General features: G+C 45.4%; 1 protein-coding gene across 1 annotated transcript; it reads right to left on the reverse strand.

Annotated features, from left to right (window-relative positions):
* Positions 1-2436: 2436 nt before the first annotated feature.
* Positions 2437-103445, reverse strand: ESAM (endothelial cell adhesion molecule). The gene is made up of 7 exons (XM_083588870.1): positions 103324-103445; positions 25411-25565; positions 10525-10732; positions 9402-9557; positions 7313-7435; positions 5837-5975; positions 2437-4882 (listed from the first exon to the last, which is right to left on the reverse strand). The coding sequence occupies exons 1-7, from the start codon at positions 103364-103366 to the stop codon at positions 4414-4416; spliced, it is 1293 nt and encodes a 430-aa protein (XP_083444996.1). The 5' UTR covers positions 103367-103445; the 3' UTR covers positions 2437-4413.
* Positions 103446-103965: the final 520 nt, after the last annotated feature.

A 103965-nucleotide genomic window follows, 5' to 3' on the forward strand; every position in this document is an offset into this window, starting at 1 on the left:
AAATGGTTCTCCTAGCGCCGTGATTCCTAAAATGGGGCCCACCCCCACGGGGGGGGGCAATTTAATTTTTAAGGGGGGCGATTTGATAATGTTTAGTCCAAGTTAATGGCCTTTTAGGCTTCCTCCATGTGAATAGGAGTTCACTTTTTGAATAATAAGGATTATATGTCACTGGGGGGGGTCAGGATTTTTGAGGTGCTTAGGTGGGGCATGGCCAAAAAAAAAAAGGTTGGGAACCACTCTCCTAGCGCATCTTACCAAATTTCTCCACAGAGCACAAAATAGGGTACCCGGACATTTAGCTGTTGCAGGATTGGCTGTTTTGGTGAAATAAAAAATTAAGGTCTTATATGTATAATAAATGTTCATGGATTTGCCAGGCAAACATGTACATAAATGTATGGGCCACATGTCTGTGGCAGCACAGGAGGGCAGTCCTGGAGCCATTTTGGTTCCCAAACTGACCAAATGTTTTCTCTGCAAGGTCAAAGGAAAATGGAAAACCTGCCTTAAGGGTATATCTGTGTGTGAATAGTGTGTGTGAATAGTGTGAGCCTGTGACCTGGCCCAGGAACTAAGTATTTGTCACTACAAAAGACTGGCCAGGCTCTCCAGGGTATCCAATCAAGTAAGCATTAACAGGTAACCTGTCAGACAGGAGATAAACAATGCACTCAGATTTCTGTTGTAGACCGCCCTTTCTGTGATGTAGATATGATGTTTCTGGGGGTGGTCTTGAACTCCAGGGCGGGAAATTTAAAATGTCTATATAAGGGTGGGCACACCTTTGTTCGAGTTCCTCCTCCTCCTGCATGTGAAGGGGGCACCCTGTTGCAATAGTTCAATAAAGATCAGGCTTACTGGCTGCTTTGCTTCTCAATATTCTGGCCTCTGTTATTTTCTCCGACTGATGGAGAACCTGCAAAGGACTCTGTACGGGCTCTTGTGTCCCCCATAAGGGAATAAGGGCAGATTTTCGCTTATTACAGTGGACATGGGTGCAACATGAAATTTGACTTGACACATTTTGGCGTCATACCCAAGGTTATGAGTTCGAACAGGGGATCTTTCTGTGACATCTGGATCAGGTGGCATTGTGAAAGTCCTGAACCTGTGACTGGACTCAAGTAATGGGCTGGATGACAGCCAATAACCTGAATCCCAGCGAGATGGATGCTCTGCATTCGAGTGTGCCTAGGTCGGGGAAATTGTCCGTTTGCTTGTTCTATATCGGGTTGCGCTCACTCTGAAAGAACAGGGGCGCAGCTTTGGGGTTGCTCCTTGATTCAGCATTGCCTCTGGAGGCTGACGGTCTTATGTGTGTGCAGAAGTACCTGCTGTCAGCTTTGGCTGGTATGCCAGCCACAATGGTGGTCTAAGCCCCAGTAGCTTATGGACCCAATAACTGCAATGTGCTGGGGCTTCCTTTGGTTAGGAAGCTGCAGCTGGCATAAAACTTTCCTGTGTGGCTGTTCTCTGGGGAAACCTATGAACAATTTATGACACCCCTGTTAAAAGTGTTGTAAAAGGTAAAAAAAAGGAATGAGCCCTGGACGGTTAAGTCCAGTCAAAGGCGATTATGGTGTTGCAATGCTCATCTCACTTTCAGGCCAAGGGAGCCGGCGTTTGTCTGCAGACACCTTTCTGGGTCATGTGGCCAGCATGACTAAACCGCTTCTGGTGCAATGGGACACCGTGATGGAAACCAGAGCACACAGGAACGCTGTTTACCTTCCCGCCACAATGGTATCTATTTATCTACTTGCACTGGTATGCTTTCGAACTACTAGGTTGGCAGAAGCTGGGACACAGCAACAGGAGCTCACCCCATTGTGGGGATTCGAACTGCCAACCTTCTGATTGGCAAGCCCAAGAGGCTCAGGGGTTTAGACCACAGCCCCACCTGTGTCACAGCTGCCACTTTGCTACTGTGCTAGAGTCAAAGTTTTGCTACAGGTATATAAAACCCTGTGCAGTTCCAGACCAGGGCATTTGAGAAGCTCTCTCTCCAGCTAAATCCCAATCTGGTCACATACACTTTTAGCAACATTGTGCCAACAATTGTCGATATTTGTTGAAAATTTTTCTTTTCACCTAAGCCTTCCCAAATCAATCTATTTTATTTCTGCTGTTTTTAATTCCTGCCAGTTTTTCTGTTTTAGTACCTGTCTAGGATCTTTAAGTGATTCCTTAATAGTTTAGTTAGTTTTGCAGTTTGCTCAGCTGGGTTCAGAATTATTTTCAATTGCCCTCTTAAAGCATGGTTTCTTATGGAAATCATATGGTTGCAGTTTTATGTCAGACACCTTTCAAGGTCATTTACCCTGAATATTTAAAATAAATACATACAGTAAGAATAATGAATAAAGCAATCTGCTTCAAGGTGGAACTGCTTTCATACACAACAGGCCACAGAAACAAACACTTTCCCCAAAGTTTTTTTTAATATAAAAAACAAATACTTTTATTTATGAAAAATAATATGTTTTTCGAACTGTACATAAAAATATTTCAGTGCCATCCTAGCTTCTCATGTAACAGAAGGGTCTCATTGCCATTAAAAAAAATTAGCCAGCATGAAAATGGTTAGAGGACTTTAGCCAGGATTCACAGACCTGTTGATATCTATAAGTATAAATTATGTGCTAGATCTACTTTTATAAAAAAGGAAGAAACAGAAGATCAAAAGTCCATTGAATAAACATAATTGCACAATATGTATTAAAATACTGAAGGCGCCCTTAGAGAATCCATTGTTAGGATATTCTGATATAAGGTTACATACAGGTTAGTTGCAGAAGCTTTTGGGAAGGGCAGGAAGAAGAAACATCTTATTATTGAAGATCCCCAAGGCGGAATTGTTGACCAGGTACAGTTCCTCTGTGCATCACAAGGGGGCAGAAGAAACCAACCAAATATTCTCCGTTCCTAAAGCCGAAACTGGGCTTCAAGTTATTGTGGGAGTTTTTTGAGGAGATGGGAGAGGCTCAGTGACACAAGGAAGCTGTTTAGAAGGGAAAGTCTATTCAGGGGTTACTCAGAGAAAACAAAGAGAAATTGCAGGGTAGGTCTGATGTCTGCACTACAGACATTCCCCACTCTTCCCAGCATTTGCAAATCAATTTTGAAATAGCTTTAAAAAATAAAATAAAAACTATTTGCAGTTGTAAAACTTGCATTTCTTTCCTCATTTAAAAATAGCGGTAAAAGTTGGTCACCTAAATGGCAACGAACAAAAAAGCCAAGGGAACCCTCCCTCCCTTTGCTGGCCACTTTCGTGCAGGGGGACTCCTGCTCAGTGACAAAGCAAATCACAGACTCTCAGCCTAACCTGCCTGGCCTCCCCTCCCAGGGACTCTTGATAGCAAACAGAAAACGATCCAATTTACACATCAACATTCATATCTGAATAACTGGGAACTGCAGGTGGCCGGAGGGCTCTTGCTATTTTGAGTGGCACCTACACTAGCCAACAAGGTTGGAATACTATGAAGGACACCCCATTTCATTCCCCCATTCCAGATAATAATAATAAAAGCAATTTCAGAACAGAGACTGGACTACCGAAGCTCTTAGTCCAGGGCTGGGTGTGCTCTGTGCCAAGATAATACAAATTCTGCAGCAAGAGACAAGCTGCAAACATTCTGCAAACCAAACTAATGCGCATTCATTTCCTTTGCTTGCATAACTCATTCTGCTTCAGCCAAGTTATGGAAAGTGGCCAATGATCTAAAGGTGCACCAGACATTGGATATCCTACAGAGCCCTTCACTTACTCTGAAGAATATCCCATGGTCTAGAAACTTGAAAAAGGAGAGGTGTTGTTCTGCAGCTTTCCCGCGCTAACTCAAGTTCAGAGAACACACACCCCTCTTCCCTTTAACCTAAACTGCAATATTTCTTTGCCATCTCCTCCAGAGCACCCAATGCCCTCCAATCCTTTTGGGCTACTCCCAGGAAAGGCGGGTCAAGGAAGCACCTCACTCTGGCTGCAGGTTTCAGATCTGCCTTGGCACGTTTTCCCCCAAGTCAAGATAGCCAATCCCAGCACAGCTGCATCCTCCAATAAGAGAGAGAGAAAAAGGAATGAATCACATCCTGCAAAGCAAAGATCCACTGGTATTTGTTCGAGTAGATACAGCCTCTGCTGTTAAGAGGTCTCTTGGACACGACTCGGGCACCAAGAGGAAGAGTTCTGAAAGGTGTTACAAAAAGCCCGTCTCACAAGTCTTTGCAAAGTCTCATTGATGGCGGTTCCTTGAAAACTGCTCCTTCGAAGGACGCACCCACAAAACCTCGCCCAGGAGCTCTGAAGGCAGGCAGGCAGGCAGGCAGACATCCCAGAGCCAGTGCTTCCAGCCTCTCTGCATTGCATGGGATTGCTAGAACCACTTGGAGGGTGCTGCCAAGCCCTTACACCAAGGATCCCGCTTGGCTCTGAGCAGGCACCATGACGGGTACGGCCCCCATGCGGCTCAGGGTGGAGGAGGTGAGCCCTTGGGTGGGGGCGGCAGGCTCGTGTAGTCGGGGGGCCTGTGGCTGAGCCCCGTTTGTCCTGTGGAGGGTGTTCCTATGGATTGGCACATTGGCGTGGTGGCAATGGACCCCATTTGCCATGGGCGGGAAGTAGAGGGGCAAGGACTGGCTGGAGAGGCTGGGCGTCGGCGTGTGGGTCCCGCCGCGGTGGTTGCTGAAAGGGGGCTTGTAGCCCACCGTGCTCCCAGTGGCTGTGGTGATGGAGGCCGTGTCTGAGGGCGGCTTGGACGGGTAGAGTTTGTGATCCCGGGTCGTGTTCATGGAGGACAAGGTGCCGTTTTTGGAGACGATATCAGAGCCAGGACTTTTCGCCCAGGAAAGAGTCTTTGGGGCAACAGCATCTTCCCTGCGAAGGTGGGGAAGGGGAGAGAAAAAGACAAGCTAGTGAGGGGAAAGGAATAAGAGGAAGAAACTGTCCGTTTTGGATTCCTGTTTCTGTTATGAAACAGGTGGTGTAACCTGATCCTAGGGCTAGCTTTTATTAAATCTGTTTATAGGTAAAGGTAAAGGGACCCCTGACCATTAGGTCCAGTCGTGGCCGACTCTGGGGTTGTGGCGCTCATCTTGCTTTATTGGCCAAGGGAGCCAGCGTACAGCTTCCGGGTCATGTGGCCAGAATGACTAAGCCACTTCTGGTGAACCAGAGCAGCATGCAGAAATGCCGTTTACCTTCCCGTCAGAGCGGTACCTATTTATCTACTTGCACTTTGATGGGCTTTCGAACTGCTAGGTTGGCAGGAGCAGGGACTGAACAATGGGAGCTCACCCCGTCGAGGGGATTCGAACCGCCAACCTTCTGATCAGCAAGCCCTAGGCTCTGTGGTTTAACCCACAGTGCCACCTGCATCCCAAATCTGTTTATAGATGACCACAATAATTTACTGTTTAGGAGCTACCAATCTTTTCCATGTATGCAGATGGAAATATGTTAGCACAATACTGGAAAACAACTACTAACTTAATTCTAGAGGTATGGTGGCCTAGACTATGGAACAGCTATTGTGGATATGAATGTAAGAATATCAAATGGAAATCAACAATGCATTGTACCCGAATGAATTCCAGGGAAGGGAGAAATAAGGGACAATTTCTCCCTTCCCTGAGGTTCATTCAGGTATAATGCGTTGTTGATTTCTGTTTGATATTATTGCACTTGTTTCTTTCATAGACAGCAGTCTGTTCACTGGCCTTCTGCTGTTGCGTTTAAAAGTATTTCCAAACAGATTTTAGCCTCTTTAGTCGTGTCTAGTCACAACTTGCCTGCCTTGTGTTGCAATTTAAGAACCTCGTTTTCACTCACTTGATCTCATTGGCCATCTCCTCCTGTGATTCTTTCATCTTCCTTCTGTAGAAGAGCATCTGGAGTGGAAACAAAATGATCAGGCCAAGTCCAACGAGGGCTCCTATGACGGCACCAGCCACCATGGCTCCATTGATCGCTGCAAAGGGAGTCACAGCAGAGAGAAAACAGAAAATGGTAATAAGAGTGGGAAGAGAAGAGATTCCAGGATCATAGACGTGGGAAATCTGATAGGAACATAAAGAAGGGCCCTGCTGGACCAGACCAGTGGCCCATCTAGTCCAGCATCCTGTCCTCACAGTTGCCAATGAGATGCCTATGAAAAGCCTGCAAGCAGGAACTGAGCACAAGAGCGCTCTCCCCTCCTGTGGTTTCCAGCAACTCGTCTTGAGAAGCATTACTTCCTCTGACAGTGGAGATACAACACAGCCATTGAGGATAGTTGTCGGGCGGCAGAGGAACCAACCGCCATAGCAGGTTGCCAGGAATGGACAAGACAAGGAAAAGTCCTTACCATCTGCTTTTTATTCAACATTTACAGAGAGAAACTTGGGAATGCAGCCTCTCAGAATAATGGGATTGTCCCAAGTGAATCTCCACCCCCTCCACCTCTCCCACTTCCTCTTGAGTCATCGCTATGGGTGCTGAAATGTGCCCTCTGCCTTTGAGCTCTTTGCTCTCCTACTTTCAAGGCTCGCCGGAGTCTGGGAGGTGTGTGTGTCTGGAATTCTTTCTGAGTCCATCAGGTGTTGCCCCCACCAGTGCTTCTCCTCCTCCTCCTCCTCCTCCTCTCCCATTATTTCCCAGCTTTTCCCTTCATCTGCCTCTGTGATCTCCCTCAAACCCCTGTTGTAATTCTGAACTGTCTTCTTCTCTGGAAGGGTCAGATTGGGGAGGCGGTCTCCACCATTCCTCCTCTGCCCAGTCCCTGACATTGGTAGAGACTCAGCTACACCTGTCAATTATAACGTTTAAAATGTGTTATAAAAATGTGACACCAGATGGCGCTATAGAGCAGCAATCTATTGTCAACAGTAAATTGCATTGGGAGCTATACAGTGGACCCTCTGGATACGAACTTAATTCATTCCAGGGGTCCATATGTACCCTGGAAAGTCTGCAACATGGGGCACCACTTCTGCGCATGCACGCGGCGTGATAGAACACTTCTGTGCATGCGTGAAGTGCGCAGAGTGCTTGTGTGCATGCACGCATAGTGAAACCCACAAGTATACACTTCCGGGTTTGCCACATTCACTGTACAGTGTTTTTATAGTGTTTTTCATATCTGTGTAGATCCAGCCTTGATCTGGCCCCAGAATGCAGCACAGGCCCTCTTCTCCTTCCCTAGTCATGTAAAAAATGCGCAGCAGGAAAAGAATCTGGGTATGGAAGGGTTAAGAACCCTTGACGCTTCCATTTCCGTGCAAAGCGTTCACTGGCAGCTCCGTAGGGTGAAACCAAGATTGCACTCACGTGGATACACCTCCAGGGCGATGGTGCAGCTGGAAAAGCCAGCATCGCTGGAAGCATTGCAGAAATAGGTTCCGGACATACCAGCCGTGAGGTTGTTTAGCCTCAGAATCCCCCTCTTGCGGTCTGCAAAAATTACAACAGAAACAAGGCTTCAGAGCAGCAGCTTATTTCGGTTGGGATCTGGTCTTTTCATCGAGCGATATTGTCCTAAAAGCATGGAATGAGCTCTGCTAGGCCAGGCCAAATGTTTATCCAGACCAGCTTGCTGTTTTTGTACAGTGTGAGATGCCTCTGTAAAGAACACAAGCAGGGCAGGAGCACAACACCCACTTGCTCCTGCCTGCGAATCCCGGAAACTGTTATTCAAAGGCATACTGCCTCAGCTGTCACAACCAGTAGCCATGGATAGCCTTATTCTCCAGGGTCAGATCTACACCCTTTGTTTATAACGTTAAAATGCATTATTAAAATGAGACACCAGAGGGCGCTGCAGAGTGGGGAACCACCAACAAAGGGAAACTGCCACTGAACCTTATAGAACGTTCAATTTAGTAACATTTAGAAGATCAATGTAGATCCAGCCCAGCTGTACACAGGCTGTGTTTGCGCATAAAGCTAAATAATCATTTGTCAATTCAGAGACAAAGCTGAACCTCTCCTGTACTTCAAATGTCTTTACGTCTAAGTTAGGCTTGGGGAACCTGACTCCATCAGCCTCAGCTAGCATGGCCAATGATCAGGCATGATGGGAGTTGTAGTCCAACAATATCTGGAGGGCCACAGGTTCCCTCTCAAGCCTTGTCCTTGGATGTAGCCTTTGTCTTCATCTATGCAAGAGGTATTAACTCTCTATAAACTGCTTTACGGTTTGTTTACAATTAAGCAGTGCACAAATTTTATGAAATAAACAAAATTTATTAATTAATGACCACTTGAGCCCTTATAATCCATCTACAAGCACTGAGATCCTCTGATGGGGCACTTCTAGTGGTTCCCCCCACTCCTCATGTTTGGTTGGCCTTCACTAAGGACCGAAGTGGTAGACCCTGCCCTGTGGAACTCCCTTCCAGTAGAGATTCATCAAAAACCGTCCCTCCCTCCTTGCAACGCCTTTTAAATACTGTCGTGCTTTAGACAGGCCTTCACAATATGAGTTTTTCTTTAAACCAAGCAGTATGTACTGATGTTTTATTATAGAACCATGCAATTGTAGAGTTGGAAGTGACAACGAGCATCACCCTTGCAATGCACGAATCTTTTGCCCAACCCATGACGCTGAGATTAAGCATCTCATGCTGATTTCTCAAATTCCATCTTCTAGATATTTAAGGGCCAGCTGTATTTGTTTTATATGTTGTAGGCTAGGTTGTTATATTTTATGAAAGAGTGGATTTAAAATACTTTTAAAACTCATTAAGAAATTTGCAGAATGCTAGCGCACGACTAGCATTTTAAGACAGCATCTTAAAAAGTAGAGACATCACCTTGCCAACAAATGTCCGTATAGTAAAAGCTATGGTTTTCCCAGTAGTGATGTATGGAAGTGAGAGCTGGACCATAAAGAAGGCTGATCACCGAAGAATGGATGCTTTTGAATTATGGTGCTGGAGGAGACTCTTGAGAGTCCCATGGACTAGAAGAACAAACCTATCCATTCTTAAGGAAATCAGCCCTGAGTGCTCACTGGAAGGAGAAGAGAAGACTCCCTGGAAAATACCCTGATGTTGGGAAAGATTGAGGGCACAAAGAGAAGGGGACGACAGAGGATGAGATGGTTGGACAGTGTTCTCGAAGCTACCAGCATGAGTTTGACCAAACTGCGGGAGGCAGTGGAAGACAGGAGTGCCTGGCGTGCTCTGGTCCATGGGGTCATGAAGAGTCGGACACGAATAAACGACTAAACAACAACAACAACAGTGCACGACTAAAAAACTAAACAACAACAAATTGCATTGGCTCCCTAAACCCTCTGCACCTCAGCCTACCCAGTTCCCCCAAACTTTGCTTACAGGACCTGCTTTGCACATCCTCAACTATCTTCGTGACCCTTCTCTGAATCTGTTCCCACGTGGACATATTTATTTCCTACCTTGCACAGGTTCAAAGAAAACTTGATCGGTGGGTCCAGTGCGTCTCCAGTTGTACTTAGGGATAGGCTTGCCAAAAGTAGAATTGCAGGTCATGGTAATGTTTCCCCCGACACGAGGGCTTCCATGAATCTGACACTTTGGCAGGGATGGAGGAACTGCAAAAGCAAATAATGAGGCTTACAAATCTGTATCAAGTGGCCCATAGTTAAGGAAGGTGAATAAGATGGAAAATTATAACATTGCCATCTTCTGGCCACAAACAACACTGCAGCTGGTTCTGAATAAGGAGAGGGAGAAATCCATTCAGTTTGTATTTTAATGCAAACCTATCTAATTTGGTGCCTCCCATGCACTGAAATGCAACTATCATTTGAAATTCACACTTGCCCCATTTTTGCAGTGCAGATCTCCAACAACTAAAATGTGTACTGAAAAAGCAGGTACCTTGGAAGTTGAACGGAATCTGTTCTGGAAGTCCGTTCGATTTCCAAAACTTTCGGAAACCAAAGTGCGGCTTCTGATTGGCTGCAGGAAGCTCCTGCAGCCAATCAGAAACCCCGTTGGACGTTCGGCTTCCAAAAATAGTTTGCAAACCGGAAAAGTCACTTTCGGGTTTGTGGCATTCAGAAATCTGAATGCGCATGCGCATTTTCATAAGAGCATTAGAAAAAAGGGCGGGGGAGTTCACAGGATTAGGGTGTGAGCAACTGAAATTGACAGATTTGTCAATCCCAAGTTCTGATAGCATTGGCAATCATTGTAGGGCTGTGTCCACATCAGCTACCTCTCTTGAAATCCTGACTGCTTTTATTCTTAATGCCTTGGTTCATATTGCCCTAGTGACACTACAGGGGATAAACCTTGTTGCTACGTTTTTGTTTTAAAAATATTTTCAAAATTTGTCTTTGTAAAATGTTACCACCCAGCGAAGAAGAAAACCTACGCCCAACCATTAAGCACATTTGTGATATGAAATTGTGATGCAGAATTTTCTTAGGAACTCAGTCTGGTGTGCTAAAATGAGGGCTGTAAGTAGCTGCTTGCCTAGTGCCCTCGGGACAGTAGGAAATACCTCTAACCTCAGGATCCCCCAAACCCACAGCAAGCCAAGGCTCAATTCACCTAGGACTGTAAGGTTGATGAGTCCAATGTTTTGCTCGCTCCCACTGTTGAGGAGGTTCACTGTGCACATGTACTGCCCTGAGTCAGCTTCTTTGGTATTATTAATTGCAATGGAGACATTATTGAAAGGCATGGGGTAGAGGAAGCTGAGCCGACGGTTGAAATCCGAATCTACCACTTTTGTCCCGCCGGTCATGTACACCATGATCTGAAAGGCAGAAAAGACAGGAAAGGGATTTAATACAACAGCATTGCCAAAATAGGAAAACAGAATTCAAAGTGTCTAACTCTAACAACAACAACAACAACATTTGTATACTGCCCTTCATCCAAAGATCACAAGGGCGCTTCACAACAAAATGATAAGACAAAATACATAATCAAAACAAGAACAAACCAAAAATTCCCAATCCCATAAACTTAATGTTAGCAAAAGTAGCTTGACGTTAAATGGATGTTTTTTTTATTAACAATATGTATATGTTGCCCAGTAACAAAGCTGACAGCGTTGAAGTGTTGGAAAAATGACGAGTACCATGTCACAAGAAGGAGAATTGTATGTTGAAACAAATGCTGTGGCACCACAGAAGGTGATTTGTTTTATAAAAGAACCACAAGGAGGCCAATTGGGTATCTATCTTCTTAGGCCAGTGGTTTTCAACCAGGGTGCCGTGGCACCCTGGGGTGCCTTGAATGATGGTCAGGGGTGCTGCGGTCAACACTGGCCTCAATCATTTTTCCTTTCCCTCCCTTCTCTGATGCCTTCTTGCATCTCTGGCTCCCAAAGGCTTGCACACAAGGGGTTGTAGCCAATGCTAGTTCTACTCAGAGTAGACTCATTGAAATCAATGGCTTAAGTTACTTAGGTTCTGTTATGAGTTTGGGGTGGGGGTGGGGTGTCAGACCTGTCTAATCCCTGGATCCAGCAAGTGTTAAAATCTACCATATTTTTTCACTCTATAAGATGCACTTTTTTCCCTCCTTAAAAGTAAGGGGAAATGTGTGTGCGTCTTATGGAGAAAATGCAGGCTGCGCAGCTATTCCAGAAGCCAGAACAGCAAGAGGGATTGCTGCGCTCCCTCTTGCTGTTCTAGCTTCTGGCTTAGTCGCACTCTGTCCCTTCCCCCACCTCCCGCAAAAGCTCTCAAGAGCCGCGCTCCCTTTAAAGAGCAGCACTCCCTTTAAAGAGCCACGCGGAGCGTGTGTGCGGCTCTTGGGGGCTTTTCCCTGAGGAGGGAGAAGGGCAACCCATCAGTGACGGGCTGCCCTTCTCCCTCCTGGGGAAAAGCCTGCAAGCACCGCACACATGCTCCGCGTGGCTCGTGAAAGGGAACGCTGAACAGAGCCTGGGATGCATACAGGCTCTGCTCAGCGCTCCCTTTAAAGAATATTTAGTTAGTTTATTGAATTTATATACCGCCCTATACCCAGAGGTCTCAGGGCGGTTCACAGAAAATATCACAATATACAAAATCAAAATAAGAATAATAACCCAATAACACTCCCCACAAAAGAGTCACATTTTAAAAGGGTATAGGATGTCAATCAGGTCAACCAAAGGCCTGGTTTAAAAGGAACGTTTTTGCCTGGTGCCTAAAGGTGTATAATGAAGGCGTCAGGTGAACTTCCCTGGGGAGAGCATTCCACAGATGGGGAGCCATTGCAGAGAAGACCTGTTCTCATGTTGCCACCCTTCGAACCGCTCGAGGAGGCGGCACGTGAAGGAGGGCCTCAGAAGGTGATCTCAGGGTCCTCTTTATATGGAAAGAGGCGGTCCTTGAGGTGTTGCGGTCCTGGGCCATTTAAGGCTTTATGGGTCAAAACCAGCACTTTGAATTGGGCCCAGAAACTAATCGGTAGCCGGTGCAGTCGGACTAGGGTCGGTGAAATAGTTGAGAGCTTTGTAGTGGAGCAGGCAATTGTTGGTTTCTGTTTTGAATCCAAGGCTACGGCTATGGGAGAAGCAAGTCTTTCTTGGGGTGTTAATGTTGTGAACCCCTAAAGCGGAGGCTCAGGTAGTATATATGTGCAAATAAACCATATATCATAAAGACACCACAGTTTCCACTGTGCCTCATTCCAAAGAAATTCAGACTCTAGGTGTTGCCTGGGACCCCTGGGATCTTGCATCGCTCAGAGATTGGGGTGGAGTGCAACAGTTCATTAATTTCAACGAGTCAGCTCATTGAACTTGGTATGTGAAAATGTACATCAATAAATGCATACCTTTGAAAAAAAGATGCATATGTCACATAAAATCAAAACATTGCGATTGATTTTTCATCCTTGAACATTTTTGCTGCTGGCTACAATGAAAGCTACCATGGTGCTGTCATATGTGCAGAAAGCTCCCCCCAAACCTCTACAATGTTTATTATTATTATTATTATTATTATTATTATTATTATTATTATTGCCACTGATCCCTGATTTGTTGATACTTTGGCATCAATTCCTGAATGTCAACAAGACAGGGGGGTTTTTCACTCCTGGGAAATTCCAACAGGAATAGGAAATAGGAGCAGAAGTTGACACTGGTCTGACTGGCAGAATCCGAGACCAGGGAGAAGAGTTGGTGGAAGAAGATTGGAGGAAATTTAAAATTTATTTACAGAAGTACTGTAAAATGTATGAATGTGGATGATATTGAAATAAAAAGAAGAAGTTCTAGTAACAAGAGATAAAAATCGGAAATTATAAATTTGGGAGGTAAAATATTTAAGGACAAAGTAGTACGATATGAATTTGCTGAGCTAACTGTTAAAGAGGGATACAAAAAAGGGAGGTGCGAGGAAGTCAGGAAAACAAGTTAATCAAAGATGAATAACTAGAAAAGAGTCATTTGTGTTTGCCTTATGTTATTTATGTTATTTGTGGTGTTACTGATTGTTCTTTTCTTTTTTGTGAAAGATTGTACTGTTGTGTTTTTTATTTTTCTGTGTGTTTTATTGTATAATGTCTGGATGTATTTGTTTATTGTTAAACTTAATAAAACATTATTATAAAAAAAGAAGAAGTTGACACTGGTCACTTATTCCCGAACTGAAATCTGGAAAAGAACTCACGGTTGGAATGGAAATCAATCCAATCTGTTGTTGTATTCAGTCCTCAAGCAGTATGAAAATGGCAAGAGTCCCCCCCCCACACACTTCATATAAATTGTGTCTCCGTTGCATTTAAACAAATGGTGTGGAAATAATTATCTTAAATCCAAAATTTACACAACCAATTCTGTAATATAGTGTGGGCAGTGAGATGAACTGCAAAGCATTTGATGGAACCTGAACTGCGGTGGAATGAAAACAGCGCTGCTTGTGGCAAAGCAAGGCCAGGAAGGAAAACATGGCCCTCTTGCATCCACACCTGTACTGCATGGTCCTATATTATCCTCCACCAGCCTGGTGCTCTCTAGAAGTTTTGGTCCCCAAATCTGTTTAGGGAAGTTTTTGATGTTTGAAGTTTTATTCTGTTTTTAGTGTTCTGTTGGGAGCCGCCCAGAGTGGCTGAGGAAACCCAGCCAGATGGGTGGGGTATAATAATAATAATAATAATAATAATAATAATAATAATAATATAATAATAATAATAATAATAATAATAATAATCAGTGCCAGTCAACATGGCCAAATATCACCTGTGATGGGAGATGCAGGACAACCCAGCTCCCTGCTGAACTTACACTGAAGACCTTTCTATTTCAGCTGGCATTTTAAATACTTCTTTTTTAATGGTTTATTATATCCGTCACAACCTTGCTGTACACTGCTTACAGCAGAGCTTTCCAAACTTTTCATGTTGGTGACGCACGTTTTAGACATGCATCATTTTGCGACACAGTAATTCAGCTTTACTAGCAAACCGGAGGTTAAACAAAAGCCTTTACAGCTCCTGGAGGAGTGTAGGGAACGTTTGTGTGACACACCTATGCACTGCAGCCGACACACGTGTCGCGACACACAGTTTAGAAAGCTCTGGCTTAGAGGGCTATGGTGCTTTAAGCAGCATATAAATTGTGAAATAAACAAAATGAACAATAACCCAAAGCATCTTGAGCAGTCAGGGAAGGCTATCTTATATATACAATTGAGGACCACACAGCGAATGTCGTAGAAGGATGCGCCAAGGACGTAGTGGGGGGGTTGCCAGGGCAATGGCCTCGGGCAAATTTTTCTGGGTGGCACACTTGGCTCCTAACTGGGCAAACCACCCAGATCAGATCCCGGCATCGCAAAGCGACTCTGGTCTGGCAGGGCAGCATGAGAAGAACGCAACTGCCATGTGCCGAGGCTGGGATGGAAGGGTGTATGGCTGTTGCGTCTTTCTCATGCCGCAACTGCCCTGCCAGCCCTGAACTGCTTTGCAAGGCTGGACTCAGCCTTGAAAAGTGACTCGGAGATGGCATTGCTCCAGCAGCACTGGCTGGACTGGCACAGCAGGCTCTGTTTACCTTCTGCGCCCTGCCCCATCCCTTGGTTTGTTTGCATGCCCTGGGTGGCAGCAAACCATGCTATGCCACTGCGATGTCCTCATACATCTGAATAGCTCTGTGACACCACCACAGTCACTATGTGATCCCTCTTTGTGCAGGTCTGCCGTTCGCAGACTACTTCCCTGAGCCAACTGCAGCCTCTCCAGAATGTGTAAATGGATGTACTTTAGAATGTGATTTCTAATGCACGTTCTGGTGCAAATAGAGCAGCATCAGGGGTTTCACTACTGCAGCATGGCTGCAGTCTGGTTGCTAAGGTAACAGTGTATGTTCCCTCTCCCTTCCAACAAATATTTCACAGCACATTCCATAATCACCCTATATATGGAGGACACTTTGAGGGACCCAGAAATGTTTCCAGAAGGTATCCCCAATCTGATCTCTAGTTAGGGTCATATTTACTAAGAAATCCCTGTTGCCTTGCAAAACAGCTAGCAGTGTCTTTGCAAGAGAAGATGCACTGCAGGAAGAAAGTGTCATTGCAACACTGATAAATGCACATGCACACACTTAGCGGCTGAGTTTGGACATCACGGTCTATAGTTTATCGTGATAGGAACAAGGCCTATCCCTCTCTTCAGGTTTGCATCAATCTCCCTCGCTGCTTTTCCTCCACAGCAGTGACAAGAAAAAAACTGGAAGCTTTTACTTCCAATTTCAGTTAGCCACAGTTTAGTGTTACGTCTGAACTCTAAACTGTAGTTCATCTTAACCAGGGTTTGTTGAAAAAAACACCACACACCTGGCTTGAAGCTGTGTCATTTCAAACAAGCCATAGTTAAGATCAGTGCTTTTTTTCTATATATATAAAAAGTTTAGGACTACTCTCATTTTGACTCAAGAAAATCACCATTTTATAGAAGAAGCAGAAATGAGTCAGTGATGCTCCAGAGCTCCTCTGCTTTGACAACCCATTCCCCATTTGACACAGCGACAAGTCTAGCACATCAAGCGGATGTTGCTTGGTTGCCGTGGCAACAGCATCCAGCAGCTTGGGTTCAGGCACACAGGGAGACCGGCATTGCTCTTTGGAGGCAGAAAGGTGTGGCTGGAGAAATCAGGGCAGACCTCGGCTGAAGCCACCTGCTAATGCCAGACTAAAAGCACCCTGAGAGTGCTCAAAGCTTCAATCCCCAGTTTCCTGAGAAGAATTGTAGAGTTGGAATAGTCCACGAGGGTCATCTAGTCCAATCCGCTGTGATGTAGGAATCTTTTGCCCAGTTTGTGGTTTGAATAATTGATTGTTAGACCACGCTGGGAACTGTAATTCTGCAAGGAGAATAGGGGTCTCCTGATAACTCTCAGCACCCTTGACAAACCACACTTCCCAGGGGTATCTTGGGGGGAGGGAAATGATGGCTCAGAGCTTGTTGAGATTTTGGTTTTCCAGGGCAAGGTGTGGGATGGATTAAGGCAGGCTTCCTCAACCTCGGCCCTCCAGATGTTTTGAGACTACAATTCCCAGCATCCCTGACCACTGGTCCTGCTAGCTAGGGATCATGGGAGTTGTAGGCCAAAAACATCTGGAGGGCCGAGGCTGAGGAAGCCTGGGTTAAGGTAAGTCTGGGATCTCTGTCTTTCTGCCTTGCTCTAGTTATTTCTGTGCATCAAATCAAAACACCAGAAATGAACGCAGGTGAGGGTACGGAGCTAAGAAATGATCTGAGGGTGCCTGATGCTAAGCAGGTTTTAAGCAAACTTCAGCAAGCAGTAGTCCCCCCCCCAAAAAAAAACTAGTGCAAATAGCAGGCATGTGGCCTCAGATCTGGATTAATTTCATTGTGTAAAGGTTAGCTGAATGCAATCCCTACTCTCTTCACTAGGGTCCAAATCCAGGTCAGCTACCCCCAATACATCTGCAATTTAAAAAACACACACCACATATTTGCATGATTGTTGATTGCATGAATGGCATCTGTTGGAAAAGTGGATTGCAAATATTAAACCTAATAAAAATCTGACTCTCGGAAAGGAGGACTCTGGGAGTGCCACTTGAAATCAGAATATAAATCATCATCATCATAAGAACTTATTTTTATTTCCTTAAAAAAAGCAGGTGGATTTGCTAAATTGGAGGGAATCATAGAATCATAGAATCATAGAGTTGGAAGAGACCACAAGGGCCATCGAGTCCAACCCCCTGCCAAGCAGGAAACACCATCAGAGCACTCCTGACATATGGTTGTCAAGCCTCTGCTTAAAGACCTCCAAAGAAGGAGACTCCACCACACTCCTTGGCAGCAAATTCCACTGTCGAACAGCTCTTACTGTCAGGAAGTTCTTCCTAATGTTTAGGTGGAATCTTCTTTCTTGTAGTTTGGATCCATTGCTCCGTGTCCGCTTCTCTGGAGCAGCAGAAAACAACCTTTCTCCCTCCTCTATGTGACATCCTTTTATATATTTGAACATGGCTATCATATCACCCCTTAACCTCCTCTTCTCCAGGCTAAACATGCCCAGCTCCCTTAGCCGTTCCTCATAAGGCATCGTTTCCAGGCCTTTGACCATTTTGGTTGCCCTCCTCTGGACACGTTCCAGTTTGTCAGTGTCCTTCTTGAACTGTGGTGCCCAGAACTGGACACAGTACTCCAGGTGAGGTCTGACCAGAGCAGAATACAGTGGCACTATTACTTCCCTTGATCTAGATGCTATACTCCTATTGATGCAGCCCAGAATTGCATTGGCTTTTTTAGCTGCCGCGTCACACTGTTGGCTCATGTCAAGTTTGTGGTCAACCAAGACTCCTAGATCCTTTTCACATGTACTGCTCTCAAGCCAGGTGTCACCCATCTTGTATTTGTGCCTCTCATTTTTTTTGCCCAAGTGCAATACTTTACATTTCTCCCTGTTAAAATTCATCTTGTTTGTTTTGGCCCAGTTCTCTAATCTGTCAAGGTCGTTTTGAAGTGTGATCCTGTCCTCTGGGGTGTTAGCCACCCCTCCCAGTTTGGTGTCATCTGCAAATTTGATCAGGATGCCCTTGAGTCCATCATCCAAGTCGTTGATAAAGATGTTGAATAAGACCGGGCCCAAGACAGAACCCTGTGGCACCCCACTAGTCACTCTTCTCCAGGATGAAGAGGAACCATTGATGAGCACCCTTTGGGTTCGGTCAGTCAGCCAGTTACAAATCCACTGAGTGGTAGCATAGTCAAGACCGCATTTTACCAGCTTCTTTACAAGAATATCATGGGGCACCTTGTCAAATGCCTTGCTGAAATCAAGGTAGGCTACATCCACTGCGTTCCCTTCATCTACCAGGCTTGTAATTCTGTCAAAAAACGAGATCAGGTTAGTCTGACATGACTTATTTTTCAGAAATCCATGCTGACTATTGGTGATCACAGCATTCCTTTCTAGGTGCTCACAGACTGTTTGCTTAATGATCTGCTCCAGAATCTTCCCTGGTATTGATGTCAGACTGACTGGGCGGTAATTATTTGGGTCCTCTCTTTTCCCCTTTTTGAAAATAGGGACAACATTTGCCCTCCTCCAGTCTGCCGGGACTTCGCCTGTTCTCCAGGAATTCTCAAAGATGACTGCCAGTGGTTCTGGAACGTATCTACATGCTGGGAAAAGTTCAGCCTGCTTAAATTTATGATGGACACTCCCACCTGGGAACTAATAGTGGCTTGTGAACAAGGTAGCAATTTTAATCTGGAACTCAGTACAGGATAATAGAGGCAAATTCTCCATCCTCCACTGCATACTGTGTTCCCAATAAACCCCAACATTAGTTATTTACAATTTATTAAAAGGTTGTGCAACTACAGGTGAAGCACTGAGTGGGATAGGTAAGTGTGTGGATAGCAAAACTGCCCCTACCATCGAGGCAGCTGCCTCAGGAACAGAGTTCAGTTTGGCTTTTGATGTGAAACCACCTAATTCACACTTATGCAAACAATTCATGCCTCTCTGAATATTGCGATGCAACCAAATAATGAGTACAAAAATGTGTCTATGAGGGAGAATTGTCCATAAAAATGCACAGACAATATTACTGGGTGGGGGAAAACATATCAGAATTATTTATATTACGGAAACTTGCAAACAAAATTGCAAGATTGCAAACAATGCTGGCACTAAAATACCGATTAATTTTCACGATGACTTTTTTAAAAAAAATCTGATGTGGAAATATGGAGAACAGAACTTTAATATTGGGGAAACGACAGAAATTGAACTTCAGCCATGCCGACTCAGGAGGGCGGCAGTCCCCCAAGTGATTCCTGCTGAATCTTCTCTGGATATTTGCCCCAAACCATGAAGACTGACAGTTCTTGCCATTGATGCCTTTCCAATGGGCTCCTAAGCTAGCCTCTTGTCCACAGGTGCAATCAAGGATGCTGTACCATCATCAGTGTTGAAGTATGATTAAACTGCCTATCTAGTGGGCAGTATATGGAATTTAGGGAGGGGAGGAAGTCTTCCGTAGCCTCAGGCAAGAAAATGTACAGTGGTACCTCGGGTTAAGAACTTAATTCATTCTGGAGGCCCGTTCTTAACCTGAAACTGTTCTTAACCTGAGGTACCACTTTAGCTAATGGGGCCTCCCGCTGCCGCCAGGCCACTGGTGCACAATTTCTGTTCTCATCCTGAAGCAAAGTTCTTAACCCGAGGTACTATTTCTAGGTTAACAGAGTCTGTAACCTGAAGCGTCTGTAACCTGAAGCGCCTGTAACCCGAGGTACCACTGAAATTGTGTGGCAGCGGCGCAGCAGCAGCGGGAGGCCCCATTAGCTAAAGTGGTGCTTCAGGTTAAGAACAGTTTCAGGTTAAGAATGGACCTCCGGAACAAATTAAGTACGTAACCAGAGGTACCACTGTATTGGGCTAGCCTGGGCGAACAGAGAGGGCAGATTTTACTTTTGAATCAGTCTGCGGCTTCATGATCCGCAACCTTTCTAGCCTGCATCAACTCACCCAGCTGTAAAATGGGAAGAATGCTGCTTCTCAGCTTCGAAGGGTCTTTGGGGTCTGAATCCATTACCAACTGCAAAGTGCTCTGAGATGTACTTAAGGTGTGCATGTACACGTGCGTGCAAAAATTGAGAAGAGACTCGGGGACGCCGAAGGGAAGGGAAAAACCCCAAACTGGAAAAAGTCCATTTGGATTTTCGGAATGGTGTGAGAAATGCACTTGGCCATCAACAGCAAAGAAACCTTTCCTCTACCGTGTTCCCTCACCCCTCTTCAGCAAGGAATATTCATTTCTGAAGTGCCTGTGGCTACTTCCTTTATGACGTTTGCAAGTGATTGCAGATGATGGGCAGATGGTGGCACTTGATTGACGTGGGGGAGGGGCTGGTTTAGCAAAAAAATAAAAGGGCTGGAGGGCAAAACTAGACCTCCTGGCTTGCCAAGAATGGCCCCTAGGCTGGACATAACCCTATCCCTGGTCATACTTGCAAAAAAAGACACTATTCTCATGACACTATTCTCTTAGCTGACTTTGTTTTCTTTAATTCAGTTAATAAACCCTTAAAAAACAATTCTCATTTTCCAGATTTAATTCCTTTTGGATTTGTTACTTTGCAGTATTCCTGCATTTGTGCTGTGCTTATTTATCAATGACAATCTTTTAATCTGATACTGTTCAGTGGTGTATTTCTTATTTCATTTATGAATTTCTTCCCATATAGATCCGATCATATAAGCCGTCACCTGCAGCCTGAAGAGATACAACCTTCACCCCACTCCCCGTGAGAACTGCGGCTGCAAAAGTTAATAAATGAATTTGTTTTATAATTATTTCACAAAATGCATACAGTGGTACCTCAGGTTACATACGCTTCAGGTTACATACTCCGCTAACCCAGAAATAGTGCTTCAGGTTAAGAACTTTGCTTCAGGTTGAGAACAGAAATTGTGCTCTGGCGGCGCGGCAGCAGCAGGAGGCCCCATTAGCTAAAGTGGTGCTTCAGGTTAAGAACAGTTTCAGGTTAAGAACGGACCTCTGGAACGAATTAAGTACTTAACCTGAGGTACCAATGTACACTGCTTGATTGCAAAAGACCTCGAAGCAGTTGACAAATGAATAAAACAATATTAGTGGTAGAAACAGTTTAAAGCAACTACCTCATTTTAAAAAAATAAATCAGTGCTAAACTAAAAACAGATTAAAACACACACAAACTTTCTACATTTCTGGGTAGGTTTCTCTAAGCAAAAATGTTTCTTAACAGGCATCCGAAAGTGTGATGAAGGAGCTTGTCTAATAATAATAATAATAATTTATACCCCGCCGATCTGGCTGGGTTTCAAGAGGCAGGGAGTTCCAGAGTCTAAGTACTGGGACATTAAACAGTTGGTTCCTTACAAATGTAAAATGGGTATTATGTAATAGTGCCAGGTCCGCTGCCTCCCACTCCTAGCTGAAAATATCCTTTTTTCCAAACCCCTCTCTTCCTCAGAGACTCTCTTCTCCCACCCTGATTCCTGCCTCTCCTCGTAACAGCCGGTGCTGCCATCAGTTTCCTCGTCACCTTTTCTGCTGACTTGAACTCTTAGCAAAAACTCCCTTTGTATGTGTGGCAGAGCCTTCCCTATAACAACCACAGAGGCAGAGGGCAAAAATTAGCAGATTGAGTCACAGAATACGTTTTTATCTTGGCACCATAGCAGCCGCAGTTTACAGTACTCCAATTTCTTACAAGCTCCTATTCATTTTTCTTACCAATGAACAACCCCTATAAAGAAAAAGCCCCTACCAGTTTGTATGATAATTTGTTTAAAAGTCTCAAATTTAGACAGACGGTGGCAACCTGTCCTTTTTGTCCCATGTAATGGATACATATATATGTATATGAGTCTATTCCCTTATGAGAATTGGTTGGCAGGGATTTCTGTATACAGTCGTACCTTGGAAGTTGAACGGAATCCGTTCTGGAAGTCCGTTTGACTTCCAAAATGTTTGAAAACCAAAGTGTTGCTTCTGATTGGCTGCAGGAAGCTCCTGCAGCCAATCAGAAGCTTCAGAAGCCGTGCTGGACGTTTGGCTTCCAAAAATAGTTCGCAAACCGGAAAACTCACTTCCGGGTTTGCGGCGTTCGGGAACCAAAACGTTCAAGAACTAAGCTGTTTGAAAACCAAGGTACGACTGTAATCGAAATGAATTGTACCCGTTTGACTGTATTTTATTACGGTTGGTGTCACTGAAATTTATTGTATTGATAGCTAGTTTATTTTGTTACCCATCTTATGAAAGGTTTTTGTTTTTTGTTTTGCTTTGAAAAGCAGGATCTGAGTTTCTAAATAAAATAAAATAAGTGGGAGAGTATAAATCAGTGTTAGCCAATGTGAGGCCCTCCATATGCCATTGGACTACAAATCCCATCATCCCTGTCCATTCACCATGTTGGCAGAGGCTGATGGGAGTTTCATAGATTTCATAGAATTATTAAGTTGGAAGGGAGTACAAGGGTGGCGCTGTGGTCTAAACCACAGAGCCTAGGACTTGCCGATCAGAAGGTCAGCGGTTTGAATCCCCGCGTGGGGTATGCTCCCATAGCTCGGTCCCTGCTCCTTCCCACCTAGCAGTTCGAAAGCACGTCAAAGTGCAAGTAGATAAATAGGTACCACTCTGGTGGGAAGGTAAGCGGCGCTTCCATGTGCTGCTCTGGTTCGCCAGAAGCGGCTTAGTCATGCTGGCCACATGACCCGGAAGCTGTACGCCGGCTCCCTCATCCAATAAAGCGAGATGAGCGCCACAACCCCAGAGTCGTCTGCGACTGGACCTAATGGTCAGGAGTCCCTTTACCTTTACCTTACGAGGGTCATCTAGTACAACCTCCTCCAATGCAGGAATCTTTTGCCCAATGTGGGGTTTGAACCCATAACCTTGAGATTAAGAGTCTTGTGCTCTACCAATTGGGCTATCGGGAGTGGAAATTCAACAACATCTGGAGGGTCATAGGTTCCCCTGCAGGGCTGAGAGCTCCCAGCAGATGCCCAACCACCCAGACTGTTGACACCAGTTCCAGTTCTACACATATACAGCCACATGTGTGGGTGCTGGTATTATAAGAATTTTAAGGTCTCAAATATAGAATAAATATTCATAAAGGCACACATATCTAAATATATGAGCCATGTGTCTGAAATAGTATGGGAGAGCAATCCTGAAGCCATTTTGACTCTCCCAAGGACCTCAAATATTCCTCTGCAATAAGGGAGGCAAATGGGGAAAGTCTTTTTATTGTCTTTTTGCTTGCAAATTCTGCCTTAAGGGTGTATTTGTGCATGAATAGGGTGAGCCTGTGACCTGGATTCAGGAACTAAAGTATTAACCATCACAAAAGAATGGCCAGGCTGCCCAGGTAATGCAATCAGTGACCCTGGCAAACAGGTACCCTGGCAAACAGGATCTCTGCTGTAGACCGCCTCCTTCTGTGATGTATGCATGATGTTTTGGGGGGTGGTCTTGGTCTACAAGGTGGGCAATTTCAAAAGTCTATATAAGCCATTGTTCAGAGTTCTCCCTCCTGTGTGTTGTGAGTGGGGAACCTGTTGCAACAGTTCCTTGAATAAAGATCAGGCTTACTAGCTGCTTTGATCAATGTCCCTGCTGTGGAAGGACGTGTAGATCCAGAATTGGCTCCACAGTCACTTATGGACTCATTGTTAAAACTTTGTTTATGGAAGACAATCTTACTCGGCTACGAGTGATTGCCAAAGAATACTCTCTGGCTGGCCTCTGTTATTTTCTCCAACCGATAGGGAACCCACTTAAGGACTCTATACGGGCTCTGGAATACCCCATAAGGGAAAAGGAGCAGATTTTTCTTATAATACTGGGATGTAACTATCAGGAGATGCCGCTGTCCACCCAGCCTGAGAACCTCCCTAACATGCTTATTTGATGCCTAATTGGGACAGTTAAACCCTCATCTTTTTAATAGCAATTCTTGGGAGGCTGTGAAGCTCTTCAAATGTCCTGAAGCTTCATCTTAATGCTACGGGTTGTTACGTGGAGACAAGAGGCCCATTTTCTCCTACAGATTAGTTTAGGGGAAATGTATGAATCCCTGCTTGCAGAAAACAGACCCTTCAAATCATCACAATTATCTCTGCACGACGCTATTTCTCGCTGACCGGATGACAGGCTGCTAAAATCCACTCAGCGTTGAAGCAAAGGAGCCCGTCAGCTAAAAATTCTCTCAACTCAAGTGGGCTTTGGACAATTTTTAGCACCCTGTCAGCTGGTCAAAGAACCGAGCAAAGATGGAAATAGGAAATGAAAACAACCGTCTCTCCCCAGTCACAGGACCAATTATAAAATAAATAAATAAATAAAAACATTCAAGCTGTGCATAAATGAAACTGTCATTCTGGGCTGGTAAGGGCCACTTCTACCCCAGGAAGGAATTCTGCAAATTGGCTGTGCACATGCAACTTTGCTTACTGACACACTAATGATACCTTTGAGGTTGAAGCTAAGCCTAGGATGGGAAACCTATAGACCAGGGTTTCCCAAACCTGGGTCTCCAGGCACTTTTTGAACTACAGTTCCCATCATTCCAGACCACTGGTCCTGCTAGCTAGGGATGATGGGAGTTGTAGTCCAAAAACACCTGGAGACCCAAGTGTGGGAAACACTGCTATAGACCTTCAGGTGTTAGATGCCCTGGTAAATCAAAGCTCACAGTCATCAAATATCTCCTTCTCACACGGTGTATATTTCATGCTTTGCCATTGCAAGGAACCCAAATTGCAACATAAACGCTACAGAGCTTTAAATCAGCAACAATTACAACAAGGAAATCCAGATTTCAAGTTTCATTTCTGGGAGGGGAAGTCAATTGTGAAAAATGGAAGTGGGGGGGGGGGCAGGGGGGCAGGGAACAGCCCACACTGCTAACATCAACCAAGAAAATCTTTTTAAACAGCAAAGTGACGTAGATTAATAGGGATGGAGGGGGGAGTGACCTTAATGGGAGCACCGCCATTCTGGTTAGATGCTTTCTTTTGTCCTTCGCTGTATTCGTTAAAGAAACTAACTGGCAAGAATTCCCTTTCATTTGATCTGCTCATTTATGGCCACGGGGGAGGAGGAGGAGGAGGAGGAGGAAGAAGAAGAAGAAGAAGAGTAGTTTGGATTTGATATCCCGCTTTAGCACTACCCTAAGGAGTCTCAAAGCTGCTCACAATCTCCTTTCCCTTCCTCCCCCACAACAAACACTCTGTGAGGCGAGTGAGGCTGAGAGACTTCAGAGAAGTGTGACTAGCCCAAGGTCACCCAGCAGCTGCATGTGGAGGAGCGGGGAAGTGAACCTGGTTCACCAGATGACGAGTCTACCGCTCTTAACCATTACACCATACTGGCTCTCAGTGAAGCCTGACACTGGGTAAGCTAGGCCAACCAGTGAGATTCCTGCTCAAGCAGAATTGGACTTTACCTGTGAATGTTTATGAGGCCTTTCAAGGTGCCAGGTGACAAAGGGCTGCTCCGTACTCTCAGGTGTATACCAAACGGGCAGGATGGCCCTCTGTCCTTGAATCACCACCACCGACTTTGCTCCAACCTGCACCTGCAGTGCACCGTAAGAAAGGCCTGCCAAGAGAAAGAGAGAGAGGTGTCAGTTGCTTCTCAGATCCTAGGATCCATCACACTTCCCGTGAATATTTAGCAGGCAAGGCCCCAGAGCAGGGGTTGGCAAGGCTTACTGCGCATGGGCCAGATCACTCCCGCAGAGATCCTTGGTGGGCCGGGCCAGTGCAGTGTGATGCCAGAAATCACGTATGTGCATGTCTGCAGCACTGGAAATCACTTCTGCGCATTTCCGAAAATCAAAGTGATTTCGGGCATCTGGGCATGCACAGAAGTGATTTCCGGAGCTGCGGAAGAGAGTCCCCGCGCCGCGCTGCATTGGTTTGGTGGCTCAGTTTGGGGGCGGCTCATGGGCTCGTTAAGTGACCCTCATGGATCGCTTCCAGCCCATGGGCCTTAGGTTGCCGACCTCTGCCCCACAGCATCACTGCATACCTTCCAAGTGTCCCGATTTTCGAGGGACAGCCCCCAAATTACAAAAGCCATCCCGGTTTCTGATCTGAACCTGAACTGTCCTAGTTTTCCCCTTTCCTCCCTGGCACATCTCACAGAACAATTAAAAGTGGTGGAGTGATCAGACCCCCTCCCCTTCCAGTCCTTTTTCAAAACAGGAGCCTTTGCTGTGGTGTGTGCATGTGCAAAAACAGAGTCCTGTTTATACGGAAAATAAAATACCTGCACCAAATGAAAGAAATGGCGAAGCTGACATACAAAGCCCTCCCTTTAATTTTGAAGGAAAATGTAACCAATCCACTTTAAATTCTTTAATTGCAATGCTTCAGCAGCCAGCAATATTTTAGAAAACACGTGGAGTGTTTATTCCTTTCTTATAAATGGAGCCTTATCCTGTAAGCCTTTGCATGTCTACTCAAAAGTTAGTCCCAATATATTCAATAGAGCTTAGTCCAAAGCAACTGGGTGAAGACTGCAGCCTGACCGGAAGAATCAGAAATCAGGAAAACCAAAACTTCAATAAAGAATGGGGGGATTATAATTTATCTTAAAAACCATTGTAAACAGTTAAAATTGTTAATAGGATTGGAATAACACTTGTAGTCTAATGGTGAGTTCTGGATATAATGGAGATGTAAAAGATTTGGATTATTACAAAAGATGCAGGAGGAAATGATTAACAATAGGACCCACAAAGGGAGTCCAGGAGATTCTATGGAATCTTGTCTTTATGTTGTATGCTGGACATATGATTGTAAAACTGTAACTTGAAAAACCAAATAAATAAATTTATTTTAAAAAAGACTGAAGCCTTGCACTGCAATCCTAACAATTTTTACTCAAAAATAAGTCCCACTGAGTTCAATATTCCTGAGTTCTATTCCTGATGCATAATAGAATGCCCTTGTTTTCACCTGAGAAATGTTGGAGGGTATTTCACTGTGTAGGTCAGAGATATACACAACCCTCCCATGAAGCCATAAAGGCTGGATTAACTACGGGTTACAAACTTAATTCATTCTGGAGGTCCATTCTTAACCTGAAACCTGAGGTGCGCTTTCACTAGTGGGGCTTCCCACCGACGCACAATTTCTGTTCTCATCCTGAGGCAAAGTACGCAACCTGAGGTACTACTTCCGGGTTAGCGGAGTTTGTAACCCGAAGTGTTTGTAACCCAAAGCGCTTGTAACCTGAGGTACCACTGTACCTAGTTCAGTATTCTATAGATCAGAAGAGGAGCAATCAACATGATACCCCCCCCCCCCAGATGTGGCTGGACTCAGCCCCACTCAGCATGGTTATCTGAAGCTGAAGTCTATGCTGGCTACTCCTGGATTAGAACATGCTTAGAAAAAATAATAATTGGGTAGCACAGACACAGATGTTGCTTATTTACTATAGGTGATGCTGATGCCATCCCTCAAATAAAGCACCACCAGGAAAATGAAAGCTTTCCTCAGCCACTGGAAGTGAGAGTGCCAACTACCAATCCGGTTGTGAAGTTTTTATGGGCTCCTATTGAAGAGAATCCATCGCATGACTCAGTGTTGGAAATTGGTTCTTTTTCAGATAGTTCGGTGATGTTTTAATGAATTAAATGTACACCATCTGGAAATTCTGCTTCCCTGCTGGCAGTGTATAAATATTCTTGTAATAAATACATTTTAAAAACCATGGGCGATGACCAGAACTCATCAGACTCTGCCAGTTTCCCATGCCTGTGCCATTTTTGTAACTGTTTCTGACATTATATTTGGTGGTTGGAGATGCGCAAGTGGGCGTAAATCTCTTCTGTACTCCATTTGTGTTCATTATTAAATTGCACAGCTACTTAGCTATTCGTTCACTAAAATGACACTTGGTTTTTACTCATTCATCACTACTATTTCATTCGTTTTGCTTAACCGTTGCTTTCAGTGGAAGGCAGGGCAGCAAGAGGCAAGATTGGTAGGTGTGCTTTAGCATTTAGGATGGTGTGTAATTTAGCCCTGAGCTTACCCAGACCTCATGTTTGTGCTCCTCTATTGTGGTTATGAGCTAAAATTAAAAGTGGAAGTAGGTGCTTCTAACAAAACACAGCTTCCCTCCTATAACTGGGAAATGTGGTTGTTTTTTTTATTTACTCTAGTTAATGAAACAAGCCAAGATCAGAGGAGGGTTTCAGGTTCTAAATTGCTCTCACTAAGCAGCGCTTAAACATACCACAGTTCCCTGAGTTCTGATACCACAAGGAACAGAGGTTTGTTTAAAACTGGAAGCAGGGTTGTAGGATTCCCAAATCATCCCTGCAGCTGCAAATGGGGAGGAGAGAGATGGTGAGGGAGGAGCACAGGACCTTAAGCTTATGCAAGCTCACTCATGTTGCAGAAAACCATGGTTTCCTATTATGTCTGAACCAGGTTTAAAGATAATACGGTGATGGGGTCTGAAGAGGAAAACAGCTAAATGGGAGGTGGATGAATCGGATAAGTTCTCAGTGTGCCTAGTGACCCAAATGATCCTTCCATCACAAGTGAGGCGTGTCAATGACATATTTTGCCTAAAAATCTTGTTGCTATGGGTTCCATCATCAACTGCTCCATTAAAAGAGATTTTAATGGAATTTTTTTGCTTTATGCTAGCTCTTCCAACGCAACAGCCTGCCCAGTGCAATAATCCGATTTGTAGCAGTTCTTCCAAGAGAAAAATGTTCACCATTTCTGGAATGTTCCGCACATTCTTTCAGTGGAACTCCACTGGTTTAGGGAGGGAAAATGTTTGGATTGGAATATCTTGCACAACTCTGTTCTACCGTGCAGAATTTGCATGCAGCGATCCTCAGAATGGCAGGTAAAGACAGTTCAATCTGTGCAAATTAATTGGAGCACAGTTGTCGCCTCCAGACACTCCAACCCCTTTCTGAGGGCTGTGCTTTCCAAAACAACCCATCAAACTCACAGAGGCCATAGCAGTACTACCCTCTCTCATTAGTATTTCTATTTTGGGACTGTGGAAGCTGATTAATTAAAGAAACACACATGCTTGAAGAGGGCAACTGTTCTCTGAACTCTGAGCACAGAACATTCTTGATGCCAAAGCATTTTACATCAGCTATTGACAAAACAACTGCATTCCAATATCCAGTCCACTCAAGAGCGGGAAGTCCTGCAAAGGGGGGACATGGGAAACTGGCCAACCACAATCGTCTTAGGCCCCGTCTGCACTATGCATTTAAAGCAGTGTCATATCACTTTAGACCACCATGAAATCTCCCCAAAGAATTCTGGGAACGGTAGTTTCCTGAGACTGCTGAGAATGGTTAGAAGATTCCTATTCCCCTCACAGATTTACAATTCCCAGGGTTACCTGGAAGAAGAATTGATTGTTAAACCACTTTGGGAATTGTAGTTCTGTGGGGAGAATGGCTGGTGCTTATGGGAGCCAGTTTGGGGCCAGGATACCCAGAAAATCACCTCCCCACCAATCACTGCATTCGCCAGCAGATACCATCTCATTCGGATGCTTCTTCTGTTTTATGTCAGAAGTAGACCTTTACCATGGCGGCACCTGCCCTCTGAAACTTCCTATCCACACACATCCATGTGCACAGACTTTATTTTATATACATGAATAAAATTTGTTTTTTGCAAACCTAGCAGGTCCTCTAACTATGCTGACACATCTCTCTTGGGCATGGATAGTGTCCTTTTAGAGATTTACAGATCACTGCTGAATATGGCAAAGAGGAGCAGCAGTATCCCCCTTCCCCCATCTTCAATTTTCTTCCACTGAGCATTTTGTCTGTAGCCCTGATGACCAATGACCACTGGGCAAGGAGCAAACACGAAGGGGAGACTGAAGGTGTTGTGATGCATTCGTGTGAAGCCCTTTCCAGGTATGAAAAAATCCTCCTCATCATCAGAGGTCCACTTGGGGACCTCTTAATGATTTAATTGTAGCAGCCCCAACCAGCATGTTTGAGAGAGAAGCTAATGGCTCCTGAAAGCGACGGGCTCGATTCTGACTGTTCCGACGGGAGCGTGGAAGCTCCGGGGCAAAACATCAGCTGAAATCGCATGCTCTTGGAACGCTCTGCATCTTCCTGACACTGAGATACCACAGAAGATGTCAGCCAGAAGAGAGAATTGCCCACGAGGTTGGGAGAATTATCATGCATCCTTCAGACGTTGCCCATCGCCTGCTCCTCGCCTAAGTCCCAGAAATAATATGACGGCAATGTTGGTTAGCATCAGAAATGCAGTCTGTTACAAGGGGAGCTTGGTGTGCAAGAACTAGTGACCAGAAACCAGTTGTCGGATGAATTTCGATGCACCAGCACCCTTGCAATTCCCTTTACAAAATATCAGTCATGTGTGCTTTCTCTATGCATGGTCACTAATGAAGTGGGATGGGCAGGAATTTATTTATTTTTTGCAGCTTTGAGTGGAGGGCTTTCTAATCTGACATGGAAAATAACTTGAGAGCAGAGTAGGATCTACTATGAAACTAATAAAGCTTAAGCTTCAGGGCCCCTAATCCTGGAGGGCCCCCAGTAATGACTTTAGTCTTGCACGTATATAAGATTTCCTTAATTTTCACACACATAATTTTCACACACATACTAAGGCATAGTAAAGTAAAGGGACCCCTGACCATTAGGTCCAGTCGTGGCCGAGGGAGCCGGCGTTTGTCCGCAGACATGTGGCCAGCATGACTAAGCTGCTTCTGGCAATCCAGAGCACCGCACGGAAACGCCGTTTACCTTCCCGCCAGAGCAGTACCTATTTATCTACTTGCACTTTGACGTGCTTTTGAACTGCTAGGTTGGCAGGAGCAGGGACCGAGCAACGGGAGCTCACCCCGTTACGGGGATTCGAACTGCCAACCTTCTGATTGGCAAGTCCTAGGCTCTGTGGTTTAACCCACAGCGCCACCCGCATCCCTTATAAGGCATAGGAATGTTTTGTTTTATTTACACCGGTGACTTTTGACATGTAAGGTAATCCAGTAGATGGAACAACCCCCATTGAAGAAGGTAACAGGTAACAATGGTTACCCAGACCTTGTTGCTGGTTGCAGAGGCCCCCCCCCAAAACAGCTCAAGCTTTAGGACCACCAAGGTCCACCACTGGGTGGAAGGGCAGTAGGACCCTGCCAGAGCCTTCGCTTTCGCCTCCATCCCAAAGCCTGTCATCTTGTTTAATTGGCTTAGGCCATTCTCCGAGGGCTGCAGGTGTCAGTTTGCATTTCTTAGTGCAGAAAGTATTGATCGGATGTGTTTCCTATTCTACTTAATTCAAGAGGGTTCTGGAAGCTTCTCTGTGTGAAAGAAACCAGAAGAAGTTTCATGGTGTTGGGGTTATTCCTTCAGAGAAGCTGAGTACAGCTGGCTTAAACTGGTCACCTTATCTCTTTCTGTCAGGGTCATGCTGACTATAAAAGTAGGGCCAGAAGGAGCCTGGGGGTTTCACTTTCTCTTTCTATCTCTCTTCCCTCTGGTGTGGTGTTCTGTATATAGTATGGTTAGTTAGACTTATAGTAAGCTATTGTAAGTTTAATTTAAGTCTGCTGCAACTGGACTTCTTATGGACAGTGCCAATCCTGAATGTATTGGATTTGTGACCATTATGCTCATTTGCCTTCAGTAGCAGTAAAGCTCTGCTGGATGAAATATTAATTGCTTCTGGCTTTTTTTTGGGGGGGGGTGAATCCTGCAACGTGTTTTAAGTTAAGTGTGGTGTAGTGGTTAAGAGCAGTAGTCTCGTAATCTGGGGAACCGGGTTCGCGTCTCCGCTCCTCCACATGCAGCTGCTGGGTGACCTTGGGCCAGTCACACTTCTCTGAAGTCTCTCAGCCCCACTCACCTCACAGGGTGTTTGTTGTGGGGGAGGAAGGGAAAGGAGAATGTTAGCCGCTTTGAGACTCCTTTGGGTAGTGATAAAGCGGGATATCAAATCCAAACTCTTCTCTTCTTCTTCTTCTTCTTCTTCCATGACAGCAGAAAGGGCGTCAACTGTTGGCCTCACACAGGGCAGCATATTACCAAGTGTCAGGTGATGGTGTGGTTGCTCGAGAGCAAACAGGCAAGACTCTGACCTTTCTTTTCCAGGCTTTATTCTTAGTGCAAAACTATTTACAGTGAAGAGCGTCGCAAGTTCATGTCTGGCTCAGTCGCTAGCAGAATCTGGGAGCGGTCAGTCCTTGTACCTCCCCCAGCATAACAGTCATGTGACCCCCCAACCTTCTCTTCCCCTCCCTGCGCCGAAGCCTACTTCGCAGCGTGGGCTCTGGCAAAGGGGTACTTCCCTCCTCTCCAGCTTGTTCAGGGTCAGTGTTGAGGCTCTCCCTAGCATCCCCTGGAGGTTCCCTATAATGCAACTGCCCTTCCACCTCTCGCCTCTGAGCTGATGGCAGTTCCCTGACACCAAGGTACACCCCATCAGATATAGTTTCTGGTCCAGCCTAGTTCACCGTAATTTTTATATATTACATTTATAGTGCTCCATGGAGCTGCAGGCAGTGAAGAGGGGTTTCCCTCCCTCGTTTCAGCCTCACAACAACCTCACAAGATAAGCCTTGACCCTGGCCCAATGTCACCCAGTGAGCTTTGGGTCTGAACAGAGAGAGGTTTGAAAAAGAGAATCCCCCAAATGGACCTCGTTCAGTCTAAGGCTGTTCCTCATATATCAGCCATTAAGGCGGCTCCTGTGCACGAGGAACAGCCAAAGTGCCATTCTTCTCCCACCCTGCTTGGTCTCCTTAAAGGATACACCATCTGCTTTCAGACCAAAGGGATTTCCTGCCTTCCAAGGCCAAGCGTTTCAGTGGAGGATGCAAGACAATGGCAATAAGATGCCCCCGCCTTGCGTCACAGGAACGGCACGCTGACATCGGGCCCAGCCATTTCCACAGAACGCTTTGGTGAAACAAAACCCTGGAAACGCCTGAGACAACAACAGGAAGCCGCACTTAACATCCTGCTTGATAAGGCGTCTAGATGATTTACCAAACAATTCCGGCTCCTTCGCTCCTATCAGCTCCTTGCAGATTCAAATGGTATCACAATTGCAGACCTCAGCGTTAGCGCTGGCCTTTTCCATCTTCTGACATGAGATCCTCCCCTCTGCCCCTAAACAAAACAGGGGCAACCAGTGCTGGATCTAGGATTTTGTGTGAGCCCTGAACATAGTGCCCTCAGCAAGCAGCCTTAATACGGAAAAGGCGAGGCATGCAAACTCTTAAGCTGCCTCAGATCTTCTTAGGGTTGCCATATTTTGAAGAGCAAAAAAAAAAAAAGAGGACACTATGACGACGCTCATTTTAAATACCCCTACTATATGTAGGGACGTGGGTGGCGCTGTGGGTTAAACCACAGAGCCTAGGACTTGCCGATCAGAAGGTCGGCGGTTCGATTCCCGGCAATGGGGTGAGCTCCCGTTGCTCGGTCCCTGCTCCTGCCCACCTAGCAGTTCAAAAGCACATCAAAGTGCAAGTAGATAAATAGGTACCGCTCCGGCGGGAAGGTAAACGGCGTTTCCGTGCGCTGCTCTGGTTTGCCAGAAGTGGCTTAGTCATGCTGGCCACATGACCCGGAAGCTGTATGTCGGCTCCCTTGGCCAATAAAGCGAGATGAGCACCGCAACCCCAGAGTCGGACACGACTGGACCTAATGGTCGGGGTCCCTTTACCTTTTTTTACTATATGTAGGCTAAATAAGCTGTGATATATCACTGAGGGGGGTAGCAGAAGAGAAGAAGAAAGCAAGTCTTCGACCACCAGTTATGTCCATGTCTCATCGAGAAAGTATATCCAGAGACATTTTGGCGAATGTAAGAAATCTAGCTGGACAGAAGTTTTACCCCTGAAAAAGAGGACATGTCCTGGAAAAAGAGGGCACTTGGCAACCCTATATGTGAAGTGGAAATGGTAGCATAGCTGAGGCACAAGGGCCTCTGCTGGACCAGCCTTACTACCCTGGTGAGAGATGGTCCAAATGATGTTTTAAAACCAAGGTATAAATGGATTACCTGTCCAGCCTTCCTCAAGTTCCCTGCTATGCTCAGAGTTACGCCAGTATGTCTACTGTCTATATGGACTGCCTGAATCTCTCCAAGGTTTCCGGCACAGAAAAGTCTTTCACATCACCTTCTACCCTTCGGACTTACACTAAAACCCAACTGTTCTAAACGGACAAACCAAGGATTGAACCTAGGAACGTCTACATGCAAAGCAGACATTCACCCCCTGGGCTCATCCACTGAGATTGCCATCTCTGACCCCACCCCATACCTGAGGGCCTTTGCTGTCTGAAGCAGGGCAGCTGGCAACTAGAGAGAAGGCCTGTTCTGTGGTGACTTTTCCCCTTGGAAAAAAGCTCCCTATGGAATCCTGCCTGGACACCTTGTTACTACTACCATTTAGGTACCAGGCAAAACCCTTTGTTCTCCCAGGCATTTAAGAACTGCTAATGTGAGCGTTTTTATTATTATTTTTAAAGCAGAACAGTTGGATTTTAGTCTCAATGAGCTGTTGCCATTTTAGTTCCGTGTTTTAATTTGTTGCGTTAATTTTTATGCCATTTTTATCATTATTACTATCATTATTATTAGAATTAAAAATTAAATATTATTATTATTTCTTTTCTTACTACCATTAAGTAGGTCTTTAGCATTCATCTTTTAGTGGAGTGGGACAGGATCATCTTTTTATAAGATTGCAGGATGAGCACTTTCAGTTAAACATGTTCTTTTTATCGTCTTTGGAATGTTTTGAAGCTTTGCATGCTTATACAATTGCAAATCACTTTGAGAAAATTTAGTGCAGATAAATAATAATAATAATAATAATAATAATAATAATAATAATAATAATAATACTCTAGTAGCTGCAATGGGAACAGAAATGTATGCTGAAGGTCCAGGATATAAATTCTTTATTTACATGTGTTTATATATTCTGTGAGGTTTTTCCATGAGTGGATTTTATGAAGATTTATCCTTTTTTTTCTTTACAGTTTGGAGTATCTTTCGGTCCCACCATCCTAGCAGCTGTGCATGAATATTAAGGGGAAGGTCTTGGTGGCCAGATCTGAGCACCAGGAGCAAGCTTGAGGTTCGGGAGTGACATAAGGTGTGTGTGTGTGTGTGTGTGTGTGTGTGTGTGTGTGTGTCGCTCCTCCCTGAGATGTCAGTGACATTCATCTGCTTGGTGTTCATCGAACATTCATCTGCTTGGTGTTCATCGAAACAGGGAGTTTGAACTGTGCAATGATGCTTTTCCAGCAGAGTGATGTTCTGAACAGAACTAGAGCTCCAGTTATGCAAGTGCTTGTATTGTTTTGTTGATGGCGTAAAGCTATCCGTGCCCAGTATATATCTCGGCTTGGGATAATTCAGCAATAATGGCACATTGGACCCAGTGTTAGAAACTGGGATAAAAAGTAAAAAGGTAAAGGACCCCTGGATGGCTAAATCCAGTCAAAGGTGACTATAGGGTTGCCGCGCTCACCTCGCTTTCAGGCCGAGGGAGCCAGCGTTTGTCCACAGACAGCTTTCCAGGTCATGTGGCCAGCAGGACTAAACTGCTTCTGGCGCAAAGGGACACCATGACGGAAACCAGAGTGCACAGAAACACCATTTACCTTCACGCCATAGTGGTACCTATTTATCTACTTGCACTGGCGTGCTTTTGAACCGCTAGGTTGGCAGGAGTTGGGACAGAGCAATGGGAGCTCACTCAGTTGTGGGGATTCGAACCGCCGACTTTCTGATCGGCTAGCCCAAGAGGCTCAGTGGTTTAGACCACAGCGCCACCTGTCTCCCTATAAAACTGGGATAGAAAAGCTATTCACCACATGGCTCCTAGAACCTCGGTTGTGGGTGCCAAAACAGAAGGTCTAGACGTATTTTTTTAAAAAATCAAAAAAATCAGCAACAATTTTTAGTAATTAATTATTATTGTTGTGGCCCTCTGGTTTGGGCCACAAGCTTACCACAGGCTGGGGAGACAAAACACTCAGGCTTTTAGTTTAAAGTCTCTCCCCCCCTCCCCACCTCACAGCCTTGAAGAACGAAGCCTCCTCTTACCCCAGAAACTACCAGATGCTCTATTTCTGAAAGGATACACCTTATGCTAAATAACTGCAAACCCATGGCAGGCACACTATATTCTCCTTCATTTCAGTGTGTCCCTCACAAGAGAGAGAAGGGTCCACCCTCCCCCCCAAAAACCTGCTGCTTTTCCACCATCAGCGTAACTTTTGGCCAGGTGGCTGCAGTGTCCCTTTCTTCAAAAGTGTCTCACACGGACCCGAGGCTCTGCCATCCCCCGCACAGTTCTGAATGAATCCCCCTTTTGCACAAGATGGCCAACACACCTGTCTTGCTGTCACCGCCACCCCCTCTCTTTCCCCCTCCCACTTCCGTCCCTACACGTCAGCCTCCTGCCTTGGTACGCGAGGCTGGTGTGCATGTCCACCACCAGCAGGAGTGCCAAGGAGACTGAAGGGCTCCACATATTTCACTCAGCCAGGCACCCCGCCAGCTCCCATTGGCAGGCGTGAGAGCTGGGAGCAAGCAGGTGGCTGAGGGAGGACCTATGCTGAGTGAACAGGCAACAGGGGCTGCCCTTGGAGACTCCTCCCTCTGCATCCTCTTCCCTGGGAAACTCTCCCCTGAAGTGAAGGACATGAGGCAGGAGTTTGGTAATGCAGGTGAGCTGTGCACAGGCAAGCTGCCAGCTAGCTCTGCAGAGGCTCTTTTTATTAGCACAATATGCAAAAACAGTACATTTTGGACTGTGACCTTTACACATCTTCCAATCCCGCGATCATGGGGTGGTGCAAAGTTATTTTGGCACCTGTTTCCACAGCGTCAATTTCCCCTTGCACAATGTATGATGGAGGAGACAAAGGTCACAGACAGGGCACGGCAGACCACTGAGAGAGCAAAGGTTAGATAGAGGGCATGATGTTCAGACAGCTGTGGCTTTGTCTGCAGATGGAAGTGTGCTCCACACCCGAAGGTCATGCAGTCAGACAGCTGAGGCCTGTCTGCGGGTGGAAGTGTGCTCCACACCCAGTGGTCATTCCTTCACTCCCCATGCCCTTCTTCCTCCCCATCCCACCTGTGCCACACAGGACACTGAGCCAAGCCGAAAATGGTGCTGGGAGAGGCTGAAGTGGCCCCAACTGGGTGCCTTCCTAGAAGCGTCTGTAGAAGGCTCCCAACTCACTCTCTGTCGTCTAAGCCTCCTTCCCCTCTCTCTCCTCTTGGATTCCTTCCCAATTCTACCAGTTCATTAAAAAACAAAACAGTTACCAGCTATAAGAGCCGCCCCTCCACACACACATGCCTTTTCACCCCACTGTACTTAGAACAGGGGTGTGTGCCCCATGGGCTGGTACGGGGTGTGTTTACTTGGGAATAAGCCCCACACAAGATATTTCAGAATAACAAAAATAAGCAGAATGAAAGGGGCTGTTCAGGGGGCTCCGGCCCACCCCCAGCGTTAAGGAAGAATGGAGAAGTGAGGTGTATTGGGCAAGCCAAGAAGGGCAAAGGGAGATGGTGAAGAAGAAAATTAATCAAACTGGGGAGGGGCTGCCTGCTTTGTCTCTCCCCACTCCCTAACATAAGGCCAATGGGAAGAGCTGGGGGGGGGGGGAGAGATGAAGAGAGAGAAGAGCGGAAATGGATCATGCAGGCTGGCTTTCTTGCCCCCTTCTCCTCCTTTCCTCCTCCTCCATGAGTCAGAGAAGAGTCAGCAGCCAACCGGCCCCTGGCACTCCATCCATGGCTCTTTCTGTGTCTTAAAGGACCTGCAGTGCCTACCAGCTGAGCCACACTGCAGAGCAAGCAGTGGCAGGTCACTTGGGCAGCAGTGGCAATTTTAATCTCAGGTGCCACAGATTGCAACTAGGCTTCTGAAATTGCTCACGACTGGACCACCACCTATTGTTAAACGCACCTGCCATCCAGTTAGTTTTGAACCTGGTTAGTCCTTATCTGCACCTGCCCCCTTCATAAGTTCAGTCTACATACTTTCCAAACTTCTGGAAAGAAGTCATTAGAGGCATACACAAGATTGAACAGCGAGCCTGTGGCAGATCTGGAAAGGGTTCCAGTCTTGGTTGGATAAGAGCCAACACAAAAACAAACACCTCATCCTTCTCCTCTCATTCAAATGCCTGCTGTTTGCTGATGATGATCTCCGTCAAGCCGTCGGCAAGAGGGCTCCTTTTCACACAAAGTATCCCCATTTTTAAGTGGTACTTTAACGCCGGCAAGCAGGAAGATCTGCACTCGTTTCCTTGGAGATTGCCCAAAGCAAAAAGGCCACCTGTCACTGTGATGTTCACAGCAACAACAAAATGCAGGCACTGCCACCGCCTCTCCAGGCAAATCTGATGACACAAACCATAAGCAAAGTGTCAGGAAATATTAACAGGTTAGGACGCGGAATGCCAGCGTCGTCACATCCTCGTGGACTTCGGATGAGAGTCCCAGGGACAATGCAGCGATGCAGTTCTGAGGCCAGCAGGGCAAGCCGGTTTAATTGCTGGAGTTACAGCTACAGGGATTATTTTGTGACAGTGCAAGGGAAGGATCAGCTGGGGGGAATTATCTCCTGCAGAGAGGTCAGCGGGGCACGGTTGGAAGGGGAGAGGCAAAGAGCATCTGCTTGGGAAGTTGCTGCCACCACTTTCTCCCCAGCATATGCGTGGCTCTTGCTTGAGATTGCGTGTGCGTTAAAAAGAAAGAGAGAAGACTCTAGGGGAAGATTTGGATTACGAAGGTGGCATGTCTCTGGTTATCAGTTGCTGGAAGGGAGAGAGGAGGTGAGCAGGAGGGAAGAGCTGCTGCCCTCCTGCTCTGCTTGGGAGGATAAAATCTGATCCAGTTCAGATTCAGAGGCAAGCTTAGCTAATTCACATTTTCCAAAACAACACATGAACCAAAACACAGCTGCTCTCCAAAATTCACACTTCTTTGAGTTTTGCAGTGCACTTCTCCAGCCAAGTAATGCGTACAAAAATGTATCTGCTAAAGTGTGCATAGAGGTGCACATGTTAGTGAAAGCAATTTACAAAAATGCACTATGCTGGGGGAAATGGCTTTGCGAAAAACTGTATATTAGGCAAAACTGCATCCAAATGTGCACCTATTAAGAGAAATCTGCACTGAAATGCTGATGAATTTTCATGAGGTTGTTTCTCTCTCTCTCTCTCTCTCTCTCTCACACACACACACACAGAGAGAGAGAGAGAGAGAGAGAGAGAGAGAAACACTTCACTTAAAGACTGGAAAAATGAGAAACCAAAACTGACAGGTTCACCTGTTCACTACTCTCTTCTGGGCTCTCTCAGAAGCATCTGCCTGCTGGAAAGAGGATGATGGATTAAAGGGGCCTCCCCTACAATCCAGGAAGGTACTACTTCTTACGTTCTCAATTTTCATCTCCAGCAATTCACTTTGTAGCAACTAGAGATGAGAAGTTTTCTTCACAGTCTGACATGACCCTACCAAATTCACGCTCCCTGAACCAAAAAGGCAAATATGAAATGCAGCTATTCTTTGAATTCATTCTTAACTGAATTTTGCAACAAGTAGGGATGAACACATAGTGGGACTTCTCCATCCCGTTGAAGCCATTTATGGTAGTAGCTTTTTGCTCCTGCCTGTGACCCACCTTACAAGGATGGCAACTGCCCCCAAATCTTGCTTGTATCGAGCACACTATCTGGTTCCACTACCCAAGATGAGGCCACTTGACATCTCTTGGGGGAGACAAATGAAATTGGTTTAAACTGGTGCTTTTGTTGATTTTGTTGATGCTTTGACATTCTTTTATTTTGTCATCATTGCTATTACAGTACATTTGCTTTATTATTATTAACTTCCCTGAGCATCATTCGGTGGAAAAGCAGGCTACAAATCAAACAAATTCAAATAAAAATAAAGAGTCATTCACTAATCTGCCTTTTCTTTGGTGGCTAGGAAAACAACCATCACTATGACAGATGGAATGGCATGAAGGAACATGAAGCTTTTTATTTAGCAAAAACGGGAAGCGTCTGGGGGTGGGTGGAGGGGCAGAGAGCATCTGTGGACTATGCAACTAGAAACACATAGGAACATAAAAAGAGCCCTGCTGGATCAAGCCATCTTGACCAGATCCTGTTCTCACGATGGCTACCCAGATGCCTATGAGAAACCCTCAAGGAGGACCCAAGAGCAATTCTTCCCTCCTGTGGCTTCCAGCAACTGGTATTCAGAAGCATCACTGCTTCCAACTGTGGAAATGTTGAAATGGTCCAAAACATTCTGTAGTTTGGCAGCTCGGATCTACTACACATCGGGGTAGTAGGAAGGTTGTGCCCTCATCACAACAGTTCCAAGTGCTTTGCTTCTTCCTGAGTTTGTGATGCATCTTGGGAGAAAAGCAATGACAAACCTAGACAGCATCTTAAAAAGTAGAGACATTACCTTGCCAACAAAGCTCCGTATAGTAAAAGCTATGGTTTTCCCAGTAGTGATGTATGGAAGTGAGAGCTGGACCATAAAGAAGGCAGATCGCCAAAGAATTGGTGCTTTTGAATTATGGTGCTGGAGGAGACACTTGAGAGTCCCATGGACTGCAAGAAGATCAAACCTATCCATTCTGAGTGCTCACTGGAAGGACAGATCTTGAAGCTGAGGCTCCAATACTTTGGCTACCTCATGAGAAGAGAAGACTCCCTGGAAAAGACCCTGATGTTGGGAAAGATGGCGGGCACAAGGAGAAGGGAACAACAGAGGACAAGATGGTTGGATAGTGTTCTCGAAGCTACCAGCATGAGTTTGACCAAACTGCGGGAGGCAGTGGAAGACAGGAGTGCCTGGCGTGCTCTAGTCCATGGGGTCACGAAGAGTCGGACACGACCAAACGACTAAACAACAACAACAACAACAACAACAGGATGCACTCAGGAACCCCATTAGCACAGCAGCATTTTCCAAATACCTTGGTGACCCCAGCCACTGAGTTCTGGATTCTGCTTTCTGATCACAGCAGAAACTCCAAACCTAGCCTTTATTTGGGCGGTTTCTCAGCAATCCAGCTCTACATTATCTATGCAGCTTCGTTCCAAAGGATCATTCTGGGGTCGCATCTGTGTGGAAGGGCACATGCTTTGCCCTGCACAAAAAGGTGCTCCCAATCCTTAGCACCACTGGTTAAAAATTTCTCGGGTAGCCAAATCCCAGCCTCAGACCCTGGCAAGCCGATGCCAATCAGTTCTGAGCTAGATGGGCCAATGAGCCTGATGGGGTTGAAGCCTGATTCTCTCCACATTGCCGTTTTGAAATGCTAGCATTGATTACCTGTCACTGGCGCAAGATTCTAATGACTCCGTTGGCAGAATATTCATAGAACAATGGAGTGACAGCTCCATTATTGCACAGATCAAAGGATAGGGCACCCGTCTCTTCCACTGGGTGAGCAACATGGGTGCATTAGCATAACGTTTCCCACCTCCTCACACATTATCTGCTCATACCAACTCTGTGCCCTAAGGACCCAGGCAGCCTGGCCCTCTGCTGCATGCATTTGCCACCCACAAGGCTGACAGTTTAACTCTGAGTCGTAAACCAAACCCGAATGTCTCCCAGGCCTCAATCTGTAGAATTTCTCCCCCCTCCACCGAATCATAGTAACACAGAATTGCATAGAGTTGGAAGGAACCATGAGGGTCATCTAGTTCAACCCCTTGCAATGCAGGAATATTTTGTCCAACACGGGGCTCAAACCCACGATCCTGAGATTAAGAGTCTCATGCCCTATTGCCTGAGCTATCCCAGGAATTTAGTATATAACGGTTTTTTGCCATAGGAGGTTGGGAAAGTAATACGACGGGATTCATGTATGTGGGTCCAAAGGCTAGAGGTTGTATTCGACGCAGATCTAAGGCCAAGGTTCCACCAGTGCCAGGATTTTCTTTGCACGATGGAAGTTTCCCCCTTTCTCCCCACTCTCCATGCACCTTAAATCTGTTCAGGGGTTACCGCCAACCCTCCAGAGCAGATCTGGGGGAGAGCGCAGGGCACGCACGGGGGAATCCCCATTGCACTAGCGGAGATCTTTTCACAGCCTTCCACTAGCACAATGATTTAGATGAATACAGCCCTAGATATTTTTTTAATTTGGGGGGGGAGGGCCTGGGAGGTCTAAAGCACGTGTGAGCAGAAGATGGGCTGGTAAATCTCTGAGTGGTTTGCGACAGATCAACAAGGGTTTGCAACTCCTAGTTGCCTAGCAAGAGCAACAGCCTAAAGACATCTTACATATGCACACACAGAGAGACGTAACCATGCCATACATTCAAAGCATATGGCTTCCTCAAACAATAATGGGAGCTGTAGTTTACCATTCACAGAGCTACATTTCCCAGCACCCTTAAACAAACTACAGGTACCTATTACCATACATAGAAATGCCAAGGACTGGACCTCCATCAACTGTCACCTAGCAACAGTGGTTACATCAGGCTTTAAGAGAAGATGGAAGGGAAGGGATGCAGGTCTACTCCATCAGTGCACCTGAAACACGAACAACTTTGGGAGGGGCCTCCTCGTCTTGAACTTTTCCACCCCAACTGGTAATTTTATCATGTTTTTAATATTCTTTTGGGAGCCGCTCAGAGTGGCTGGGGAAACCCAGCCAGATGGGCGGGGGTATAAATTTATCATTTCTTTCTTTTTTACTATATTATTATTATTATTATTATTATTATTATTATTATTATTATTATTATTATTGTTGGTTTTGTAACTAAGAATTTATACCTGAGTTTGCTTGCTTCCTCCTCCTCCCCAAACCATTTTCCTTTTGTGTCATGTCTTTTGAGATGGTGAAAATGAGTGCAATCATAATCAGATAGCCTTTTTTGCCATTTAAGAGTGGGATAAAGATCCACTAAATATGCAAACAAACCCAGGAATTTGTACATGCCAACGTCATGTTCGGCATGTTCCACAATGGCAACTCTTGGATTCACTGCGTTCCCTGGACTATCAATGAAAAACCACCAAAATGAGACATCTACGCTATGGCCAACATAAAAGGCGACACCTTCAAAGCATGAGACACCCATTGTTTAATCGACGTCCGGCAGCAATGCTTGCATTCTGATGCAAAATGCATTCAGGAGGGCATTGGCCTTTCACGGAGGCTTAGATATTTTTAAACTCTTTGTAGGTTGTAAAGATATCTGCTCTTTCTGCCACCAGATGCTTGGCAATGATTCCTGACAACGTCTTACAGCTTCCCGGCAGGAAGTTCTGCTGCAAGGCGATAACTAAGGTTCTCAGGAAAGCACAAGATTCCGTTGTGTCCCACAAAGGCAGCTGGAACAATGGCGAGGAATCGCCTCCGCCTAAACAGCACATGGAATTAAGACGTTAACACACAATTCCAGTTTCCTGGAACACCAATTAAGCTACATGCCTCCCCGATAGGAAGCGGCGATGGGATTCGCCTTATTTCAGCTTGCGGCCACAAGAAATTAGATTAGCCTAATTGCACCGGACACTTGCTAGGGTGAAACGACTACTTGCCTAATAATAGCTAACTGCGTTATAAGAATGCAAGAACTCAAGAAACCCCAGCAGAGGGAAACCAGTGAGCTAATGGTCCAGAGTCTGTGAGAAGTCAGCAGGGTAGGGGGCAGAGGTGCCTTCTCGTGCCAAAGATTGTGGGTGCGCACAATGAAGGGCTTCAACCTTGCCCATTGACCTTGTGGGGGCCCAGCCCCACAAATATGTTATTGTGGGTGCCGAAACACCCAGGGCCCCCTGGAGTTGGCTCCAGTGGTGAGGAGCATTCTTAGGGGCTGGGCCAGTAGGTTCCAGCCCCAGGTCATCTGCATCAGGTATCCTTGCACTTTCCACTCCCTTTGGTAAACCAGAAGCATTTCTATTAGGAATTACAGGCTCCAATATCCCAAAAGACCAGAAAAGACTGTTTGTGTATGGAACAATAGCTGCAAGGATTCTTGTAGCCCAAAGATGGAAAGAACCAACATTTCGGACCAAGGAAGAATGGCAAGCCAAATTGCTGGGCTACGCTGAAATGGCAAAACTGACTGGGAGACTCAGGAATCAAGAAGATAATGACTTTAAAAAAGCAAGGGGAAAATTCATAACTTACTTAGGATACCATTGTAAACAAATAAAAACATTACTTGGACTTTAAAAACAACTTGTATAGAAACGGGGTGGGGTGGATAATTCAGAGAGATGAAAACTGTGGAGAACATAATGATATGTAGTTTTAGAAAACTTATGTTAAAGACCCATGCAGGGGACAGGGAGAAGTCGCAAGATTCATTTTCTTTTTATTATGTTGAATTTGTTCTTGTAAAAACAAAGGGGGGGGGCGGGGAGAGGTTGTCTCCAATGAAGCCACCACACGAGAGGGACGGCTTCCGCTCTTCTCTGCCCCCATTCCCAATGCACCTCCTGCACCATCCAAATCTGCTCTAGGGAGCTGGGGGGAATACCCTGCACAGATTCGGAGTGGAGCAATGGGGAGTGAGGAGGACGAAAAGTTCTGCTGCACGAGCAAAAGCTGACTTCATTAGATTAGGATCTTCTCAACATTTCACTCTCCCCGATCCCCAACCTCCACTTTAGTTCTCCATATTTCCACAAAGGTTGCATTTTAGGGGGGAAAAGAGAAAACTTCACCAGCATTTCATCATGAATTCCTCTCAATATGCACATTTTTAAATGCAGTTTTACCCCATACATTATACACATTTCTGCAAAACGATTCCTCTCTAATATAATGTGTTTTTATATGCTGTTTTTGACCAATACATGCATTTTCATGCAGATTTTACTCTGTAGTATATGCATTTCTGTACATATTGCCTGGATGGAGAATTCCACGGCAAAATTAGGAGAAGCGCGAATTTCAAAGGATGAAAATTCGGTAGGTTCGCCTTGAAACGTGAACAGAAACAAATTTCTTCTGCATCCCTAAGCTGGATAATACTCTTAATTTCTTTAAACTTTCTTGGCAGGTTGGGTGGTTGGACCTAGTGAGACATTAGCCGGCCAACATCACCATTTCTAGTGAAATATTTTTTTGGGGGTGTTATGTATTCAGTGGTTTGCGTTTGCCTGAGCTTGAGTCTCGACTAAGGATTCTGAGCTCCTGTGTTCTGATTCGATACATGTTGTCCAATCACAGAACATTTCAGGATTTGGGCCTCTGCCAATGGCCCTGAATTGTGATTCGCATCTTGGAAGTTTAGACAGCCAATCACGTTGGGAGTGGGAGTGGCCCAGGCTTTCAGAAATGTATATAAGCAGTTGCTTTGCCTCTGTTTCCCAGTTATGTAGTTCAATAAAGGTTCTTGTTGTTATCACTGTGTCTTGCCTCATGGGAACCCACCTACACTTCAGGGGACGTGTGTGTTATTGGCTTGTTGTTTTTATTTTGATCATATATATATTGTGGTTTTTATGTTGATCTTTTCTGTGAACCACCCTGAGACCTCTGGATATAGGGCATTGTATAAATAAGAAGAAGAAGAGAAGAGTTTGGATTTGATATCCCACTTTATCACTACCTGCAGGAGTCTCAAAGCGGCTAACATTCTCCTTTCCCTTCTTCCCCCACAACAAACACTCTGTGAGGTGAGTGGGGCTGAGAGACTTCAGAGAAGTGTGACTGGCCCAAGGTCACCCAGCAGCTGCATGTGGAGGAGTGGAGATGCGAACCCGGTTCCCCAGATTACAAGTCTACTGCTCTTAAACCACTATACCACACTGGCTCTCAATAATAATAATAATAATAATAATAATAATAATAATAATAATTTGCCCAAAGATATTTATTTAAGAACTTTCATAATCAGCTTAATTTTTTAAAAAAACAATTAAAACTCTATGTGGTGTACAGGAGTCCCTGCTTCCCTGCTCTACCTAAACATGGCAAGTCTGCCCTCAGTTGTGGCTTCAACATCAACCACACTCCCATGTTTTTGTGGTTAAAACACAGGTGTTTATGCACAGGTGTGTATGTCCTCCCTACAATAGAAGAATGGATAAAAAAACTGATGGAGTATGCAGAGATGGTTAAAATGACTAGAAAAATCAGAAACCCGGATGGTAAAAATTTCAATAAGGATTGGGGAAAATCTTTAACCTATCTGAGAGAACACTGTAATAGTTTAAAACACTAGCAGGATTGCAATAACACTTGCAATGTGCAAAGTACTGTGGATAAAAACAGAGTTTATAGAAATATAGCGGACGAAATATGATGCAGCGAAAAGCAATTAAATGTGGATTCCACGGAGAGGAGGAAGGAAGTCCGAGAATTTGGTGAATTCTATATTTATGATTCTACGTTGTGTGTTAATGTGAGATTAAACATGTAAAACCAAATAAAAATTATATTAAAAATAAAACACAGGTGTGTATGGCGGGGGGAATCACCCCAGTTCTAGTGAAAGAATTTCCCATGTCGGTTTTGCAGAGCCATCCCTGTGAATCCATTGTGTCCACAGCTGCAGTCAGAGAAAGAAAGAACTCGTTGGAAGGAGAAAGAGCGTCTGAAGGGACAGATTCTGTAAATAAATCTGCAACCAGGCTCTGCCGCGTTGTAGCGGGCTGCCTGGGAAGAGAGTCGCTTCCCGTCATTGTTCCCAGCTCCTTCTTATATATTTGTTCCCTCAGGAACAGAAGGAAAGCAGCTTCCAGTTTACTGGCTGGGTTTCAAGTTAAATATTGAAACTCCCCAGCAGCTTGAGGCTGGAGTGACGGATAGCTCAGTACAGAGAGAGACAGCAAAAGCCATCAACTTCTGGAAGTGGCTCCTTTGGGGAACCATCGCTGGCCGTGCGCGACTATGCCCAAAGGGAGGACTCCGCCCACTCTTTGCCCCTGTATGGCACGGATATTTGTTGCACGGGGGAGGGGGATTGGGGGAGAAATCTGATTGAGTTTGCATTTAAAAGCAAACTTACCTAATTCACACATTCCGAAACACAGCCATCCTTTGATATTTCCTTTTTTAAAAAAATTATTATTAAAATAATTCAGCATTAATACATACATGTTACGAATATACAAACATACATTTCATACAATCCTTAAGAATATTCATACATATCCACACTCAATCCCACAAGAACTTCCTTTTCCCACCACCACCCCTCACCCCTCACCCCACCCTTGTGATGAACTTCCAATCTACTCAATTGCAATTTCTTTCCACTTCTATTACTTTCTTTCACACACTTTTAAACCAATTTTCTGCTTCTTTTTCTGTTACACATTGTTATCCATCTTATTTAGTATTTCAGTATTTATAACAGAACTTGTTTATTCTAATAGGAGTTCTGATTTTTCAATATAATTTTGCAAATATAATGTCTTGTCTTCTTCCTTTATCCTTTGATATTTCCACTTCTCTGGATTTTGTAGCACAGCTTTCCAGCCAAGCATTGGACACAAAAGTGCAAATCCTGGCATTAAGTGTGAAAATAGCTCAGTCGGAAGAGCATGAGACTCTTGATCTCAGGGTCGTGGGTTCGAATCCTACACTGAGCAAAATATTCCTTCATTGCAGAGGAATAGATGACCCTCATATTCCCTTCTGACTATAGAATTCTTTGATTCTATGGTTCTACAGAAGGGTATATTAGTGAAAACAACATATAACATATGTATTATATTATGGAAAACTGTTTTGCAAAAATGTGTTTATTAAGCAAGCTTGAATAAACAAATATGTTTATCTGGAAAAAAATTGTACTAAAATGCTGATGAATTTTGATGAGGACTTTCAGAATAAGATATAAATAGCAACCCGATATGGAAATGTAGAAAATAAACTTTAGATTGGAATAATGAGAAACTGAAATAGGGAGATTTGCCTGTACCTAGTAGCTGCTTTTACAAAACTTACAATTCCCTCAGTTCCTTGAGGGTGCATCAACCATATTTAAGCAAGCCGTTTCAGTTCATAGCACGTCCGTGCGTTTCCATGGAAATAAATTCAAAAGTATCCCCGGGATGGCAGACACGTCTTCAGTCAAACCAGGTGTGGCATTTTGTTAACTTAACCGCCAAAACACTGACAAGCCCCTGGTATGGAGAACAGAATCTGGTGGGTCCTTCTTCTTTGAGAAGGGAGGGGCACATCTCAGCTGGGAAGCCATGTCTGGCCTGTAGAAGCACCATCTTGGCTGTGAGTCCTGGAAGACCTGCTCCTTGGCTTGGCCTGGGAGGGCAGGGCCTTGACTGACTCCAGCTACAAAAGCTGAGGCTGCTGAAGAGGCCAGAGGTCAATGAGCCTGAGCTTCCACAGCTGCCACCTTCCACAAACCACCAGGGAGCCAGTGTGGTGTAGTGGTTAAGAGCGGTAGACTCGTAATCTGGTGAACAGGGTTCGCTTCCCCGCTCCTCCACATGCAGCTGCTGGGTGACTTTGGGCTAGTCACACTTCTCTGAAGTCTCTCAGCCTCACTCACCTCACAGAGTGTTTGTTGTGGGGGAGGAAGGGAAAGGAGAATGTTAGCCGCTTTGAGACTCCTGCAGGTAGTGATAAAGTGGGATATCAAATCCAAACTCTCTCTCTCTCTCTTATTGGCAGGATTGGCAGCAACAGCGGCATATAAGGCTTATGATAACGTTAATGGGGTAAGGCAGGTTGGAAGATAGTTACTAGCCCAAGTCATGGCTTGATGGAGGGGATCCAAATCTAGATCTAACTGGATACTCTAAATATTCATGATCCTTCTTATGTTTGAAACGCTACACAATTGTTGATGGATTTATTCCCACCCATTGGTACAGATGGGGAGAAACTTAAGTTTGGTTCACATTACATTGCAGAACTACCAAATCTGCCATTCCTGGAACTATACACGAACCAGAAGCTCAGCAAGCCTTCAACATTTTCACCTCTCTGAATTTTGCAATGCAATTCTCCAACTGAGTCATGGGTGCAGAAACGTTAGGGGAAATGTGCCTAAATGCTTATATTAGTGAAAATAACATTTAAAATTGCATTATGTTAGGGAAAGTATTGATGCAGAATTTTTGTGAAGCGTTGAAAAGAAAAGAAAACTGATGCAGAAATGCAGCAGTTTTGTGTGTGGCAGAACCTGGAATACTCTCCCCTTAAATACAAGTCATGCATTGACAGTTTTGTTTTTGGCGTATGATGGAATTTATTTATTTATTTACTTTTGGCTCACCCAAGCCTTGACAACGTAGCAATATTTGTTGCATCTCGTACTGATCACTGTGAAGGTATAAGTGCACATCTTTTGTGTACATCTTTTTAAATATGGGCTGTATTTAGTAATGTATAGTGCCTGCCACCACATCTGCAATAAATAGATACTGCATGGGGTCAATAATAAAAAGAAAAAGTAAACAGAGCTGTAAAGTGGATTTTGTTCAGGCTAAGACACCCAGGATGCAGAATCTGGCACAGAATGTTAATATCAAAATCTGCAACTCCTGCCTAATTTATTTAATTTTTTTAAAAAAAATATACCCCACTTTTTACCACATCTGGGTCTCAACATAGCTTACAGAAATTAGAACACCAAATACACAAAATTTAATACATAGGTGAGAACACTGAAGCACTAAACATTAGGTAAAGGTACCCCTGCCCGTGAGGGCCAGTCGTGACCGACTCTAGGGTTGTGCGCTCATCTCGCTCAAGAGGCCGGGAGCCGGCGCTGTCCGAAGACACTTCCAGGTCATGTGGCCAGCGTGACTAAGCTGCATCTGGCGAGCCAGTACCAGCGCCGCACACGGAAATGCCGTTTACCTTCCCGCTAGAAAGCGGTCCCTATTTATCTACTTGCACTTAGGGGTGCTTTTGAACTGTTAGGTAGGCAGGAGCTGGGAGCAAACGACGGGAGCTCACCGCGCTGCGGGGATTCGAACCGCCAACCTTTCGATCGGCAGGTCCTAGGCTCTGTGGTTTAACCCACAGCGCCACCCGCGTCCCCACTAAACATTAGAACAGCATTTATAGTGCAAAGGCCTTCTGAAATCATGGAATCCACAAGTCCTGAGAACTAGAAGCTTGACATTGATGTGGGTTACGTGACACAAAATCCGTTCAAAAAAAATCTTAAGAAGTAGGAGATTTTGGAGGGGAAGGAGGGAGAATAATGAATGTTACCACTTTGCAACATGTTTCTTAGAAGGCAGGCAGCTTGTTTTGCAAGCAGTGCAAACCCAGATTTTCTCCCCAAAGCCCTAGATGGCAGAGGATGCTATCTGAGGTGGGGGGGGGAGCAATTCTAGCCAGACTATACATTCCATTCCCTTCAACTGGCACAAGGAGATGGAATCTGATTTTTCTCACAACAAACATCAGCCAAAAACAACTCTCAGAAAAACTGGCAGTCTCCGGCAGCGCAGACTGGAAACGTTCTTTGAGCATAGATGCTGATAGGAGCTGGCCTAGATTACAGCACTTCGCACATGATTTATTGATTTGCAACTCATCACGGGATGATAGGCCATCAGCCAGAGTTATTAAAAATGCCCTACTTGTTTGCCTCTCGAGAGAAGTTAATGCAAAGGGATGAGCAACTCCCAGGTGATGGGGAGCAAAGAGAATGTTGCTTGCTCCCGCTTTACCCCACCTAAAGAATGTACAACCACTTGGAAAAGGTCAGAACACTTGCTCAGTACCAGAATGCTGGCTGGTACGGTTACGTCAGGCCTGTGTTTACTCCATGCTTTCAAAAGAAACACAGATCCTTCGGGGAGGTAACACAAAGTGCTAAGGAAAGGTGAATTCTGTAACCCACCATAGATTATGCAGATTTAAGAAGAGCCTAGTGTGTCAGGCAGGTACTGTTCCATCCAATCCAACACACTGTGTACTTTCTGCACATCTGCCAAACCCCAGAATATACACATGTCTGAGGACCAGAAGACACTTGTGTTGAAGTGTGTAATGTAGCTCAAAGAGTGATTCCAAGCCAAAATTGAATGTGATACGAGATGATACGATATGATAATCTTTACTGTCATTGTCCCATACAGAACAACGAAATTGAAAACTACATCAGACATTCAAACACCAACAAGCCTGCTATCCCAGCTATCCCAGCCTGGTTAGCCCCCTAAAAACTCTGATACCCCATAATTAAATACAATATACTCCCAGACTACCTTACACTGCGTTTAAAACCAAAATTGCATTTGAATAGAAACTGTTTATCAGGCGGCTAGTCCTAGTCTTTATAACCCTGTACCTTCTTCCAGAAGGCAACAGTGGTCATCATGATAGAGTGGTACTTTGGTTCTCGAACTTAATCCATTCCGGGAGTCCGTTCGACTCCCAAAACCATTCGAAAACCAAGGTGCAGCTTCCGATTGGCTGCAGGAGCTTCCTGCACTCAATCGGAAGCCGCGTCGGACGTTTGGCTTCCGAAAAACGTTCGCAAACCGGAACACTTACTTCCGGGTTTGCGGCGTTTGGGAGCCAATTTGTTTGACAACTAAGCCATTCGGGAACCAAGGTACGACTATACATGTTAAATTGGAGCTGTTCAGTTTAAAATGGATGCATTTTGGGGAAAGCTTTACCAGCTAGAAGTCTAATATTTGGTTGAGAGGGCATGAAAGGGAACGAATAACAGAATCACAGATTTGTAGATATAGAAGGGAACCCAAAGGGCATCTACTCCAACCCACCTGCAATGCAGGAATATTGATATGTGGTCCCCCCCCCATCCAATCTGAAACCATATCAAACCTGCTTAACTTTGCAAATGTGATAGCAATTTTATTGAATGGCTAAAGTCCCTTTGCTTCACTCTAATTTGGCTTTGTTATGTCATCTCTATAATCCATGTTTGGATGGATCACAGAACCGGCAAGAACCAACACCTGCTTTTGGGGGACTGGGGGTGGCAGTACCAAAACAGCTACATGAAGACACTGAACCCTAAGAAAGGAGAGTTCTAGCCTCCCATTGTAAATCACTCTTATCATGTTTCAGAGCAACATCGTAAGGAAATTGCAGGTGAGATTCAAGCTATGTTAGAATTGGGAGTTATTAGGCCCAGTACTTCACCATGAGCAAGTCCTGTAGTTCTGGTGCCTAAGAAAGATGGATTGGGGGGGGTATAAGATTTTGTGCAAAATATAGATGTTAAATTCTGTCTGTTTATCTAGAATCTATGTGGATTATGAGGATTAAAGTTAATTTTAAATGGTGTACTTCAATCTTGCAGTAAGTCTTGTGGATATTGTTCATGTACATTTCCTGTTTCATCATTTACTTGCTCAGATATTGTTGGTTGCAGAACGGTTATACAGTGGTACCTCGGGTTACAGATGCTTCAGGTTACAGACTCCGCTAACCCAGACATAGTACCTCGGGTTAAGAACTTTGCTTCAGGATGAGAACAGAAATTGCGCAGCGGCGGTGCAGCGGCAGTGGGAGGCCCCATTAGCTAAAGTGGTGCTTCAGGTTAAGAACAGTTTCAGGTTAAGAACTGACATCTGGAATGAATTAAGTACGTAACCAGAGGTACCACTGTAGTAAATAATACTGTTTATGGTCCAGGTCTACTTGAAGATTAAAAGTCTAACATTTAGAACAGGCTTCCTCAAACTTGGCCCTCCAGATGTTTTTGGCCTACAACTCCCATGATCCCTAGATAGCAGGACCAGTGGTCAGGGATGATGAGAATTGTAGTCTCAAAACATCTGGAGGGCTGAATTTGAAGAAGCCTGATTTAGAATTTCATCTTCAGAAGAAAAGAAGAGATGTCATGAAGGAGCAATTCTGTGAGCAAGTAATGCTGGGTGGGGCCTCAGGCAGGTGTTAAAGTGGGAAGAGGTGATGGGGCTGCCAGGATTCCTCAGCCCCTACAAATCTTCGAGTTAACCTGCCAAGGGGAGGGAGAGAACACACTGTGGATTAGACTGCCGTTAGATGTCTGTAGCTGGTGCCAGAGAAAACGCCAATAAAGCCTGATAACCCGTTCAGTGCCTGAGCGAGTTATTAGCAGCTTGGAGGGAGGACTCAAGAAAGCACCCCCCCATGACAGTTAGTATCTGGTTAGCAGTGTTATTTATTTAATAATGGTATTTATACTGCACCTTTCTTCCAAGGAGCTCAAGGTGGCATATAGTGGTACCTCGGGTTACAAACACCTCAGGTTACACTTCGGGTTACAGACTCAGCTAACCCAGAAGTAGTACCTCGGGTTAAGAACTTTACCTCAGGATGAGAACAGAAATCGTGTGCCGGTGGCAGCAGTGGGAGGCCCCATTAGCAAAAGCACCTCAGGTTAAGAACAGTTTCAGGTTAAGAACGGACCTCCAGAACAAATTAAGTTCGTAACCAGAGGTACCACTGTATTGTATTTCTACTTAAATTATATCCATAGATTATATATTTGAATCTATGCATATAACTCGTCATGTTGTGTAAATCAGTGATGCATTTCCTCTTTTTGAGTGATGCACAAGTAGTTGTCCTTATGAGAGATCTGGTTTTTATAACTGGTTCACAATCACCAGTTCTAAATCCTAACAAAAACAGGAAATACTCGTTTCGGGAAACTCCCATATTCTTGGCAACATATAACATGGTATTAGAGCTACAAATACTTTTTTTTGGGGGGGGGAATGTCACTGGACACTGAAGGGCAAAACTGCCACTTAATTCAGAGGAGTCTGTCCAGATTTCTAAGTATTTAATCAGACAGCATTTCCTGATACCACACCTTTCTGAATAATGCAGCTGGGGTGGGGAGATGAAAGTTTTAAAAAGTGTACAGGAAGTGGGAGGAAAACAAATAATGCTTCATTTGCACCTTGGGACCTTTCAAAACCATGGACCTGTGGGAGGGAAAACAAATTCAAGAGGAGATTTGTGGTGGGAAAAAACAGAGGCTTTTTTTGTTAGGCATTTTAAGCATAGAGATTCTGAGAGTTTTTAAACTATTTTTTTGAAGATCGCCAAAATCTACACTTCCGGCATAGGCTGCCATACGTCCACATTTTCCCGGTCATTTCAGCGATTTCCCGGACATATGGCAACCCTACCATATGGGACAGCTGCATATTCCTGCAATGGACGGGGTTCGACTAGATAACCCTCAGGGTCCCTTCTAACTCTAGAATTCTGTGATTCTATGAGAGGCATCGCACAGGACCAGCATGGGAGAAAATAAACTTGTGGTGCTTCAGTGGCAATGGATCTCAAGACCCAAGAGCTTTCTTCAGGTTGGGTGCCAAACAGGCCAGCATCTCCCCTAGGCATGTCTGCATCTGAATCAAATGGGACACAAAACGGGTGCAGAGAGTTCCAGGTCTGACCAATGTTATTACCTTTCCATAGCTGTGACACAAATTGCACCACTTAAGAATACTGTTTACATTTTTTTTAAGACATGGGTTTGTTATAAAAAGTTGTTGAGCTCTGAACACTCTCCTTTGGAATCAATTGCAGATTTTTTTCCAAATTTAAGCTGGGGGAGGGGATAAAAAATTATTTACAATCCAGGGGATAATGAATTATTTACAATCAAGAAATTAATTACTCGGGGGAAATATAATTGCATAATTAGAGGCTAAGCCATGGATGCGAGGCAGAAACGCTTTGTGGTTTAAAGACTTTCAAACCTCAGGGGCAATAATTATATTGCCAACTTTAATCAAATTAGAGAACTAACTGATTTTAAGAAAGCAGTAATCAGAGCAGGCAGACACAGATTCATAGCTGTCAACGTTTCCCTTTTTTTAAGGGAAATTCCCTTATTCCGAATAGGATTCCTCACAAGAAAAGGGAAAAGTTGACAGCTATGCACATTGGTGAAAATATATCATTTGTTATTGAAATAACGATACAGAGCTAGAACTGGTTAAGGACTATATTATTCAATGGGCCCAGAACATCAGGGAAAATATGCCAAGCTGGGTTTGGGAAAAGTTGTGGAGAATCACATATAAATTCTCAGGGATAAGACAGAACAGTTATAAAATAATGAGTAGTTAGTATATGTCTCCTGAGAAAATAAACAGAATAAACAAGAACTACCCCCCCCAATGTTGGAAATAAAAGACTAGGGATGATGGGAGTTGTAGTTCAAAACATCTGGATGTCACCAGGTACTGCAAGGGCAAGGAAGCCGAAATAGCTGAGATAGGCAGAATCTATCTATCCTCCTGGATTGTCCTTGTCTTGTAATGTAGGTGAAAACACACCGCCAAGAGTTAATGTTCCTCTCCAGGGAGAAGATTAAGTTTAACATAATCTAATAGTTTAAATGTGCAATTTGATTCAATGTGATTAACTGCAGCCCCTGCTGATGCACGCTGTGAGTAAAAATGCATCTGGAACGAGGCTCATTTAAGTGAAGGCATTTGCCAGACTAATTCAGACGGACTATCCACTTAGCAGCAGTAAAAGTCTCTCTCGCTCCCCCAGACTCGCTCCCCCAGACACACACTCTTTCTTTTGCTAAAAGGGGGAGGGGGGGTCTTCATGCCACAGTGTCTTGTGTTCCTCTTGCAATGGCAGAGCTATTATTTTTTTTAAGAAGCAGCAAAAAAATAAATTCCCTCCTGGCACCACCAGTTCATGATGCCGATATTTGGTTTAAAAGTAAATTTTAAACAAACAAGAATGCCACTGAGCATTGCAGTTTGGAGGCAGCCTGCATGTTCCAGTCAGCTGTGCCTTTCTCCAGAATACTCCATTCTATTCACCTGTGTCCACAATTTAAAGGTATAACGTTGAACGTTGCAAGGTGCCTTTATAGTTTTCTCATACAGTGGTACCTTGGTTCTTGAACTTAATCCGTTCCGGGAGTCCGTTCGACTCCCAGAACCATTTGAAAACCAAAATGCGGCTTCCGATTGGCTGCAGGAACTTCCTGCACTCAATTAGAAGTTGCAGAAGCCGCATCAGAAGTTTGGCTTCTGAAAAACATTCGCAAACTGGACGATCTACTTCCGGGTTTGCGGCATTTGGGAGCCGATTTGTTCGGCTACTAAGCCATTTGAGATCCAAGGTATGATATTTCTTTTCTGTTTTGCCACAAGAGGCTCAAAAACCTGGCTGCTGTCACAAACTTCATGCACAGGTTCAAAAACGGGGTTGCTGCAGGAACTAGGCCATCCACACACTGTTGTGATGTTTTCCTAATGTTAGGGCATTATTGGCGTCAGGGGTGGGCACTCATGCACTGGAGCACAATAACAGCTGGAAAAATCCTAGAACGGGGCTTCCCAAACTTTGAGTCTCTGGCTGTTTTTGGACTACAGTTCCCATCATCCCTGACCACTGGTCCTGCTAGCTAGGGATGATGGGAGTTGTAGTCCAAAAACAGCTGGAGACCCAACTTTGGGAAATCGTGCCCTAGATCATTTGTGGTACAAAAGTTACAGGGTTTATGCAGGAAGCTATGGGCCATGAGCTGATTGGAAACGAAGCAGCATGACCACCCAGTTTTGCAGGTGCAAAGCATATTGAAAGAGGGATTGCCAATTACAGCCCCGGTACGCAGGTGGCGCTGTGGGTTAAACCACAGAGTCTAGGACTTGCCAATCAGAAGGTTGGCGGTTTGAATCCCCGCGACGGGGTGAGCTCCAGTTGCTCGGTCCCTGCTCCTGCCAACCTAGCAGTTCGAAAGCACGTCAAAGTGCAATAAGATAAATAGGTACCGCTGCAGCGGGAAGGTAAATGGCGTTTCCGTGTGCTGCTCTGGTTCGCCAGAAGCGGCTTAGTCATGCTGGCCACATGACCTGGAAGCTGTACGCTGGCTCCCTCGGCCAATAAAGCGAGATGAGCGCCGCAACCCCAGAGTCGGCCACAACTGGACCTAATGGTCAGGGGTCCCTTTACCTTTACCTTACAATTGTTGTCACAATATAAAGAATGCATGGAGAGGCCCAGAGTCCATGCTCACAGGCGCAAAGCACAGCAGATTCAGTGTGCCCTGTGAAAGGTTATCCCACACAAGAGGGAAAATACGTTTCTACCCTGAACCGGGTCGGAGAGCAGCCAAGCTAGCACTGCTGAGGAATTTATTTTCTTCTGACGCACGCTGTTTGAAAGTGCAAGGCTTTGCGTTACATGACTTTCTCATTCCAGTTGTCAGTGGAGGTTTATAGATCCAGTTTTAAATGAGCAGGTTAAACTGATTCAAGCTGAAGCATCTTGCTTGCGACCTGCCGTAATACAGACTTTTATTTTAGCGGAGAGAAAGATCCCAGGTAGGAGATTATGGCCCTTTCCAAACCACACCTTTCATCATACCTGGAGGTCTTTGGGCCAAACTACATGTGATGTCACATGGGGGAATTCCTAGTCACGATTAGGAATACAGGAAGCTGCCTTCTACTGGGCCAGACTATTGGACCATCTCATTCAGTTTGGTCTACCCAGACCTGCCAGCAGTTCTCTAGGGTTTCAGGCAAGGGTCTTGGTCAGGGATTGAAGCTGGGGCCTTCCGCATACAAAGCAAATGCGCTACCATGGAGCTACGGTGTGCTATCCTGCATACAACATACTAGATATTGTCTCTATTCAATATGTACACCATACTATACACAGCATAGAATATACACTGTGACACAAGAGACACAGGTGGCATTGTGGTCTAAACCACTGAGCCTCTGGGGCTTGCCAATCAGAAGGTCGGCGGTTCGAATCCCTGTGACGGAGTGAGCTCCCATTGCTCTGTCCCAGCTCCTTCCAACCTAGCAGTTCGAAAACACACCAGTGCAAGTAGATAAATAGGTATAGCTGTGGCGGGAAGGTAAACGGTGTTTCCGTGTGCTCTGGCTTCCATCACAGTGTTGCGTTGTGCCAGAAGCAGTTTAGTCATGTTGGCCACATGACCTGGAAAGCTGTCTGTGGACAATCGCTGGCTCCTTCGGCCAGAAGCAAGATGAGCACCACACCCTATAGTCGCCTTAGACTGGACTTAACCGTCCAGAGGCCCTTTACCTTTACCTTACCTGCATACAACATACTATATACTGTCTCTATTCTATATGTACACCATACTATAGCATACAATACACGCTGTATACCCAGGGTTCCCAAACTATAGTCCGTGAACTTTGTTCAGTGGTCCGTAGAATGTCTTGTAGACCATTGCAATTGATGGGTTGCAATTAGTAATGTCTATTCACTGCAATGGGTCCGTTCTGCATATGACTAACGCTGAATGCAACTCTTTGCTTCTGTTTATTGAGCCTGCTCTTTCATTGCTGCTTTTTTCCATTATGTTCTGTTGTTGCTTCTGAGCTCCCCGGATAATCACTATTAAAGGGTAGCGTATTAAAGTGCTGGTGCTGACCTTTAAAGCCCTAAAGCAGGGAGCAGGAACCTGTGGCCCTCCATATGTTGCTGGCCTGCTTTTCCTCCAGCCAGCCCCGTCCAGTGTAGGAAATGATATGGGATGCTAGGAAGTGTAATGAATGGAAGGCAACAGGTTCTCCATTCCTATCCTAATTAATTTCATTAAGGCTGGTTTCAGGGGTCCTGTTTTCCGGCCCACCTTTAAGATCAATCCATTTGGCAGGCACTAGAGACAGGGCCTTATTTGGTGATGGCCCCATCTTTCAGAGATATTCATTTGGCTCCATCACATCTGGCTTTTAAATGGGCTTGAAATCCATTTATTCTGTTCTTAATTAAGATGCTGTGCAGAATTTTGCACTCACACGTAGTGCTGCCCTTTAAAACCGTTCTTTTATTTATTTATGTAAGTTGCTTTGTGCTTTGCTTTATGGTGACCGGAGAGTCAAGCCAAGGAATGCCGGACTGGGAGCAGAGGTCCAAGTCTGAGGAGCCCAAAACCAGGGCAAGGAGATCAGAACTGCACCGAGGCAATGGAGTTGTCCCAATGAGTTAACACAAACACCTGCCAAGCTTTTAAAGAAAGGGCAAGGTGTGCTTACTGGCAAGGCTTCTGTGCTTTGCGAGACTGCTGAGTGTATACACACTCACTGCATCAAGGAGGATGCATCTGTTCCCAGCTATGGGGGCACCACCGGCTCTGGATGACGAAGCAGTGCCCCCCCTTCTGGCTCTGGTTCCTCCACCCCCAGTTGTGGGTTAAACCCCACCCCCCATTCCAATGCTGTCCTCTTTTTCCTGGGAGGGGAGATGGGAGCCCCGTTTCTCTAGCTGCGCAGCTGTATCCTGAGATGTTAGGATTACTGGCCTCCCCAGGTGTATTCCCCAGTCTCAGCCGCCCCCATCTCATCCTCCTGTTCCCCCTCCTTGTCCATCACAGCCTGCCACTCCACAGCTGAGCTCAGTCTTGCATCAGGACTCCTGACAGCTTCTCCTTTTTCTCTTTGTGACTGAGAGTTTTATATTGTAAATGATATTATTAGAAGAAAGGGCAGGGGCAGAATCTATTAATATTAATATTAATAAATTTTTATTTATACCCCGTCCTTCCCGGTTCAAGAACCGGGTTCAGGGTGGCTTACAACAAATTTAAAACACTTAATTATAAAAGTAGCATAAAATACAGTATAAAAACACAAATAACAATAAAAATCAAAAATCAATTACCGTATTTTTCCCTCTATAACACGCAGATTTTTTCTCCTAAAAAGGAAGGGGAAATGTCTGTGCGTGTTATTGAGCGAATGTGTGGTCCCTGGAGCCAAATGGCAAAAAAAATCAGGCAAAAATCAAATCGCGCGTCTCGGAGAAGGGAAACCTGAAAAGAGGAAGTGGCTGCTTTCCTGCATTCTGCCTCAGGGTCTTACTGCCCACCCTCCTCTGTTTCCTTGCTGTGTTTGCTCAAACGGAACAAAGAGCAGGGAAAGCCCCTCCCCTCCAGGGGAAAGCAGAGTGTCGTCTCTGTGCTCCGGTGCTGCTGAAAACATGCAGGAGGGAAAGAGAGAGAGAGAGAGAGAGAGAGAGAGAGAGAGAGAGAGAGCTGGCTGGCTTGGGTGGGTAGGTGAGGGAAAACTTTTGCCTTCCTTTCCTCCCTCCCGTTATACCCCTCTCCTGCATTCTTAGCCAGCTGCTTCTCTGCACACCCCTCTCGTGCTCCTTGTCCATTCTGTATTTTTCCTTCCTTCCCCACTTAAAATGTGGTTAAAAAGCATGGATCCACATGGATCCTCAGGATCTTTGCATTGGGTCACCCCAAATTCACCATCAGATCACATAGCATGTCCATGGCTACAGCCTGCCCCCCAAAAATCACACACGCACTGTTGCCTGGGGCTGCAATGGTGCAAAAATGTGGTTAAAAAGCATGGATCCACATGGATCCTCAGGATCTTTGCATTGGGTCACCCCAAATTCACCATCAGATCACATAGCATGTCCATGGCTACAGCCTGCCCCCCCCCAATCACGCACCCACTGTTGCCTGGGGCTGCAATGGTGCAAAAACGTGGTTACAAAACATGGATCCTCAGGATCTTTGCATTGGGTCACCCCAAATTCACCATCAGAGCACATAGCATGTCCATGGCTACAGCCTGCCCCCCCCAAAATCACACACCCACTGTTGCCTGGGGCTGCAATGGTGCAAAAACGTGGTTACAAAGCATGGATCCACAGGGATTCTCAGGATTTTTGCATTGGGTCACCCCAAATTCACCATCAGATCACATGTCTGTGGCCACAGCATGAAGCACAAAAATGATACATCCACTGTTTCATTCAGAATGTTTTTTCCCTTGTTTTCCTCCTCTAAAAACGATGTGCGTGTTATGGTCAGGTGCGTGTTATCGAGCGAAAAATACGGTAGATAATCCCCAGGGCTGGCTGGCTGAATTGGTCCTGCTTGGCCCAGTGAGGAGGCCAGGGGAGAATTATCTGTGGGGTCTCAGAGTGGGTCTTCATAAAAGGAGAGGGGGAGGGAAGAGAAGGGAAATAAAAGATCAGGCTAAATTCAAATTAAAGGCCAGGCGGAATAGCTCTGTCTTACAGGCCCGACGGAAGGAGGTTAAATCCTGAAGAGCCTTAGTCTCATGGGACAGAGCATTCCACCAGGTCGGAGCCATCACTGAAACGGCCCTGGCCCTGGTGGAGGATAGTCTGACTTCCTTATTTTGCAGACAAATAGACCAATCCTGCCTTTAGAGTTAGGCAAGATTCTAAGGTAATAAAAGTTTTCTGGGAAATGATATATAATGAACTGGAAAAATGTTTAAAATAACTTTTGTTAAAAAAACTTTTGTTTAAATAACTTTGTTTAAAAACCCCCAGAAGCTTTCTTATCAGGAATTGTAGGTACTGACATCCCAAAGGAGCAGAAAAGACTTTTTATGTATGTGACAACAGCAGTACGGATGCTACTAGCCCAGAGGTGGGAAGAAGAAAGAGTCCCTACCAGAGAGGAATGGCAAACCAAACTGTTGGACTACGCCAAAATGGCAAAACTGACCGGAAAGCTCAGAAACCAAGAAGACAAAAACTTCAAGAAAGAATGGGGGGGGGGGATTATAATTTATTTAGGAGACCACTGTAAGAAGATGAAAACATTAGCAGGATTTTAATCTCACTTGTAATGTAACAAACACTATGGATAACATGGATAGATATAAAATATAGATTATGAAATAATATGCAGTTGAAAATGTTGGCAATAGGACCCATGGAGGGGTTTGGGGGAAGTCTCGAGATTCAGAGAAATCTCTCTATACGGATATGTATTTGGTATTCTTATAAATTTTATATTTGTAAAATCAAATAAAAACAATTAAAAATAAATAAATAAATACAGTTAGGCAAGATTCAGACCAGGGCTTCCATGTCCAATTTCTTGGCAAGGAAGAGAAACACCCCTCAGCCCAGTTTTGGAGCTCAGCGGTGCTAAGACAAAGCTTGCCCACTGACTGAGGGTTAATCAGCTAATCCCATTTACACCCTGAGGTGTGATTGGTGTTTGTCCATTCATTTCCCAATCCCATTAAGGGGATTCGGGGGAGGGGGGCTCTATCTGTGCTTGGAGGGAAATCCTCAGGACTCTGCTTACATTTTAATGACCAGCTTTTCTCTTCTTTTAAAAAAGAAAAGAATTGCCTTGGGGAAGCCAGCCTAGGGTGCTCCATGTACAGGTGAAACTCGAAAAATTAGAATATCGTGGGAAAGTTCATTGATTTCAGTAATTCAGCTTAAAAGGTGAAACTAATATATGAGATAGACTAATGACAAGCAAAGCGAGTTATGTCAAGCCTTTATTTGTTATAATTGTGATGATCAAACAGCTGATGAAAACCCCAAATTAACCATCTCTGAAAATTAGAATATTAAATGAAATCAGCAAAACAAGGATTGCAAATCAAGCAAGATTGGACCTCTAAGAAGTGGAAGCATATCTCGCTTTGCATGTCATGAGTCGATCTCATGTATTAGTTTCGCCTTTTAAGTTGAATTACTGAAATCAATGAACTTCCCCATGATATTCAAATTTTTTGAGTTTCACCTGTAGATCCCAGGCATATGGCCTAAATGCAGCTGCATGCTGGTTTTTCTCTGAGCACATTGTTTCCTGGCTTTGCACCCTCTCTGTTTCTCAGACAGCACATATGACATCTTGCAACAAATGTGCCTGAAGCAATCCACATCACTAAAATCACAGAGACCGTTGTCATGCATCTCCCGGACTACAGAACGAAGAATGGAAAGGGAGCGAGTGCACTAAGTCCTACACTGGGATCTCCTGCAGTTTCCACAAGAGGAAAAAGTATACTTTGCACAAACACATGCAGAAGCATAAGGAAACCCTGCTGGATTTCATCTAGTCAAGCATCTGTTCCACTTAGGGGCCAACTAAGTTCCTATGGGAAGCCCTGAACACAACAGCACCGTATGTGAAGCTGCTGCACACAGAGTCAAATCAACTATCTACCCCAGAATTGCTCACTATCTATTGCTTTGCGCATTGTGCCATCAACATGCATGGAGTTTTACAGAGGGAAGCAAGATGGGTCCCTGCCCTAAGGAGCTTACAATCTCAAGTTGGACCCGAGGGAAACAAAAAGGGGTAAACAGAGGAAGAATATGCCGTACTTTCAGTTATACATAAAAGGTAAAAGGGTAAAGGACCACATGACAATTAAGTCCAGTCAAAGGTGACTATGGGGTGTGGCGCTCATCTCAATTAAAGGCCAAGGGAGATGGCGTTTGTCCACAGGTAGCTTTCCGGGTCATGTGGCCAGCAGGACTAAACTGCTTCTGGCACAAGGGAACACCAGAGCGCACAGAAACGCCGTTTACCTTCCCACCACTGCAGTATCTATTTATTTACTTGCACTGGTGTGCTTTTGAACTGCTAGGTTGGCAGGAGCTGGGACAGAGCAATGGGAGCTCACTCCATCACGGGGATTCAAACTGCCAACCTTCTGATCGGCAAGCATACTTAGGCATGGTTACAGTCACAGAAGCCAACTCCTAGCAGGTGAGGTCCCTTCACCCTCCTAAAATATTTCAGGGGGGCCACCCTCCAAAGTTGACGGGCATTGCCATTCAAACGGTATGTATGTGCCGTGTCTTGTGATTGATTATGTGGGGCGGGGTTTACCTGCCCACCCCCATATTTTATTCAAGATGGCACCCCTGGTTACAGGCCTAGTTTCCCCCTCCACAGGAACAAAGTAGACCCACTGAAATTAATAGGCATTGCTAACAAAGGTCGATTCTGGGTCTATTTGGAGTAGAAGCTAGTTTGATACAACCCATCAGAAGTTGGCTCTTCTATCTCAGCATTATCTACAGTGCCTGCCAGCTGTTCTTCAGAATTTTAGACACAGGACAATCCCAGGCCTACCTGGAAACGCCAGGGATTGAACCTCTGACCTTCTGCAGGCAACCCATATGCTTTACTGCTTACCTATGCCCCCTTCTCCTTGACAGCTTTGAGATTGTTGGTATTATGCAGGAGGGATGAAAGCATATACTGGAATTTTAGGTTTGCCAAATCAAAGTGGATTGAAGCACTCTGTTGCCCTAGCACAACAAGTCCACCTTTTTTTAAAATGAACTCTTTGCTGTTAGGAAAGTGACAGGAAATGAACTGAAAAGGAAGGAATCAATGAGAAATGGGAATACATATAACAACTGTGCAAGCAGATCAGGATAGCTATTAATTGCTCCATTACCTCCCTGCAAATAAACTAAATGGATGATTTGTCACTGACGGACACGAGTACTATAGCGCCCTGCAGGAGGCACGAGAGCTCTGGCAGTGTCCTGACCCTCCCACCTACTTTCCCAAAACTGGGAAATAAATTATTATTATTATTATTATTATTATTATTATTATTATTATTATCATTATCATTATTTCTTACTTATACCCCACCCATCTGGCCGGGCCTCCCCAGCCACTCTGTGTGGCTTCCAACAGAATATTAAAAACACAAGAAAACATTAAACATTAAAAACTTCCCTAAACAAGGCTGCCTTCAGATGCCTTCTAAAAGTCAGATAGTTGTTTATTTCCTTGACATCTGATGGGAGGGCCTTCCACAGGGAGGGTGCCACTACCGAGAAGGCCCTCTGCCTGGTTCCCGGTAACCTCACTTCTTGCAGGGAGGGAACCACCAGAAAGCTCTCAGAGCTGGGTCTCAGTGTCCGGGCTGAATGATGGGGATGGAGACGCTCTTTCAGGTATACTGGGCCAAGGCCATTTACGGTGCAAACTAGGCTTTGGGAAGGAGACGGGAGGACTCCATGACCCTCTCAGAGCCTCATGCCTCCTTTTTAAAGCCCAGCACCTCACTTACTGGGCTTTGAGCCCTAAATCTGCCCCTGGATTCATCCACCCCTTTTTGGAGGTTCTGTTTGGTTTGTAGCGAGGCAGCCTAATTGCCACAAATCCACATGGTGCAAAGTTTCCCAGAGGCCTGCACAGCACAGCATATAGCCTCCCTATTCCCACACGAATGCCCTAGACAGGCGTAACAGGATGTTCCTGTGCTTACAGGGCTGCACCAGCTGGTTGTCCCATGATATATGTCACAGGAAGCAGTGGGAACAGCCATTGCAGCCTCCTCCCTGGCGGCCTCCTTGATGAGGTGTCACAGTGGAAAATACAGGCATTTTTCAAACGTGACACTTGACAGCTGCACATAAACAAACGGTTGGGTCTCCATCCAAAGGAGTCCAACAGGGTATGTGGCAGTGTGCATCACTCAGTAATTTGCAGCTAAGGGTCTGAGCTAGCTCTCCTGAAGTATCTTATGTGAGAGGAGACAGAAAAGTTATTGCTGTGATGTTCAGAGACTGGGGCAAGGTCATTTCACATACAACCTTACTTGATGCATCCCCAAGTCGAACAGTGTTTGCAGAAGGAGCACCAGGGATGTGCTGGTAGTCGCAAGCCACAGGCCAGCATTCGGGATGGATAAACCTGCCAATTTTATTTCCCCATTGCTCCAATCAGTTCTCCACATTTCTGCTGCAATAGATTTTAAATCCTCATGAAAATGAATCAGCATTCAGTGTGCACTTCTTCTAATATACTCCTTTGTTGTTGGCATTTGTCTGCCTCAAGAGACAATGGAGCACACTTCCGGGGGTGAAGCCAAACCATTGTGTTGGCAGCACCAAGAGGATCTCCCTGGGTCGCAAGCCAGGGCAGTGTGTATGGAGGTCCTGGGCTGCCGAGATGATTAGACGGATGTGGTCCAAAGGAAAACAGAGCAATACGTTTGGCACCAGCTTGGCTGCAGGAGTTGCCAGAAGTGTTACCCCACACTTCCCAGTTTTAATTTAGTTACTGCAAAAAAATAAAAATAAATTTTATTTTGGGAGAAGTGTGTTTGTTGCACAAGCGCTGCCAATCAACTTCAGTTGTGTAACCTGAATTTGCTGGTAAGTCACTGATTTGCACAAAACAGAAACAGCCTGAAAGCACCCAAGGAGTACAGCTGGGGAGGCTAACCAAGTACCGCTCCTGGGCCTTTGTGGGTTCCTGCTTGCCTCCACTGATGCTGATCTTGAAAGAAAGCAAACATCACAGAGATGGTTTGAATCTCCAGTGCTTTCTTCTATCCTGTGCTGGGCCCGGGGGTAACCTGTGAAACGCGGTCCAGGACCGGTCCAGAATCCAAAGGTTCCGCTGGGAGTCAGTCCAACAGGGCCAAGGCAGGACACGAGGCAGAAAACCAGGCAAGGACAGGTACAGGATCTCAGGCAGGATCTAGCATGTTGCAATGTTGCTCCCGCAACCTGGGGCGAGGTCCGACAGCCTTTTATCTTTGTCAGTGTAGCGGCCAGTCCTGATCCCCTGACGATTCACCTCCCTGTTTTGCCCGAAGGAGAGCCCTCCTCCAGCGAGTACTCAGGTCCAGTGGCGTAGCGTGGGTTGTCAGCACCCGGGGCAAGGCAAGTAATTTGCGCCCCCAACCCATGGATTTGCGCCCCCTAACCCATGGATTTGTGCCCCCTAACCCTAACCCCCAGATGTTGCGCCCGGTGCGGCCGGCCCCCCCTGCACCCCCCACGCTACGCCACTGCTCAGGTCTCTCCTTCTCTCAGACCTTAGTCTCTGCATCTCAGGAGACGTCGATGGGTTACTAGATCCAGGGGCTGCCTCAGCCTCCCCTGACCCAACCGGTAGTGGAGCAGCTGTAAGTGATGACCCAGCTGAAGGCAACGAGGTAATTCCCCCCATCTGGAGCTAGGGCAGGCTCAGGCCCCTGACTCGGCCCAGCTGGTGTTTGTTGCAGGGGAACCTGTGCAGACTGGAACTCTTCAGGGTCAGGCCCCAGACTTGATTCAGATGATGCCTGAGGCAAAGGATCCAGTGCAGACTGAGTCTCCTCTGGTTCCAAGTCAGAGCCCAAGTCCCAGGCCATCATATATCCCTTAGGAAACTAAACCCAGTAACAGTGGTCCTGGGCTTTCCTACCATCCAGAGAAGGAAGGAGTGCCAGGAATGCTGAGTGTGGTGGGGCAGATCCTTCACCTAAAAAACACTGGTAGCACTTTATCCTACCTGAGGCAGGGCAAGCTCAGGGCTGTATGGGGACACTGGAGGAGCCGGTCCAGAGTTCCTGCTGCTGCACCTGCACAGCCTCACCTTTGCCCTTTACCTTATCCAGGTGAACTACTGTAATGCTGGTGTCAGGAAGGTGGTCCCACAGCTCCAGTCCCACGACATGGGATGGGACTGGGCAGTGCCATAAAAATACACGCTAACTAACTCCTCCTCCCGCAAGAGCTTCAGTAAAAGACACAAATCTTGGCCAGTTTGCTTAACAGATGCAGGCCAGTCAAACCTCTACACAGTTTTTAATAAACTTCTGCCAAGGCATGAAGGAGTCGGTTGCAGCTCCATCAAGCCATGATTGCAGGCATGGCTCCGGTTATGCAAGGAAAAGGATGAGAAGTGTGCAGGACAAGAACTTAAAAAAAAATGTAATTTTGTCCAGGCTGGATTCAATGACCTAAATTCAAGGATTTTCATCTCCCCACCCCCGAAATGATGGGTTTGATCTGTTCAGCAGGATTAAATTCACTGTGTTCTAGGATTCAATCATTGCCACTTCTTCCACAGTGTCTCGCAAATCACTACTCACCTCTCTCATAGCAAGGAGGCTTCTTAAGAACAGTGTCCTAAGATATAAACATCAGTGCTGCTGGCAGGTAGTGTGAGAGCCCCTGGTACCTCTGTGTTTAAAAATTATTAAGATCCAACTGTTTAGGGCCAATTTGCATGGCCAAATTGGCACTGCAAAGATAGTCTCATGTAGGCAGGTAATAACTCCATCGGGTGAGTAGGTGTGTCCTATGATATCTCCTCCCACCTTCCCTGTGGACCAATCAGGAACACTAACATTTCTAGTCAGTGGGCTACCTGTTGAACACATTCATCATTGTCCTAACATTAAAATGTGATCAACAAAAGGCAACACGTGGGCTAATAATGCACAGTGGTACCTTCGGTTGCACACAGGATCCGTTCCGGAGCTCTGGTCAGATCCTGAGCAATTTGCAACTGGAGGTGCTGCTTCTGCATATGCGCACAGCGCGTAAGGCAAAACCCAGAAAAACACTTCCGGGTTTGCAGCGTTCGCATCCTGAAGGATATGCAACTAGATGTGTGCTTACCCAGAGGTACCACTGTATTGGCAATATTTATGAAACACTATCAATTGCTTCTTAATTCATAAACAAAAGCCATATAATACGTTCAAGAAGTCACAAACTCATAGAAGTCAAATAAATATACCATCGACAGGAATGCTTAGAATGGTGTGTAACCACAAAGAAACACTGAAGTTGAGGCAGAAAACCTTCCCACAGTTCATATCTATATCAAAGTTTGGTTGAGAATGAACTGGACCAATTCAGCCACCTAGTCCTGGGGATTATCTAATTGATTTTTTATTTTTATTGTTATTCATGTTTTTATACTGTATTTCATGCTGCTTTTATAATTAATAAATTTAAAACACTTTAAAACACTTGTTAGCCGCCCTTATTAATGAACTGGAGCCGGGTGGTGCTATAAGCACAGCAGCAACAAACAGCAAACAGAACAGTTATTCTAGGATAATGAACTGTTTCAACAATATTTCTTCATCAGCAAAGCCTACTACACTTTTGAGTGAAAGCTGATCCACGATCACTTGATGTACCTTTGGGGACTACTGACTTTATGATGAGGTGATCAGCTAATTATCTGCTTTAAAGCTGTGGCTTCAATTAATTTGTAATGCAGCATTTATCAAGCAGAAAAATGAGAGGTACTTCCTAGAAGGTTGCTAAGGAGGAAATCCAAGGGTAGCCACCATGTGGGTCAAAGGCTGGCTGGCTTGCTTAGGAAAAAGGGAAGCTCAAGGCTGGCAGAGAACCATCTGAAAGTTTCCTGTGAAATTTATCCTTATTGCAGTGTCAGAACAGATGCTTGCAGCTCAGAAGGTGGCGGCAGGGGGAGCACTTCACAGACTGCAAAACTAGCAGAACCAGCAAGGATTCTGCTTCTGCCTGTTCTCAAGTGACACAGAATGCAGTCAGGAAGTCTAGAATCTTGCTGGGACATCTGTCTCAGAGAAGGCCCATGCACCTGACTTCTGGGATATGAAGCTCACAGTCACATGTAGAGAACGGGGGGCAGTCAGAGAGTCAGTGGGGCACTACATTGGAGACAGACCACCTAATATGGAAGCTGGGGTGTAATAACTGTGTAAAAGCAGGGGGTTAAGGACATGATTTTGCATGTGTGTGTGATGCTTTTGGACCTAGGTGAGCGGTGAGCTGGAGAATATGGGATCCTGGGCTGGCAGCCACCACTGCTACCTTTAATATCTACTGCTTCTTCTTTACATACTTATCCCCTCAAGGGATATTTGGCCCCTATGCAGCCAGCCTTACAAGACAAGTGAAGGCCACTGCTTTCTCAAAGGGCATTTGAGGTGTCTAAGGAACAGCTCTCCATGCTGCATGATGCTTTGGGGTTGTTGTGTCAAACATTGTTATACTTTATCTTGTTTTACCACCTTTTAATTATTCATTCTAGGATTAGCCATCCGGGCAGCATTGTGCAATATTGTGGTTGAAAAGGCAATTTACAAAAAAAAAAAAAAAAGAGTAAAAAGTAAAATGCATTTGTGCTTAAATCATGGGGTGAGGAACTGAAGGGGTCAGAATCCTTTTACATTTTCTGCTCGCCACTCAAGCTACTGGTTTAATAAGGTTCCCTGTGGGGCACAAGTAAGGTCAAATGGGGGAGAATTCAGGGGTGAGCTTTATGGATTCCATTAATGGTCCACACTTGCTACCCATAATTCATTAATTGACATAAATATTTATTATTATTTGTTAAATCTGTATTTTCATCCGTACATCTCAGGGCAGTTCACAACGTAAAATGGCAGTATAAAAATCACACAAAGAGAGAGCTGTTTGTGCACCCAGAGTTGATAACCCTCTTAAAATTGTCAGGGAAGTATGAAAAAGTAACACCAAATGTTCTTAAAACCCCTTTCTGTTTTCAAATACAGTGGTATCTCTGGTTGCGAACGGGATCCGTTCCGGAGCCCCATTTGCAACATGAGCAGAACGCAACCCGTGTCTGCACAGGTTGCGATTCGCTACTTCTGCACATGCATGTGATGTCACGTCTGCGCATGCACGAGGGGCGAAACCTGGAAGTATCCCTTTCCGGTACTTCTGGGTCGCCGTAGGACGCAACCTGAAAACACGCAACCTGAAGCAAATGTAACAAGAGGTATGACTGTACTGAAATATGTACACAGACCTTTACACTTTGCTGTGAACATTCCCCCAGAACTGAACTCTATTTGCAAGCACATACACACACCCATTCCAAAAACGGAGAGCTGTAACCCAAGTTTGGAATTTAACCCATACAGGCTGGCCAGGTGAAGCAACCAGGTGAGGCGGTAGGATCCACAAGGGTGGCAGATCATGATGCCCATCTTCCTTCCGTTCCTGTTCCTGATGTAGCTCTTCCCTCACCCCTTCTACTCTAGAGCCACTTTGGGGTCCATCTCAGGTGCCAAAATGCCTGCTGACTGCACCACATCACCATGGTGGCTGGTGCTCATTGAGGCAGAAGACAGAGAGGTCAACGGTGTTATGTATAATTGTAAATTGTACGTTGAAATGGAAAATAACTCTGAATATGCTTGTATGTGTATTGCTAAAGGGGTAACTGGAAAATTCCACTGAAGCTAAGTAAGAGTTCTCCGAGTGCCCAATAGGTCAATGATTCACAGAGAATGTATCTCTGGTGCTCTCTCATGTGGTGTTTAACTTAGATCACATGGGAGGGGCATTCAGCTGCAAATCGCTATTTTGTGTGAGCTAGTCTTTGTTCTCAAGCCACCAAAGACAATGATGTGACTCTCCTGGAGAGAACACACCTTCAGACCACAATCAAATTTGTGTGGAGAGAGAGCTTTGATTGCAGTTCTGTTTGAAGTACTTACATATTTTTAAGATGCTGAACCTGTGCTTGGACAACCACATGATTTTATGCAACCATTTGGATTTTTGTTGTAAGCCTGTTTTGGAACAAATTATGTTAGGAAAGCTTTGAAACCATAATTTTGGTCTGGACAATTTATATTCCAAAAAGAGTCAGTTTTTATTCATCTTATTGCTTCCATATGTCCAATATTCATCTGCAATAAACACTAGGAGGAGCCAATGACAAGCAGAGCCGACCAGTTTTGCCCCAAACCTTTTTCCTGCCAAGTTTTACAAGAGTGACACTGAGAGACTAAGAAGGAGCAATCTGATTGCCAGAGAGCCACACCCTAAAATCCTATAAAGAGAGCCTGGTGGATCAGGCCAATGGCCCATCTAGTCCAGCATCATGTTTTCACAGGGGCCAACCAGCAAGCAGGATCTAAGCACTAGAGCATCCTTCCCTCCTGTTGTTTCTAGTAACTTGCATTCAGAAGCATCACTGACCAAGGAGGCACAGCAAAGCCATCATCACTAGAATGGGTGCAAGTAAGGCAAAAAAGGGACCCCTGAATGGTTAAGCCCAGTCAAAGGCGACTATGGGATTGTGGCGCTCATCTCGCTTTCAGGCCAAGGGAGCCGGCGTTTGTCCACAGACAGCTTTCCGGGTCATGTGGCCAGCATGACTAAACTGCTTCTGGTGCAACGGGACACTGTGACGGAAACCAGAGCACACGGAAACACCATTTACCTTCCCGCCACAGTGGTACCTATTTATCTACTTGCACTAGTGTGCTTTTGAACTGCTAGGTTGGCAGAAGCTGGGACAGAGCAACAGGAGCTCATCCCGTCACACAGATTCGAACCGCCGACCTTCCATTCGGCAAGCCCAAGGCTCTGTGGTTTATACCACAGTGCCACCCAAGTCCCTGTGGGTGCAAGTAAGAAGTCAGGGAGGTGGGGAGCAGGCTGGCTGAAGGTAGATTGAGTTTGGTGGGGCAGCGCTCCATTTGCTCTAATGGATCAGTCTCCAGGAGCACCTGTGCTCCAGAGAATAGGAGACAGGGGTGCTGCAGCGTTCAGAGACAGGCAGTATCAGGTACGTAAAATGGCTATTGCTCAACACTAAGGAATATTCTGTCATGTCTGGATACTTCTTTAGTTCTGGTGGCCTTTGCATCCATGCACAGTAATTACAGAATCCTTGGGGAGAAGTTAGAACACACTGTTTTCATACATACACACACACACACATACACAAACACCCTTCCCATCACTCATCTTCAGACTTGCCTCTCAAACAGCCCTCCTGGCATTTGCTAAAGGTTTAGCGGATTTTAAACAGTTAGGTGGCTAATGCTTTAATCGGCTCTAAAAATTAATCTGCTGCAGAGATGCTTATGCAAAAATATGGCAAGCATTCAAGCCAAAAGCGTAATAAACACAAGATGGTGCAATCCCAACCTGTTTATTATATATAAGCATTAAAGAACCAATGCAAGAAGGCACTTAAACCTTTGCCACTCAGAGATTTAATAGAAGCATCCTACTTCGCCTGCCTTGCTTTTTGCTCAGCACCTGCTACAGGTGCTCCCTCTGTTGTTGTGCCAATCTTAGAGATCCCCCATCCTCATCAGCTCAGAACTTGATACCCAGCAAAACCATGTGCAAAGGGGTAAACAGTAGAAATTCAGGTTCACCCAAAAGAAGTCCATTTGGCAGAAGGTTTAGCACTGAGAAAAAGAAGCACTTTTCACACAACATACAATGAACTCAAACAATTCTCCACAAGGTGACATTGTGGGTTGTTGTTTTTTGCTTTTTTTAACATAGAGGCTTAAAAAGAAACAGGATACAAGCTCATGAAGAGCAAGTCTATCAAAGACTGTTAGCCATAATAGCTCAATGGGGAATCCATGTATAGATTCAGTATACCTTTGAATGCCATTTTCTGGGGACAAAAAAAAGGTAAGAAGGCCTATCTCTTCTTCTCTCTTCTCTTCTTTGGCAATCACTTGTAGCCAAGTAAGATTGTCTTCCATGAATATGGTCTTAATGTGTCCATAAGTGACTGTGGAGGCCAATTCTGGATCCACACGTCCTTCCACAGTGGAGACATAGGTTTCCGGACATGAGTTTATCATGGTGAGGATTTGCCAAGCACCCCTTCCTCTTAGCACGTTTCTTCCTTTCGTCCTGAGTCCATGCTTCTTCAAAGCCCATGACACCTTTGCTAACGGGTGTTCTCCAGCTGCTGGCATTTGAAGCCAGCACATCGTATTAGCCATGGAGATTCCCAAGGGTCCCATGGAGAAGTCTGGGGCCCCACTTTTGGTCCCAAGGCCCTGAGGTTCCTCACATTGTGTAGACAACACTGACCCAAATGGACCAGTGGTCTACCTCAGTATATGGCTTGCTATGTAAAAAGGACTCATTCCACTGTTGCAGCTGTCACTGAGGCCAGAGGCAGATTTGTTCTTACTGGAAACCGGACCAATAAATGTCATGTTTCTTTATATTTATTTCATTTTTCATATGGGCTATTGTGTAACCATTTTGAATTCTATGGATATGATAGGTAGCAATGTATTCTTTTTGGACATGCTTTGAGCACAGTGTATGTAAAAGGGGGGTAAATATAGCGTGACTCTCATTGCTACTTCTATTAGATGACCCTCTCCAGATGTTAAGGTCTGTCTTCCAGGCCTGCCTTGATCTCCCTGACTTTAAAGGCAGTGGGCAGAGAGTTCAGCAGAAGAGCACCTGGCTCTGAGCACAAAAGGTCGCAAGTTCAATCCACGGCATCTCCAGCTAGGCATGGAAAAGATGCTTCTCGGAAACCCTGGAGAAATCACTGCTAGTGAGACTTCGCTGGGTGGGCCAAGCACTCAACATGGAATAAGGCAGGTTTCCATGTTCCCAGCTGGAGGTGGGGGTGTTACCACCACCATAGAGCCCTCTCAGTGGAAAGCTCTTTTGGATGCCGTGCAAACACCTATATCATTGCCCATTGCCTATTTAGGTCTTCTGCTTTAGACTTACGAATGGCATCCAAGATTCTTTGTCTGCTAGTGCAATGGTTCTTAAGCCAGCAGGTTTTAATGCTGCATGCTGGAGGGATGCAATGCAACAGTTTTGCTAGCAGAAACATGTTGTGCAACAGATTGTACCAGGGGTAGGCAACCTAAGGCCCTGGGGCTGGATACGGCCCAATCGCCTTCTCAATACGGTCCGTGGACGGTCCGGGAATCAGCGTGTTTTTACATGAGTAGAATGTGTCCTTTTATTTAAAATGCATCCCTGGGTTATTTGTGGGGCCTGCCTGGTGTTTTTACACGAGTAGAATGTGTGCTTTTATTTAAAATGCATCTCTGGGTTATTTGTGCGGCATAGGAATGCGTTCATTTCCCCCAAAAAAATATAGTCCAGCCCACTACATGGTCTGAGGGATGGCTGAAAAAGGTTGCTGACCCCTGGATTGTACAATCTACCCCACAAGTGAAGTTTCCAGCAACCTGTTTATGCATTCCTCCTGCTCTACCGATTTCTGCAGGTGCTGAACATATTGCCAGCAGAACCAGTCTATTGCTAAGTGACTGTGTAACATTGGACACAACCCCATGATTTTAATGTGACATTTAAAAAAAGCTTATTATCATTGCACTGCTGTTTTCCTGATCTGTTTTCTAAACTTACAGTGGTACCTCAGGTTACATACGCTTCAGGTTACAGACTCCGTTAACCCAGAAATAGTACCTCAGGTTAAGAACTTTGCTTCAGGACGAGAACAGAAATCATGATCCAGCGGCGTGGCGGCAGCGGGAGGCCCCTTTAGCTAAAGTGGTGCTTCAGGTTAAGAACCGTTTCAGGTTAAGAATTGACCTCTGGAACGAATTAAGTACTTAACCCGAGGTACCACTGTATAACTCACCTTTTCTAATAAACACACTGCGCCCTAGAATCAAAATGAAAGAAGTACAGGAAGTTGGGGGGAGGAATGTCCATACAGCCACAATACACACCCCCATCCCACAAATATAGGGGGCAGTGGCAACATAAAAGACAACCATGCTGACAGTTCCAGATTTTGAGTGCCACAACCAAAGAGGCCCTGTTGCAGGTACCTACCCACCTATTTCTGACAGGAGGGGGACTCAGAGCAAGACCTCTGAAGATGAATGAAGTTGCTGAGCAGGTTCATGTGGAGGACAGAAGTTCTTGAATTATTCTGGTCCCTGGTTATTAAAGGCTTTAAAACATCAAACACAGAACTTTGAATGGAGTCTGGTAAGAAGCCGGCCGCCACTAAAGCTAGAGATCTGTGTATTCTGTTAGCCCCCTAGCTATGAACTTCATACTCTGCTTGTGAAACAGCTGGATGCTATCTGTAGGAAACAAGTTGCTGGTGTGATCCAAGAGGAAGGTTTTCAGTTTTTTTGATCACCTTGCTGTATTCTAAATTCTGGCACCTGCATTTTTTTTTACCTATCGGTGACAAGAGTCTCAGACTGAAAAACAGGTGTGACTTTTGAGAGAGAGAGAGCGGGGGAGGAGAAAAAATCCATCAACAGACAGGTCTTTGTTTGATCCAATAAAGGCTCCTCCACACTTTCACTTGACCCATATTTTGATGCACCAATTAATTCTTTCCCGCCCCCAGTCTGAGAGCGTCTCTTGTTGTTCTGAGGCCGTGCCTTGCGGAAATCTGATCTTACCCACTGAATTGAAGCTCGGTTAAGAAAAATCTCTCTTTGGATTTTTGGCACATCTGATAAGATCTGGTTCAGTGAGTAGGTTTGGATTTTCACTAGAACAACAAGGTAACCTCTTGGATGCAGGGGAATTAATCGGTACGTAAATACGGGACAGGTGAAAATGTAGAGGCAATGCCTATTTTCTTAGGAAAAGAAAGCGCTTGGGGAGCCAAATCTTTTACGAGATAGTGAGAATCCTAAATCATTCTGAAATTGTCTTAAATGCCAATTTAATGCCCTTCCTGGCTGAATGGGCTCCAAAGTCACTATTTTGCTTAGAATTGGCAATGCCGTTTTCTGCCTCCATTTGAAGTTCTCAAGGGGGTTGGTGTTAGTTTTAGCTGTATTTTTGCACATGAAGCAATGCCCCGCTGCTGTGAACTAGAGCTTGCCGTTTTTTAAAAGCATGGCGCAGAAACCAATGCAGAGTGCGGTGCCCTCCCCAACTCTCACTCTATGGCCTGAAGCAACTTCTTCATGTTGACTCATGTTTAAGGCCTGCCTTGAAAGGAGTCCTTGAATGCACATTTGAAGACGCAGCGAGCCCCCCGAGGTGCTTGTACTGGACTGATTAACCCGCACAAAGTCATCCACAATCCTTACATAGCACAACAAGGACAATCGCAAGAGCATTGCCTGCTAGGCAGTCAGCACAGCTGACATGTGGTGTCAGCACAGAAATTCAACATTGGGGGGCGAGAATACTTGCATTTCCAAAAGGTTTGCAACGCCTCCAATGTAGCACTTAAGAACACTGAGCTGAAAGCATCATCATCCAATCATTGCCACATAAAACATATGTGACATTTTTAAGGCATGAAACAACTTCACAATCTCCACTTTGGTGGTCTTCACAACTGACCCGTAAATCGGTTGCTATTATTTCTGATTTTCCAGACAAAAGATTGAGATGATGGACTTATTTCACAAGTTCTACGAGATCAGCACCAACTATCAGTTGGCCTCCAGGCACAATTTTAAATGCTGGCTTTGACTTGGTGTTTCCTTATGTTGTTATCTCATCCTTTCTCTGAGCAGCTCAGCACAGTGTACAATGTTTCTTTCTATTAAACAACTATCTGATGTTTAGAAGACATCTGAAGGCAGCCCTGTTTAGGGAAGTTTTTAATGACTGTTTTTTAATGTATTTTTAATCTTTTGTTGGAAGCCGCCCAGAGTGGCTGGGGAAACCCAGCCAGGTGGGCGGAATATAAGTAATAAATTTATAATTATAATTATAATTTCTCTACCCCACTTATTTTATCCTCCCAACCACCCTGTGAGGTAGTTTAGGCTGAGAGATGATGACTGGCTTCAAGGGCACTCCATGGCTGAGTGAAGATTTGAATGTGGGTCTCCCTGGCCCTACCTAGTCCAAAGCCTAGTTTGTACATAACACACACACACATATATATCAATGGTATCTAACACCAAGTAAATTGGCAAAAGTGTATAAATCTAAATCAAGTAGGTGTTGGAAATGTAAAGAGAAAGAAGGTTATTTTTATCATATATGGTGGTCTTGTAGTAAGGTTAAAGCTTACTGGGAAATGATATATCATGAATCGAAAAGGATGTTTAAAGTACCGGTAACATTTGTAAAACACACACACACACAAAATCCACAAGCTTTTCTTTGGGGAATTATAGGTACAGAACTACCAAAACTGCATAGAAACTTATTCATATAAAGTGGTACCTCGGGTTAAGAGCTTAATTCGTTCTGGAAGTCCGTTCTTAACCTGAAACTGTTCTTAACCTGAGGTACCACTTTAGTTAATGGGGCCTCCCGCTGCCGCTGCACTGCCACCACACAATTTCTGTTCTCATCCTGAAGCAAAGTTCTTAACGCGAGGTACTATTTCTGGGTTAGCGGAGTCTGTAACCTGAAGTGTCTGTAACCTGAAGCGTCTGTAACCCGAGGTACCACTATACGCTGCTACAGCGGCAAGAATTTTACTTGCCCCCAAATGGAAAGAAGCAGAAGCCCCAGCAAAGGAAGAATGGATACAAAAACTTATGGAATATGCAGAAATGGCAAAACGTACCGGAAGAATAAGAAATCAAGATAACAAACTTTTTATAAAAGAATGGAAATGGTTTATTGGATATTTACAGATAAATTGTAAACAGATAACAACACTGGCAGGATTATTGTAATAACCTGCAGTTTTATAAGAGTATATATTAAAAGTAGATGAATAAATGAGCAAATTAAGTTAATTTGGATATGCAGAAAACATTAAAAATAATTTTAAGGAACCATAGAAAGAGGGGGAAGCAAGTCAAGTTTTGAAATGTTAAAATGGTTGTAAAATTAGTGAAATATATAAACCTGAAAATCAGCCTGGTACGCAGGCTGAGACCCTACCTGCCCGCGGACTGTCTCGCCAGAGTGGTGCATGCTCTGGTTATCTCCCGCTTGGACTACTGCAATGCGCTCTACGTGGGGCTACCTTTGAAGGTGACTCGGAAACTACAACTAATCCAGAATGCGGCAGCTAGACTGGTGACTGGGGGCGGCCGCCGAGACCACATAACACCGGTCTTGAAAGACCTACATTGGCTCCCAGTACGTTTCCAAGCACAATTCAAAGTGCTGGTGTTGACCTTTAAAGCCCTAAACAGCCTCGGCCCAGTATACCTGAAGGAGCATCTCCACCCACATCGTTCTGCCCGAACACTGAGGTCCAGCACCGAGGGCCTTCTGGCGGTTCCCTCATTGCGAGAAGCAAAGCTACAGGGAACCAGGCAGAGGGCCTTCTCGGTAGTGGCACCTGCCCTGTGGAACGCCCTCCCATCAGATGTCAAAGCGATAAATAACTACCTGACATTCAGAAGACATCTTAAGGCAGCCCTGTTCAGGGAAGTTTTTAATCTGTGATATTTTAGTGTATTTTTGGTTTCTATGGAAGCCGCCCAGAGTGGCTGGGGAAACCCAGCCAGATGGGCGGGGTACAAATAATAAATTATTATTATTATTATTATTATTATTATTATTATTATTAATAATAAAATTAAAAATAAACAAAAGTTTGTACATAACACTGAACATAACCATGGCTAAATGTGAATTTGTGAGCATGTCCCAGTAAACATTGTAGCCATGTTGCCCCTCTCAGAGAGCTACCTAGAGCCCAGCCATGGTTTGGCTTAGCATTATAGCTGAACCTGGTTTTGCAATTCCACTTGCTCCAAACCATGAGCTATAAGAGGCATAGGCATCAGGCAAACTCCAGCCCTCCAGATGTTTGGGACTTCAGTTCCCATCATCCCTGACCACTGGTCCTGTTAACTAGGGATGGTAGGAATTGTAGTCCCAAACATCTGGGTGGTCGGAGTTTGCCTATGCCTGAGCTATAACAAAGACTGTCTTTGTCTTGCCACTGAACCTCTGTCATAAAAACATAGGAATAGCCATGCTGGATCAGACGAAAATCACATCTGGTCCAGCATCATGATCTTACAGTCCTCAGTCAGATGCCTATGGGAAGCCCCTCAGCAGGATCTGAGTTTAACAGCATTCTCTCTTTCTCCCATGCTAGCTGGGGCTGATGGAAGCTGGAGTTCACTGACATCTATACTTTTCCATTTTGTCCACTAAGGATGCCGGCTTCAGTAAATGTGAAGTGGGAGCCAGGATAATCCCGTCTACACAGAACGCAGATGGGATTATCTGCATCCTGTACAGCCAGACTCAGTGATCAAGCCAGGGGGAGACTATAGTTATTCCATATGAAAGCTCTGTGGGTCATCTAAGGTTGCCTTAAGGCAATTCTGCTCATCTGAATGAGTGTTGTGACTCAGCTCAAGGTCGCTTAAAAAAAAAGGAGCTAGTTACAGTGCGCAAGACTCCAGAAGGCTACACTAAGCCCCCTTGAAAGCCCCACTATTCATCAGTTAAGGTGCTAGCGCAGGCCAGCCTATAATCCACAGACAAAGTGAATTGAAAACAAGGACACAAAATAAAGCATCAATGAATAGAGGCTCTCCGCAGAGATTAATCCAAATTAAGATATTCCGGGGGGGGGGGGGCGATAACCAGAGACAGAGTTGTTCAGTGAAAGGAGGAGGTGGAGGGGGGAGAGAGAGATGCAAAAGAGACTTCAGGGCAAAGGCACAGTTTGCATCACTGCTTTTGAAAGTTAGGGGGCTGGAGCAAAGGGAATGTGGAGCTGGTTAGATTTAATCCTGAATTATCAGATGGGAAATCATACAAAGCGGAAGGGAAAAGAGGAATGGGGGGCGTACAGCTCCACACCACTTCTTACATGTAATTTCTTATGCTTGTTGATAGAAATATGTGGCAGCAAGCAGTCCGTAAACATGCTCGTAACTTGCTCAGCAGATACAGGTGTCTCAACGCATTCACCAGTTCTCCAGAAAGCTGATTGGCCGAGCAGCTTGGGACCACTGTGGGGCAGAGGCACCATAGCTCAGTGGCAGAGCATGTGAGGTGCATGCAGAAGACCCCTGGCATCTCCAAGGTAAGGCTGGGAGAGACTCCCTGGAGAGCCACTGCCAGTCAGTGTAGGCAACAGGAAGCTGGATGGATCAGTGGGTCTGACGCAGAATAAGGCAGCTTTCTAGGTTCCTAACCATAAGATAGAGACCAAGGACCTTGAGGTTGCCCATTAACAATTAACACCCGGACAGAAGACTGCGAAAGCGCCCAGGCCGTCTGGTCACAGTTTTCCCTACTATGGCAAGATTTATTGTATTTCTATTTAAATTATACTCATTGTTCCAACTTTTTGCATCTCTGTGCATAGATTGGCATGTGCAAATCTTTGCAAAGATGGTGACCCATCTCTACCTCCCATCTTTTTTCAATGGACTAATGGCCACCCTAGGGACGTGGGTGGCGCTGTGGGTTAAACCACAGAGCCTAGGGCTTGCCAATCAGAAGGTCGACGGTTTGAATCCCCGCGACGGGGTGAGCTCTCGTTGCTCGGTCCCTGCTCCTGCCCACCTAGCAGTTCGAAAGCACATCAAACTGCAGGTAGATAAATAGGTACCGCTCCGGCGGGAAGGTAAACAGCGTTTCTGTGTGCTGCTCTGGTTCGCCAGAAGTGGCTTAGTCATGCTGGCCACATGACCCGGAAGCTGTCTGCGGACAAACGCCGGCTCCCTCGGCCTATAGAGCGAGATGAGCGTGCAACCCCAGAGTCGGTCACGACTGGACCTAATGGTCAGGGGTCCCTTTACCTTTATAATGGCCACCCTAGCAAAGAGGTACCCCAGCAACTGAGTGAAACAGGGAGATTTCACTCCTCCATACGAGATACATCACCTGCCAAGTCATCAGGCTGATTCCGAACAGGGCCTTCTTCACCAATGAAGGTCAAGCTGACACAAGGGTTTGATCTGATTGTCTGACATACGCGGGCATACCTCTAGCTGGCCCCAGACACTTTTTGACTAGAAGCTGGCTCTGCCAGACACAATTCTCATTCATAGCATCTCTAAACCAAGGGTCAGCAAACGTTTTCAGCAGGGGGGGCGGTCCACTGTCCCTCAGACCTTGTAGGGGGCTAGACTATATTTTGGAGGGGGGGGAAATGAGCGAATTCCTATGCCTCACAAATAACCCAGAGATGCTTTTTTAAAACACACACACACACATTCTGCTCATGTAAAAACACCAGGCAGGCCCCACAAATAACCCAGAGACGCATTTTAAATAAAAGGACACATTCTACTCATGTGAAAACATGCTGATTCTTGGACCATCCGTCGGCCAGATTTAGAAGGCGATTGGGCCGGGTCCAGCCCCCGGGCCTTAGTTTGCTAACCCATGCTCTAAACCAGCAGTTCTCAACCTGTGGGTCCCCAGATGTTGTTGGACTACAGCTCCCTTCATCCCTGAGCTTTGGCCTTGCCAGCTAGGGGTGATGGGAGTTGTAGTTCAACAACATCTGGGGACCCACAGGTTGCGAAAGGCTGCTCTAAACCCTCGAACGCTAAGATCTGCAAGGCAGAAAGCACAGTTCTGCTTCAGCATCCAAGGCTCAGTGAACTTTTAAGAGCCAGATTCAACTAAATGGTTGTGCTAGCAGAAGCCAGTGCAATATGTCCCACTAGCATAATGGGGTTTCCCCCCTCTCCTCCCCCACATGCTCCGCCAGGACCCCCAGGATAGTGTTTGGTGTGAAGAGAGGAGGGATTGTTCCATCAGGCAAGCAGAAACGCTTGTACGGACGGAGATATCTCCTTAACGCTCCTTTGAATTCCACCCTAAGAAGCTTAGGTTTCAAGCATTAGGAACTAGCCCTGGCTCTGACAATTCCAGGGTTCAGAGAGCACATTTAATTAACACATGCAATTCAGTCCGCTGGAAGCCTAACTGCCAGCTCTCCTTCTGGTGCTTACTCGGAAGAAACGCCAAATCATTTCACTGGTGCAGACTCCCGTGTAAGCGTACCTTGGCTGATTCATTGTCAGGGCTTAGATTAAAAGTCAAATTTATCTTTGAAGTCATTTTGGCACTGGTGTGTTGTAAATGTGGGATGTGAAACACACAGCAGTCAAGGATAACATTCCTAGAATGGACAGGCTAGGGGATGCTTTGTACCAGCTGGGAGAAAACTTCCTGTTTCCTCCTGAGCTGGGACAAACTTCCTCTGCATGTGACTAGAGGCGGGTGTGGCCTAAACTGGGTAGGGGAGCACAAGTTCTTCTTTTGCTCCATCTTCTCCATTTTGTTTTTCTACTTGTTAGCAGACTAACCACATGTATATATACTTTTGTAACCTAAGTCTGCCTTCAGGGATCCAACTGTGAACTGAATGAATGTGAGTAAATTACTGTTATATAGACTTTAATAAGATTGCCATGTCTATTCTTTTTAAGAGGGACAAGAAGGGATCTTACCAGGAATCTTATTTGGAGAGGCTCAGACGAGCCTGCAACAAGCAGATCCGCTGTGCGTTTAAAGGGATATGTTTAAACTCTGCTAAGATATAGAACTTGCTAATGGAAGTTAGGAAGGATATCATTAAACAATATACCCTCTCCTGCCTCCCTGAACATTCCCACAGTGACTGGGGGCGGGATAATGATTACAAACAGCTTTCTTTCTGACCATGGTTTATGAATCAATTTAGAAGTACCACGTGTGGAGCAGATATATCAAAAGACCTGAGGACATTATTTATTTATGCAACCATGTTATTAGCCCAATGCTGGAAAGGAGACAATATACAGACAAAAATAGAATGGCAGATAAGATTATTTGAGTACATGGAACTGGCTAGACTAATGGGGAAAGTAGGGACTCATGATGACCAAAAATTTAACACAGAATGGGATAAATACAGACAATACCTAAAAGATCATAGTAAACATCTGAAATCTTTGGCAGGCCTTGAATGACTCCTGCAAGGTGACTTAGCTTATGGACATATTTTATAAATATGAACTAGATGTTATTCAAATAGGCAGTTAATACAGAATTGTAGAGGACCCACGTTCAGGTGGAAGGAAGTCTTAATACTTTATTACATAATTGTATTTCATTTCCAACATTAAAGTATTCTTTGCTTCTTATGTATATTTTTGATGGAGAATGATAATTGTGATGTATAACAAAAAAAATCAATAAAGATTAAATGCAAAGAAAGAAAGAAAGAAAGAAAGAACCACCACATGCAGCCCGGCTGTGCCAAGTAAATCATATATGAACATAGGAAGATGCTTTACCCTGACTCTGAGCATTGGTCCATCTAGATCTGCAAGATCTGCACCAGGGACGGGTAACTGTGATGCTCCTGGTGTTGTCCTATTCCACCAACTCCCTTCATCCCCAGCCAGCATGGGTGATGGGACTTGCAGTCCAACATCATCAAGAGGGCCACGGGTTGCTCATCTCTGACCCATACGGTGCCTGGCAGCTGCTTTCCAGCTTTTCAGAAAATAGGTTCTCTCAGCACTGCCTGGGAGGAGCTTAACAAAACCTGGGACCATCTGTATGGAAAGCACGTGCTCCACCTCCAAACTATCACCTTGAGCCTATTTTTGCCATTGGGGAAAGCCTTGCTAAGGCCTTGTTGGCATGACTTGCTAGAGTTGACTCTGAACAAGTGGGTGGGTTAAGTGCATCTTGTGCCAAATAAGAACCAGTAGGTGGTGGTGGTTTGAGGGTCAAGGCCAGGGCAGGGCAGACCTGGATTAAAATCCTCATTCAGCCACAGGTGTAGTGGTCTGGGGTCATGGGGTGGGGTTGCAATAGACCCATTACTATTTCTGCAGGACATGGGTGGCACTGTGGTCTAAACCACCAAGCCTCTTGAGCTTGCTGATCAGATGGTCGGTGGTTCAAATCCCCACGATGGGGTGAGCTCCGGTTGCTCTGTCCCAGCTCCTGCCAACCTAGCAGTTCGAAAGCACACCAGTGCAAGTTGATAAATAGGTACCACTGCAACGGGAAAGTTAACAGCGTTTCTGTGCGCTCTGGTTTCCGTCACAGTGTTCCGTTGCACCAGAAGCAGTTTAATCATGCTGGCCACATGACCCGGAAAGCTGTCTGTGGACAAACACCGGCTCCCTTGGCCTTAAAAGCAAGATGAGCACCACAGCCCACAGTTGCCTTTGACTGGACTTAACCATCCAGGGGTCCTTTACCTTTATCTTACACAGATCTACAGGGACTCACATTTTATACAGAAAGATGACAATTGAGCATTGCTTTCTATACTTCTAATTTAAGCCCATAGGAAGAGTCTGCTAGATCAGGCCAATGGCCCACCTAGTCCAGCATCCTAATTATGAAATAAATAAATACTGAACCTCAAGGTTCTGTGTGGCCATCATGATGAACAACCATTCTGAACCTTTCCCAACTCTGCAAAACTCTCGACCTGAAAGCGAGATGAGTGCCGCAGCCCCATAGTCGTCTTTGAGTGGACTTAATTGTCCAGGGGTCCTTTACCTTTTACCTTTTTGAAATTTCTGCAGCAGGGCCCCTGCTGAGTCCCTCTTTACAGCATCATGGAGCTCCATGATCAACATAAAAAGGGAGCTTTTTAAGCTGCTGTATGCTCCAAAGCTGAGCATTTAAGAACACTGAAAGCACAAGGTGCTTCCGTTTCAGGAGAATGGTGTATAAGTTCTGTTATGTACAAGAGAACTCCACAGAAAACACAACTTAAGTCACTCACAAAGAAGATATATTTCCCACGTATGTGCCCAGAAAACAGTAGATCTAGCTGAAAAGCAACACATGGAGATTTGCCTTGATTGCTGCCATGGACCCCTAATTATTATTACTATTTTACGGTTGTTGTGTAATCTCAGAGGGTCTTCAATCTTAGAAGAGACATGCCTAACTATCGTGAAGGAACCCTGCATTTCTGAATTTGCCATTACATTGCTGCTCAGCCAGGATCCTCACAGAAAGTCATTACACTTCAGCCAGATCTACTTCGCAGGGTCGTTTGGAGGATAAAGTAGGTAGGGTGAGAAAAAGAGGAATGCCACCCTGAATTCCCTGGAGAAAAGGAGAGAAATGAACACATGCAAGGATATTAAAGGTGCCCTGTATTAAGCAGACTGCCTTTTCATGTGCTGGTGTGCCTCCATTTTGAACTGCTGATCAACAAAGCACAGAATCAGAGGGGACCTTGCAGGACTCGATGGAGACAATCTGGAGCTACAGCCTCCCCAACAGCCTGTTTGAAGACCTCCACTGCAGAAGACTCCATCACCTCTAAGTCCCAACTACTGCTACCTGATTGTCAGCTGAAAGCTACCACCCCATAACTTATTTAGGTGAGTGGAGGCTGGTCCATTAGGGCCAATGGGGCATTGCCCCTTCCATCTCAGTCTACCCACAAGAAAGCCTCTTTGCCAACTTACAACTCGCCCAGGGAATGCCTCTGTTTATCAGCTTCCTTCTCCTTAGTCTCACGTTTGCCCTTGTAGATCTCAGCTGGGAAGAGGATGGTGAGAAAACTAGAATCCATTGGCTCTGCCTGTTCATTGGCTTTAGCTCTGCCTACTATTGGGTTTCCCTGCCCCTTCTGCCTTGCCAGGCTCAGGGGGCACCGGCCACCGCTGAATTGTAGTGCATTATCTGATAACAGATAGTAGGATAGTTGTGTTTTTCTAGAATATCTTTAAACCTAAAGAACACTCACCTTGGCTTTTAATGACAACGCAAGACAGGCTGTTGCAGAGCAAGTGCTACATATTGATGAGTGGTTTCAGCAAATTGTAAGGGCAGGGAGAGACAAGCAGAAATGAATGGCATGAGAATAAGGGAGTTTCAAGGGTGTCCATCAATTAAACTGTAATACATAAAAACCTGATGCATAGGCTGAAAGAGAAATTCCTCCCTCCCTACAGGTCCTGAGAAAACTGCTGGCTGGGAGCCAGAGTATTTGTCGTCCTGGAGAACAGTGCAGCCTTTTCCAGATGTGTGGGCTTTAAGCACCTGGCTCAGACAGAAGGGTCTTATCAGCTGGGCTACATCTGCACCTGTTTTCCCTTTTCCTCTGTGTCTTTTTGTGCAGAGGGTTATTTCATTTAAAACAAGACGAGTTTCTCTTTGAGTTCAGGATCACAATAATTAGCTGCCTGCCTTTGACACCCAACATGGTGCTAACCTTTAAAGCCCTAAACGGCCTCGGCCCAGTATAACTGAAGGAGCATCTCCACCCCCATCGTTCAGCCCAGACACTGAGGTCCAGCGCCGAGGGCCTTCTGGCTGTTCCCTTGCTGCGAGAAGCGAGATTACAGGAAACCAGGCAGAGGGCCTTCTCGGTAGTGGCGCCCGCCCTGTGGAACGCCCTCCCATCAGATGTCAAGGAAATAATCAACTACCTGACTTTTAGAAGACATCTGAAGGCAGCCCTGTTTAGGGAAGTTTTTAAATGTTTGATGTTTTATTGCATTTTTAATATTCTGTTGGGAGCCGCCCAGGGTGGCTGGGGAGGCCCAGCCGGATGGGCGGGGTATAAATAATAAATTATTATTTGACACTCAATATGGCTCACCTATTTGATGGGAAAATGGTACATGAGATAAACTGCATACAATGTGCCCAAGATAAGCACTGAGGACAGGATCTGCTGAACAGTTGAAGTGCATCTCGAAAGCCAAATATAACATGTGCATTCTTATCTCAGAGTTTTTAAAGTATTAAGGGTTTTTTAAAAAAACGTATCTTTAAAGAACACCCCCCTCCCAGGGAAACACCCACTTCCACGCTCAGAGTATTTGCACAATGCTCAGCACAAGACCAAGAAATGCATGGCGGGATCACAGCCCCATAGCAACTGGCTCCTATTTCCATCTTTCTGTAGGTTCCTGTGATACAGACCAGCTGCTCTCCGGAAACAGGTTGCTGTCCCGACGCCGCTTCTTGCCCGACACGGTAAGAACACATTAGCCTTGCATTAGCCCCGGTTGACCACCCTGATCTCCACACTGTGTCGTTTCGAGTGACTTAGGTCAAGCCCAGATGGATGCTTGATCCTCCATGAGAAGGAAGCAGACGGGGAAAGAGCCTTTTGGAACAGCCAACTGACATTGCTTTATCAGGGCGACCCCCTAAGCTGCTCAAGATAGACCATGCTGGCTCCCCGCTGCCCTGCTAATTCTAAAACCTAGGCTGATTACTTTAAAAGACTTCCCCCTTTTTCTTCTGCTGTCACTTAAGGCAGGGGTTCACAAGTTCAGTTTTTTTTTTTCCAATTAAAGGCCAAACTATACGGTGGTTTTTTTCTGCAGTGGCTCCCCGTTTGTGGAAAGCCACTCACGACATAAAGAGGGGGTGGGGTTGCGGGCTCACGCCCCCAACTACAATCTCGCGGGGCTGGCTTCAGCCCCGCGGGACTCAGGGATTCCCCTAGCTCATCAATATTCATCACCCTCATCGCCAGCCAATCGGCTGGCGCTGGGGGCGGGCTTACCAGGTGCACTTAAGGTCAGGGCAGCCCTGACTCGCCCCCTTTTCTTTCCTACAGCAGCTGCGGTTTCCCACCCACCCGCCCTCTAGGTTTGCATTCGGACTTTGCTATGGGCTTCGGCTGGTCGCCGCAAGGGGCCTGGTAGGAGTTTTTCCATTTGGCAAATTGGCTGTATTTTGAAGCCACTTGGTTTTTTCGCCTACCTCGTAGCAAAACGTCACAACTCCTGGTTTTGGCAGTTAGGCATTGGCAGGGGTATTGCTATGCAAATGAAGTCGGGGGGGAGGAACGCCATCACCTCCCCCAAATCTTGATGGGTAGTTCGTTAAAGGACTCCGGGGGGCGTCGCCTCGTCCGAAACCTACGGAGGCTAGGGCCTAAAGCGCGCCCCCGAGCGGTAACCCCTTGGGGAGCGCCTAGGGATGTGCATCTCAGGGGCTCCCCCTGTTGGTGCTTAACCCTTCCCGGTTAGACCGGATAGTCTGTTAGGGCCAATGCCTAAAAGCCAATACCGCTCTTACCTGTAATCAATAAAGTTGTGGCCATTTTCGCCCATTAACCTAAATTCTGGTGTCCGGTGTCTTTATTTACTCCACCTGTGGGAGGGGGCGGGTATCGCCACACAATGCTCTCCCAAGGGAAGCTCGCCTGGCGCCATCATTAGATATCTTTAGGCTCCAGGCAAAAAAAAAAATTCCTCTGTAGCCATCCTTTGGCATTTAAAACAGGAATGGAAATGTGTAGAAGAATACATGGCCAAAAGATGCTCCAACAAGAATTTATTGATATGTATAGACTGATTTCACAAAGTTGAGCTAAACTAAGCTAAGCTAAGCAGATATATAAGATTGAATGTTTAATTATTAAGATACAAAATTACAATCTCAATAAGAAAGGTACAAAATAATAAAAAGGAAGTCACGCACGGGTGGAGGGAAGACACAGGGCAAGAAATAAGAAATGGATAAATGTTGGTACATAATGAAATGTGAAAATGTGAATTTACGAATATAATGTATATGTATCAATATGTAAAGATTTCATATATGTATTGCAACATTAATAATAAATAAATTAAGTGCAAAAAAAGAAAGAAAGAAAATTAACTACCCGTGGCCTTTTTAGAAGTGGGTGGGATGTTTTTAAATGTAGTTTTCTTTCCTCTTGGTTTTGATGTATCCATATGGTGCTTTTTATCTATATATGTGTTTGGTAGCAAGTCGCTTTGAGTTGCCCTGGGCAAGATACAGCAACTGCCAAATCTAATAAATAAAATAAAAGATGTCATTGTGGAAGTTCCACAATGCAGGGGGGGAGGGGGGAGGTGGCTGGGGGGAGCCGCAAAGAGTTCCAGTCATGGAACACCCATGTAGGGATGCTCAAGACTTAGATCCTAATTAATTCTGATATGCCCCAACAAGATCCAAATCTCCTGGACTAGGTATGTAGATCAGAAGACAGCCCTCAGAATTTGTTCTTCTCCCAGTTTTGTGATGCTGTTCTCAGATTAAAAAAATGTATCAGAATGCATATTTTGAAGAAAATGCACAATGCCATTTTTGTGGATTTTTAAAAATGCAGACCACAAAGTAAAGTTACAGGGAACCAGGCAGAAGGCCTTCTCGGTAGTGGCGCCTGCCCTGTCAAGGAGATAAAGAACTACAGAACTTTTAGAAGACATCTGAAGGAAGCCCTGTATTTAATGTATTTAAGGTTTTTAATGTTTGGTGTTTTGTTATACTTTTGTATTTTTCTGGAAGACGTCCAAAGTGGCTGCGGAAACCCAGTCAGATGGGCGGGGTATAAATAATAAAATTATTTCTTATTTCTTATTTATTTATTTGTTGTTGTTGTTGTTGTTACATTCTTAAGTGGGTGTGGGTGACCATAAGAACATTAAGTCCAGCATCTAATTAGTGTTAGTCCTGACTAACACTGCTGCTTCTAGAGTCTGTTACAACTCTTCTTTCTTTCTTTCTTTCTGTTTATTGGATCTGATTTCTTTCCTTTCCCTATTTATTGGATCTGATTTTATTTGATACTGCCTTGTTCTTAAACTGTTTTGGGATTGCAGTTTGGCCGTCTTGGGTTTTGGCTGTCATTGGGAATATTGTAATTAGGAAAGCACCATTAAAAGAAAACCCCTCCTAAAACGAATACAGATTTTTGTGCTCATCTGCCAATCAGATTGCTGGTGCCAAGTTAGAGAGGCTCAGAAAGAAGCATCTACTGAGAGCACCCACTCACCTAAAAACTTTTGGGATCTCCTGTTCTCCTTTCAGAACCAAGGAGGAAACAAGGGCACTTCTAAAGGGGAAACAACAGTTTTGGCAAAGTACATCATCAGCAAAAAGAAGGAAAAAAGAAGATGAAAGAAAGCCTTTAAATGCCGACTCAGCAGCAAGAGCCCTAAGGCTACCGCAGGTGGCCTTCCCACAGGCAAGAAAACTCCTTGCCATCAAGTCACAGCGCTTATGCTTTCATTTCCTTCAGCTTCTTCCAAAGTATTGTCTCATACACGTCAATCCCAGCTGAGGATTAATCTGATGCAGAACCAGTTGCAAGGGCGCCATCAATCACAAATCAACCCTGATTCACTTATGAATCAGGCCCAGTGTACCTGAAGGAGCGTCTCCACCCCCATCGTTCTGCCCGGACACTGAGGTCCAGCTCCGAGGGCTTTCTGGCAGTTCTCTCCCTGAGAGAAGTGAGGTTACAGGGAAACAGGCAGAGGGCCTTCTCGGTAGTGGCACCCGCCCGTGGAACACCCTCCCAGCAGATGTCAAGGAAATGAACATCTAACTTTTAGAAGACATCTGAAGGCAGCCCTGCTTAGGGAAGTTTTCAATGTTTGATGTTTTATCGTGTTTTTACTATTCTGTTGGGAGCCGCCCAGAGTGGCTGGGGAAAACCAGCCAGACAGGCGGGGTATAAATAAATGATGATGATGATGATGATGATGATGAAAATGGGTGTGCAGGACAGTAAAAGGAGCACACAGGAGACGGGTGTGGAATGCACTTCCCAGAAGGGTGATCTAAGAACATACAAAACAGTCTTATATTGAGTGAGGACACTGGTCCATTACCTAGATCAGCATCCTCTGCACTCAGTGACTGGCGTTCTCCTGAGTTTCAGACTGGCCACATTTCCAGCTCTATCTATTTATTTATTCTTTAAATATTTTTATTAGCAGTTTCAATATAACAACATATCAAAACGCATCATATTCATTATTTTCCCCCTTTCCCCCCACCCCCCTCAAACCCTCCCCACCCCAGAGACTTCCCTCAGCTCCTCTCTCTGATTTCTCAACACATATTATTCTCTGCGTGTAATAAAATTATACAAATCCTTACATTATCTGTCTGCCATGTTATCAATCAATAAATTTGTGTATGTTTATTCAAAACCTGCCAAGGAGTCCAATTCATTTTGTTGTCTTTTAAAGTAATTTGTGAAAAGTTCCCATTCTTGTTTAAAGTCACAGTTGTCCTTATCTCACAGTTTGTATGTCAATTTAGCCAGTTCTGCATAATTCCGCAATTTCTCTTGCCACTGTTCTTTTGTCGGGGTTTCCTCATTTTTCCATCCTTGTGCTATCAAGACTCTTGCTGCTGTTGTTGCATACATAAATAAATTCTTTATTTTCCTTGGCAGGTCTTGTCCTACAATCCCTAACAGAAATGCTTCTGGGTTTTTTTAGGAAATGTCATTTTAAACATTTTCTTCAGTTCATTATATATCATTTCCAAAAAAAATTAACTTCTCTACATTCCCACCCATTTCCAGCTCTATCTAGAGGTGCTGGGGATTGAAGCTGAGACCTTCTGCACACAAGGCAGATGCTACAGCCAGGGTCAGATGTCAGATGAAGACCTTTGGAGGGCCTAAGCACTGAAAAGATTATCGTGTGCTCCCCGCCATGTAATTCAAAATAAAAAACAATACTAAAATAAAATGTAAAAACAAAAAACTTAACATTGCTCCATTGCAACATTTGGCAGGATCCGATTTCCTTGCATGATTTTGATCAACATCAGTAGGATGCCCCCTTGTTTAGGTGGGGATAAGTAAGAGAACAAGGGATGCGGGTGGCGCTGTGGGTTAAACCACAGAACCTAGGACTTGCTGATCAGAAGGTCAGCGGTTCGAATCCCCGCGACAGGGTGAGCTCCCGTTGCTCGGTCCCTGCTCCTGCCAACCTAGCAGTTTGAGAGCACATCAAAGTACAAGTAGATAAATAGGTACGCCTCCGGCGGGAAGGTAAACGGCGTTTCTGTGCACTGCTCTGGTTCGCCAGAAGCGGCTTAGTCATGCTGGCCACATGACCCGGAAGCTGTACGCCAGCTCCCTCGGCTGATAAAGCAAGATGAGCGCCACAACCCCAGAGTTGGTCATGACTGGACCAAATGGTCAGGGGTCCCTTTACCTTTTAAGTAAGAGAACAGGAAAACAGGGGAAGTGGAGTGCAATATAAGACAGACTTCAAAAGATCTAATTTTCTCAAGGTGTCACCAGGATGGCACTACTTTGTGGGAATGATTCAAGCGCATCACTGGGAAATTTAAGTTTGCGCAATTAAAGTGGATTAAAGATGCAGCAAAAGAAATCCACATTTCAAAAATGGACTTTTTGCTGTTTGGAAAGTGACAGGGAAATGCATAGAAAATCGTGGGGTGAAAAACCACTGCATAAGTAAGCTGGGGTGAATGCTCGTTGTATAGCCTCCCCACAAACAAATCAGAACAAACACTCAATAAAGACACAATCTAGCCTCCATGTAAGCTTTGTGCAAGCAAATCAAGATGAACACTCAATAAACAGGTTTGTGTGGAGGAGCCCAGACTCTACTGTATACAGTGGTACCTCAGGTTACATACGCTTCAGGTTACAGACTCCACTAACCCAGAAATAGTGCTTCAGGTTAAGAACTTTGCTTCAGGATGAGAATAGAAATTTTGCTCCGGCGGCACGGCAGCAGCAGGAGGCCCCATTAGCTAAAGTGGTGCTTCAGGTTAAGAACAGTTTCAGGTTAAGTACTGACCTCTGGAACGAATTAACTACTTAACCCGAGGTACCACTGTATGTGAATGGGAAGAAGCCTCTAGTTTTGCAAAACGAATCCTGAATGATGAAAAAAGAGAAGAAAAGGTAACTGGAGGGAAAGGTGGGAAAGATGAGAAATGCCCAATTAGCAGGGAGCCACACTATTTCAGACTTTAAAAATCATTGTTCCTGATTGCTGGGTCTCTTAAAAAATGAACAAATCCAAAATATGCTTTCAAAAGAGCCAAGTGAAAACCTGAACTGCAAATCAGAGAGAAAGGAGACTTTGGGCATTTCAGAGACCCATCCATAATTCCCGACCACAGTCCTCCAATCAGAGATTCCTCCCCTATAAGCTATTAAACATTTGGGAATTAAAGGATGAAGGCGGATTTCATTTGATGACCTGGGTCTATAAGATTAAGATGATTACGCGATGTGAAATCGAGACAGAAATTAAACCAAGAGACCAGCACTCTTCCCTCTGTCTCAGTATTAGTTTGATGGACCCTTGCTGGTTTGTGAAGCTGCCCAGATGGCAAGTTTCACTATGGAAGAGTAGAGAGAGGGAAGGGTGGAAACCCTCCAAAATAGAAGACTGAAGGTTACCATTCTTAGTTTCTCTGGGGCTGATAACTATCCATACCGCATATTTAAAGCATATGACTTCCCTCAAAGAATCCTGGGTACTGCAGTTTACTCCTCCCAGAGCTACAGTTCCCCGCACTCTTAAACTACAGTTCCCAGAATGCTTTGGCAGAAGCCATGTGCTCTAATTGTATGGTGCAAATGTGCTCGTAATTAGACGTTTTCCTAGTAGGAATGGGAGTATCTCATTCCCAATTCAAAGTTGCAAGGGGGAGAAAAAAGTTTGTTTGCGAGCAGGAACTATTTATAAAATTAACAGATATGAGTTGGCCTTAAGCACAACGCTTGTTGAGAAAGTCCCTCGTTGCATTTCTCACGACCCCAGGGCAGGAGGAACTTTAAGACTCAAGAGAATAAAAATTCGGGAGGGGGGGGGGAGAATTGGCTAACTCCGTAATACTTAGCAGCTAGCTGACTGCTTTTTAACTCTTACCATTCTGAATTTGTTTCATGGGGGGACCGATTTAATCAGCAATAGTGAGCTGTCTTTCAGAGGTAATTTAGATCACAAAACACTTAGAGGTTTGAAAGGGTTGGGGTTTTTTTCAACTCAGCTGCTATCCCTTGAAGAGCAGCAGGTGCCTGGACTGATCGCCAAGGTCTTAGGTGGGCTCCAAGACAAATCCCCAAGGTCAAGGTGAGTGCAAGACATTTTGAAGAAAAGACAAGATGCTCCCCCACCCCCCATTTCACATACATAAACTAACTGGCCAGGCACGTGTGTCTAGAAAGCAGCATTATAGCAAATCAGACTATTTGTCCATCAGGCTCAGTATTCCCTACGCAGGTAGAGCAGCTTTGCCTCTCACCTGCTACCTCAGAGATGGAGAACCTACATCCCTTCAGTTATTCTTGGCCTACAACTCCCATCATGCCTTATGACTGGCAGTGCAGACAGGGGCTGAAGGGACTACAGTCCTACCTCGTGTTACGTTTGCTTTAGGTTGACCATTTTCAGGTTGTGTATTGCAGTGACCCAGAAGTACCAGAAAGGTTTACTTCCGGGTTTTGCCGCTCATGCATGCGCAGACGCGCAAAATGACGTCACGTGCATGCGCAGAAGTGGCAAATTGCAACATGCGCAGAGGCGGGTTGTGTTCCTTTCAGGTTGCAAACAGGCCTCCGGAATAGATCCCGTTCGCAACCAGAGGTACCACTGTACATTTGGAGGGCCAAAGTTTCCTCATCTCTGTACAGTGGTACCTCAGGTTACATTCGCTTCAGGTTACATACGCTTCAGGTTACAGACTCCGCTAACCCAGAAATAGTACCTCGGGTTAAGAACTTTGCTTCAGGATGAGAACAGAAATTGTGCAGTGGCGGCGCAGCGGCAGCAGGAGGCCCCATTAGCTAAAGTGGTGCTTCAGGTTAAGAACAGTTTCAGGTTAAGAACAGACCTCCAGTATGAATTAAGTTCTTAACCCAAGGTACTACTGTACTACCTAATCCAGATAACTGGAAAATGCCAGCGATTGAACCCAAGCCCTTCTGCATCCAAATGGAATGCTCTGCCACAGATGTCTAGCACCTCCCTTCAAATCAGTTGCTAGCAGCCCAATAGCAAACCTCTTTTTTTGCTCCCTTTTTACAGATGGCTAAGATGATTATGACCTCGCTTCCTTCCGGTGAAAATTTGTGTGTGAGCAACACTGGAAATTTTCCCAGACATCAGGCTGGCCAAAGTTGATTCACCAAAGGGGAAAGTAAAAGCTTATCAAATTAACCAACTATGGGCATGTTATGAACACTGAAAAGCGTAAGGCAAACCAGCCTGCTGGATCAGGCCAATGACCACCTGGTTCAGCTGGACATGAGCACAACAGCACTCTGCCCACCTGCAATTCCCAGAAACTAGTATTCAAATGCACGATGTCTCTCATGGAGGTAGGACATAGCCATTGTGGCCAGCAGCCATCAGTGACAAGAGATTCCAAAGCAAACCATGATGAAAGATCTGAGAGGTGCTACAGAATTCAGACATTTAAATGAAATCCATCAAGGGCAATGTCAGCAAGAACTGCAGGGCATCTTAAGACAGCTGTTTGCACCCTAGGTGAAAGGGAGAGTGATTAGTGATGTTTCTTAAGGACCCACTGCGAGATTCAAGAAAGACAATTTGGGAGAAACAGCTGAAAGACCAGAATCCTGTAGGCGGGAGGCTGCTTCTATGGGATGAGAAACTTTTTTAACTTGTGGCAGTGAAGTAGTTTGGGGTGAAAATTTCCAAAGAATCCTGCAAATAACTAGAGGAACCTGTGGCCTGCCCGAGGTTGCTAACTACAACTTCCATCATCCCTGACCATTGGCCATGCTGGCTGGTGGGAGACAAACAAAATCTGGAGGGCCACAGGTAGTCCACCCCGGCAGCAGTCTTGCTATTTCCCAGGTCCTAGTAGCATATCATTTGGTACCTTAGCATCAGGTAGGGCTAAAAGACCTCACTGCCAGCTACCAATTGCACACTGCAAGTGGAAGCAGTTGCCTGCAGGTGAATGTTTGTTTATTGCCCAGAAGCCACTGGGCTTACACAGCCCAGAGGGGACGGACAGGTAAGTCCTACCAAGTTCAGTGGGACCAATTCACACAAGTGATGTCTGTAGCTATGGAAGCTGTCTGCAAGAAATGGAAGGGAGCATTGGAATAACTGCTTCCTCTACAGTCTTGGCCAAGGTGATGCCAGCAATGCTGTCCAGGGTTGTAAAGACTGTGGGGAGAATAATTGGGTGCACTCTTCCCACCTTGGATCAAATCTATGCTTCCAGGTACCATCAGAAAGCTGCAGTGATAGCGCAGGATCTCTTTCAGCTTCTGACTTCTGGAAGAAGGTACAGGGTTATAAAGACTAGGACTAGCCACCTGAGAAACAGTTTCTATCCAAATGCGATTTTGGTTTTAAACGCAGTGTAAGGAGTCTCTATAGGAGTATATTGTATTTAAAAATGGGGTTTCAGAGTTTTTAGGGAGCTAACCAGGTTGGGATAGCTGGGATAGCAGGCTTGTTGGTTTTTGAATGTCTTATGTAGATTTTTCAGTTTCATTGTTCTGTATGGGACAATGACAATAAAGATTATCGTATCGTATCACATCTTGCAAACTGCCCGCTATCGACCCTTTAACTTTACAACACTAGGTGTGTACACAAGTCTCCCCAAAGCAACAGAACTCATATTGGAGTTAGTTGCACTATCAAGTACAGAGCTTGGGTCTCTCCCGGTGTCCTTTTTATTGTGCATTCCTGAGATAATGTGTGTTCAGGATGATATTAGGAAAATTATACACAATCCCGCTTTCAGTACTGTTAGAACCTGGAACTTTTGGGGGGAAGAAACACTACTTTGTTTCCTACAAGTGCATTTATTGGGGCTTCCTCTTGAAATCCTGTCATGTTTTATATCCACATATGTTCCAGGTTGTTGTTTTTTAACTTTTGTTGCAGTGCTACAGCAGAAAAGTGACCCTCCAGACAGCAATAATGCAAAAAAATTGATGAAGCGCCACAGAAATAAAGCAGAATGAGGTATGCACAGTCCAATACCCACCAAAAAAACACACCTCGCACAAGTCTGGAGGGGACCCTGGATTTTCGACATCACAAGAAGAGGTTTGGAATCACATGGCTCAATGCAAAATGCTCCCTTCCTGTTACATTCAAGAAGGGTAGAGGGGAATCTAATTAATAGGATCCCTGTATCCCTGCCTTGTCAGTACGTAATTTTTCTCTGCATCGCTGTGCAGCTCAGAATGTTACAACAAGATCCTGGAAAACAGAGCCAGAAATAAAAGCCATGGTCCACCCAACTCATTCCCTGGGGAGAATGCATTTTTTAAAAAATAATAATAATAAAATGTTCCCTATGTTGTGTTTTAGAGTCATCGTTTCCATCTCCTTTTAAAGCTATCAGGCGAATGCCACTTCCTTTACGTAGAGGCAGTTCCACAAACTCGCAGAACTCGTGCTTCAAATGTCCTATGTCACGTAGGGCTGGGTGGGGGGAGGAGGAGGAAAGCATAATAAGACTTAAAGGAAACATGCAAGGGCAAGGGTCCCAGAGGAGATGACTTGGGAAGTCAACCTCTCCAAATAGGGACACACACACACACCACACACATTAGAGGCTGGGCTTAATTTCCACAGTGAAGTGCCTGGTACTTCAATCTATTCCCATCTACCCACAAAATCATCCCAGAGCAGATCTTAAGATGGTAAGGCATTCTTAGGATCTGGACGCATTTGTATTTTAGGTTGTCTTATCCTTGTTTTTAATGGTCATTTTGAGTTCCATTTCTTTCCCTTTTTTAAAGCCACCAATAAATATTATTCCTAACAGCAACAGCATATTCCCATATAGTAGGGATGGGAAACCTTTTTCCAGCCAGGGGGCCACATTCCCTCCTGAAGAACTTTCCAGGGACCACTTTCCAGTGGCAGCCAGGGCCAGAGGTGAAAGTGACCAGAGCAATGAATATTAGTTTTACGTTAGGCTAGCTGTGGTCTAAACCACTAAGCCTCTTGGGCTTGCTGATTGGAAGGTTGGTGTTCCAAATCCGTGCAATGGAGTGAGCTCCTGTTGCTCTGTCCCAGGTCCTGCCAACCTAGCAGTTCAAAAGCACACCAGTGCAAGTAGTTAAATAGGTACCACTGCGGCGGGAAGGTTAAAGGCGTTTCTGTGTGCTCTGGTTTCTGTCATGGTGTTCTGTTGCACCAGAAGCGGTTAAGTCAAGCTGGCCACATGGCCTAGAAAGCTGTCTGTGGACAAACGTCGGCTCCCTCGGCCTGAAAGCGAGATGAGCGCCACAACCTCATAGTCGCCTTTGACTGGACTTCACTGTCCAGGGGTCCTTTACCTTTTTTACCCATATTCCCCACTCTATCCCTCATCCAGGCAAGCAAAGAGTATTGCCAGAACTCAAGCACACATTCCAGCTAGGCAAAAACTCTCAAGGGGGGAGCAAAGTATGGGTGGTGACGGGGCGTTTTCTGGGGAGAGGAATGTGCAGTTTCAGGATGACTTAGGGGGGCTGGGGCCATATCTCCCCACACTATTTTCACTGCTATCCTTACAGTAGCCCAACTCTGCAAAGCCACTAAACTGCTCCGAATAAAAATTTACAGAAAACGTAAAACAACAACAGTGGATCAATCACACACTGATAAATTTTCACCTCCCCCCAATTTATTTTGATGGCAAAGTTTTTAGTTCCCCTGGTACAGATCATGTGTGTATGTACGTGCCCAGAATACAGTCCGCTCGGCTCTCTTTTAAGCCTGTGTGATTTCGTGCCCCTCTTTCCTGGCTGCTCAGGTCTGGTGCAATTGCAGTCATGAACTAGACCCTGGAATATATCGCCACGGATTAGTACTCTCATGGCCTTTTCCAGAAATTATTTGCAGAAGTGTTTGCTAGAGGCCCCCGACATTTACACAACGTTATACAGACAGATTATCAGCTGCCCTAAGAAGGAGAAGTTGCCGGTCCAAGTTCTACCAAGACAAACAAACAAGATAGTAGTTCAGAAAAGGGCAGAGGATAAGAACAACAGAAAGCCAACAGTGATAACAGTGTGTGCCCTCTTCTGACTCCAGGAACCAAACGTTCAAAGCTCTGTGCCGACATCTTAATCTGTTATCTGCATAGAAGGCAAAGTGAGCGATTGCGCTGTGTGCACCTTCAACTCCTGGCGTATGTTTGACACCCACGTTTACACAGTGATCTAGATACATAGGCTCAAATCACATGGGATGCAAAAAGCAACCCTCCAAGCCTTTGGGGTTCCCTTCAGGCCACATCCCAAACCAGCCCGTTTGTACCCTCCATGACTGTTTTCCCCTGGCTGGAATGTGCCCTTGAAGTTTGATTAACGTCTTCTGCTTGTCTTGATGAAGGATAGAGAGTGGAGCATGTATAGAAACAAGCCAGCCGTACCAAGACAATGCAAGGCTTAGATCTTCTTCATGCAGTGCACAGTTAAACTACAGTGGTACCTCAGGTTACAGATGCTTCAGGTTACACACTCCACTAACCCAGAAATAGTCTCGGGTTAAGAACTTTGCTTCAGGATGAGAACAGAAACTGTGCAGCGGTGGGGTGTGGCAGCAGCGGGAGGCCTCATTAGCTAAAGTAGTGCTTCAGGTTAAGAACAGTTTCAGGTTAAGAACGGACCTCCGGAACGAATTAAGTTCTTAACCCAAGGTGCCACTGTATGGGACTTGCTCCCCCAGGAGACTGCAGTGGCCTCCAATTTGGGTGGCTTTAAAAGTTGTTGTTGTTTAGTCGTGTCCGACTCTTCATGACCCCATGGACCAGAGCACACCAGGCACTCCTGTCTTCCACTGCCTCCTGCAGTTGGGTCAGAGGACTGGGCAAATTCGTGGAGGGGAAGGTCATCTCAAGCATTGAGAGTCTATGTGAACAGATCACTGTGGGAACACTGAGTGTCAATGTGTACACAGTGTATACAATGTGTATACGTAATTCCACCTCTCTGCATGTGTTAGAAGAACTGGCATAGGGTTCTAAACTGAAATATGCTAGCACCAGAGACAGACAAGAAAAAAAGGACAGCTTTATATACTTGTATTTTCAGTACTAACAAATAAAAATCTGTGGGTTGTATCCAATGCTAGTTGTACTCGGAATAGACCCATTGAAGTTAATGGACTTGACTAACTTAAGTTCACTAATTTCAATTGGATACAATTCTGTGGCTGCAGTCTTCATATTAAGAGAGCATTATTCTACTTGAGTAGACCCATTGACATTAACAAAACTAAATCAGTCATTTACGCACACACACCCCAAATCACTATCCAGAAAAAATCTGACACGCTAACAATAGTTTTCGTTTCTAGTTCTGGTGACCACCATGAGTCAAATGCTCTCACTTAAACCAAGTGGACATTAAAGTTGGTTTCCTGTGCTCAATTTCTCTCTCCTCCCATCATTAGACAGATGTTATCACTAGTTACCACCTCAACACCATCCAACAGCTACCCCCAAGATGCTCCATGAAATAACAAAAATCTGAACAGCAAGTAAAAATAACTACAACGGCACACTATCAGTGCTCTTAGAAGCAGAATATCACACTCAGCCTGCTACTAAAACAGGATTATGAGGGAAACGTGCAGACTGTGTGGGAGCAACAAGTGGTGAAAAAGTGATTGAGTGCTTTTTCACCTTAAATCCCAAGCTGGATGGTCTTTTGATCCTGGTTTTATATGTTGAGGAGCGTTTATCCATATACACCCATCTTGTTCCTCTGTTTGGCCTTCCTCTTCTCCTTCTCTCAAGCAAATGAAAGATGTCAATGATGCTGGGAGGATTCCCAAGCTGAAACCACATCTCACAACCTGAAGACCATTGTCCTAAATTGTCCCCAATGTATCATTCAGGATGGATCCATAAATGATTAATAGACAGTCTGATGCATGGGTAATAAACTGTTAAGGAACTGGGGGGGGGGGAGTGCAGGATGTGTGGATCTGCCAGTTTCAGTTCCTTATGTTTTTCCCCCAACCTTATATTTAACTCTCCACATTTCTGCATCATTGTTTTGTTTTTGACTGCAATAAACATTGCCTGATTGATTTTCATGAAAATTCATCAGCATTTTGGTGCAAATTTCTCCTAATATACACATTCCATGTGCTATTTTGCCTGAAATACACATTTTTTTGCAAGCCATTTCCCCTAATATGATGCATTCTGTATGTTATTTTCCACTAATATAGACATTACCATGCACGCTTTTAGTATATGCATTTTCGTATCCATTACTTGGCTGAAAAACTGCACTGCAAAATTCAGAGCAGTGCAAATTTTGAAGGGTAGCTGTGTCGCAGCTGACAGATTGCTCCAGAGAAAGTGTGAATTAGGTAGATTCACCTTTAAATGCAAACCGAATCAAATTTCTCCCCTCTCCCTAAGAGTAGGTCAATAAGTCACTTATAATCACAGATTCTACACAGGTCCTACCAAACTGCTTAGAGTGCACAACAAGCTGTCTCCAGATTCAAGTGCGCATCATGGTTTACAACACATTTGTTAACTCCTCAGTAACCTGGAATGTGACTCGCATTGGCTGTTTTCTCATGGCTCTCCTTTCCCAGAGAGCGGGTTCTGTTAACTAAGGTTTCCGTTGGCCTGTTGAGCGTAATTCCACATCTCCATGTGTTTGATTAAAGAGTATAATCTTAACATTGTTTCGGCAATGCGATGGATGCATTTCAGAATGCCTGAGCCGCTTTGAACTATGGAAAAGGTGGTTGGCAAATACAGTAAGGAGATTAAAGTAAACAAATGTTCCTCTCCTTCAGGATGGATTAAGAAAAAACGGTAGGGGAGCAGAACTTGACTGGAGAGATTAGCTGCAGAGGCTTATTGTAACCAGGCAGCAAAGGAAAGGGAGGGGTGAGGGAGGAAAGAAACCTTCCATTCTAGATGAGAGTTTAACTTGCACCTCAGCTCACATCCAAATGATATCAAGCACCTCTCACCCACTGCGCAGAGACAGGGCATCTGTGGCACCCTAGATGATTAATATGATGCTCTCTCCAGATGTTGTCAGACTCCCAATTTTCATCAATCGACATGCCAACTGGTGATGGGAGTTGTAGTCTAACAACAGCTGGAGTCCAGCAACAGTTTTCTCTGACCCATGTAGAGCATTTAACCATCTTTCCTAACTCCTCTCACCACTATCCTGTGAAGATCATTTCTAAGATTTTCCTTTGGGGGTGGGGAAGGGAATCAGAACCGAAACACACAAGTGTCCTATTTATTTTATTTTGTTGCCCGTCTGCCCTCTCTCCAAGAACTCAAAATCTCCTCCCCCCCCCCAATCCTCACAACAACCCTGCAGGGGCAGCTTAGGCAGAGAAAGTGGCCATGATCCACAATCACCCAGCGAGCTTCATGGAATGAAAGCCCTGCTCTCCAGTGTCTAAGCACAACTGCTACACCACGCTGGCTCTCGCCATTGGCAGTGGATCTATGGCAGAAGTGGGACTTCCAGGTGTTTTTAGAACCATACAGAGCTATTCGTTCACTGCCCATATATGGCAATTAGCCAGAACCACCCAGCAATTGACTGCAACCACCCAGCCCATAGGGCAGCATACATGTCGTCTCCCATCCAGGCACTGACCAGAGCCAGACCCATTTAGCTTCAGCAAGGTGGTGGCCTCATGTACCATCAGACCATACTCTGGTACCACCTACCCACATGCCAGCATAAGCATCTATGCAGACACAGACCTCAGGTCACAATCATGCGCCTGGGCACAAGTCCAGCACTGGTGGGATTTATCTCCAAGTAAACACGCATAGGAGTCAGCTTGCTAGATTCTCACCTAAAGCGAGCCCTCTCTTCGATCCAAACTCTACCCAAGCCCAAGATTACAGCCTAGCTGGTTTTACTGCGTTAATCCGGAGTGAACTCACACCGCCGGGTTCTTGCCCAGCTGCTGACAATCCTTAACGAGGATTATTAGACGATCTCCAGTTTCCTCCATCAATCGCAGAGGAAAAAACTAAACCGACCAAAGACCCTACTCCAGTTGCACGCCGATTAGCCAGGTTCTTAGGGAGGGCAACTGATTCGCAGTAAGCGAGCGGAGCAGCCCCCTGCCATCTCCGAGGTTAGACAGAGAGCACAAGTTCGCCTTTCAATCCAGCCGAGCGAAAGCTGCGCCGCCCGCACTCTTCACCTCCTTGGCGCGGGGGGTCGCGCAGCACAATCCTATTCACGATCCAACGCATCAACACCCTCAAAAAAAGTGCGTCCCCAGCTGCGCTAGACGGAGCTTACTCGCAGGGAAGGATCGCGGCCACTTCGGAAACTCCAGGGAGATGGGGACGCGGGGCAAGCCGGGGCGCGTCCAGGCGGAGGAAGGAAAGCGCCTCCAGAGGCGCACCTGAGGCGCCCAGGGGAGACCCCGGCCGACGGGCTGGGCGAAGGCTCGGGCCCCGTCGCCCCGGGTGGAGAGCCGCGCTCTCCTCGCCCTCCGCCCGATCCCTCCCGCCGGACCATCTCACTCACCCAGCAACGCAGCCAATCCCAGCGCCAGCGGCAGAGGCTCCATCGCGCCCGTTCCCCGAGGAGGCGCCCGACGCGCGGCCAGGAGAAAAGCGAGAGCAGCAGCAGCAGGTGCAGGAGCCGGAGCCCGGGAGCTGGGGCGAGGGGGAGGCGGGGAAACCGGAGGGGGGAGGAGCCACTCGAGCGGGGGCGTGTCCGGCAGGTGGGGGAGGGCAGGGGGCGGCGCCCCGGGAAAAGGGAGGAGCCCCGTCAGGTGCCAAGCGGGCGGAGCGCACAGGTGGCGGTTAGAGACGCCAGAGGCGAGGAAGAAATCCAGGGTTGCAGCTCTTGTTTGGAGGAAGCCGACTGTGATCACCAGCGACAGCTTCTTGTTTCTTCTTGTTTTGAACCCTTCCTGATCGCAGAGGCGGGGGCTAAGCAAGGGCGTTTAAGTTGCAAGGCATCCGCCAGGCAGGTAGAGAACTGGGGGCGATTTGGGATATCGCTGCAACTGGTGATGCTGGCGGATGGCAGCTTGCCCGCTTGACGCCGTCGCTGCCGGTGGAGCCAGGAAGAATGGGGGCGGGGGGGCGAAAGAAAAAAGCCTAACGCGATCCTTCCATTCGGACTCACGAAGAAGTCAGGGAGCTGCGTAGATATCTTCGC

Source organism: Podarcis filfolensis (assembly GCF_964270895.1).
Source record: "Podarcis filfolensis genome assembly, chromosome: 15".
In the NCBI taxonomy this organism is placed as follows: Eukaryota; Metazoa; Chordata; class Lepidosauria; order Squamata; family Lacertidae; genus Podarcis; species Podarcis filfolensis.

Bases quoted from the DNA above. Each gene is read 5' to 3' on its own strand.
- ESAM (XM_083588870.1), bottom strand. From the start codon at position 103,366: ATGGAGCCTCTGCCGCTGGCGCTGGGATTGGCTGCGTTGCTGG. The intron at 9,558-10,524 runs GTGAATTGAGCC...TTGCTTTTGCAG, and splicing joins CATCAACCTTACAGTCCTAG to TTCCTCCATCCCTGCCAAAG. The intron at 7,436-9,401 runs GTAGGAAATAAA...TAATTTTTGCAG, and splicing joins TTTCTTTGAACCTGTGCAAG to ACCGCAAGAGGGGGATTCTG.